Genomic DNA, 144,179 nt, shown 5'->3' with positions numbered 1-144,179 from the left:
TTTTTTTTCTTATCATCTTTATGCACTCTCTAGTCATCCACAGCTTATGCGAATTACACGTGTTCTTTATCTCTTTCAGGGTATATGATTCGGCATAAGCTTCTGCAAACTTACGAATAAAAATGTTATATGCCTCATCTGATGTCTTCGCTCGAGTTATGGCATCCCAATATCAAAAATAATCTTTTGCAGAAGTTGTCTAAACTGTGTTGATAAATTTTCTGTACTGTTCTAATGGATGAGCAATAATTAACGCTGCATTTGCGAGGCTTAATGAATAAAATTATCGGAAGGTGATCACTGATGTGGGAAGAAGTAACTCGTTATATAACTGTCTATTGGCTGGTTGGTTATAAAAAGGTCAATCAAGGTATTTGTCGTTGCTGTGGTGCGTGTGGCGTCGTAAATAACATTAGTAAATCCATGTGAGTGTAGAAGTGTTTTAAAGTTGTGTGTCATAATTGCAGACTGTAACATGTTTATATTGAAATTCACCGCCTAGAAGAAGCATATGCTATTTTTGGTTTACATAATTAAACAAAGATTCCATTGAGAGAAAGAAGTTATCCATATTTCCACCTGGTGGGCGATAAACTACTGCTAAGATAAGTTTTTGGCACACCAAAACAAGGCATTCGATGTCATCTGTCATACAGGTCATTTCATCAAGCAATTGACATTCAATTGCTTTTCGGTCAGCACTATCATCATAATCACTTTGCGGGATTATGCACGCAGTCTGTGTCTCGGAGACATCGCATCTGTCCATCTATTTCCACCTGGTGGGCGATAAACTACTGCTAAGATAAGTTTTTGGCACACCAATACAAGGCATTCGATGTCATCTGTCATACAGGTCATTTCATCAAGCAATTGACATTCAATTGCTTTTCGATCAGTACTATCAGCACTGGTTGGCTATAAAATTGGAGGCTAAAAAATTGGACGACCGGGATACGTCTTGGGCGGCGGAAGGAGCGGAAAATCGGGTCGGACGAGTGTGACTCGTCGTTGGCGATATTGGTACAAACTCGTGTGACGAGTACAGCTCGGGGTTGGCGGCTAAAGGGTTAATAACAGCATCAGTACTAACTGCTATTTCTGTTGAGAGAACTCTGGTTGCGGATGGTCTCTAAATGTAATGTTATTTCTTATTCCATGATAAACTATTCAACAGCTGAGAAGTCTTATTATCATGCTGATTCTGGTGCATTAATGACAGACGGACAGAAAAACATTATTTCATATCCGGCGTGTTTGTGGACTGGGCTCCAGCCTAGGTGTCAGCCAGGAGGTCTTGCATCCTAACGGCTTTCTCGGCCTGCTGGATTGCCCAGAATTGCTCGTCCAGGGCTGAGCTGAGCACCGCGGCATGGCAATGCGCGCAGAGGCTGTTGGTGGAGGCTGCGTTCTCATTACTGTGTATTAATCCCTGGCATTCCCATATGTGTTCTAAGGTAGCTCGTGCATCACAATCGTTTCAGTTATTGGTCGTGTATATTGCTGGGTATATAACATGTAGTAGTGCTGGACTCTTATATGACTTGGTTTGTAAATGTCAAGTCAATTTATTTCAAGTCAATTTATTTCAGCATTTCTTTTGTACATTGGACAGACAACATTGGACAGACTGCGACATATTGAGTTTTGGGTGAGGTGGTGGTTAAACGCACCTCTGCAGTTTATAATGTTATTATATCATTGAATCTAGTCATTCTGTCCTCCCACTCCCACACGTTGGGGGACTCTGACGAGGGATCAACATCTGTCATAGCTCGGAAAGCGAGTCCTCGAGCTGCATTTTGTACTGGGCCTCGTTAGGGTTGTCCTCTCTTGTAGGGCCGGCGGTGTGGGCTGGAACCCATAGAATGTGGACGCATCTGTTGGCTTGGATTGGTTTGCCTGTTCTGAGAATACGCAGTGCCTTAGGGGTAGATTCTGCCATTTGCAAAGTTGCGTACTGCCGTTTATGAATCGCTGATTATATAATAGGCGTCAATTTGTGCTATTGCCAGTGCTATAGCTGTCTCTTCGGCCGTTTCATTGTGTTTCGTGTTTTTGTGTTAATGACACCTGTATTTTTTTTTCTTGAAGGTGGATGTTGAGAAGCGTGCCACAGCGCAGGAGTTGCTGGAACACCCATTCTTGCAGAAGGCAGCCTCACTCTCAACCATTGTGCCTTTGATACGAGCTGCCAAGAAAGTGCTCAACAAGGCTTGATTCTAAACAGGACAGTTTTGCCATTGGACTTATAGTCATTGCATTGAAAACACCAACACCTCCAGACCGGTTAACATGGCAACCACAATCCCAGGGATATCATGATCCCAGTCCATTCTTTAATTGCGAAGCACCAACCTGTCTTTTAGCTATGTATCGTAAGAGCGTGGTGTGTTTAGTGCGTATTCATCCGTGATTTCGACTTCCAATGAGACATGCGAGATTTCCAAGAGAGGCCTGTGCTTCTCAACTCAAATGTGCGGGACTTCCTTCTTTTCACGTGCCTTTTTTGATCCTCATTCAACTAAGATTTCACGGTTGTTACTGCAGTGTTAACCACTGCCAAGCCGAACATTTGCTCATTGAAAGAGGCTTGGTAACAATATAGTGAACATTTCAATCTTTTTTTTTTTATTGCAATCGGTTTGTTTCACTTCTTTTGTTAATGTTGATTAAAGTTGCGCTACTTAATGTGAGCGGAGCTATTGTTTTGAGTTTGACAGCACTGAGGAGTGTGTGGCGGTTGATGCATTCTTGAAGTGTTTGCCAATCCTGGTGACATTCTCTGTACGAGGATTGATGTTAAAGCCCATCTTTTATCAGGGTTTCATGGTGTGTTGAAGGTGTGCTGTTTCGGTGAGGAAGTTTTGAAACTTCTGTGTGTCTCTTCTGTTGTTTTTAATCAAGGATGAGCAGAATTCCTTATTTGGTAGTGCTTGATGTTCGCACAAAGTATGGTTTTTTTTTTATTTGTAAGAGAAATGCCAAGTTTGGGATCGTCTGCTGCCATTGATTGCATTCCTTCCAGCTGCAGCGGCATCTGCTGCAGTGTGTGTTCAGATTTTTCATGTGCCTAATGACCAACAATGTGTAACTCTTTCTCTAGCCATCACTCTTCCTCAGTAGCAGTGCTTGAGAGTAGAGGACGAACCTCTGCTATAACCTCGCTGTGCAAGTTTTGTCTTTACACTTCATCATGGTGCCTCCAATTCTGCCAAGCTTTACAGGGTTACTGTGATCATTCCAGCAGCTGAGTGTCAGCTGTGTGCTGTTATTAACATTCGGCGTGTATTCTTTTCAGAGCATGCAGCAGTTGTCAATCATTTCTCAGGCTCGCATATATCAACCAGACACATTGAAGCGTTTCTTGCACGCTATTTTATTTGCTCATTCTGCTAGTTATGCTACGTCTATGTGAGAGCACTGTCACTCCTGAACGATAATAGCAATAATGTTTGTCGTAATGAACTGTATGTTGTATGTTTACACCTGTTTGTGCACATTTGGACTAGAATGAAAAAGCAGTTGTATGCAGCGTGCGTACAACATGGTGCGCAGTGCATTCTGTCTGCCCGTGTTAAGGAGCACTCGTCAGCTTGGTCAGCTTACCTTGTCTTGCCATAAGTAATGTCAGGTGGGTGTCTGGAATTTTATTTTGCCACTTTTAATGCCCGTTAGCTCATTGAAGACTTACTGCAAGTATTCAGTATAGTGTTTTAGCTTATGTTTGATCATCTGAAAAGGAATTTGCCGTGTTGAATTCGTCTAACTTGATGGTGACATATCGCACAGTGGAGCAGTTTCTTTTATATATATATATATATTTTTCAATTTCTATCTGTTGATCTTCAACTGTTGTTTCTTGGAGGCCATCTTTGAAAGAAAAAGGTCACACTCTAGTCAAACTCGCTGGCGTGCAGTGAGCACTTGCGTAATCTTCTTTGCTGTATCTATGCAATTATAAGTATTTTGATAAGAGAAATATTTGCTGTAACATCCGATTGTGTATTTTTGATACCTTGTAAAAAAATAAATTTTTCTTTTATCCTAGTCTCAGCCTGACTTTGTTGTTAGCTTGTACCGAACATTTATTACGGAGCGGAGAAACCAAGAAAGAGGAGTGCATGTTGAAATTTAGTAAGTTCGTATGTAAGTAAGAGTAATGGGCACTGCCACTTCAGTACCATCTTGGGCTTAAGTTGCCTTGCCAATAGAATGCTGGTGTCATTAGAAGGAGACAGTCTGCCTTTAGTTTATGTTATAGAATTTTGGCGTTCATACTCTTGCACATGTCGGTAACATAGGCAGGTGTTCTCTTGATTGCAGTTCTTAAGTAATTTCTTTGCCTGCTGTCCCAGGTTTGGCATGTCTGCTGTCTGCTGCTGGGTTGGTCGGTATATATAGGTATGTGTGGATATATGGGAAGACATGTCCACTGGATGCAAGTACCAGTAAATAAGCTTCTATATAACCCCTGTATGCTGACTGACATAGTAGTGCCAGTAAGCACATCTCTGTTCTGCATTAAAAAATGCCGATGTAAAATCTAAACATATCTAATGGCAACTCATAAAGCACACTGATCTGTTAATAGAATAACACATTATATTCTAGGGATTCCATGATTTACTTAAATTTTTTTTAGATATTTCTTACGTGCCACTGAGTGTGTCCATTCCTGTACAATCCTCCAGATTGAGTATGTAACACAAGACACACAGAATCCTTAGGTGTCTTCTCTGTGCATACACCTGTCATCTCCATTCTTCGGCGAGCATCATATATCGCCTTAATTCTCGTCACATCGCTGCATAGACGTCTCGCACTCTGGATATACGTGAATTGGTGTCTGCGTTTTTAATGGCTTTTGAGCGGTGTAGTGCATAAACATAAAAATTGCATGTGATTAAAGTTGTGACCTTTGCAGTGGATAAGTATAAACATTGCATGAAACTATACATTGCATTGTATGAAAGTAAACACAGTTGTATGCATTCCTGTTAGTTATATAGTTACTTCTTCATTAAAGCTTGGCTTCATATAGATTCCAACCTGCATAATTAAATTTGTGTAATTAAAAAAATCATATGTAATCGTACTATAATAGAAAGTTTGACACTAAGTGCAGACATTAAATATACATAAGAAAAATTCGCCAGTGGGCTAGTTGGTTCACTAGGCTAGTAGTTGGCTAGTATACGATGCACTGCACGCACGTGACAGTAGGCTACGTCACAACTCAAAGGACACAGAAGTTGTGTTCAGGACGTTAACTTTTGCTTTACTTATTTGGGTCCAAAAAATCCAAGTTCAAGCAGGTGTAGTGAAGCCAACTTTAGAATTACACAAATTTTTATGGGTGTTCTGCAAATAAATATAATATGCCGAGTGTATTTCGGGCATTTACTTAATGTGCCAATTCAACCAAGCACTTAATAGAAATTGACATTCTGGAAACTTTTTTTTTTCAAAGATAACTAGTGAAGTAAAGGCTAGATAAAAGGGCCCTTAACCACCCCTCAGGCTTAGTGAAATTACATAGTCCGCGGATAGCATACGCTGTTGTGAACATCTCAGCCAAGTTCTGCTGTCGTACGCGGTCCATGGAGCTTGCAAGCGAAACGCGAAGTCGCCTTTCTCTCAAACGCTCTCGTTTCAAAAGACTCCATGATCCTCGCTCTTTTCTGTCTGCTTTATTTCGTAAATAAAGCACACTAGAATAGACGGCTGCTATTGGTCGCTGTGATCGGTTACACCGCGGCCGCCGTGAGGTACCGCCACGAGTCCAGTGGCTAAGCACACTGCATCTCGCTGAGGACAACCGCGTTTGGCTTACGTTTAGCACTTCGTAGGCACTAAAATCGGAAGTACAAAATGAAATTTGAACTGTGCGCCATGGTGACGTTTCCGAGACGGGGTGTTGTGGCCCCGCCCCACTCCGCCGTAGCGTTCACAGTGCAAGGCGTTGGAGGAAGGGGAGCACAACTGGAGGCCGTGTTTGATTGCCAATAACTCTGCTTCTGCTGAACGCATTGAAGTACTTTTTGCGTCAAAGTGATTTTGAAATAGCCTATTTTCGCGTCAAATGTATTTCTCCACTTTGATAAAAAGTGGTTCAGGGCCATTTAAACATAAGTGATCTCAGAGCAAATAAGTCTAGCAGCAACACATAACATTGGTTGGCTTGCTTCATTGACAGCCTTAGGCACTACAACAATATATTTTATGCTTTGACACCTACTTGCCTACAAAAGTGGGCAAAATGCATGCGTCTTTGATATAACACAGCACTCGTAACGCACAACTAAATGAATGCAAATTAACTGGCAACCTAAAGAAACCAAGGTGAACCTTCATTAATTCATGAGCAGGTAGCTTGGCGCTCAGGTGGCTCATGAAACAGTATGCTGTGCCAAGTATCTTAGTCGAACAAGGGTGGTGACCGTCATGTGCAGTCGGGGAAATGCATGCAACAGTTCGATGATACCTGTTTTTCCGTCTTTTTTTTCATGTCATATCAACCGATTAATCACGAATAAATCATTAATCGGGAAATTGGAGCGTAACAGTTGCCCTGCACAAAGTACTACTGGTAATAAAATCACTCCAGCGCTTGCGAATGGTTGCTGCAGTGCTACAGTTGACCTGCCGAGGGGGTGCCGAGCCCCTCCTTAAGAAATGGAGGGGGGGCTGACTTTAAGCACTGGTTTATGGTGTCCTGTGTTTGTAAACTAGCTCAAGTCTGGTCCTTTCGTTGTTCTTGCGCGGGAACTCTAGTGTTAAATATACCGCGGTGGTCCTTTCACATGGGCTCACAGTCCGGTGACGTGGAAGCGTTCAGCGCGCAGAATTCGTCTGGTAGTTGTGCACGCAGTGTACTACTGCTTTGTCACCATCAGGATCGTGGTCGTCCTCGTCATTAAGTGAGGCCGACAATTTTGTGCAAGTCGGAATCGCTGCCATCGTGGATGTAGTGAACCACTTTCAGTTTGACTCCATGTATGTAGATCAGCAGGTTGGATATGGCCTGCTGCAAGCAGCGAATAAGGCGAACATGCGAATGTGTGCATTGAACAGGTTTCTCCGACAAAAAAGAAAAACAAAAAGCTAGCTGTTCGAAAACATTGGGAGCATGCATGTACCTCTTGTGCTTGCTTGCAGTATACTGAAGAACACAGTTTTCCAACACTGCGATGTTTACAGTGCTGCAGCACGCTGGACAGACGATGCTGCGAACACCGCCAGATAGCAGATGATAGAGTCGCAGTCTCTCTTCTTGAAACAGTACTTGGATCTTTCTAAAGCGGCTGTGAAGTGCTATCGTGCGATAAGCGTTTATGCCTGTTGGAGACCACTATTCAACAGAGAACACAACTGATACGTTCGGTCTGTTGGCGATTTTTTCTGTTGCTTGAGATATCTATATCAATCGTAGTGCCGTCAGGGCCACAAGGTAACCATTTTTTTTCAACGGCAGTAACACGATAAACAACTGCGTCACTGCGAAAGGAATGCCCGTTGGCTATGAAAGCTGCTGTTGAGGCCTCAACAAACATTGCTCCCACCCACGAAGGGGATTGGCCACACAAAGAGCAATGAAAAGTTCACACAACAAAGGACAAAAGGCAGAAAGAAACGCAAGAATGGACAATGAATGGGACATTTAGAACTAAAGCATAAAATTTTGACAAGGCATATAAAAAGAAAAATTCACGGATGATTACGATACTACCTAATGCGAAATTTGAGCGCAGCTCTATACCGTGTTCTCATTTCGCGATTTATATTGGCTGGCGCGGGCAATCTGTCTCGTGCGGCACGTTCCAAAAGGAGCGAAGTGTGGCGCGTCTGCCTCGCTAATCGGGAGATCGCGAGAGCCAGCGCGTCAGTGATGCGGGGGTGCGATTCACAGCAGTCGCCGCAGACAGACCTCCGCTCATGTAGCGCTTTGTTTCTATAAATACGACGCACGCTACTCTGGCGCCATATCAAGTTTGTTTCTCATTCTGTCAAAGATACAGAAAGAAGGACTGTGACAAAAAGCTTTTCGTCAGAACAGCTTGACTCGGTCAGAGCCCTCGTAATTAACCATTGACTGTCGTAGCCATCGTCGCCGCCGCACAGCCCGTCTGGTGCTTCACTACGCTTTTCTTCTCACGATTTCGTACCACCAACGACGAGAGCGGCCCTTCGTCACGGGGAAGTTGTGCCACCAGTGTCGGCGGCGACAACACCCAAGGGAGCGTCACGTCGAGTCTTACTCGTAGCCGCTCGCCATCGCCCCTCGCAGGAGCAGCGATCCCCCTCACTCGCGCTAGTACCACGGACTGACCTCAGTAGCTGACGCCGCGGACGTGTGTAGCCCTCCCCACTTCACGGCACCCTGCAAAACCCATTGCAAAAACGCCCGTGGCCCGAGCATTGGGGGCACATTAAAGATCCCCAGGTGGTCGAAATTTCCGGAGTCCCCCTCTAGGGCGTGCTTTATATACATATCGTGGTTTTGGCACATAAAACCCCGGAATTTAATTTTTAGGTATAGAGACACCACATTTATGAATGTAAAGAAATTTAGACGCAGAACTCTACAGCGGAAGCTTGATTGCGTCAGCTCGCAATCAAGCCTGAGAGGCATTTGCTCGTGTTCCACGAGAATTGTAGGTGCCGGAAAATATCGGAGGGCATGAGAGATGATTGATTCATTGCATTTTAGAAATGACGTTTAAAGGGGTACTGACATTATATTTCCGACTATTCATTTTTTTTTTCGTTAAATGAAGGTCCTAGACCTCTAAAGTATAGCAGAAATAGTGACAAGTCTCAGAGCGTCGTAAATAATTTAATGTTATAGCTTTTCCACTGCCAGCTGTAGCCGAAGGAGATCAAGCGTGCGCGAAGGTAGGAATTGTGCATGTTTTGAAGGAAAAAAAAATAGAGCAGAAAATTAATTCAACCTGTAACGAATTTGAACTTGGAGAAATTTGGCACGACATGCTGACTTAAAATTCCGATATCAGCGACTACACAAAAATAACCTGAGGTCATCGGTGACGCCGCCAAAGAGGCGGCGCGAAGAGGCAACACCTCGACGTCCCCACATGGGAGGCCTAGGCCCAGGCCCAGCCACCACCTCTTGCTGGTTTCAATAAAGTTTATTCAGGCATGCAGTCAGCCCATTAGGTCACACATGTTCGAGGTAAGTTCGAGGGACATGCGACTTCGGACATTACGACGTCCATTAGAGATCCCACAAATCCGGGTCTAAGGACGTCTCCTGAACCGAAAAAAAAAAAAAAATGCAGCCGGCTACGTTCTGCAGATATCGCTCTCGGACGTTTGGATGTTCATTAGATGTTACAATCTACTTTTTCCCCCTGAAACATCCAAGGGACGTTCAGCGAACGTTAAAATTTGTACTTCTATTTCCTCTGAAACATCCAGTGGACGTTCATCGAGCGTTCAAATCCATACTTTTTCGTTGGAACGTTAAGGGGACGTCCGTTAGGTGCTGCACTCGGATATTTGACGTTCACGGGATATCCGTGGGACGTTATTTGGCTGTTATGGCCTATGGGGATTTCAAGCGGTGACTTGAATTCATTCTCTACTCGTTTCTCGCACTGAAATGCAGCGGAATGTTCGCAGCGCACGCGGCATGCACTGAACGCTATGCATTACATCTAGTATATGACATATACTGGGCGTCCCATGCAAGTTGTGCCAAAATATAGAAATATGCACGTGCCACGTAACTGTACCAAACCAATCTAATGTAGGCCGTCGCTTTGAGCAAGTCGGACTATGTTTTGTATTTCGTCTAGTTAATTAACTGCTCAAATATTCAGAGTAGAAGTGTCAATGAGAAAATTGTAGACGATCCTTAGAAATTCCCGATCCATCTCTCTGTTGCTCAATACGTGCTACATAAAATATTTTTGTTTCGCGACAGCAGTCATGATCTTGGTTCTGTCCAGCTACGTGGCACTTGCATATTATTTAATTTTTGGCACATGTTATTACGTGGGACACGTGATATACGCAATACGTAGCATGTAATGTCTGCCGCGTGCAAGGAAGAGCAGGTATGCACATACAACGAGTGCGCGCGGGGCGGCCATGGGAGGCCGCATGACAGTGCACTGGGCAGTTCCCTTCTTCGAGATCTTCCGCCTGCCAACTAATTAAAGTTTTCAGGGTTAATGCTATCAGAAAATACACGAAGTACGATGTATGTACGAGATGGAGACGTTATAGCTTTGTGTTTTAATTTGAACATATCAGAAAAAAATGTTTATCATTCTAGGAAACTGAAAGACCGAACCCCTGGGAGGCCGACTCTTCATATGGTCGGACCGAAAAAGGTCCGGGTGCGATCTCCTGAGACATCCCTAGCAGCATAACCAAAATGTTTTGTCAATTTAAAGAGAGCGACTGTCTGGAGAAGCAGACACACCTAGTCGCCTGGTAGACCGTATCCTTGTACGCGTACGCAGAAAACATTTCGTGTGCTGATTCTACATCTCGGTCATGTTCGTGTCTCAGACTCTGTGATGACGCGTTTTTCGGACTATGCCGACTAGGACGTCGCTCCGAGGTCTACTGAAGGTCTTCATTTGGATGTCGCACGTGTGCATCTTTTTCGGATGTCCATGGTACAGTGTCTTCCGGAACTTGCAAGCGGAATATGCAAGGGCAGCTGAACTGTGCGCTATTGTGAACGGGCAAGTAACGCTTCATATCATCCTATATCAACAATTAATTGTTTCAGTGAAACCGAACAAGGTATACCTCCCTGCAATGTTCGCTGTCGGATGTCCTAGTGACGACGCCCGTAGGATATCCACTGAATTAAATTTATCGGCTGCTGCTAACGACGTCGCATGCGACTTCCCTTGTTCGTTCATAGACGTTTCTGTATTGTACTTAGAGGTTCGGATGTTGCCCGCACATCTATGGGATAGAATCTGTTAATGCCCCGTGCCGGACATGGACGCTCAGACCTTATCCGGATATCCTTCAGATATCGATGATCCATTGGGGAATGATTAAAACTGACTGCGAACCGAATAGAGGGCTTTAGAAAAGCCAGTACAGTAAGCTGCTTAAATCTATAATCAAACAGAATAATTCGACCCTCAGGTAAAGCGCGTTATTAACCACAAAGATCAGCACTACGAGACGCAGACACAGCTTGCCTTTCCGGTAGTATTAGAGGTCGTAGTTTGTCAGCTGTACTTATTCAAAAAAGAACACAGCCGAATTCAAGAATGGGGTGGTTACTAAAGTTTATAAATCCTCAATGACGAAGCTCTAGGCATACCTGATATTTTTATTGTTGAGCCGTTGCAACAACCCCATTGCATGTTCGCCTTTACGGTCATTTTCTTCGATCTGCTGCTCCCAGTCTGACTTACCGTCATTACTAATCCCCAAATACTTAAATGATGTGACTTGGGGTGTCTGCTCATTTCCATAACGAAGAGAAACAAAAGCTAGACTTGACGATGGGAAGACAAGTATCGAGCATTTACTAACGTTAAGAGAAAATGACAGTCCGTCACGCCAGGACTCCAGCTGAGACAAATAGGATTGTAAAATTTGGTACGCGGTATTGACGTCCCGAGATGAAGAGAAAAAATGACGCAGTTTCGCCCGAAAGGCGAAGCATCAATTGCGATAGCAAATTAGTAGAGAGCTATTCGGAGTAGGGACAGTAGTTTTATCGGCTGCATAAACTTGGACACATTCGCTTACTAACTGAATTAACAAGCGTGGTGTCAGCGCGCACAAGCAAACATGAATAGAACACACTCAATGACCGCAGACAACTACTGCCAAAACGCTGGCAGCAAGCGCAGCCGCCGCAGCGAGCGAAGGTTCGTGCGGTCTATTGCTTCAACGGAAACTGAGCGGCGAATGCACAACGCATACAAAGGTCACAGCCGTGTGGAGATCGCTTTTAAGAGACGGTGCGGGCGACCGCCACAGCCGGGCAAAGTGCAAGCGCAGTTGTTGGCAGAAGCTGTCCCCCCTCCCTCCCCGCGCTGCCTTCCAGCTTTCTTGTTTTCGCGTGTAAGATTGAGTGGCCAGTTCCCCTTAATTGCGCCCGGCTGCACGATAGGCATTTCGTGCCGCAGCACACCGTCGCCCCGCTTCCCTCCCGCTTCCTTGGACTTTATACGGAACCTCACGGTGACGGCGACGCCGACGCAGAAATCCGGTTGAAGTGTTCATATAATTGCTATCGCAATAAAATAGAGTTGAACATCCTGATGAAGTGGGACAGAAGATAACGAAATATTAAACAAAAGCGAAAGCGCGGTTAGTGAAGCGATACACTCCTCTCTTTCCCTTTTTTCCCTTTCACGGCTTCAAACGTGTGGGCGTGAAGCCAATATTAGGTGACTCTATACAAAGTGTTATTTTTTTGTATATATGCAAACTTCTAAACAATTGCCTGTGGCAGATATAGCAGAATTAGTCCTTGAGCTAGATTGTTCTAAGATACTGACATTAACTGCACGAGAAATCGACATGTATATTTGAGTAATTAACAGTATTTCGCTGATTAAGCTTTTAACTAATTCGCAACACATATTGGTATCTACAAATGGTAGTCGGTGATTTTCCCAGGCATATACACTCGGAATGAATTGTGACAATGGCACCAGTTTAGAGATATGCGCTGTTGAGCTTAGGGTTGAAACTTTTATTTTTTTCTATACATTGAAGCCCAAATATAATATCTCGAAACTGATGTGATCCTGAGAATTCGTTGCAAATGGATACGGCTTGCGAACTCACCGGCTGAAATTCGTAGACTGCTATATGTACCTTGAAGCGAATGGTTAAAAACCGAATTAGTCCATCATGCATTTCGATTTCTAGTGCATGTAACGTCCGCCTCTTCGTGCAGTCCATCTAAAGAACTAGAATTGTGCAATCTGCCACAGGCAACATTTTCTAAAGGTTTGTATGTTCTAGAAAAATACGAACCGTTATGTTTTCATGCAGTAGCACTATACAACAATACAAACTCAAATGTTGGGCATTTTGCTTTTTTTTTCAAAGTTCCCGCCAAAAATTGAAAACTGAAGTTCATAAGGGGACCGTGAATATACTTCAAAGCGCGTTGAGAACGAAGCAAGGTATATGCACAAAAATAATCTTGAGTTAATATTGAAGAGGCACATGCCCAGTGGGTCATACATCCGGCAACGGCCCACATTTTTACACTGCACTACCTTCTTCATCGGCCCAAATTCTTCGACAGCATTACATTCAGGATCGGCCCGCATTTTGAGACTGCACTACCTTCGAGATCGGAACACATCTTTAGACTACGCTGCCTTCGGGATTGGCCCACATTATTATACTGCACTGCCTTAGAGATTGGCTCACATTTTTAGACTTCATTACTTTAGAGATCGGCCCACATTTTTAGACAGCGCTATCTTCGGGATCAACCCACGAAAACGGCCAAGTAGTCGTTACAGAAAACTAAGTTCATAAGGACAGTTCATAAGGAAGCCAAGTTCATAAGGACAGCAACCAAGTCCGTCCACTTGTGAGCATAAACGAGTGCGTGCGAATAGTGCAAGTTCGACTCACTGTGAATTTGAATCGACTAACGGGAAATAGTGCCAAAATGATTAATTTCTTATTTGTATATCTAGCGCTATAGAATTCACTTTAAATTTACGGAAGCAATCACACTTAATCCAGCTTGAGCTTTAACAGAATGTCCGCCATTGTCATTTGTGGAAACGAACGATTAACATTTATGAAAAAGAAAATAGTCACCTACCCGACCGTAGCATAAAGGTACAAAGGAAACCCGTACGGTTTCCCAGGAAGAAAGTTTCGCATTTGAAAGAACGACCCGGGATAAATTTCCAGGGTGGTCGCTTTACCGCCTGAGCTAACCAGGAGGCAGATCGCATCGCGAGCCGAATTAATCGATAACTCGAAGCACAGGGACATAAGATATGGCAAATAAGTTCTGCGGGAGCTCGCAAAGTGGAGGAAAGGTCATGAAAGGTAAAAATCGGCTAGGTCCAAACTACACAAGTCTTCGTATATACAGGGTGTTTCAGCGAACACTTTCAAAAATTCTTAAAGGATAGCACAATTCTAGTTCATTTCTAGCACAATTCTAGTTCTACTCGAAGAGGCGGACATTACTTGCTCAAGAAATTGAAATGCCTAATCGAATTATTAACAAAAATTTACTAATTAGGTTTTTAACTAATTACCTGATGGCCCATAATGCAATTTACAAATTGTATAGCCGTGGAGTTCGCAAGGCGGATCCACTTGGAACGAATTCTCAGGATGGCACCAGTTTCGAGATATTAATTTTCGAACTTTGCGGAGAAATACATTGGCGTTGCAGTTAGTTTCTTAACAAAACGTCGCTTTACGCATTGAACCACAAAATTAACTGGAACGCCAATGCATTTCTCCGCAAAGTTCGGGAATTAATATCTCGAAACTGGTGTCATCCTGAGAATTAATTCCAAGTGGATCCGCCTTGCGAACTCCATGGCTACAATTTGTAAATTGCATTATGGACCATCAGGTAAATAATTAAAAACTTAATTAGTGAATTTTTGTTGATTAGTCGATTATGCATTTCAATTTCTTGTGCAAGTAATGTCCGCCTCTTCGAGTAGACCAGCTCATGAACTAGAATTGGGCTATCTGCCACAGGCAACCTTAAATAAATTTTGAAAGTGTTCGTGAAACACCCTGTATATATTTGCAGCACCCATATTTGTGCATAAACCTGACCGCGGAAACAACAGCATGGTCGCGACCACTAAGTGATGATAAAAAAAAATGCAGATCTAACGCACATTGTTGGTAACTCGGGAACAGCACGAAACGACGGGACAAGGAAGACGGCGATTCCCAATTTACCAACACTGTATCGACAAGCTTAATTTGCAACCCTTCTGCGAGCACACATGTTGGAATATATGGGAAACGATTAAAAATATACTATAAAACTAAATACGGTGAGTGCTGTTGTGTTTATTCCATCTTATGTAATTCATAAATACGCAAATAATTAAATTAAGAAAATGCAGAAACCATCGAAGATGATTGTCGAAGTACGCGAGTAGCCCGAATGGACGAACGAACGATTGAATGATTGACAGTCTTGGGGCCCTATAACGTAAAACTATTCCAGTCTGTTTTTATTCCAATCTCCTGCCTTGAAATTTACGTAACCACCGACGCAAGCATCGGCGGTGAACTTCAGCGTTGTCTGAACACCTCTCCTCGTTTATAGGAGGTCGCATTTGTTTGATTTCAAATTTGCCGCGTTTACATGAATGCGACAGTGGCGCATAGCATCGAATTTCTAGCGCATCGCATTCATGTAAACAGTGGTAATGCGCTAGGAAGGCGCATCGCATTAATGCGCGATGCGATGGTAGATTTACGGGCGGGAGTCGACTCACGCACGTGGCGCTACCTTTGAGCGACATGTAAACGGCGTCACATCGCCTTTCCCAAATGCGCTTAGAAATGCGATTTTTTCTTATCTAATTGGCTGACAAGAGGCGAGGAGAACGCTCAGGTGGAGAGGGTTTCGATGGGGCCGAGCCACCGCAGTGAAAACAGATAACCGGATGCGGAGGGTGGTGCCGGCGTCTGCGAATGGTCAGCATCCCCTTACTTAGCTTGCGGTGGCTGGTCGAAAATCGCGGCGGCGTGCAACGGAAGGTTAAGGATGCCGCTAAAGCGGATCCCCAGGAAAGAAGAGATGGCAGAGCGATGTCGTGTACGTGCCGAAAGGGCTCGACAACGTTATACTTCCACGCAAGAAGTGTCAATATATGCAAATAAATCCATGTTCTTAGGCAGGTGCGAGTAGCCAGTGCCTCAGCGATCGGCGGGTAGCCATCTTCTATTCCTTTCGAAACGGGACAGTCTCCGGCTATTCAGAAAAATATAAGTTTTGTTCGACATATTAATGCATCTTTAACGCGTACACGCCACTTTGACGTGGTAAGTTTTCGCGGTTTTGTGATGTCGCGTGAGAGTCAGGCGAAGTGGGTGCAGCCCGAAAGCTTTTGACCAATAGCAGAGGACTAATGACCAAAGGCGTCGAATCAGGAATATTTTTTTTGTTCGGTTTAATCATGCACAATCAGTGTGTACGCGCCATATTAGATGGGGAGCTATTGTGGTTTTCTTGACGTCGCGTGACAGATAGGCGAAGTGGGGGTGTCCTGAAAATTGTTTTGACCAATCGTGTAGGGCTGATTGCAGAATTGGAATAGAAAAGTTAGGAATAGTTTTACGTTCTAGCGCCCTTGTTTGGTGACTTCTTGTGCTTGGTAAGAATGACGACAGCCGCGACAGACGACACGTAATCTGCATGAAATAAGCGTTCATATAGGTACGTTGCTGTCAAACATCTGGTGTCAGATATTTCCGTGTGCATCGAGTCTTTAGGGTTTAATGCACAGTTTTCAACTACGGTTTCTATCATCGCAGGCGTAGTTTGAACTCTGTCATGTAGAAGGAAAAAAAAAAAAAAAAAAAAACATTACAGCCTTGAGTGTTCGGCGTTAGCCACAGGACAAGCACCCCTGACCTTCAATGTTAGCCATTGGTCTAGCCAGCACCGGATGCAAAATTGCAGCACCGGAAGCAAAAATGATCATAAAGAGAGACAGACACGCATGTAGCCGCCGTGTGATGCGTTTATTACTTCCTTGTGCCCGCTTCCTCCGCGTTCTTCATTGTTTGTTAACCCCTTGATGCAGAATTCATTTTGGACTCGAACTAAATATTTCAAATTTATCTATTTATTTATTTAGTACATGCACTATTTCACGTGTTATCAGCGAAACATGCGTGACAAGCAAGACGAAATGAAGGTTGCGTGGTCATTGCGCGTTCGCTAGGCTACCGCTCGTTAGCCAACACAGTGAGAACTCCTTCTGGCTGGATCGAGAATACTTACCAGCCGGAAGTTGAGGCATTTTACCAGCCGTAAGTGGCGCCATGCGTGCATATGCCTCACTTACGGCAGTGTTTCGCTTTTGCCGCCTGCCTCTCGAGTGCTGTTTGAAGGTGGTGCCACCACACCCGAGAAAGGAGGAGCCGATTCGACACCACAGGGCAGGCATTTTGGGACAACTCGGGGTCCCGAGTGGCCAAAGCGGGACAGCACACCGTCCCACGCATAATCTGTGGGACATCAGGACCGCAGTGGTAAATGCGGGATGTGACCCGCCTAAATCGGGACATCGCGTCATCTTAATTATAGGGAAAAAAGTAATAATACTGTAGCTTTCGAGATACAGTGGAAATCTTCATTGCGCTGCTGTACTCCTCAAAACTGGTGCGCCGCTAATTCGCGACACTGGGCATGCGGTCTTTCGTCGGCCAATGCAGAAAACTTGTGCAGCTGGGCATACATTTTTAAAGAGCGCCTGGCTTTTGTCTTCTGAAACGCTTTTTATCTTATAAGAAAACTTATCAATTCGGTCTTGCTGGCTAAAGTGCTGAATGAGATTGAAGGAAGAGTTCTTGTGTTTATCGAGGTAGATATGGAGATTGGCCTTGAAGCACGTTAAAACCGTGAATTTATCACGGTTATGTACTTTTCATCCCCAGCCTGTGTCTTTTGCAAGTGGCCAGTGTCCCGTGCTGGAACTGGTTTCATGGAACTCTTCTTCGCCAGGGGTGGATCCAAATTTTTTTCTAAGAGAGAGAGAGAGAGAAGAGAGGGGGGGGAGGAGTCGCCAGCGAACAAGGGGGAGGGATGCTAATGATGACACTGATGAAATCTTTTTAAAACGCACGCGCGATTGACACGGCTCTTGTAGGAAATAATGTTGTTAACTCTTCTTCTCGGTATGTAAAAAGCTCGCAAATACAGTCACAAACAATTAAAATAATTGTTAGTATCCGACAATACTGCTGTACGCGCTGCTAGTAACAATGCCTAATGGCTACTTAGTGCATAACTCGGGAAGTCGGCTGCAAGTGTTCAATCTTTTTTCCCCCACAGTCGTAGATCTAGTACCAGCAGAGGGAATTGCTTCGCTTTAATGCCTTTCCCGCTGATCTCGTCAAAATTCCTTTCATTTGAATGTCGTTACATTGGGCGACTGCAGCCTCGCTGCTTTTCCGGTTCCGACGTGGATAGATAAATCCTGCGCTGTTATAATTCATTGCGAAAGGATAACGTCCTTTGCTAACCTCCGGCGGTGCTGCGAAAAAGACTGGGAAACGGTTCACGTACTTGACAAATTAAGGATTTATATTCACAAGAGAAAACAAGTTACGTAGCAAAACAGCATAAATTGAATATATAAACAAAACAGAGGGAAAAGATAGAGTAATCTTCTACTTTACACAAGCCTTACTTATCGACAAGACATGTTTAAGCCTGGTCTTTCGTGTTACGTTCTACGGAACCTCACTGGCTTCTCATCTCCCTTATCACAACCCAAACTGCTCTTAGCTTTGTAAGTGCAAGAAAGCAACACAAGTATGACTGTATAGCAGTAAACGATGTAATTCTACCTTAGGATTAGTCAAGAGCAAATACTATTTGTATTCAGCAGTTTGCAAGAATTTCCTTCTCATTTGCGAGAAAGTTCTAACCAAAGTACTCTGAGCCGCACACTAGCTGAACAAAGTTTTGTAGCCATTTAGCAGTTTCGCCTTTACCACCGTCTATTCTGCCAGTGTTCGGCTGTGATGAAGGATATTGAATGACAACAATAAATTGTTTCTTGGTGGCCAGGTGTGGGGTCTAGGGGCTCTATAACGGCATGAAATTGTCCGAATAATTCTCGGAAAGTCCCTGTGCTCGCACTTTGTTCCTTCAGCTTCAAAAATGCATTCTGTTTCGGTGAGGCATCGAAAAAGACAATACAAAGCTTTGTAAATCGCTTTCACCGTAAAGGCCATTTTACAACCAAGAACCATCGTTCACAGACTACATTCCTTCTAGATGCGGTCCACTAAAGTAGGGTGCCTCGATGCGCGCATCGAAGCACCTACTCTGAAGAGGAATCACGTAGTTTAATTCCCACGGAAATGTCCTCCATGGTGAGGAAGTTGCGTGTCTACCTTAAAAATGCCTTGACATTGGTTCGTGAGCAAAGATATAGGGCCTGCGAATGTCCTCAACATTTCTGGAATTTCATTCTATCCACGATGGTCGGCTCTCTACCCATATACAGGCGCTCATACTGTTCCCTGCTTAGGCAGTGGACATACCCCTCGATCCGCGCCTGTTCACCACTATAGGAAGGTTTTCATGGATGATGACTGCCTTCCGCTCTGTTTTTGGAGCAGTCTCATTTCCCTAATTTAGAACATGCTCCTTCCAAAAAAAAAGTATCTTAATTGTTCAATCGGAGTCTTCACACTCTCGCTTTCAGGTACATCTTAGCTATTGCAGCGTCTCACATCTTTAAATGCAGGGTGCCTTCGTTCCACTCTATCGTTTTTTGTTGTTGTGGCCTCTACAAATCTTTTATATTGCTGAGAGGCACCCTTTCGGAGTTTGGTTTGGTTTGGCTTTCCTCCGACGATGGTGCGACTGCAGTTTCCGTCTTCCTCGCCCTCGCTGGTCGTGCCGATTATTGGAGACGTCGTGTCTTGAAACCTGTGTGCATAGTCCTCGTCGTCTTCGTCGCCGAGACACCAGTGTCGTCATCCGGTGGAAGACGTGTCATCAAGTGACTTGACCCACCAAAAGAACTTGCATCCATTAGATGGAATGAGCGCCCTACACCCTGCAGTCAGTTCAAACCCTATTCCAAGCTGTGCACCCACTCTCAAAAGTAAACAAAGCAGAGAGTGCCGTGCACAGTCGCACACTCAGTGTTGCATGGCAGTAGAACCTGTGAAATTGGGATTTAAAGCTCCACCGGCGTCCCGACAACAGATGTCAACAGTCCCCGCCGGCTCACTTCAATTCACCAGCGCCGCTAAATCGCGTTCATGTTATACTTGTTCACTTTTCGCGCTGCCTATATCCACCTAGCCGCGGAGGTACACGAAATAAAGCGCCAATTCCCGGTGTTGCGAATTCGCGACACGAAGAATGAATGAATGAATGAATAAACTTTTATTTCCCTTTTTAAGAAAGAGCAGGGGCCGGGGGGGGGGGGGGGGGGGGGGAGGTAGGTCTGTGTGCTCCAGTCTCAGCACCTTCTGTTGCCAGAAAGTTCAAGCATGGCGCTGATAAAGCCACATTCTGGCGGGTTTATACTGAAAAAAAAATAAATGTTGATGTGCGCAAGAACACAAAACCAAGTTTATTTTACGACCAGTCTTATCTTCTATATATCAAGAGACAAAAAAAAAAAAAAATAGAGAGAGAGAGAGAGACAAAGCGCGTGCTAGTTGCATGTCTCGATGCGTGCTCGTCTCTCGTTCATATTGTCCTGCAGATGGCGATCCAAAATTTTCATCAACGACGCCGCCTGTATGGAGAACACAAAAAGACCGAAACCAGCCCGTAGTGTATGTGCGTTAGTGTGGAAAAGACGATTATTCGGTATTTCGCGAATTCGCGACACTGGGCGTTAAAGGGTTTTAAACAGGGCTTGTTGCTTGTTCAAGAGTAAGCAAGCTATTGCGCTTGTAAGTGAACGAAATGTAGTCTGGGATCTAATGTAGAGTTTCCATGCATGTGCAAAGAAGAGCCAAATACGAGGAAGTGCCGAGAAATATGTGACGTTACGTACACATGTCATCGTCGCTGCTGTTCGGGGCTACGTTCAAACGGGCAAGCTCGGTTTTCTTCTTTTCTTTCTTTTTCATTCTAGTAACAAGCCATCTTTCTCTGAAGATCAAAAGAAGAGAGTGTTCCAGAGCAAAGTCGATTGGGGGGGGGGGGGGAGGTTGTTTCGCTTTAGTGAGCCATTAGCGCACTTTAAGCCTTGCTCGAAGAGGGCTCGTACAGAAGTTATTGAAGCTGTATTCCTGTCTTCGTTTGCATTTTGTTGTAGAGGAGGTAGAAGATGGAAAGAAGTATGCCCACTCAACACCCTCTGAACATCGCGTTCGATGTTTTTGCGCGCTTTCTTGGTGACGTCACGTCCTTACCGTCCTGGTACAACAGTGTCTTATCGAGTCGCTTGCAATAAAAGGAGAGAGTCCTTCACCAGGCAGAAAGAAAAATAGTTTCACGCAGCTGCCAGTGCCAACACCGTCTACAGCACTCGAGATAGGTGGGCAAGGTCAACTCTTTCGGTGGCGATCGGGCGTTGTTCCATGTAACTTGCACCTCACAGAAAGACTCGGGAACTGCTTCTGCTAGCCTGCAATGGACAAACTTTGAACAGGCAAGTGACTGCACTAAGCAAAATAGTTCGCGTTAGTGCTTCCTTTCCTGTTGTCCACGCTTCTATTTGTTTACGGCGCGAAGCGCAGCTGAATTGTAAATTGTGGTTTTACGTGCCAAACCATTCTGATATGAGGCACGCCGTATGCGACCATAAATGGACCACCTGGTCTAACTTCACCTAAATCTAAGTACGGTGTTTTCGCATTTCGCCATCAAATGCGGCCGCGGGCCGGATTCGTCCCGCGACCGCGTGCTCAGAGCCCACACATAGCCACTGAGCAACCACGCGCGGGTCAACTGATTGTAAATCCACAGTGCGATATTCTAATATGAAAGCAGAAAAACGCCGGTACTCTTACGTACTGCTCCTCATGGCGAAATTTCGCGAGCTCACACGTGTTTTAATCCGATAATAGTTGGCTGGCCGGACAATCTGTTTTGTGCGGCACCTTGCCAACGGAGCGAAGTGTGGCGCGACTACCTCACTAATCGTCAGATCGCAACAGGCAGCGCGTGGGTGACGCGTGGGCGCGATTCACAGCATCCGCCGCAGACATACCTCCGCTCATGCAGCGCTATGTTTCCATACAGACGACGCGCGCTGCTTTAGCGCCATCTTGTAGCCATCGTTGCCGCAGAGCCTGTCTTGCGCGACACTACTAGGCGGCACTACGATTCTTTTGCCACACCCTTATTCTCTTCGCTATCGCCGTCTTTCATCCCCCGCTTCGCTCGTTCGCTCGGTTACGGGGGACGCCGGCGCTCGCCGCAGGAACGGGCGACTAAAGAAAAGTTGAAATGTTTCGTTTCACTGCGGTGATGTTTAATATTTTACGGCTGTCATCGTGAACATCTGAAGTCCTAAGCACATTGTCGGAACGGTGGCTCTAGCCTAAGTAAATTGCGGCATTTACCGTCTCGAAGCAGTGCAGCAGTCGGTTACGAGGGACGCCGTAGTGGAGGGCAGTAGATTTATTATTTACCACCTGGCTTTCTTTAACATGCTCCTAAAGCTAAGTAGACGAGAGCGTTTTCTTGCATTTCGCTACGTGATCGAAATGCTGCCACCGCGGCCGGGAGTCGGACCCTCGACCTCGTGCTCATTGACAGAACGGATCGCCGCGGCGGGTCGCTTCCAACCTGAGGGATCCCCTGTTTGATCACTGCTGATCGCTTCAATCACATGCATTGAGAGCAACGTCTAATGACCTCTATACTTTATTTTTGTTATCGACGTCGATTCACTGTTTCTACTAGATCTTGCAGCATTTTGTTAATCGACGCAGGTGATAAAAGACAAACGAGATTGCCAGCTAGTCTACAATGTGCGGCAATAGCCACTGCGGCAACAGCCCATCTACTCCCGAGATGAATAATTCAGAAAGGTTCAACCGAAATAAAATAATTAACTAAATAATTTAAAATGTGTTTATTCGGCATCGTGTCACACGGTGCCGGGGCACAGACGCACAAGTTCCACTTGGCCGGAGCGCTGTGCTCCCTACGTTACGTGGTATCGAAAATCCGAGGACACCTAGTTTCGGTGACCTCGGTGATTCTCATGAGTTGTGAATGCGAAGGCATCAATTTCTAATTGAACGCCGCTGAACGGTCCTTCGAGTTATCTCTGTCTGAAAAACTTTATTTAAAGTACACTGAGGAAGTTTGAGGTGGCCTGGATGGGGCCACCTCTAACACTCACTAGGTGGGTGCCTCATTACAGGAGCCCATTGGCGACCGCCGCGGCTCGTGCTCAGTCGACCAGGGCCTTCTGGCTCGCCACGTCGGAGCAGCATTGAACTCCTTGCGGGAAAGCGAGCGCGTTGAGACGCTTGGCAAGGCGTTGGCTTGGCGCGTTTTCATTTGGCCTTACCGAGCTAGGTGCAGTTAGAACGCAGGCGAGGGCTTGCGTGCACAAGGAACACGCAGATAACACAGGCTTCTGCGAGCGAGGGTGACGTGGCGTCGCGGCGATGCCTTATCTCCTCATGCGACACCTGGCGCGCTATCGTTGTAGCAGGTGTTCCATTTCGCCCACTCTGCTCCGTCGAGGCGCGCTCGTGGTGTGGCGTCGCAGCCAATGGGAATTTAGGTGCTGTTTTCCGCTTGTCCAGATGACAGACGCCGGCTTTTTCGCTCAATGGACCATTTGATGCTTTCGCATCAAAATAATACGCATTACCACACCAAACTCGCCCATCTCGCGAGCACTGCGCCTTCGTGTGTATAGCCACGCTATAGAGATATTGTTCGATAATGGTGATTGTGTAACGCGATTCTATTCGTCTTTGTTTTGTTTTTGATTCACGTGTACACCCCCTCCCCCCTCACTTCGCATATGTATTCCTTCTTTCATTTTTTTTTTTGCCATTTTACAACCTCAACCTCTTTCTGCACACCTGTTTTCCCGAGGGCAGCAGGAAGGGAACATGGACGACATAGAAGACAGGACGAGCGGTCACTCAGAACTGAAGTTTATTAAGGAAATCGTTTGATATATATGCATGCCAGAATAACAACCGGCGGATAGCAATAGTAACGACATTCTTAATCTACCAGACTCATGTATAGTACTAGATTGCAGCCAATGGCCAGGAAGATATTGCATTTGGCCGAGAGCGTGACGGATGGCTAACTGATGTACACATCACCGCGCGTTATTTGACACGCCTCTATCACAAGCCTCGTGGCCTCCCGCTACTTGTTTGTGCTGAGAGCGTGAGTGTCATGAAAAAGTTAGTGTCTCCTTTCCTTTTTGGTACTAGATGACTCTGTAAGGTTAAGAGTGTCGTTAGTTTTGTTGTTATTCTGGCACGTATATACGTCACACGATTTCCCTGATGAAACTTCAGTTGTGAGTGAGCACTCATTCGTTCCGTCGTCTCCTATCTTGCCCTCGTCCCCCCCTTTGTTGATATCTTTACTTTCATTATGAATCGTATGTGTTAGTGTTGTCTTTCAGCATGATCCTCACCTTTCTCGTGTTGCTGACGCCATCGGCCGTACTCGCCATCAAGAAACCTCCGCACGTGATCTTTATTGTAGCAGGACGATGTGGTGAGTGTTACCAGAGTCCTTCATTAGAAGACTCCTGGTGTTACCTTTGCGTAGTACATAATTCCTCGCCAGGCTAAGGCCGGGGGATACTTGTGTTGCTACTATGCACTTGGAGGGAGGACAGAGACACGAAGGCGAGCATGAACCAGTTAAGCAGGGAGTCATTTAAGTGCGCACATATACTAGTGCCATACGCACGAAACAACACAAACTTACGCAGACATACCAAAAGCACGCGCGAAGTAAAGCATTCATCACGCTTTCAGAGGCGGTCGTGTAGTTGTTTTCTTTAGGGGTGTGCGAATATTGGAAATTTTGATTGCGAGTTGAATAGTCCTTGCTATTTATTTATTTATTTAGCATATCTTGCAGGCTCAGTTTGGAGCATAGGGCAAGGGAGCATACACACAAGTAGGGATACAAACAACACCGCGAACTGTGCAATGGTAATACACGTAGCAACAAGTTCAACAACACTAAACACTATATTTGCCAAATGTAACAGGCACTCACAGAACATACATCGATTTGTGGAAGTGCGTAGCGAAGTGATACTAAGCAGAGTGGGAGTGTAGTTTGCTCGCAGAATGTATCGCGGTTGGACACGTCAGCAATCGCGTCAGGGAGATCATTCCACAGTGAGGTGGCTCGTGGCAAATTAGATGAATTGAACGCGCGTGACCTACCAGAAATACGCATCAAATTGTGCTGCTTACGCAAGCGTGCCGACATGCGTTCCGGTGCGTGTAAAGTAAAAATGAAGTTGTGTGGGCTATCTTGCGGCGGTAATCCAACGGCTGCAATTTAACACCACGTTTAACTCGTGAAACACCGTAATGACTGTCTGTGCTTGCTTGTTATGAGACTGGCTGAGGCGTATTCCAACCGTGGACGTACGAAAAGTTAAGTATAGGCTAATTTACGAATGTTAACTGGGCAGTTTCGAAGATTTCGATGCAAGTATCTGAGTGATTTAGCCGCTTTACAGCGAATGGCAGGTATACGGGAAGACCAAGAAATATTAGTATCTATATAATCGCACCCAGATATTTATACGACGTTGTCCCGAATACTTCACTGTTGTCGATGTTGTACTCACTATGGCCGATTCGTATTCAATTCGTGAATTTACTTTTCGAAGTTGTCGAAGATTCTCTTCTGCTCGAATAATAACGATTATTAGAGGTTCAGAGGGAGAAAGCCGGATGCAATTGGTAACACTTCCGAATGGTTCTGCTACAATGGGACCTCGGTTGCTGCGGAAATTCATCAGCTGAGTTAACGACTCCTGCTGAACAATTTCCAGTTTTTCAGTTGATGCCTGCTAATCGCATTTACGTAAGTGAACTTATTATTTGGACAATCTCGCCATGTTTGCACCCCTTTGTGACGAATCATGGGGGACGGGGGGGTATAAGACTACATATTGCTCCTTCAGCATCAGGTGATATGCTTTTCCAGGGTTTCAATAATGTAACTGTTTCTCATTTAGAAGCCCTTCAGTTGACTAGAAGTCCATTTGGGAATGGCATTACAAGAATTGACCCATTCTTTTTACCAAATGGACTCCACGCCACCTTTATATTTCAGTTTGTTTATAAATAAGAAAGTGCTCGGTATTCGATTCAATGTTCTAAGGACGTTTTTTTATGGAATATTCGCAATAAATCTCAATCGAAAATTTCGCTATTCGAGCGCCCCTAGTTATCTTTTAAAGGGGTGGCAGCGCACTGTTAGACTTCCGCGTGGTTGAACATGGAAGGCGCTGAAGTTGCGCTGTTTGCAAGCGATGGCTGTTTTGTAAAACTTATGGCAGAAGGCTGGATTAGTTAGGATTTTGAAGTTTTACGTATTTCCAGAGCTTAGGGATAAACAGGAAATACTAGGATAAGGCAACGTATGACAGGATCGAAGGATCTCAACTGTCCTTTCGCGTCCTGTTGTATTTTCTTCTAGTATTGCCTGTTTCGCTCTAAGCGCTGGTAATGCATAAAATTTTTTGTAAAACTTATTGCATTCCAATGTATGATATATTGTAAAGAGCGCTTTGAGTTTTCTGTTGCCATTGCGAGATGGGGAGTTAAGCAAGTTTCAGCGCAATGCCAAGATAGCGGCGTCAATGTTGCTGCTCGTTTTGTGGTAGACTGCAAAGGCACCCCGCAACTTTCGCTGAGGCCGCTGTTATATAAATTCGAATAAAGGAGTATGTGTGCATTTGATCCTTGAAGAACCAATCGATTATTTTAATACCGATGTTAATTTTTCTTGCTTCCATGACGAGACCGTGTTGTCCTCACAGTGACATGGCTCAGTATATATAAAACAACAAAACGTGCTTTCTGCGCGAGGTTTGGACGCTTACGAACCGGTGCCCTTGGATAGCGCTGTCTCTATAAGTTATCTTAAAACAAATCACCGCGATGTACTGCGTGAACATCTTAGGTCCCGCCTGCAACGCGACTGCTACGTGTCGCAGGGTTGGGCCGATACGAGCCTCGTGGGTGGATACCAGGTGCCCACGCCCAACTTGGACGCACTGGCCGCCCACGGCCTCCTGCTGACGCAGCACTACTCGTTGCACACGTGTACGCCTTCCCGGGCGGCTATTATGACTGGCCTCTACCCCATCAGGATGGGTAAGAAATGCTGGAGACACCCGCATTGATAGGAGCCAACGCCTCCTAGATGGCAGAAGGCTGGTTCACTTCGATCTGTGACGTCGTACTACCTTGCCCGACTGCCATAGAATCTAATGGGGACGTGTAAGCCGCAGCGATCTTGACGTCACCGCTTTCGTCACGCTCGGCTTGGCATTGTAAATTTCGGTCCAAGTAGAATGACGTCATAAAGCAGAGAGCACAAGGCTGATATCTAGGAGGCGTTGTACGAGCACGCTGGCTTACGAGCACAAGCTGCACACATTCCATGTCGTTTTACGGTGGAAAAAATAGTAACTTCTCTCGGGCCAAGCTGGAAAGGTAAAAAAAAAAGAAAGAGTCCAATCAGTGAGCTTGAGCTTGTTTAGTGCATACTTGCAAAACGCGCGGTCCTTTTGCTCAGGATGTGAGCATAGTGCGCTTGCGCTGTGAAGGGATCCTGAGCTTCGCCACTCCTGAACTCGGGCAAGTATTATTGTCTCGACTGATAGTTTGATAGTTCATTTCCGCGCCTCTCAACAGCCGAGTGGCCTTCTCGACAATACACAGTGTCATAATACTTTTTCACACAAAATGATGAACGTGGTGCCTTTTGATTTTTTAAACACTCGTTTTAAACAGCCACTAAACGTTAAATACAAAATAAACTCAATATAAGCTAGCATTTATAAAGATATCAATGAAATAGGTCATAGCCAAAGAGTGATGGATTTTACGGGCTTTGCAATCGTGTCATCGGACAAACGAATCTAAACGGACAAACGGATACACTTGCGGATTGTGCCACACGGAAACCGAAAACACAGTGACGACAGAAGTGCATCACAGTCAAGCGTACCATGCACAACTTGGCGCGAAAAGCTCATGTCACTGGGTTGACTGGGCTGATTTTTATCACGCGCGAGCAGTTTCTTAACACAGATGCGCAGCTCACCCAGTTTTTGCATATACTGTTTATTTCGAACGCCCCTATGATCTTTCTAGTCAGTTAATCCGTGTGAGCACTTTCGCGCTATCGAACAAACGCTTATGTAGCCACAGCTAGCGCAGGCAGTGTTGCGGCCAGAGGACCGGTCGTTGCCAGTTAACATTGTTGGAGTGTTCCCGTAGGAGATGATTGAGGCATATACCTGTCTGCTCAGTATGTTGTTTCCCGCATGTGAAAGAAATACACTAAACTATTACTTCCATGCATGACACTCATGCGAACTAGAAAGTTTCAAATGGCCTTTGGAAGCCCACTGAAACTGTCTAACCTATGCGCGAAATTGAACACTGTCGCACTTAAGCGACGTGGTTGTAATAAAAAGCACCGCGAACAGTTTGTGTCGTGCATGGAAGGAGTAGTTTAATGTATTCCTTTATTACGCAGGAAATAATATATTTGGAAGACAGGCAGATGCCTCGATGACCGCTTACAGGAACATTCCAGCAATGTTAACACATTGGCGACGAATGGTCATCTACATAGCCGCACACTGCATGTGCTGTGTCTGTAAGCCTTTGACCCGCCGCGGTGGCACAGTCAGCTTAGGCGTTGCGCTGCTGAGCACGAGATCGCGGGATCGAATCCCGGCCGCGGCGGCCGCATTTCGATGGAGGCTAAATGCAAAAACGCCCGTGTGCTTGCGTTGCAGTGCACGTTAAAGAACCCCAGGTGGTCAAAATTAATCCGGAGCCCTCCACTACGGCGTGCCTCATAATCAGAACTGGTTTTGGCACGTAACACCCCAGAAAGAAGAAGATGTAAGCCTTTGTTCAATACAGCGAAAGCGCTGTCCGAGAACGCGGATCAGCTAACTAGAGAGATTGTAGAGACATTCGAGATCGACAATACAAGCAAAAATTGGGTTTCTGTGTAGGTAGGTAGGTAGGTAGTAAAATTTATTGAGGTCCGGAAGAATCTTCACCCCGTTTTTATAGGGGAAAGACTGCGGGCCGCTCCCACGTTGGGACGGGAAGGCCAAGCCTCACCGCCGCATCGTGGGCCTTCTGGACAGCCCGGAGTTGATCAATCCATTCGTAAAATAATAAATAAACAGAAGAGAAACCCTGTCTCTTTCGCGGTAGCGACCTGTGACAGATGATTTTTTTGTAATGTGATCCATACTGGTTGACTTTTTTCCTTGTTTTTACTTCGTGTTGCACGATATGCATTGACCACGTGCAACCATCAGTTGATGTTAGCGCTCTGTTTTCGGCTTCTTCGTCTTCTTGCGTGCCCTGTTTGCGCGACACATCACGTAATGTAATACGAACTTACCCGTGCATCAGTCTGTCCTTTTGGACGCGTAAATAAAGGAAAACGATGCGTAGTTGGGTCACTGAGCACTGCGAACGCGAAACGCGCGAATGTTAAAAAGAACCTGTGTTTCTGTCTGCTCCAAGTACTGTTGAGAAGAAAAGAGAAAGAAGCGCGCCATAACCACGCGCACGGGCCAAGGGACGTGGGGTTCTAAAAATTTTGTGGGCAGCAACATTCATATGGGGACGGATTACCAGCGAAGCTGTTTAGGCTGCCTACATGGGCGGCATGCATAGGGCTGTATACAATATGAAACAATACATTTTTTTTCATACATCACCAAACTACGCCGACACAAGCGCCACCGTGATCACCGCACCTCTCATTCATCAACTGCTGCTGCAGCCGCACCTCCGATGCGCGTGACGTTATAACCGCAGAAGCGCAGGCCACGTGCACAGGCGCCGTCGCCACACTCTTTCCCTCTTTCCCCTCTCCCCACGAACGCGCATGGCGTTATAACCACAGAAGCGCAGGCCACGTGCACCATCGGCTCCATTCCTGTCCAATCGTATCGTCTCCATTCCTGTCCACGCGCCGTGATACGGACGCAAGCCGCCCAGGGTACCCCACGTGGGAACTCATGCGGGAATGCATACGGGGGCTAGAGGTAAACAGCTTCGCTGTAAGGTCTCCCCAAGCAATCGTAACCGACGGACGCGCAGTCACTTCGTTCTTTACGCGTACAGTTTAGCTTCGTTATACCAGCATCGCTTTATTCTAAATGTAGCTTTTTTCCATGTTTTTCATCGCCCCCGGCCACAAGTCATGTATTTGAGACCGTATATTTCGAAGTCGTGCGGCGCCGCACTCAGCCTAGTACGAAGTGCGAGCCGTGCAGTTTGTACACAGTGATCCTTTGGTTTTCTTTGTATCAACCTGGGAGTGGCAAAGAGAGCTGCGAAGGCCACTTCGACACATGACGGAAGCTCGCTGGGACTGACTGTACCACGCGATAATGACCGAGAGACAATAAGGCAGCTTCGCGCTGGCGTCATTGAAATTTCGCCGCTGTCATGTCGGCGCCATCCAGAGTGCCTTTGTAGAGCTCCCACAATGTTGAAGTGCACTTCCAGATAGCTCTTTTAGGGGAACTCCGCTTATAACGAAGCCCACTTTCTGTTCATCATTTGCGGCCTCAATGGCGTCGTGAAACTCATCTTGAAATCGGCCGGCTTTGCAGGTTTGCAGCACGATGTGCTGATTCCTGCTCAGGAGGGCGGCATGGACCCGAAGATTCCCACTTTGGCCGAACGACTTAAGAGCCTGGGTTACAAGACGCACGGTCTTGGAAAAGTAAGTGTATAATCATAATAGCGTGGCTACTTGTGAGCACAGCTGTTTACCCAGACCAATGAGCTATAGTGTTTCAGCACAGGCGTAGAACGCCTTTCCGGTCTGTTCACTATGATGATGCGCTTTGTATGATTGTCAACTGTATTTTAACAGCCCATGACGTAGATTCTTCTGGGTTAGTAGAGGTGCCGTAGTTAGGGTGGCTAAGCTTGTTTAATCTAGTGAAGTATATTTTCTCGAAGTTTCGATTTGCGTTTATTTGGCTTAAAAGGGTTAGTTGGTAGAAAATGAAGCGCAAGTTTTTCCTTTATGTTGTTTTTTACCCGAATCGCAGCGCCAGCACATTAGTATGACGTCACCAATATTAAAATATTTTCGTATGTTGGGGTCATTTCTTGTTCGGAAAGCTTATCAAAACAGATAAAATTGTGTCTTCGAAGACGTCTTCGCAAAACTAATTTAAATAGACGATAAGAGAGCACGCACGGAATATTGACAACACAATGCCGAAAATACTTGAGGGAAGTGTTTATCATCTGGTTGTCACTTTATTGTGCCTCTGGCAGGTTGTACGCTGCCACACCCAAAAACCGGTCCTTCCACGCTCAACCTCCCCCTTCCCCTGACGCCGCGTGCAAACGCCGCATGTCGCTCTTGCACGTCGCCTCAGCCGCTTCCCTGCACAGCATGCGACCACCGCCATAGGTGTTCGGCCATGCCACAACTCCCTTCATTCTAACTACCCGCTTTTTTGTCCTTCTCTTTCGTCTCAGTGGCACCTTGGCTACTCCAGCGTAGAGCTTACTCCCACGCGGCGAGGTTTCGACACCTTCTTCGGCTACTACAACACTGCCAAGTACTACTTCACCCAGGGACTGAACTTCGTGAGTTCCCTGTGTCTGACCGCTTGGTCGCTTGTTTGTTTGCTTATTTACTTTTGTAATGTCTGCTGCTTGTATAAGCACTTGATTGTTTTATCGTTTTGATTTTCTTAGAGGGAGGGTGGTTCGTTGCCTATACCCTCCCTGGTTTGGCGTCGCTGCAGGTGCTGTCTGCTGTGGCTCGGTCGGCATCTCTGCAGATATATTTGTGAATACGTATATGAAGGTGCTGTCTTACACGATTTGCCGATACCGGACATAGTTCAAACCGAGGCGGCCCAGGGTGGCAGGTGATGCACGTAAGCGCGGACGTGAGCTTCAACACGCGTTCGTCGTCATTTTATCGCCTATATTCCGTGTTGATCACTGTTTCTTTGTCATTCCCTCGTCATCGTTCCGCCGCCTTTACTCTGTCGTCACTGCGTTGTCATTTCGTCGTTATCACGCCATCGTCTTCATTGTGTTGTCGTCATATACAGTCGTCTTCATGCATTCATGGCCACACCGTTGTCCTTATGCGGTCATCATACGGTCGTCTTCATTCCTTCTTCGTCATTGCATCGTCGTCATGTCAGTCTTGATTGCGTCGTCGTAATTCCAGCATCGTCATGACGTCGTCGTCATGTCATCATTATCGTCATTTCGTCGTCTTCGTCACGCCGTCGTCGCCATCATCACATTGCTATTGTGGCGTCGTCGTCACCTCATATTTACCTACGCCATCGTCATTTTGTCATCTTCATAGAGTCGTCGTCATGGTCGTTTCATCGTCGTCATTCTGTCATCTCGCATTGTGCATCCGCCTGATGTGGTGTTTGGATTTCGGCATAGCTTGTGAGCGGTGTAGTTGCACATAAACATAAAAAAATGCATTACATTAAAGTTGAGACCTTTGTTGCGAATAAGCATAGACATTGCATGAGACTACACGTTGCACAGGATCAATTGTACGCATCACCGTCAGTTGCATAGCATTTAATTAAGCGCTTCATTAAAGCTTCGCTTCACATAGATTCCAACGTGTGCGTTGGACCTGCGCATTTTTTTAAAATTGTTCGGGCGCCCGCCACTGATAATAGCGATTGGCGAGACAAGGAGACGATTGCGGCTGCTATGGCCAATCGTGGATGGCACTTAAGAAACGCTGTGTGACTCTGATGTTCTCAGTATGCTGCCGTTGGCCCTACAGTTCTCTTCCGCGCACTTGCAGTTTAGCTTCGGCAACGTGCAACGTCCGCAAAGCTTTGAAGCGCGGTGAGAGGGGATTTGCTTCCTGAAACCTGTAATGTAGATTTCAGAGCTTTTAGTAGCTCGCTGCATTTTGTCAGATCCAGTGCAAGTATAGAGTTCAGAGTTCCATTTCTAAGACTACAGAAAGGTCGCGCTGGTACGCGCATGCGCTCGAGAATACAATATACTGCTTTTCGACATGATGTAAGAGATTAAAGGGCTACCCGCTTTGCGATAGCCCAATAATTGTTTGCCACTGGCTGGCCGCCTCCGTAATGATGTGTTCGCTATCATGATTGGTCGATACTTGTTCTTACCAACAACCGTAGCGTGCCATTTACTTTCCGAATACGGGCCTTGTGCTGTAATGGGCGCCGCCATCTTCGAGCCAGAAAATCTGATTTGCGGCTGTGCTGAAATTTACAGAAAAAGAAAGGAAAGAGGCTAACGACAACCCAACGAGTAATGGAATTCAAAACGATAGGCTTGATTAAGTAACGTTACGATACAGAAAGAGGCATTATCTAAAGGATATCTAAAGCGCTGATCAAGCAATTGCTCATTTAGTAGAGTAGCAATGTATGGCGGTGCGCGACAGAAGGTTCAAGGTTAGAGCATTCCAGCGATATATCGTCTGCACCTACACCTGCGACTCCCACAACAACGTACGTCACGGTTATTAATCCCTGCGATCCTGGCATATTCTTCGGCCAAGATAATGTTGACGTTGAGGACTGGCTCAGCATGTATGAGCGTGTTAGCCAGAAGAAAGGAAGGAAGGAAAATATTTATTGGGTCCCGAAATTTGTGAGTTGCCTCACAAAGTGGGCTGCTCCCACGTTGGGGACCGGCAGGCAGAGCCTTTTGGCCGCGTCGTGGACTTGCTGGACGGCCCATAGTTGCTCGGTCAGGTCCGAACAACCGCTGGGACCCTACCATAAATGCTAGGAAATGTGATATTCTACTTGGGCGGAACACCACGTGTCTGCTTCTGGACACATGAGGAGGAGCTGCCTAGCTGGGATGCCTTCAATGGGAAGCTCGGCGACCTCTTTGGAAACCCGACCAGTTGCCAAATGGCTGCAAGAAAAGAGCTTGCTATCAGAGTGCGGTCTCCCACTGAATCGTATGTTTGGTACTTACAAGACGTGCTTGCCCTTTGTCGGAAAGTCGACGATAAAATGGCCGAGGTTGACAAAGTAGGCCACGTCCTCAAAGAGATCGCGGACGACGCGTTCAACTTGTTGACCTACAACAATGTTTCCACCATCGATGTCATTGTCAAGGAATGCCGCCGCTTCAAGCTGGCTAAAAGCCGTTGCGTCATTTCACGGTTCTCCCGTCTTCCTAACATGACTGCGACGTCAGTACGTCAACCTTACCACTGCACCCCCCTCCAATGAGGACGTCACGCGTATCGTTCGCCGCGGGCTCGAGGTTGCAAGGACACTTTAGGCGAATTTCCGCCGTCGGCGTCGCCGTGAGGCTCCATATAAAGTCCAAGTGTGATAACATCCCGGCCGCGCGCCGTATGCTTTAGGTGCGAGGGAAAGCTTGCGAGGTTGTGCCAGGGAAGGATGGTGGCTTGATGCGTCGGCTTCTTCTCACGCGCAAGGGAGAAAGGCGGGGTGGGTGCGTGGTCTTCTCACGCGCGCAAGGGTGGTGGTGATGGGATGAAAGTAAACAAAACTGTACGCATTGCCGTTAATTGTAAAACATTTAATTAACTGCTCCTGTAAGCTTCGCTTCATGTAGATTCAAAGATGTGTGTTATATAATCTGCATTTTTTTTCAGTACAACATATGTGGCCGCGACTTCTGGGACAACGAAGATCTGGTGAGCGATGCAGACGGCGTGTACGATCTGGACCTCGTCACCGACAGGGCTGTCGACATACTCTCCAGACATGACACGAACGAGGTTAGAGTTCCGTTCTTTCACACACACGCACACGCACACGCACGCACACACACACACACACACACACACACACACACACACACACACACACACACACACACACACACACACACGCACACGCACACGCACACACACACACACACACACACACACACACACACACACGCACGCACGCACACACACACGCCGTGGTGGCTTAGCGGCTATATATGACGTTGCGCTGCTAAGCACAAGGTCCCGGGGGCCCCATTTCAATGGGGGCGGAGTGCAAGAACGTCCGTGTACCGTATATTGGGTGCATGTTAAAGAACCCCAGTGGTCAAAATTAATCCGGAGCCCCCCACTACGGCTTGCCTCACAATCAGATCGTGATTTTGGCCTGTGAAACCCCAGAATTTACTTCTTTAACGCACACGCGCACGCGCACGCACACATGCACATACATGCACGTACGCACACCAACGTAGTCCGAAAATGGTGCTGTGGAACAACCGGCGTTGAACTGCCTCAAGGAAACGAAATTTAGATTGCTATGTACGATACGGTTTTTTTTTTTTTTTGCGGTCACACCTTCAATGGCACCGACACTTGGGAGGCAATACAAGCTTCGCTTGAAAAAATACTCAAGCAGAAGTAGCACCTCACAATATACCTCTTGCTTCTGTACGCGACAGCCGCTGTTCATGTACATGGCCACCCTGGCAGCGCATGGTCAGACGGACACTCTGACGGCTGATGCACCAGAGAGGAACCTGGCCAAGTTTCCGTACATCGGCGACCACAACAGGACACGCCTCGCCGGTGAGTCGGGTACGCTTAAAGAAGCTAGCAAAGAGAACACATTGAATGGCGCCACCGCCATGGTGGCCTCGCATTACGAGCAGACTTGGAGCACGGGCTGCGTACTGTGCGCCATAGATGACTTAAACTTGGGTCTACGGACGCCGCCGTCTTGGTATGTAATACGAACGTTTTCCTTCCTTTTCAATTCGGCGACGTCGACAAAGATGCCCTAAGATTCCTAAACTACGTACATTAAAGAGAAACGTAACTTGAACTGTATATTAGGAAATCACCCTGCTACATTACAAAATCAGTCTAAACTTGTTTAGTGTTTCTGTTTAGCATCCCACTAAGCTGGCTTGTCAGGTTCTTCCTCTATAGAATGCGTCAGAAGCGCCATTCTCTTATATCGTGAGCGCAGTACGGGTAAGCCCGAAACGATCTTGAAACGGAAGACTCGCTACCTCCTCGTGACGTGATTAGATTTGAACCGCGTTTGCTAGGGCCTATAGTTAATTGCTTATTGATAGACCAAGGCTAGACTGCATAACAGAGGAACCAATGATTCAACAAAGAAAATCTTAATAACCTTTTCTGAACGAGAAAACAACCGAAACATACGAAAGACATACATTCGTGGCGTCACGTTATCGCAAAACGTTCGGGCGCACCTTTTGCTTTCACCGCGTATTGAATACTTTACCTCCAGATGATTACAGACATACCGTATTTACTCGAAGATACCCTATATACTTAATTCGCCGAGGAGGAGGAAGGATGATTAACTATATTTATAGAAATACGCTGACGGCGGAATCGTCCGAGGTGGGCGGCGTCGCTAGTCCAGGATGCCGTTCGACTGAGCCGATATCTTGGCCCTGCTCACCACACGAAAAACAAATAATTGGAATAGTGGTCGACCCATATTAGATGCGATGCATCTTATGGTCGGGGCTATGTCACTCCCTCCATCCATCCATCCGCCGTGCGGCGTCCACACCCCTACTGCGCATGCGCATCCTCCTCCCCCTCCTCTCCTTGTCTCATCTCCTCTCCTCTCGGCATTCCTCCTCTCCTCTCCGACGCTCCTCTCCTCTCCGGATTGCGCAACGAATGGCAACACCTGCGACTCCGCGCGCGATAATGCGAAGCAGCTTAGGTTAGAGGCGCGACGGTAGGCGCCCCAGAGGCACCGGCAACAGTCACCAACGCCGCGCGCGTTCGGTGCGAACGCGGGCAAAACGCCGACGGCGTCGACAACAGTTCTGCGTGTTGCTGGTGCTGCTGCATGTCCAAGATTATGCAGCTGATAAAACTACCTTGAGTCGACCCCATGGCTGCTTCGCATACTACTCAGGGTTTCCCTACGGGAAGATGGTGTAATTTTTTCTTCGATAATTGAACTTTGAACATGACGCACCTTTACTTACCGTAAGCTCCACTGCTGAATCTCGCTAGTTGATGCCACAAGCTGCATCTTCGTCGGAACTGCCAGAGAGGTCGTCCCCGTCCGATGGTTCGCAGGCGCCCTAGGCACCTCCAAACGACGTCGTCCTTGGTGCCATCGAGCGCGTTGGATATGCAGAATTTGTTATAGAGCCAATCTGGATAATCTCGAGACTGGCTTTTATAATAAGTACCGAGCTAACTCTAAAAAAGTGCTTCCAAAAAGTACTGAGCTAACGGAGTTAGCTCAGTACTTTTGCTAGCTTTGTTCGCGAATATAAATCGATAGCTCAACTTGGGCAAAGTAATATCCACAGGTTTCTTCCGCTGGTTTGCTCATCACTGCATCTGGAGGATCTTCGTCGTCGCCAAAGATCACGAGGCACCTCTTCTTGTACAATGAGTATGTTTACAATATTCACATGTTATATACAGGAAGACCAATGGGGAGGGTATGCAGTCGTTAGGTAGGGGCTTGCTTCGGCGACACTTCGCCTGGCAGTCTGCTGCGGCCCTCCTTATTCCACGACTACCAACTCCGAACGTGCACTCGCACGACACTTTTCGGGCGCTCGCCTCCACGTCCCCTCTCCCTCGGTCAAACCGACCCTCTACTCGACAAATGAGTCCGCGGTCAGCCGGTCACCTGGCTCGAGCCCGCACAACTGGGACGAGCCCGCATACGCGACTCTGGTGTGAGCAGGTTTGCACTGGACGTCACACACACCATTAAAAAAAAGGAAAAAAGAAGGTCGACCTATATTAAAATAAAGACGGTAGCCTTGAAGAACACTTCAACAAACTAAACTTAGCGTTGCTTCTTGGTGTCCCTTTATAGTTGTTGTAAATGACGAATCCGCCTGCAGTGCACTTTGGTGCTTACCTGAGCGGCCGCAATACTCTCCTTTGGTGCTTCCAAGCATGTCAAGCTAAACCTGGTATGTTGCGGCTGGCTCTCACCAGGCGCGGTGGACGCATTGGACGAGTCCGTCGGCCGCATCGTCGAAGCCCTGCACAGACGTCGCATGCTCTCCAACAGCGTCATAGTGTTCACCAGCGACAACGGGGGCATGCCGTGGGGCACCTTCTCCAACACTGGCTCCAACTGGCCGCTGCGGGGCGTCAAGGGCACGATGTGGGAAGGCGGAATCCGTGTGCCGGCGCTTGTATGGAGCCCGCTGCTCCGGTCTGGCTCCCGCGTGGTCATGTCCCGACCCGTGCACTTGGTCGATTGGCTGCCAACTCTGTACTCGGCTGCCGGTAAGTGTCGACTCCTAACGGTACGGCTAAAAAGAAACGCTGAATCAGTTTGTGCTAGTCAAATATTTTGTTTTGAAAACTGTATCTGGATTTATTTGCTGACAAGATAAGCGGGGAGTCCGCAGTAAGCGGTCTGGTAACTGAACAGGAAGCTAACCGTACTGTTTCGAGTAACGAATGACTTAAGAAAGTTGCATGAACGTTCCGATCACCATGACACATAAATTGACGACGAGTTATAGGGAACGTATAAGCATGAATGTGTGGCATGTAAAAGACTGAAGAAGCAGTTAAGTATGCAATAACCGCGCTTCGTTTAAAAACGGTAACGTCTGGGCAATAACGATTCTTCTTGACCAGGCGGCCGCGTCAGCCACCTAGGCGACATCGACGGCCTGGACCTATGGCCAGCCCTGTCCATGGCGAAATCCGACAGTGCCGCAATCTGGCCTCGCAACGAGTTCCTCATCAACACTGACTCCTCTTCTGGGCTGTCGGCCTACCGGGACGGTAACTACAAGCTCGTCGTAATCTCAAATCGGACGGCCCAAACGCCAAATCCCTTTGGGCACGACGAACTCCAGCAACACGTCCCCACAGCAGGCGGCATGCCCGAGTTTGAAAACGAGGAGGCCGCAGCGGAGCACCTGGACCGGCTGATGAAGTACGTCGCTGGCCTGGAAGACCCTGAAGAAGCTGCTCGGCCGCGGAGGTGGTTTGGTAGTGCCATCCGGCTGGCGTCAGAAGGCTGCGGTGCGGTGCTCGCGGCAGGATCCCTCTCTGCCGGGTTTCGAACGGCGGGACGAGGGTCAATACTTGTTCGACATAGAACGTGACCCGTGTGAACTCAACAACCTGGCGTCCAGGAAGCCGTTGGTAAGAACAAATTACGGAATGGTGAACTGGTGGGAGGGTCGGTTTGTTCAAAGACGAGATTATTGAGTAAGCGATCGAAGTCGTTTATTACGACGACTCACAACCTTCATAGGGTAGATCAGAGGGGGCTTGGCATATGTGACCCCCGATTTGACAAACACGCCTCGACACGAAGCTCCTACTCGACTTTACCGACTGTGAAATAGTGCCGCCCCTCGAATGACCTGTACACTGCGCTTCAAGAGCGCTCTTTTGCGATTACTGCAACAGGAATTGTTTGAGAAACACCCATTCACGCCAGTGACTTCGAGTACGCGCAGCGAGTTGATGGTTACGAAATGTTAGCTTAGGTGTCACCTGAGTACTTGACACAAGCGCAGTGCATGACCCCAGCAATCGAAGAAGAGGGCGAGCTGCTCTCGGCGGAATCGAGTCGGGGCGTGTCTGTGAATACGGAGGCAAATGGGTCCGGTTTGGGCTGCTATTCTGAACACTGACAAGTTCCCCAACAGTGTGAAATTATATAATGGCGTCATTTTTAGCCAGTCAGAGGGGCCGTGGCAGCCCTCTGGGCCAATTAACCACGACAAGATGGCGGAATTCGAAATTGCCCTAAATAGTACCCTGGGTAAGCTAGCATTATTGACTGGATGCAACCTAATGTGCGCCGGCAGACGGTCCTAGTATCTGCATTCATGTCATTTTGTGTTTGAGTAGAAGAGCAGAAAAGGAAAAGAAACTGTCTGAGAATACATGGGTGCTGCCTTATCAACGGTTCTTTTATTCGCCAGACGATCACCTATCGATTCGCGAACGGACTGACGTTTTCATTTTATTCTAGTTTAAGTTGTCTGCTTTTATTGACCCTTTTCGCGAAGTAGTTTGCTCTAGAGGAACGAGATGGCGGTTTCAGCGGCGCGCCATACGTTGCCTCAGCGAATGCGCACGAATACGAAACCATTAGTGCTTCTGCCGCCCTGATACTGTGCGATCAGCTGTCGGAAATGCAACTCAGTGTTCGCTAATGCACTGTGCCCAATTCATGCTGCAAAATGTGCAACTATAAAGGGAAGATGTGTGCGGTAGTTAGCTGCAAAAATAGTGATTCGCATATTAAGGAATGGAATCAACCTGTGTCGCCACTGCTACATACGAACATGTCTGTGTTGTCGGCCCTTCGTGATGCACGGCTTTCCTTGAGGATAAAAAAAGATAATTCATCCGCCAGCGCTGTATAGCTAACCTCCAAAGAAAGGACTTCAACTCCGGAACGTCGGTACTTAGAGTGAGTGCCGCTCGTTACAATTTAGGAAGTAGCGCCACTTACTGGCATGTAAGCTTCTCGCACGTTATCTGCACACATCCACCCCTACTCGCGCGCAAACTTACGCCCACCCTATTGCCAACGTATCTATAATAAGTGAATGGGCGCACTCTTGAATCAATGTGCCGAAACATGAGTGACGGCGACTACACTGACAAGACACGAATGTTGGAAGCTGAACGTTTCGTGACGGTCCACAGAGTAAGCGAGGGACTAGCGTTAATAAGTCTTTGCTGCTAGCTACTACTAGGTACAGAACATTTACATTCCAAGCTTTGTGCGCAGCAAGAACAAATCTATCGCAGCAGAGCAAACCCGCGAGCGATTAGGCTGAAAATAAACAATCAGATAGTGGCCGCACTGAGGAACCTTACTGAGTCAGAAACATGAAAAGCCGCTGCTTCAAAATGTTTGCCAAATAAAAGAAAGAAGAGCACACTGATCCTGATTTAATTCATAAGCGGAAAGTTTGGACAGCTTGGAATACATTTCTAGCCCCGTTTTTACTACAATCAGCGTATACGCGGCTCGCGCCGTTTGGACAAGGCGTAATGAGCTCTGAAAGCACTTACATGTCATCTAAAGCTGCGGACAGAGCTTCGTGTAGTCCACACAGTCACCGTCTACGATATGCGTCAAAATGGAGATTCGCTGCGCCGCACTGGCGTCACGCGCTTGCATTGTAGACACGGAGGCAACGGGGGCAAGCAATGGACGCGTCACCACGTGATCAAACATGGCAGCGCCCATGGGAGCGCCGGGAAAAGGGTCAATATTAGTTCGATGGCGACAGCTGGTTAGTGAGATCGAGCGTTTCAATCGTTTGGACCTGTACAAGTTGCAATACGTTTTATTCTCTTGTGCTAATGTATGACCCTATAAGCTACACGTTTGAATTGCAGGCATACCTGAATGGCTTCGAAGCGTTACTTAAGCGACGTCAACTAGTCGCAACTTTTCAACAATCTGAACGAAATTAATATCTGACAATTTCAGATTATCTTCACATTACGCGACGTGCTCACTTGTCGCTTCTCATTCTCGGATCTCCTTCTCACATACTGGTCCAGTCATGCACAAATATGCTGCATTTTGGCGATTTGCTCGATTTCGCCGATTCGCGCTTGAACCTGCTGTTTTAACACTGTGGAGCTAATCGTCCGCTCGCAAAGTAGCCGCTGGATTGCCTCCAAAATATATGGTGCGGCGTGTATACCTTCACGATGGAGACCTTCGGAGGCACATGGTTTCATGCGAGGCGTGCACCGCGATCGCTAGATGTCGCTACCACGGCATCTCGATAAAAAACACTCAAGGTGAAAACACGTTGTGTGTGTGTATATCGAGTAGCCGTGGTCGCTACAAAACTATACGTCATGCCTTTTGCTTGAGGCGCAACAAGCCGCATCTCTACGTCGCCGCGGCAGTTTCAGCGCTGACCTATAAATGAAAGGATCGGAAACAGTCCAGGGGCGATCAGAAACGGATTCAGGGTAGCCTCTGCAGTAGGGTGGCTACGGAGCGGGGCTAAGGCAGGTTGAGTGCGGCTCAATACTGTCTGTTATGGCCCGGGCGGGGCGGTGGAGTGGTAGGGCACACCCTCTGGATCCGTCAGTGAGGGCATAGTCTCCTCAAGGAGGCTATGGTGAGGGTGATGGAAAAACTGCGAGAGCAAGTGGCTATTCGCGTTTGTAAGATATGCGCATTATACTGAAAGTTTGCGCCGTTCTGGGAAACCTTTTAGGGATTTCTTCTACTTCAGCTGATTATGGTCACCCACCTCTGCGTCGCGCACCGCCCTCACCGAGTCCGTAAGCAGTGGAAAAATAATAATAATAATAAAAGAACGCTACATAGTCTGTCAGTTCTGCGCCGACAGTGCGGTATGAAAACGTTGGGTATACGAAAATGTAATACAATTATTCATCTGCACCTGCGTTCATGCGCTCATCAGCAATGAAATTTCTGGTGACCATAATAAGCTGGGGGACCATAATATGCTCAACTAGAAGAAATCCCTAAAATGTCGCAAACTTTCAGTATAATACGCATGTCTTATACTCGTACAAACGCGAATAGCCACTTGGTCTCGCAGTTGTTCCATCGCTCCTTGGTGTTTGAACCTTCCTCCATATTTCCTTGGCACGTTTCGACGCCAGTATCTTCTTTTCCTCTTGCCGTCGTAGTCGATACTCGTTGTCCTAATCCTCCCCGATATAACTCTCGGTGCTATTAAAGACACTGCGTGCTCAATGCGCAGGTTGCGGCCCAGCTCTCCAGGAAACTGAAGCAGTACACGAAAGCTGCAGTGTCACCGCTGAAGATGGTGATAGACCCGACGGGGCTGCCCTCCGTCAACGACTGCATCTGGGCACGCTGGAAGGACACTGCGCAGACGGCAAATCGTAGTTGCCCCTGCCCGTGATGTTACCGATCCCCACGACTGGCCGTAGTTAGTTCTATAAACGAAGTCTCAGTGTTCGAACACCTCCTTGAAATCCTTGAAAGTTATTTAATTTAGTAAAATATATTCAAGGGACCTTAAAACTTCTTGAAAATAAATGTGCTTCGTGAATAACCTGAAAACTGCGGTTGGGGGCGACATTTAAACATTCAAGGTAACAAACTCCGCATAACAGCTATGCCATGGACACTGTCTATCGGGAAAGATTAAATCCCAGATTATTTTCTTTTACGAGTGTGGCTAAACGATTGCAGTGTGGCGTGTTCGCTGTCATGAACAACAGGCTCATTTAAATCACTGTTGCCATCATAGAGCTAGACGAAGCCAGATCAAGCGACCAGTCCGTACCATATTGTTTTTTTTTTTTTCCTTTTTTTTTTTGCTAGTTTTGCTAGTTGGTTTGTAGATTAGAGAAGCCAATTTCGTTGCTGGTGAGCGCATGAACACAGGTGCAGCCGAATAATTGTATTACATTTTCGTACCCAACGTTTTCATACCGCGCTGTCGGCGCTGAACTGACAGACTATGTTCCGTTCTTCTTCTTCTTCTTCTTTTTTTTTTTTTTTCTTTTTTTCCCCCCACAAGTTACGGACTCGGTGAGGGCGGTGCGCGACGCAGAGGATGACCTCAGATTCCTGGCGTTGAGGCGCCGCATTCCAGGCTTGCCTCCGTCCGTCTTTTGGTGGAATTCAGATTAAAGCCTAATGTCGAAATTGGAGTCGGGCTGTCATCAGTTGAAATTTTTCCTACGACGAAGTAATCTCTTGTCGAATGGCAAGCATGCACTGACACACCAACAAGGTGGGAATCTAGGATTCATATTTGCCGTAAGCATCTCTTTACGCTAGAACAACGAACGATTCGCTGGACGAACATGTGGCTGTGAACAGACGATGTATTGCTCGTCCACACCTTCTTGAATTTTTAATACAAAGGGTTAGGGCAAAGGCGATGTGAAGAAAGCAAAACGATGTAGATGTCTGTCAGACCTGAATATCAGAAGATGATGGCGTCAGGTGCGTTAAATGACTGTATAGTACTGCGTGATAATACTAATCCTGAAATAATTATAGCGATATTGTACAAACGTTCAAAACGTCGCGCGGCTCGGCGCGTTGATGGCGAGCGATGTTATTGTTGGTGGTGGAACGATGTTATTGGCTAGGCCTTCACGTGAAGTTATCAGGATTACATTGAACATGTAGCTCAAAAGTCTATAGACTAAGCCTGTATTGTATGTGTATTCCTGGAAATATAGAAAAGAATCACTATAAATTTCCAAATAAATGACGCATTTCCTCCTCTAAAATGGGCAATTTCGCACGAAGGCGAAGCATTCAAGGCGATAGCAATTAAGGCTTAGAACTACGCCGATGGCGTCTCAGACCGCTGACGTACCGCCAACGCCAACAGCACCGCCAATGGATTTGCAGGCGTGCCACCTCGATGCTAAGACGGAAGAAAACACACACATGCTGCTCGGCGCCGTCTGCGCTCTCGGCGCGAACGCGCAGTGAACTTGGATGCAGCCCGCGCCTCTGGCAGCAAGTGACAACCGAGAGAGAGAGAGAGAAAGTGATCAAGAGAAAGAAATAGCGCTTGATTCTATCGCTCGAAAAACATGATTTAACCGCGTTCAACCAGTGCAACCACGGCCTCTCTCCACCCACTCCTCACTTTCTGCGCGCGCGCCGCTCGTTCTCCTCTCCCAGTTTGACCTTGGCTGAGCTTGAAGGTCAGATTTTCTGCATTTGTATCTGGAGGAGTTCAGCTATCGCTCTAAAGAGGTCGTCTGCGTGTGTGCGCCATATCTTGATAGGCGGTGGCGTGGAAAGAGAACAAATGATTTGAAATTGATCACATCAGGAAATAGGCGCTACATATCACGTACGAAAGGAAGAGTACGGTACACCCAATGCGCTTTTCTCTCTCTCGTTTAAAGCTTAAAAAAAAAAAAAGAACACCCTACCGCGGCCTTTGCTGCTATGGCAGTTACTGTTTTGCCCAACGCTCCTAAATTCGTTCATGGTCTTGCCAAAAATTAAGGCCGCGTGCGTGAGCTGCTAAAAGTCGCATGCGCGTGCTTAGGACGTGCTATAATCACGCGTCCTAAACAGCAACAGCAGCAGAGGCCGTGGCAGGGTTTTATAAAAAGCTTTAAAATAAAGAGAAAAGCGCACTGGGTGTGCCTTACCTTTCCTTTTGTACGTGATAGGTAGCGCCTAATGTGTGCGCACCAGAGAGACACAAGAATGATAGGGGAGAATAGTCAAGCTTAATTACAACCGTTCTTTTTTTTTTTTTTTTGCGTCGTACTTATTTCTACGTGCGCCTCTTGTCGCTGTATATTTCACTCGACGAACATATCGTGGCTGACTGGACTAGTTGGTTATTCATACTTGTAATATGATACAGTCGTTTGCGAATAATCTGATAGTAGATGATAAAGTGTTTCCTATGTCGTTAATATAGATTAGAAATAAGATTGGATCCAGGGCTAAACCATGCGGTACGTTGGATTTTACATGCAAAGGTGAAGGGGTACCCGCTCATATAGACTGATTGGCTTCCGTTGGTTCGAAAAATTAACTATCCATTTTATAATGCTATTGTTCATGTTGAGATTGGTTAGCTTCATTATTAAGCGAATGTGCGGAGCCTTGTCAATTGGTTTTGCAAAATCAATTAATATGATGATGATGATGATTTAATGGCATCCCCTTTGAAACGGGGCGGCGACAAATAGTCACCTAGCCTGCTTGGTTTAATCAGGTATACTATACACGTTCTTTATCTAGCATTTTCGTATACCTCGCACATACAGCCGCAATAAAATAATATTAAAGGGGCCCTGAACCACTCCTCGGACTTGGTGAAATAACATAGTACGCTGGTAGCATACGCTGCTGTGAACCTCTCAGCCAAGTTTTGCTGTCGTACGCTGTGCGTGGAGTTCGCAAGCGGAGCGCGGAGTCACCTATCTCTCAAACACCCTCTTTTCAGCAGAAGCCAGGGTCCTCACTCTTTCCTGGACGATTTATTTCGTAATAGCGGTCGGCTGCACCGCGGCCGCCGCAGGGTGGCGCCACGAGTCCACTGGCTAAGCGCACTGCGGCTCGCTGATGACAAGCGCGTTTGGCTTACGTTTAGCGCGTCGTAGGCACCAAAATCGGAAATCATGGGACAATACCTAGAAGCGAGCTGCAAGCTCTGCAAGCACGAACACACAGACATGGCACACGTCTTACGGAAATGCACAGAGATCAAACCAATATACAGAGAGGACAACATAGAACCGGACCTTCTCGAGGAGCGAAGCGCTCTGTCTAGCTCGGATCTACACGACCAACTATGGGCAATCCAGCGGGCCCGGGCAGCGGTGGAAAGGCTATGCGACACCGCACATAATGCCCGGGTGGCCTGAGCCCGGGCCGGCAACCTCGCAGGTGCTTTTATCAATAAAGTTTTTTTTTTTTTTTTTTTCGTCCGTCCGTCCGTCGCGGCGTCTACGTTGAAAATTTGAACTGCGCGCCACGGTGACATTTCGGAGGCAGATCGTTGTGGCCACGCCCCACTCCACCGTAGCATAGCCTCCTATATTTTTTTTAAAATATAGGAGGCTATGGCCGTAGCCTTCGCAGTGCAAGGCAGAAGATGGAACGGGAGCACAGTGGAGGCCGTGTTTAATATTGCCGATAACTACGGTTCTGCAGAACGCATTGAAGTCCTTTTTGCGGCAAAGTATTTTTGAAATAGCCTATTTTCACTTCAAATGCCTTTAACCACTTTGATAAAAAAGGGGTTCAGGGCCCCTTTAAACAAGTGAAGAAGTAGCCCGCCCTGCTTCTGAGCAGAGCGCGTGTATACCTATAGTAATTGCATGTTTGATTTCTCCAACTGTAAATTTCACGTCGTTAGTCGGATTGTGGTAAGGTGTAGGATTAATTAGCCTATTTTCACTTCAAATGCCTTTAACCACTTTGATAAAAAAGGGGGTTCAGGGCCCCTTTAAACAAGTGAAGAAGTAGCCCGCCCTGCTTCTGAGCAGAGCGCGTGTATACCTATAGTAATTGCATGTTTGATTTCTCCAACTGTAAATTTCACGTCGTTAGTCGGATTGTGGTAAGGTGTAGGTATTAATTGCCGGATCCGAGTGCGATAATCATAGTCAGTGGATGGATCATATAAAAATTTATGTGGTTAACGCCTTATCGAGGTGTAAAACCGCGATTTTGTAACGATGCCTCATGACTTATTCTATACTAGTCTTATCAACCACCACTCACGGCCGGCTGATCCCGTTGATAACGTGAGCGGGCCGTACGTCACTCTGACCAGTGACAAAGCGCAAAAAAAAATAATAATAATAAATATAAGCTAGGTTTTATGTGCCAAAACCACTTTCTGATTATGAGGCACGCCGTAGTGGGGGACTCCGGAAATTTGGACCACCTGGGGTTCTTTATCGTGCACCTAAATCTAAGTTACAAGGGTGTTTTCGCATTTCACCCCTATCGAAGTGCGGCCGCTGTGGCCGGATTCGATCCCGCGACCTCGTGCTCAGCAGCCACTGAGCAACCACGGCGGGTCGATAAGCGCGAAAAGGCATTATTACCTAAAAGGCATCGCTACAAAATACCGGCCTAGTTGTGAAACAACCGTGCGAAAGTGGACGTAGTGGAAGTTGCTGCGTGGTGGGCTGTTTTCCGAATGGAATTTGCAATGGAGACCGAGTATTTTTCGGTGGCGGTCCCACGTACTCCGGCGGCACGCTCTCCGTATTTTAGGCAAAGTTCGCGCTTTCTGCTGCTTGCATAGCGCTTTCCTTTCTTGCCTCCACTGTATTCTTTCATTTTATCGCAAACTTCGAATGTAATTAAGCAAGCAGTATAAATACTGAATTCTATCGAAGACTCCCCTGAAAAGACTGTCCGATTTGTGGACGTTCACGTTTAGCGTGTTTTGAGCATGCAGCGTGAATACAGCGCGTTTTTTCTTTGTGCATTACATGACTGTCCAAGCTGCGGCTTTACGAATCTCCACCGATATTTCACGTTTACATTTTTACTTTGTGTCGAAATGCACCGATAGTTGAAGAAAAAATAAACTCCAAGGTGATCTACCGACTTTGTTCCCAAAGTAAGACCTTATTAATACTTAAAGAATTAAAGGACTCCGGTCGCAGTAGGCGCTGAATGAGGTGGCCGGCTCAAGATGAAACTCATGCCTCTCGCGCTGCCGATGCTCCGCTCGACAGTTGTTGCCAAAGGTTCTTTTTTTTTTTTTTTCCCTTTTTGTTTTCAATTCCGAGCACTTTGAGCGATGCATGTGACACACTTTGAGCCATATGTAGGTGAGGTAACCGCACTTCAGAGTTTCCGTCTTTCTTATTCCGCTACGATATTCTTTCGATGAGGCATGACTCACGACCATGTATTCCCCTGTAGCAGACGACGCGGCGCCGGGGATGAACGCGGACGACGGACGAACATTTATTCACCAGCTTCCTCTATGCATGCCAAGAAGTTGCGGCCCAGCATATTGAATATTTTTTTTCTTTGATTGCAACCCATGCCTTACGTCGTGACAGGTAGAAAATTGGATACGAAAATTATCACCGCAGGAGGTATGCCAGCCGGCCAACAGCCAGCTGTTGTATTTTGATTGTCGCAGACTCGCAGTTGATATGGCGACTCCGACTGGAAGAGACCGGTCGGGTTGCGATCCTGCCGAGAAATTTATCATATCGCCCGAAAACTGCGCTTTTCGCGGTGAAGGGAATGCCAACATCGTCGTCGCACTAAAAAACGTGAGCCGTCTATACATGTATCTTTTACATCTTATTTGCAAATATTTATCTAACATGCGCAATGCAGGCAGGAAGCATGCCCGCGATGTGTCATCTTGTTTGATCTAACAGTGTCTTGTTCGCTACCGGCATTCCACCTGTGTTCGTCGTATTGTTACAGAAGGTATGCCCCTCGAGCCGCAGTGTTAGATTAATCACGCTCGTCTATATGTGAAACTGTTAGTGCATTCAGCATGTGTGATCACGTACGAGGTGGCCGGTTCGAACGTGTTTTGAGCTGTCCGCGCGCTACCTTTGTTATTTGACTTGACGCCTGATTAAAATACTAACACCGCGCATCTTTAACATATAGTTTCATTTGAATACCTCCGTAGATGCAGTCGGGTATGATGCCGACTACGCAATCCAAGGAAACAATAGCGCAGCAAATGTAATTCCGCCGAGAATGTTTACCTGACGTGGGTTGTTTACTTGTGGGTTGTGACCTTCGTCCGATTGTCCCGAAGTGTAGCCAGTCAGAAAATATGCTCACGTTTTTCCTCTTATCTCTTTCGCAGGAGGACAGAGTCCTTCGACTCCGTAAGAGCGCCACATTCACCGAGGTAATGATTAATCACCGGCGACAAGCCTTCTTTGCTTTCTTTTTTACTTTGATCTGATCGTCACAAAGCACGTTTTTTCTGCATAACAGCGAGTCTATGTCCACTTTGTCGCACACCTTATATTGATGTCGCATATAATGCATTTAAAGAAGGTTACCGGGAAAATCATTGCACCGTTAACCTACAGAGACCATAATAATATGGCAGTGCAGGAAATGATATTGCTTATGAGAGGAGTTCTACAAAACTGTCATCTCAAGATTCATCCTGGGCTCTTGGAACGCTGTCATTGTCATTGCTTGTAAAACGATACACTTCCTTGGTATTCTATGCAGGACACAATATCACTGATAGGAGAGAGTCTACAGAAATGTCATATGGAAGCAGACTTTATCGAGCATGTCATGAAACCGCTCTTTGGAAGCCGATTCGTCCATCCCCCAGCAAGTATTATTGCTCTTTGTTCCAAGTGTGTGTGAGAAGAAATAAAATTTATTGTCTCTTAAGCAGTGCATGACATCTTAAGGGCCAGGAGTGCGCTTTGCTTCGCAGCCTAGAAAGATGTGTCAGATAATCATTTCCTCTCTCTCAACAGGTCCTTGTTCGGTTGACAGCTGAAAACGTGAGGCTCATCAATAAGGCCGTGCATTTGGAAAGACCATGTAAGAGCAACTTTTTTTACTACATGACGAGCTTTTGTTTGGCCATAATAGTTCTCAAATGGCATCTAAGCATATATATGCATTTACAAAACTTTTGAATGTACTTGCATTTGCAACCAGAGCTGTTGATGATTTGTGCACTTAAGACCCTGCAGTATGTTTTGTGTTTCAATTGCAGTGTGCTGTATTCCATTTGAAGCATGTGTGATGTGTTCGTGCATGCATCTCTAAAAGTTGTCCGAAATGCCTGTTTCGTGCTTCAAAGCTCTGTGCTCCATTTCACCAATACCATGCAGTGCAGCGAAGCCCATGTCAGCCAATAAGCAACGAGAGCTAGCTCTGTGTTATGAGAAAAGAGAGGGAGGTCTCTCTTATTGTTCAGCGCTGATCCTTCCATGAAGCTTCTATTCACGAAAGTCGGCATCATGCAGCAGGTGATCAGAGGTGAACAACGAAGGAGCCCTTCTGGTTCTCTGTCCTGGTTGACTGACAGGACCCGTAGCTATTGCTGCATTGTGCAGAGTAGATGAGACGAAATACGGGGTGTCAGAGGTTGTCTTGCTTTCAATTTTTGCATTGAAGTCCCAGAAATGAGCTGCGGAAGGCCCACTAAGGTGCTTAGTGACAGCTCTCATGGCGGGCACGCAAGTTGACTTTGAAACTTCTTGCAAGGGTAGCACCAATGCTTGTAAGAGCTTATAGAACAGAATTACCTGGGAAAACTATTGTTTGGCTGTTTGCAGATGCATTCTTGAATAGAGAAGTACACTCTATATATTTGTTTATTGCAACAGCTTTCACGACAGGCATGCAAGTTGGCTTTGAAACTTCTGGAAAGGGCTGTGCCAATGCTTGTAAGAGCTTATGGAACAGAATTGCCTGGGAGAACTATTTCCTCACTGTTTGCAGGTGCATTCTTGAATAGAGAAGTACATTCCATATGGTTTGTTTATTGCCATCACAGCAAACCTTTGAACTCTTCACCAAACACCTATTACTTTGTGAAGTTCAGTTGGCTTCTGTGTACAATGCTTTGGTGGCCGCAGCCAGATGGGAGTAAAATGCAGAATAGCCTGTGTACTGAGACTTCAGCGCAGATAGTTACAATTCATTTGGAGTCCACCACTATAGTGTCCCCCATAGCCAACATGTAGCTTCAGCTTTGCTTGGCTACTTTACTTTTTCTTTATTTACTTGCACAGCAACCAAGCATTTTTGCCGTATAATGGTTACATATGTGATCATGCACACGTATGTAGTTATACGGTAACATGCTCGGTGAGGTGGACGCAGGAGTAAAACCATTGGGCAGCAGCACTCTTTGTTGTGTACATAAAACATTTTTGTGCTGACACTGCTTTTCTAACAGTGCACAGGTTAAAAAAGAATGTCAAGGAAGTTGCCACTGTGGGACTATTGTTTCCTGACCACTGCACCTTGCCGAGCCACCTCCAAAAATTTGCTGAAGGTCCTGTGATCTCTGTTGAAATCAAGGTACATGCCAAAGGCACATCTTAAGATCAGCGATAGATACAGGTCTGAATTGCCAAATTAAAATTCGTATTTGGTCTTTCAGCCAAAGCAGGGATTCCTGCCTAGTCCCCATGATCTCCCCTGTGAACACAAGATTCGAGCATCCGTCTGCAGATTTCACCTTTCCCAGACTGCCAAGGTACGCTGAGGATGGATGGTGTGAAAGCTAGCGCACCTGTGTTTCTACACTGATCAAATTACTTTGCATTAAAGGGACACCAAAAAGGAAAAAAAAATATAGCCTAGCTCGTGAATTATGCACGTGAACATAGATAGCATGCTGTATTTATTTGATTTTAACGTGCCTTTGGTTGTAATGCTTACCTGATTTTTATGGCCAGAAATTAAAAATGCAAATCCTTTGATTGTTACACACACAACAATTGTCATATTTAAAAATATGCGGGATAGAATGCCTGTAATTTACGTGGTTTTCACTGTACAAGAGAAAGTATTGGGAATCTGTTCTCACTTGGGAAACAAATTACATTCAAGCCTCTGTGAACAGGGCATTGTCACTGTTCTCCTTGTCACTCTTAATAGCCTGGAACATCTCTCATCTTTGGTGGCATCCATAACACTTGAGTCACTGCATTTGCAAACCATGACAACATAACAGACTTACAGAATGTGCACAAACTATGACTCGGCAACAGCGGCTCAGTTGGATTACAGGGACTTGCCAATGATAACTTGTCATTATTGTAGTTTTGGTGTCGTACTAGTTTCTAATGTGCATGCCATTTTTTCAGTACCATTTGCCGGGGGGGGGGGGGGGGGAATGTCTGCATTAGAATAGAGTAAATACGGTAACCACTGGTATAATTGCAATTGAAGACAGTGTGCCTCTTGAAAGCAGCAGATTACCCAAGAAGGATAGCTAGTCGTGAAACCAGACCTCATGTTTTCCTTGAACTACCTGGATGTCTTGCTTTATTTCACCACAATATTAATGTGTTCGCATTAGGAGGGTCAAGGCAGAAAAAAGTGTGTGTGTATGAAGTCTGGGAAGCTGGTTACGTACGTGGTAGTGGTAGAGGTATAAGGGGGGGATGAGAGAGCTTAGAAGAGTGTGCGCGCGTGGGTGTGGGTGGGTTGTTGCAACTGACAGTGTTCCGGAGCCATCAGTTGCACTTCGCACCTCAAAGAGGCAGGACGTGTGTCGAGTGTCGAGCTCCTGAATGACACTTTGCAGTGTGGTGAATGTGGTTCAAATCATGGATCCGGGACCTCAATAGAGGTGTGATGTACTGCTAAGGCATTTGTCTCGCATATACCGCTATCTCACCGCAGAATTCTTTTAGTACCAATGTTTAACTACTGTTAACTCGTTATAGATGAGGTATAAGGTAACCTTGGGAACAGGTGCTGTACTATTACTAGGTGGTGTCAGTACTGTCTAATGTTTACATTTAATGTCTAATGTCTCACTTGCAGAAGTTAGGCTAAAAGAGCAGTATGGGAGCAACATCTTAAATATGTTTGCACACTAATCTATCAGTCCGGCTTGACTTTAGTTTTAGTTTGTCCATTTGTGTTGCTTTGAGCATACTCAGTTGAAGTTTCTCTGGCCCAGTGATTCCTGTAGGAATCGCATTGCCTTACTAGGTTAGTAGACCGAGAGAAAGCTTGCCCATGGCAAGCTAAAACAAATGTGAGAAATCACAGTTCCAGCAACTCTGGTCACGTAATTTATCTGGAGCTTGTGCAGCAGACCGTTTGAGACTTTTATGAAATTTCGCAATTGTCCACACATTTTGGCACACTATAGTAAGGCCTCTGTGCTGCACTCCTGGAGCCTGCCACCAAAGGCAGCCTACATCACTTACAGGGCATGTGCATGCAAACAGCCTTCCAGTAATTTGTAAACACAAATTATACACTTACGACTGTGAATTTAGGAATTTGAGATACTATCAAAATCTGCTATCAAGATATCACAATCTGATACTACTATACCGGGTGTTCAGAATTAAGCTTTACGGAATGTTTAAAAATTGCCTGTGGCAGGTAGCATAATTCTTATTGTTGAGCTGGGGTTATTCAAAGTGGCGGACATTAGTAGTGCAAGATATCGAAACACATATTCAAATAATTAACAGAAATTCACAAATTAACTTCTTAGTTAATTACTTTGCGACACGTATTGCAATTAACGAATTGTAGCCGGTGAGCTTGTTAGTTGTCATATCCACTTGGAATGAATTTCCAGAATGACACCAGTTTGGAGATATGCGTCATCAAACTCGCCGTAAAAATGCACTGTTGTTCCACTTACTTTCTTTTACCAAGAATGCTGTTTTATACATTGAAGCTCAAAAGTAACTGGAACGACCATGTATTTCGTCCCACACTTAGGGAAATAATATCTCGAAACTGGTGTCATCCTGGAAATATTTCAAGTGGATGCGTCTTTGTGCAAATAATATACATAATATACATAATAATATATACATAATAAACACCCGGGATATATTATGCAGAGTTTGTGATAAAAGGCTTTGATATATTATGAAAACCTATACTAGAAATTTTACTCTATTTTCTCATATATATACTTGTGGTACCAAAAACAATATTCAAACCAAGAAAGGTTAAAGGGACACTGCAGGAAAAAATAATTTGAGGAGTATTTGTAAATTATAGTTATAGAATACCAAAACAGGCACTCTTACCGTGAGAGGATACTTATAAGTAAAAAAATACACTAGAATGAAAGACTGGTGGCAACTCTGTCTTTAAGTTTCCATACCAGTCAGTTAGAATCTCATATATTTTAACAGCGTTTGCTCAGGCACAGTTAATTTTGTATCGGCAGAGAAGGACTACATTGTATCCTAAGAGAGTTGGAGACTGAATTTAGCAAGTTTAAAAAACATTCACTGCACCACAGTGATTCAAATACAAGAAAATAATTTGAACGACATGATGTCGCACTGACATGCTAGTGCTGATGTTTCGGCGTGAAATTCAAAGCATTGAAGCTTGGCCTTTAGTTTCTCCTGCAGTAGTGAATCTCTGGCTGTGAAATTATCAAAAATAGTTTATCAGTATAAACTGACTTAGGACTTATCTGTTTCTCTTTGGTGTTCCTTTAAAGTTTCAGAGCAATTAAAAAGCAAAAAAAATATATATATATATTGTTCTCTCAGGTCAGCAAAGGGCGGATATCATCACTCAGCATGTACTGCCCGCTGGATCTGTTCAGTGGGTAAGTTCTTATTTTCTTGTCTCTCAAGAGCAGCTAACTGCTTCTCATGCATTGCAATTATGATTTGCATTTAAAAGTGCTAATAGTGCCTTAGAGGCATTATCCTGTGTATGTTAATACTTACTGAATGTTCTCACACTGTCATTTTCCTGTTTGTGTCACCGGTTACAGCTTCATAGTTTTTTTTGTTTTGTTTTTGTTTTTTGCATGCCAGGTTTCTAAATGATGAAATCTAGCATTAAAAAAACACATTGCATTAGTCATATGGTGGCACGAGCACAGAAATCGTTTTTATGCTCCCTGAACTATAATAATTAATTCCATGGTTTTTATTACTTCTTAATTTACAGGTGTCCTAGGCGAATGAAAAATGCTCTAAGGGAGCTCCTCTACCACCCACAAAATAATCTCAGAGTCTTTAAGGTATGTTTGAGTTGGCCTTTCTTCCAATTAAGTTTGATGTGTGTATCTCCTCACAGTCACCGAGATATTCAGAAGTGGCAGGTGCAATGCCCTGGGCCAGTATATAGCAGCAGTTCCTTTCACTCGATTCTATTCATTTTTTATCATTCACCACTCGTGACTTGTCGATCATGGTGATACATAACATAGGCGGAGCGGACCTTGAATAACTGACAAAGTACAAGAACTTTTTAATTGTTGATAGAATTGTTGCACTTTTGCATTTGCATTTGGAATTGTTGCTGGCCCTGGTTTGAACTAGAAGTCACACTTCGTTTGATTTTGCATTCACGTTCTTATTCTCTGATTTGCGTGGTCTCTCGCAGAACAAGGAACTTATATTTAGTGAAGAATCAAGAACCAACCTAGATGTCACGCTAAAGGATTTCTTTCTTGAATCAAGTCTAGTCAGGTGAGTTGGTGCCTGGGGGATAGTGAGATCTCCACTGCATTACTTCAAAACCAGGTTGCTGAGTTAACCTCTCAGCTGCACACAATTCTGTTTGGCATGTGCTGTGGATTCCACCATTTTCAACTGAGCTCTACTGTCAATATGAGTTAATGCTATGTTGTAGAACTGTGTCAGGATTTTTTTGTTTAAGCTCCCTAGGCTTAGGTGCAAGCGTGTTCTGTTGTACTTTGTGTGCGACCGATTTCATAGCTTTCTGGTGAGGACACTGTTGCTGAGTGTTGCCGTGTTCCTTCGAGGTTTGAATGATTGGCTGACATGTACCTGATTGAAGCTTATGCTGTTCTGTTTTTTTTTTTTTTTTAGCTTTTTTCTGAAGTTCTCGCATTTCTTCTCTAGCCGAGAAGACAACCTGTGCCATCTGATAGCGAAAATCCTGCGGCACTCATATCCTGAAACCGTGGCAGTCAGTGCAACCAGTGGCATCGGTGATGTTATCACAGCACAGTCTTGCCCTTCTTCACATCCATGCACTTGCACTACTAGTGAGTGGACCGCTTTATGATTCTGTGTAACAGTAAGTCTTCTCTTGGTTTTGACGAATGGTCATTCTCAGGAAGTAAATTTTTTTTCACAAGTTTAACGAGGTGCTGCAATAGGTTGGCAGCCTTTTCAAGGCATCTGTGGGCACCAGCATTTGAAATGGTGACCTACTTTACATTAGCTGTCTCAGAGCCTAGAAGACTGCCATAGTGCCATAGGTATAGAGAGAATTCCCTCTTAGAAGGTTCTGGCTGAAATTTCACTGCAACAAAATCTGCTGGAACTATTGTACTATATCAAGTCGGTGTTAAGAAAGGCTTTTGCGTACGAGTGTAGAGGTGGAATGAAGAATGTAAGGCATAGTTACTCTTTAAATCGGGTCCTAGTTTGTGTATTGGCTGAACTGTCTGCAGCAGTGAATACGTCTGACACTGATTTAGGAGTATGTCAAGTGGCAAAAGGCTTGGTAACATTGAGCACTCTGTGTTGTGCAATTGGCTGCATCTCCAGGTAGGCATGCCAATGATGATGAGTTTTAAAGTCCAAAACTGCCTATTCAGGCAGACGTGGTGCCCTGAAAAATGAAGTGAAAAACTTTGTGGCACCAAGGGTTGACCAGCACATCCCGCAGTCGTTGATCAGAACGAAGCGTCTTGCAATTGGCCCCTATGTATAATCATCAAAAATTCTATGAGTTGGTTGGCATTGTGATAATTCTGGAACTTATCACAATAGTCATGTTCAGTCCAATTAGGCAGGCTTGTCTCTCTGAAACACTCAACGCATTGGCTTAGCGGTGGGTGTCATAGCATTCTGCTGCTGAACAGAAGTTCGTCAATTCAATTCCCCGGTTTCAGTGGGCGTATTCCCATGAGAATAGAATGCTATAAAGCATTTTTGTTTAGAATTAGGTGATCATTCTAGAAACCCAGGTGGTCAAAGTTTGCCATATAAAGGTGAGACATGTAAATACCCAAAGGAAATGTTTATTTTTTGTTGAAATGTGCAAAATACGCTGAGAATAAGGATATTTAAGGAAACGAAAACAATATTTTGTGGAAACGTTTTCTGCAATAGACGGGCATCATTAGTTAGAACACTGAAAGTCAGCAGTCACCTATGGTTTTGTGTGGAACTTGCACAGATAGTTCACATCGAATGTGAAACAGAGGTGTAAATTGCGTTTCCTCTACATTACCGGTGTTACACCACTGCCGCCAGTGATCTTGCATCAGTCCTTCTCCCCTGACTGTGCTTTGAAAAGCAACCCATCTTCTTCCTCATCCTCTGTTCCCATTCTAATTCAACAAATGATGCTTGCTGCCTATTGTTCAGTGTTGCGCGAAGACATTTAGCCAGAAACTCTGTACTCAAAACTGGAACTCTGCAAGAAAAATATTTGTGTGGTGTGCAATTCATAAAGGGTTAATTTAGAGCCCTTCCGCTGCAGCATCTCCCAGCCCGTTCTTGGGTATGGGCTGTTAAACCTCGCCGATCATCCACAATGATCCAATGATGAAAGTGCATCTGATGCAAGAATAAAAACAAGATAACACTGATAGCACTCAAACAGAAAAAAGTACAAAGGAAAACTATCCTCGCGTGGCAGTACTAGAAAGGGCGAATGTCTGTGGTGTCTCTATCTCACACGGAGTGCTTCACCACTTTCGGCTCTGCCTCTGCCCCTTGTTTTCAGGAATGAAAGCTGACCACCGGCTTCCTCGTGGGTGCATTTTGGACCTAGTGCTGCGGGCTCAGCGCCTGGGTTCCATCGACGTCTCTACGGCCTATCCCCTGTACCTCAGTCTCAAGGACACCCTCCATTGTGCTGGAGAGAAACCACCGCTGTAAGTGCCCTGCGAAGGAGGCTTTGGCTTTCAGGTTGTTTTCTTGGCATGATTGAGCGAAGCCGACATGGCTACTCCGATTTATCTTACGTTTCTCGTTGCTCTCGTATAGGCTTGAGTACCTGAAGGATGGATACCCTGCTCCCTCTCTGCCCAAGGCTGTGGGTTGCCATGAACGCCAGAATTATGAGACTGACCACACATTCGCCTGCCGCAAGGTATTAGTCACTTTTTCCACTGTCCAGGCTGCTGCTAATGAAGATTTCTCTGATGAAGATGTCAGTGATAATATGGATTTCTGTTTCTTGTTTTCTTAAGCAAGTGCTGGCATGACATTACACTTCTCTCTTTCTTTTTTTTTAACACGAAAGTGTTTTATGCCGGGGTCCACCAAGACTTCACTGACGTATTTCCGTCACGGAAATACGTCAGAGAACATAATACAAAGAAAGAAACCAGAAGAAAAAGTTCCACAAACATCCAAAATTTGGAAATCGAACCCACGACCTCTCGGTCCGCGACGATAGATCGCCGAGCGTTTAACCCATTGCGCCACAAACGCATTTGCAGAGAGCTACACAGACGCGCCTTATATATCTAACACTCCTCCGTGTACCCGCGCTCTTGCTCGGGGCGGTGCCGCCGCCTACGAGCAGAAAAGAGAAGTACTGCATTATGACACTAACGCGCACCGACAGTGAACGCTTCGGTGGTCTCAGCACTACGACGCCTCGATGCCAGCATTCGAAGGGACGCTGGCATCAAGAAGCACTACCAACGCCACTTAGGTGGCGTTCACCGTACTCAGCACAGCGGAGCGTGGCCTCCGCAATTAGCTCTGAAAATGTTTCTGAAGTTGATCGCGGAGGCTGCAATTACGACGCGCTGATTTGACTCGGTGACGATTCAGTTACGTGCTTTGTCTTGCGCGTTGTATTAGTGTGTTAGTTACGTGCTTCGTCTTTCGCGTTGTGCTAGCGTGTGCAGCGTAGTGCAGCTTCCATATGCACGACGGTTGCTCATGGTCATCGACGTTTGGCAGAACAGAAATGAAGAAACACTGGCAAGCTTTGGAGCAGCTTAAATAATTTACTGTAATGCTATAGTTGTTTCTACGAAGCAGTTTCGGTTTTGGTACCCAGGGAGTGGATACGTTATGACATTGTGATCAGAATTGTACACATTACAGAAAAAAAAAGTAACTGATTCCAGCGACCGATTGCTGCCCCATGAAAGAAATATCAAGAATTATTAAAAGGTACTATTTGATTAATTTTACGTTACTTTCCTCCCAACTTTATTAAAGACCTCACTAGTTACCTCGCCAGGCCCATTTATTAATGACCTCACCAAGCCACATCGCAAATTTTGGTTATACACAGGAAAATGTTACGTGCCCTCTAAGGAGTGTTCTACCGCAACAGTTTTTCAAATTCGTTCATTAACAGCAGAGATAGAAATATTTCAGGTAGTGTGAACCCATGATTTCGGGAGGCGACTATCACCGCCAACATAGACGCTCTCTCCACTCGCCCCGTCTAGCCTCCGCAAGTGAAATTCCTTCCCTGCGTTCTCCCATAGTGGAGCCAGATGATCACGTGACGTATACGTCACGGGCATTGCTTCCTTTCTTTTTTTCTCTCTCTCGCATTTTTGCTGAGTGATGCACTTTCGGTGATGGTCTCACGCGCGAGCTGTTGCGTTTGTCTTGTTTCGGGCAGCGGATGATTTTATGTGTTCTGCACGAGAGCACATGATCAGTGCCACAATCACGACCAATGAGGCAGGCGTGAGAGGATGAAAGAGCACGATCGCGGCACTGGGACATGGTAGAAAAATGAGATAGTTTCGTTCTCTGCGCGTGCAACTGCACGACGTGTGAACAAGCAGACGAAAGGGAAGTACATATCTCTTGCTATGGTACGAAGTAAAACAAATACACACAGACATTCAGTTTGTAAGCTTTATTACTTCTCTAAACTTTCTCGAAGTCACGTGTCACATTGAGCGGCGTCACAGCGCTGCCATGTACGTAGGCACACTTGTGCGATATACGTTGACTCTCCAGCTGGGAGCGCGACGCCTGCAGGGAGTAGGGAAAACTGCGTTTGGTTTGAAAGTTAAGCTCTTTCAGCGGCACGTAGGGATGTAATACTTAGCAGACACGATCGTTAGCGTGCATTGTATGCACTGCACTTGTCAGCTCAAAATGGCCAGACCTGGTCCTTTAAGATTGCACAAATACACTAAATAGAATGAACTGGCCTCGCTGTATTGTGCATCCACTGCAGCCGACATTGTTTGTCTTTATTAACTATTGCTTTTCAAAATCTTCATCGGTCATCTCCCTTAATTTTTTTTTTGTGAAGATATCACAGCGGCACCGAAAATTCGCTCTGTGTACGTGCTGAAGAGAAGGGCAGTATTGTAACGGTATGAACACATAGTGCACAAGATTGTGGTTACTCAACACTGCGATGTTTGCTGTCTTAGTCCTCTGTGAAGCACAGCGCTTCATTGTTGCTGAGAGTAGAGAAAGGCGCTCTCGGTAAGGCCAGTGAAAAACTGAAAAATCCACCACAGGCAATTTTTTGCCATCTACGTTCAAAGTGCCCACACTGTCGAACCAAAAATGCGCTGTTTCAGTTCACCGGCCAACATTTGGTTAAGCTCCTGCTAGTGCCCTTCATTCATTAGCTATTTATGCTTAAATGAGGTGCTGTAAGGAATTGTAAGGGATGCCAGCAGATTATTAAATGTCAGCAGGTGTTCACGTCCCTTGAAAAGGTGGCCAAATGTGTAATGTAATTCAAAATATAACTGCATATATTCAACCAACTATAAATATGCTGTTTGTGTGTTACAATCCCAAAATTAGATGTATATGGGTCGTGTATCAGACAGATAGGAACATGTACATTTAACAGCCAAAAACTTCTGTCTATATCAGAGAAGTCATAGACTGCACTAAGCAAATAATATAATGAGCAGCAGTAGCTTCTACCACCTGTGAAGGCCGCTTAAAGGTGCTTCCCAGAGAAGTGTGCAAACCTGCAAGCTGGCCATGTTCAGGTGATCGAGGCGTTGCTGCACGACATTGATTGTAGGAAGGAGGTAATCCACGTACATGTTTTTGTCCCTTTGGACAATGTCAGTTGCACACCACAGACATTCTACTGTAGTTCTCACCAAATTCAAGTGATCAAACCTGGATTACCTGTTACAGCTTGTCTCGTCAATAAAGTAACTGGCTACATGTAATTGGTAATTGGAAGAAGTAATTGAATTACAGTGAGCGTTGCTGAGTAAACAAAGTAATTGTTAAACTACGAAACTACCAGAAAAGGTCATTCATTACAAGTAATTAATTATTACATGTAATTTCTTGTGTGCCAGTTTCATTATGATTCAGTGGCACAAACCTGTTCCTGCGATCGCTGTAACTATCACACATGGGCGAAGTCAAAAGTAATATGCACAGCACTCTTGTTCATTTTTTCACAAGCAACATCATCAGATGTAGCCTTATTGGTACAGATGTTTGCAAATTTCGCTCTGTATCTAGGCATTACGATAATGTCAGTGACACAAGAGCAACCTTAGGATCAAATTAATATACATGCCATACAAATTAATACATGGTATCCCATATTACAAATGTTTTCCCACCATTGTTCTTCCTAAATGTCATCCATTTACATGCACAAAGCATGGGGTACTGTATTTGCAACTTTGAAAATAGGTCAGTACTTCTTCAAGTGTGTAAAGGGACACAAAGTTAACAGAGTTTACAAAGTTTTTTAAAACGTGGAAGGCATCACGTATGTTCCCATTAAAATTACAATTGACATCACAGCGCCTGATAACAACATGTGCCCCGGGGTGGCAGCAATTATTGCTCTTTGTAAGCAAGAGTAGGATGGCCATGATCTTGTACTTTTCAATCATCGTGCCAACATGATTGTCACCTACTAGTACTACTTGCTGTCAGCTTGGCATTTTACCCATCGCAGAAACCAAGTGGCTATGGCGTTGTGGTGCTGAACTCGTGATCGCAGGGTCACTCCTGGCTGTGGCAGCTGTGTTTTGATGGAGGCAAAATTCAAAAATGCTCATGTACTTAGATTTAAGTGCATGCTAACACACCCCAGGTGGTCAAAATTAATCCGGAGTCCCCTGCTACAGCGTAGCTCATAATCAGATCGTGGTTTTGGCACATAAGATCCCAGAATTTATTTTTTTCACCCTTGCACTTTTTGTACTTCAAAAAAAAAAAAAAAAAAAAAAGGAGTAAAAGATATACTGCAGTTATCAGCCCCCCACTGAAACTGTAGATAGATGACTAGCATGTCCACCTCTCTATGATCTGACAGCCTCAGTTAATAACTACTTATCTGTAAATTTGTCTTACAGACTTATTTATTCATTTGCAAGCATGCTTCTATGCATTGCACATTTGTCGAGCTAATCGTGACACCAATCAGTGTTCAAATGAATACTAAACAAGAACAGCATATACTGGTGCGTGGATGTTTGTTGCATATGTTGTGATCACCAGAGGCATGTCTACATTATCCATTTTGTAAAAAATTAAAGCCTGCTGATAGCAGAACTGATTGCACCGCCATTCCATTAGCTTTGCACATTTCTTTGTCAAAATTGTAGGTAGCAATTGCGAGTACCGCTACTGGTCGCACATTGTAGCCCAGGTTGGCCACAAGCTCGTCAAGAGCTGTGGTCAAGGGCGAGAACTACGCACAAAAATTGTCAAAATGGCAGGTTAACAGTTGGGCTCAATTAACAATTGAAAAAAGATAGGTTAACACTGAGGAATAGGGTCTCTCCTGATATAATAACACTTTTGTAAAACACCAAAGACTTCGAGGCCCTCACTCTTGCTAAATTGTGCTTGCATGCTTGAAGTTTTTCTATTTATTATTATTATCTTTTAATGCAGCTGTAGTTGCCTTTCCAGAGTATTGTATTGCTGATGTTTCATTTGTGTGTTGCTTCACTAAATTTATCAATGCGTGATAAAATGTTTGCTCTTGCTTCTTCCAGATCTGGGAATTCTTGGTGGCACTAACAGCTCGTGATTGCTCTATTATGCTTTCCCTGCAGAGGTTGCCTTCTGTGTAAGCTGCTCTGTTTTCTCTTTGTTTACTTTAGATGACTGGTTGTAAGAAATACATACTAGCTACTGTATTCCTATACTAATAAGTGTTCATCATTCACAACAATACAATCAAAATTTTTGTTATTGTAATTTGTATTGTCTGTGCTCTAGGCTTTCATATTAGGCTTACAATTGCCAAGTTTTCTAGGAGGCTTACGGCTGTCAGGCGCTTATTATTGCGTCTTTAATGTACTGGATATTACGTTGTATATCTGTATAATGTACGTTTCGAAGGTGGGCATCTGTGCTGACCATTCAGGTGGCCTATGGGCATGAACCGAGTCCAGGGCCTTTATTTTCAACTTATGAAATTTTAAAGCGAATAGCATTCTTTGGCTCTTTTGGCCATTTTCGTTGTTGGACTTTTTTTTGCGCAGATTCAAAGGCGCTGATGCAAATGTCTTGTGCCCTTGTGCAACTGAGTTGCGGGGCACGTTCTTCGCTGAACGCCAGCTAGCTCCTTTAGACGCACATGTTGCCGTGCAAGGGCTTTATGGTATCTGGAGATCTGAAGGTTTTGATTTTTCTGCTGCCTGGACTGATAGTAGTTGCAGGGCATTTTTATCCTCGAAGACCGCGTCGCATCTCTTGGTAAAATTATTTGATAACCCCAGATTTGAGTGTTGTGGTCTGCATAAGCTATTCACTTACTTTGACGACCACCTTCGATGGTTTCTGCAGCATTTTTTGCGGGGAAAGTTTCTGGGTTTCGTCAGAAGGAATCTTGCTGCAATTACTTACAACACATATGCATGTACTTTGTCACCACATCTATCACTTCTGGCAGTGCTGCTTTTTGTTCAGCATTCTTGTTGTGTGCAGGTTTGTTGCTGCAAGTAATAGTGAAGAATGTGGAGATGAAGAAAGCGAGTCCTTGTTCTGTCTGAGTGGTCTTTACGTTGAAGTTTTATAGACAAGTTGCGAAGTGTCATGTCTAAAGGCCGAACTACATGTACATTTGCCCGCGCGCAAAAGCTCACCCCCAAGTGCCTCACGCATGCACAGATGGTGCAGGACGGATCGTACGCGTCGCAGCGCAAACCCACATATCTTCTCCAGACAAAGATCAGTGCTCTGGCTGCCTCACAAAAATACGAAACAATGCATATGAAGGTGAAAATAGTGAGCCAAGTGGGCGCACACTGGCGCGCTTATTGTAGGTTCAAATCACTAATACTTGCGAGGCGCAGTAAACGCAAGGCGCGTGGGTGCGAGCTGTCATGCACCGGCATTTGACGTGTAGTTTGGCCTTAAGAATCGGAGTGCCTTGCCTCCACAATTCACTTTAGCGAAAGACTTTAGCCTTTCTGAGGGTGTGAAGTGTCCCTGAAAACAAGATTGATACACATGGCCTAGGTTTTAGTTGTTGATTGCCAAAAATTATTGTTCAAAGCGGCGTACAGTAAAGAAGAGAAGTGTCGACATAGTAGTCTGCTCTTTTTGTTTGTGCTTGGCTCGTTTGTCTAAAACATGTGGCTTGTCTGTACTGGCATTTGTGGTCGTTTTTTATGTCCACTTTATTATTATTTCTTTGTTTAGTGTACCTCACAGACCCTACATAGCACATTGTATGAGAGGGGGGGGGGGGGTGCACTCGTCAAAATAATATACAGGGTGATCATTCTTCAGTTTCATGGAATTTTTAAAAATCGCCTGTGGCAGATAGCATAATTCTTCTCCTTTAGCTGGATTATTCGAAGAAGCAAACATTGTGAAAATGAGAAATCGAAACATATATATATTCAACTAATTAAAAAAAGCCGCAGTTTCGCCCGAAAGGTGAAGCATTGATTGCGATAGCAAATTAGCGGACAGCTATACAAAGTAAGGATAGTACATAGTTTTATCAGCCGTATAAACTTGTAAACATAGGCATACTAACTAAATTAACAAGCATGATGTCACGCGCGCACAAGCAAACGTGAACACATCTCATTCGATGACCGCAGAAGCTGGCTGTCAAAACGTTGGAGTGAGTCAGCGCAGCAGCAAGTGAGTTGAGCTTCGTGCCGGCGCTCGCATCAATGCGATCTTAGCCGCAAAAGCACAGGGAGGGTGAACTGTGCCCCCGCCACAGATGGATTTCAAAATACAGCCGCACGGGTAGGCGCTCGCGGTGCAGAACGCACCCCCTCGCCCCCCCCCCCCCTTCCCCCCAAAGCCTTCTGGCCCGTCGTGACCGTGCGGCCGCGGTGAGCCGCGAATGCCGACTCACTGTCGCATGCTTGCACTCGCACATGCAGCGTATGGCGAGCGATGACGATGTTATCGCCTGTGGACTTTATGTGGAACCTCACAATGACGTCGATGACAGCAGAATTTCACCTAGAGTGTCCATATAATTGCTATCGCCATAAAGAATTCACTAATTAACTTCCTAATTAATTACTTTAGGGCACATATTGCAATTTGCAAATTGTAGCCGGTGAGCTTGCAAGATGTATCCACTTGAAATTAATTTCCAGGATGACACCAGTCTTGAGATATTATTTCCCAAATTGTCTAATGAAATACACGGCCGTTTCAGTTACTTTTGTGCTTCAATGCATAAAAGAGTGTTTTGTTAAAAGGTAAGTGGAGCAACAGTGCATTTTTAGGGCAAGTTTGATGGCACATATCTCCAAACTGACGTCATTCTGGAAATTAATTCCAAGTGGATACACCTTGCAAACTCACCGGCTGTAATTCGTAATTGCAATGCGCCATAAAGTAAGAAGTTAATTAGTGAACTTTTGGTGATTAGTTGAATATTTGGTTCGATTTCTTGTTCAAGTAATGTTTGCCTGTTTGAATAATCCAGCTCAAGGAGGAGAATTATGTTATCTGTAGCAGGCTATTTTTAAAAATTTCATAAAATTTTAAAATTATCACCCTGTGCATTACTAGGAGAACTTCAGAACTACCGCTAAAGTAAATAGGGCAAAACATATGGGAATCGGCATCCCTACTACTTTTTCCAGCTTACTACTACTTTCCAGCTTTCTCTAGCTTCAAGTCTACTACTTTTTCCGTATAAAAATAGGCAGTTATAGTGACATAAAATGAGAGATACAAAACAGGTTGTGTAATTTTCGATACATTATGAAACAAAATAAATGGAAAATACATTTGTGAGTAGAACAGGAAATACCTAAACTATGCATATATTCAAAGCCTGTATGCATTGCAGTGAAAGGTGGTATCTTAATGTATGAATATATAGAAAGTGGCCATATTTGCACTCACATAGTTTCTGTTGCTTTCAATATTTGATTTGGGGGTGTCAAGAGAGTGATTGGAGTCTGGAGATTATTAGTGCAAATTATAAGTGTCAAAATACGGCATATGGAGATGTGGGGTGTATGTAAATATCAAGGGGATGTGGTATGAAATGAACACAAAATCAGTGACATCATTTAAAGAGACACTAAATGCAAATAAAAAGTCAAGCTAAAGTGATAGAGTAATGCTCTAGAACGTTTAAGGCGTCACTATAATCGCAAGCAGAGCTTTAATATTCGAGAAATTGAGGTAAGTGCAGGACACGATGAGAGACTCCCCAGGGACATTCAGGTACTTACCCGATGACGAAAGCACTCCTAAAAAAAAATAATGTCACTATTACACCGATTAAAAAGATAATTTCGTTGGATTATAAGATGGAAGAAAATGCTACTTGTCTGCTTCTATTAGAAAAAATTACATTTTGGCGTTACCCTTAATAACGATGTGGTTGGTGTAAAGGTTTCGTTCTTGCTCGACTCTGCGCCGTGCGCTTTCGAGTTTCAGTAGTTCCGTTATCATGTAGTGCTGTGCAGGTGTTACTGGCTCGCTAAACTCGCACTTGAAATTGCAAGCAGCAGAGAATGCCACGTCCATGTGATGTTGCGGGATGCCCGAACGGTCCACGCCAGACAGTGACCAGCTTTGTCGCCCGACGTCGCATTACTGGAGTCCTCGCTGCTTTCGCGCTCGGAAAAGCCGGTGTCGAGGCCGCCGTCGTGGTATGCAACGACATGGGCAGTGTTCAACACGAGCAGCGTGAGCCCTCAGCAGCATGTCACGCTGCTCATTGGAGCTTAAATCGCTGAAATCGAGCCCAGCATCACCAGCCAATGTGTCGTTGTCAGTGTCGTCAACAAGGTCTCTTACAACGAGCGTCGACGATCCTCATGTTTACAATTTGGTGCACACTTTTCCTTCCACTTTCGCACTGCCGTCGGCTCTGTCTTGGCTCTGTTTTTGGCCGCGCGCCTGCGTTTTCCGTAAAAAAGCTGTAGCACTGTCTGCAGGCGCCGTTTTACTCACCGGCGGCACAGCATCACTATGAGACCATGCTGTCACCACTACTCGCTATGGAGGGCAGGCAATTTGAATGGTGCTAGAGCTGCACGGACACTTCAGACGCAATTTTCTCATAAAATTAGTCTTTTCTAGGCACGAAACAACCATTTCGAGGTTTGTGTTGTATTTTAACATTCCACGTCTGACTTAATATTTGCCTTTTTCCACTGCCTGAAGGTTTTCTCTTTCTTTTTTTTTTCCCCACCCTTCTGCTTGCCGATGGTCCTTTTTCACTGTTTACATCCAACTTGTCTCAGTGGCTCAGTGGCAATGGCTGTGTGTTGCCGAGCACGGGGTCACAAGTTTGATTCTCGGTCACAGCAGCAATATTCCAATAGGGGCAAATTGCAAGGGTGTTGTATACTGCGCTTTGGGTGCACATTAAGGAATGCCAGGTCGTCGAAATTAATTCGGAGCTCTCCACTACAGTGTCCCTCGTAGCCAACTGTGGCAGCGTCGGTACGTTAAACCCCGCGATTTATATTTAATTTTACTGTTCGCATCCGCTCAGCATAACTCATAGTTTTTCTGTGACACGTGTTCTGCAGGGCTAAGGTTCACACCTGGGAGGAGGACTCTGTCGTGGAAGATAGCTATGGACGGGCCTACCTCTTCTCCCTGGCTGTTGTAGACCTGGACCCCAAGTCGGTCGACAAACTTGAGAAGGTCTACTTCGACGACTGCAGTATGATTCGGACTGCCCAATCGTGACCATGCGAAGGCTCAGTGAAGGCAGACATGCCAGCCAGGGATTCTTGCCATCGGTGATGCTCCCTGTTTTAGCCGTTGGCATTATGTGTAGGTGGGGGCAGGTGGTGCTTGAGGCTTGACAATGTGGACAAGACAATCAAAGTTTTATTGAGATCTTATCAGTGCGCTTTAAATTTTCTACTGCTTTATGCTGACATATTTTTGTGTTATCACTTTCTAGGCCATTTTAACTGGTAAAATTTTAGAGCTGTCGTTAGAGACCTAAGCATGCAGGATAAAATTTCCACATCTAAAGCCAATGCATCACCTCTGTGACGATATGAAAGAGTACGTAATGAATGAAGCCTACCATATCTTGGTCTTGTTGATTTATGAAGAGACAGTGCTGACTTGTTGTTCTTGATCAACCCGAGTTTTTAAGCCTTTGGTTTTGTTGCAACAGTGTTGTCGTTCGCCAAGTACAGCAGTTGTTGGTATGTTGACTTTATGTTTGGGATATTTCCTTTGTGACATTTTCTGAAGTTCGGCTCATGATGACATGGTGAAGCTAGGTTTTTTTTATTAATAGCCTCGTATCTTTAGAAAACTCTGTATCTGTTTCTCTGTGACTAGTCGCTCCGTCTGTATTTTAGCAGTCTTCTAACAGTGTTAAAGCATTGTTGGTGGTTGTAGGGAGTTCAAAACAGTTCTTTTGATCGACAATGTCCATAGCATTTTCTTTGAAATTGTTCCTGAAACTCGACCCTTGTGGACATGGCGAAATTTCCTCCTTTGGCTAAAGCCTACCATTTAAAAAAAATAGTTCTACGTTTTCTTGTCTTTAGTCATTTCCTCCTTATCAGTGTATTAGTGATGCTTTCATGAAGAGTCATCAAATCTCAGTAGTATCAGTATTGCGAAGGGACTTATTCTCCCTACTAAGTAATGTTGCCTGTGAATTTTAGAAGGAAAAAGTTTTGTGGGTATTGCAAAGAACAGTGTCCTTAATAGGAAATCAGAGTCAGTTCTGATTTCAATGTTAAAATAACATGAGAAATGCAGAAAATGCTCGTTTGGCAGATCCAGAGTCAATTTGAATTACATTACTGATATAAAAAATAAAAGTAAATCCTCTCAACCATTGGAACTATAGTATGAGTTGGGGGCCTTGAATCTATTGCAAGATTTGTCAAATATTGCAAAATTTAAAATTAGCATCATATTTAGAACTTTGTAACTCCTCACTGATAACAAATGTGAAATTTTGTAAGGCAGGCAAATATATTAGTCTGCAGCTATCACGAATATGTCATACTGTTTACCTCATTTTTACAAAAGTCCTATGCATGAACTGGTGGTACAGTTCTGAGCAGTGTATAAGAATACCAGTTTGGATGCAGTTTACAGTATTGTGATATGTTTTTTCAATGTACGTAGTTACCCAATTGTCGACTTGATGCTTATATTTTTCAAATTCTCCAATTTTCGCAAGTCTTGTAAAAACATTCAAGACCTTCAAAAAACATTTAAAATTGGTACAGCTGACACTGAGTGGAACAATTTCTCCTGTAAAGAGCTCTTGAGGTAATGCTCCATCTTAAATGTAAAAACAATGGGCTGTGAGGAAGAATCATATTTGTGACACAGGCTTATTTGGTCAGTTTTTTTTTTTTTGTTTTTTTTTTAAGGGAACTTGTAAGTGATAATATGCCTTGGAAAATTATGCCTCACATTTGAAGAGCTTACTTTGGCCTAATAGAATCCAGCAAAAGTACAATGTTCAGCCATGAACCAAAAAATCTAAACTTTAAGTCTGTCAGTGCAAAAGCTGCAGAAATGCAAGAAGTGGCAGGCGGTGTGTAGTTGCTTATAACTATCATGTTGTGTGTTTATAGCATCATACTGCATATATGTGAGAGCTTACAAATTGAAAAATGGTGCCTAGTTTTTTTTTCTTTTTTTTTTTTTTTTTATGACGTGCTCAATGCTACTCTTTCGAGTTGGATATCCTTTGGCAGTTACTACTCTGCCACATTAAAAGTAACAGGGTCGTTATATATCGTTTGCCAGTCTCTTTACCGAGCACAAATAGGCTACATTACAATTTGTTCACAGAACTTGGTTTTATTTCCTTTTATACAGTTGTTGTTTTCGTGATACAGTAGTGCCCTTTTCGTGCATTTAATGAGCAGGACTGGAAGGTTCTGTTTCTCATACAAATGATCTCGTAAGCAGCAGAGTTCTGCTTAGGCAGCATGAGAGAGATACTCTGACCATGCTGCCTTTGAAACCAGTCATTTAAACCTGATGTTCAAATTTGTTCAGGTTCAGGGCCGCTTAGATCTTTTGCATCTCTGCTTGGGCTTCTGAATAAGACAAGAAATAGCATGGGGATGGGGGGGAGGTAGGCGGTGGGTACAGGTTTGCACATAGTGCAGTTTACATCAGCCTTTGTAGTTGCCCTAGAGTCCGGGCGCATAAACGTTTTATGGTACATTTGACTGTTCATTTACTAGCACTCTGGAACACAATTGTCAGGTTAATTCAAAGCGCTCGGAGGTGCTCTGACTTTCGAGCTGCGAGTGCAACCAAGATCTGACAGAATTCCTGTCACGGCGCTTTCTCCAATTGCAGTGGGAGCAGCAACGCTCAACACGGGTAGCTATTCTCTGGCTCCAATCTTGAGAAGTTTTCAGATTGCTAAAACTGAGCCAGAGCATAGTAGGAACCAGCCAAATGGTACCATTAGCTTCTTACATTTATGCTTTTAAAGATATGTAACAATACTGTCCCACAGTAGTTGCTTTGAGGGTTCCAGAAAGCTTGTAAAGGTTGTCTGCTCTTAGAATATTATTTTTCCACACTGACACAGCTTTGACGTTTCTTCTTCTCTACGAGGAAAAAGGTAGCCAACCATAATACTCAGTGCTGACACCTATGAATGAAATATTAGTCTGTGGGTTTTTAACAGCGAAGCTGTGTAAGCCAGCCGCAATTTGTGGTTCGTATCAAGAAACTAGAAGAAATAAAATAAACTTTCTTGCCGAGGCGGGATTCGAACCCGAGTACCCGGTCCCAAGGCAAGCGTTGTAACCACTAGGCTAGACAGCCACGCTTGCAGAACATGCATTTATGTGAACCATATGATTGCGTTTGAGTGTCGTCGTCTTCGTCCACAGCTGGCGTGTTCGCACGCTCATGCTCTGCGAGGTGAAGAGGTTTTACCCGCTATGAGAGCGAGAGAGAGACACATTCACGGAGCGGGTCTCCTGGAATGCGTTGTCGGCATTGCAATGCGGTGTCGGTGTTGCAAGCTGCGCTATGCAACGCGCAGTGACGGCCGTAAGCCCGAGACGTGCGAAAAGAAATTATCATCGTCATGAGTAATAAGAATAAAAGTTTGCGCGCACTTCCGGAAAATGGTGGGCTACGATTGCCCAGCTTTGCTGTTTCAAGTGTTGCGCAACCGAGTGCAAGGTTAAGCATTTGTCATTCGTCTACTTTCTTGTAGCGTACACGGAAAGGTACATTAGACTAACACACAGCGCTAACTTTCAACAACAGACTTATTGCAAGTTTAAGCTGCTATGAGCGCTTAAGAATTATTAATGAGGTGTTTCTTCGAGAATTGGACAACCCAGTATATATACCATTGCCTGATGAATTAAACTTTCATGAAATCATGGTTGTACAAAAAGGCTTTGATTCTTCTGCTATACAACTTATGCTAAGTGTTTGCTTGCATGAAATTCATGAAGAAAGGAACACTCATTGAAAATTTAGTGCGTCTTGTTAAACTAATGTAAAAAGGGAAGCGGTAATTGGTGCTTCAATTTTTTGTTTTTTCCACATAGGTAGTACTTTACTGCTTCTGGTGGGATTGGTGGGAAATGCAATAGCATAGACTATCAGGCTAGCTGGTTCATGATGAAAAACTTGAAGCACACGACAATGGGACAAAGAAAGCACATGGCAACGGGATAGCGTACCTGTGTCTCTCTCTCTTTGTTTCATTGTCAACTGCTGCAAGTTGTGCACAACTGAACAAATAGAGTGACAGTGGAGCAGCGTAGTAGTATCTGTGCAAAATTTAGTGAACAGCCAGCAACCAGAAAGGTGATATTCAGTCGGGTAAAATGCCAAACTGTATTGTCTTATTTGTTCGGCATCCAGAACACTGAATAATTTTGATGTGGTTTAACTGCAGACTGAACATACACATCCCGCTACTCCTGGGATTTCAGTGTTGTGATGCTCTCTTCTTCACCCTTTTGCTTTGACAAAAAGTACATGATCTGAAATGATAACAATATTGCTCGTGTGATTTTGTGGCTTACATCTTAAATGCTACGAGGCTAGTAGTAGTAGGAGCTGTAGTAGTGCGTGTGCTTATGTAGTTGGTAAACAGGGTGGCCCTATCCACAATTGTGAGCAGCGCCAAACAAAGATGGAGTGGAATTTAAGCAGGACATGCACTAAACTTCAGCAGCGCTTTATTGATGGAAAGCAGTCACACATGAAAAACATGCCAGATCACTCTGTGGAGACAACAGAGGCTAAAAAAAAGTGAAAACTAATGAATGAAGGTAAAAAAGAAAACTGTGATGTCATGTGTGCAAATCCATCCCATCACTAAATTTAGGTCTTGCCCAACCCTTGTCAGGTGGAGAAGTACTCTCAATGGAAATGGAAAATGAGTGCAGTTGAGCCCTCGTTATATGATACGCTTCCACGAGTTTGTACATCCAGAGATCTTGATGCTACAGCCATTATAAAATTTAATCTAACTAAACCGGGGGAAAAAAAAGGGGGGGGGGGCGATTTTTAAACTCAACTGTCACTTGTGCAGCTTCTCATGATAAATTTTGTACGCACTAAAAGTTGTCTGAGTGGGCCTTTCTTTTTGAATTTTGCCATGTACCTTTGGCCCTCTGTTTACCATGTGATCCGTGAAAAGCTCAGATAATGGTGTATTAGATAGGACATAGGCCAATGAAGAGCTGGTCTTCGAGTTGAAACGTGCGATTGAAGTGAACTTTGAAATGAGCGCAAGGCTTAGTGTCTTTTATCCAAACTTAGCGACGTGCTTGTGAGTAGTTTTGAGATTTTACTGCTTCACAGTCTAGCGCAGTTACTTGTATACTTTAGCTGATATTACTTATAATGATGCACTTAAAGCATTTTCTCGCTTGCTGTTTTAACTTGCACTAAACTGCTGTCTCACATGTATTCCTGGAGCTGAGAGAGGAGGTTGTGGGTTTTGATGGTAGTGTGGATGCAAAACTATTTGTGTACCAGGACTTGGGCTCACGTTACCCTTTAATTCCTAAGCTTTCTCACAACAGAAAAAAGGAAAAGATATGTGCGAAATGTTTCTATTCTATCAAACTTTTCACAGATCCTATGCCAACTTGAGAATTATATTGCATCTCCAGATTATGTTTTACAGTTAAACCTGTTTATAACGAACCTCCATATAACGAATTCCTGGATATAACGAAGTTTTTCGATTCCTCGCCGTTACTCCATAGAAGCACATGTATTTGAGACCTCTACGTAACGAAGTGGCAGCGGGAGACCCCCTCGATATAACGAATTTCCCCCTCCGACCACCTAGAGATTTCGCCCCAAATTTTGTCATTTTTGCGCGAGCAGCAACCGGAAGCACCTTCTCCGCCGCGATGGAATGTGAAGCGAGCGTGTGCGAGGCGGCCCTGCATCCCTCGACCCAGCGATCTTGCCGCCGCGGGCGTGACCTTTCCCCTCCCTTCATTCTAATCTGATCCTTCCGCTTGCTGCAGCTGGCCTAGCCCGCCAAGCCGGCACTCTCTCCTTTTCCAGCTTATGTTGCCGACGCGCTGGTACACGCTGGCGGCGTGTGCAAGCGCCGCTGGAGAAGCGAGCGAAGTGACCTTCGTGCTGTTGTCTATCGCTTCAACGCAAACTGAGCGCCGAGAACACACAGCACGCAGAAAGCTACGAGCCGCCGACGCACCTACACTGCTAGACTCTGCCCCAACGCAGATCGCTTTCAAGATACGTCCTGCGCGACCGCGCGCCGGCCCGCTATCCCTCCCCCCTCGCTCTCTCGCCGGTGCCACGAGCGCAACGAAAGAAGGCGCGCTTCCTCCCTGTTTTTCTTGCGCGCGCAAGATTTAGACGCGGTCGTCGGCTCCCCTCGCACGTTTTCCACTCGCACATACAGCTTACGGCGCGCGGCGACTGCGTTATCGCCCTTGGACTTTAGGGTACGGCCACGCTAGCGGCAAAAACACGCAGCAAAAACGCGCGTCAGAAACGCGCGGCAACGCGTCATGCCGCGCGCGACAGAAGCGGCAGGAATCGGGGGTCTTGCGGCGTGCCGCGCGAGATGGGTTCTGCGGCAAATGCCGCGTGCCGCGAGATGAAGAACCAATCAAGAGCGACGAGGGTGACGTCACGGAGCCATCACAACCGGAACGCCGCCGGTCCGCGTCGGGTTTTCAACAACGATTCGTCTCTCGCATGAAACAACGAGCGCTCGCGGTGTTGCTCGCACGTTCGGAGAGCGCGGGAGATCTTATCGGGAGATCTTATCGCGCTGCCGCGCGGCGAGACGCGCGTGCCACGGTGGCCTCGTGGCAAGGCGCTGACGCGCGGCAACTTGCTGCTCGCTGCATGACGCGCGCGTTTTTTGCCGCTAGCGTGGCCGTACCCTTTATATACGGAATATCTATGAGCCAAAACCAATTTTAGGGCCACAACGCGTCATGGACCTGGTGTGACATTCCGAGGATGAGTGCTTCGACGAAAACAGAAAACGGGTGCGCGTTACAATTGAGGGCGCGTTAGAATCGAGTAAATACGGTTACCGTTTATTTTTCGAATTTTCGTGCCGTGCCTGCATATAACGAAATCCTCTTTATAACGAAGTTTTTCGGGAATTTGTCAATTTCGTTATATCCAGGTTTAACTGTATATGGTCTAAAAGGTTAATGAAAAATGCCTAATCTGAATGAAGGGCTCTCGCTAGGCATATTTATAAGTTTCGAGTGTAATTGTCTGAACAAATTCTAACGAAAATTAATGCTTAATGCTCTGCGTTCCATAGAGCATTAAGGAAAATGTACGAGGGCCCAAGCTCAGCTGCATGACATGAGTTGACGGATGTGACTGGCAGGCAGAGCCTAAAAGCCCAGTCTAGGTGACTAGAGCTCATCTTTGGCAACATTAGTGCGAACTGCTGTAATACAACCTAAAAGTTAAAGGGTTAAAGAGCCCCACATAGTCAAAGTTTTTCCAGAGGTGGAACTCCTTCACTCTAGCCTCTCAAATAGCCAAAATGCAACTTCAGGACATTAAACTCCATAATTGCTACATGGTAGTTATCAATGGCTACACCTGTTAAGATGCGTTGAACCCTGATCCAAACGTCAGTGTGAAAACAGTGCTTCCCAATGTCCCTTTAGTCACTGCAGTGTCATTGCCCCACTGCACACTTCATCAGACGTTTTGCCAGACTGCATACTGCAGTTCTCGCAAAGATTTACCATGGCAAATTCCTGAGTATTGAGAAGGCGAGTGCTCCCCCCTAGCCCACTTTTTGGAGCACAAGGTGCAATACAAAGGCCCTTCTGAATGGTCTGGTAAGACATCTTGTCATTTGCAGTGTGGCTTGTAAACTTTCGACAAAGGCTACATGTTTCTAGGCTGTAAGCATCTGTGCACTTTGTAGTCGCGTCATTTGCAGCAAGAGCTTTGCATCCTTAGCTAGATGTGTTTATGCACTGCTGTCTGGACCTTTCAGCATTTATTGCTTTGTAATTTATTCAGTGTTCCAAGCTGCCTGTCTGACAATTGCACTTTTTTACTTGTTCCTGTTTGCATTTCTAATGAGCTTGCAGTGCTATGTTGGTGCAACTTCTTTAACATTTTTAAGCTATCTGTGTCACGATCTGCTTTATTTGTTGTAAAGTTCCTTTTGCATTAGAAGCTTTATGTTCCAAGTCCAGCTTTTTGTTTTTGCAAACAGAGTGAACATTATGTAGGTACTATCAACCTAAAAAGTTTACGGACCACGGGATTTCAGAAAACGCTAAATATCCAAGCAGCCCTTTAAATGTAGCCAGTAAAACCGTACATCACAATGTTGTTCACATATACTAGTAGAGGCTGGAAATGGAAATACCAGGCTGCGTTTTGAGGCTGCGGAGATATTCAACTTTTTGTCAGATCCTTTGGTCCGTAAACTTTTTGGGTCAATAGTACATGTGCAGAAAGTGTTTCATGACTGGGCCTTCCCGAAGGAAATGGGACCACAGTGAACATAGAAAAATAATTCTGCTGCTTATAAATGGAGAATGTGTTATTTTTGAAATGAAAAAAAAGTATTCTAACGCAGCATGTTTTTAGTGAGTCAAGTGTGATGCAATTGAAGTAAAATTATCATGGTTATAGGCCCTAGTCGCTTAACGTGCGCATATATTGAAGTATTATCATGGTATCTGTGATTGTCATCGCCAAATGATTGTGATCCCAGAGATACTTAATGTAGCAGTATCATGGTAAAATAAAGTACAAACAAATCGATCTTTGTGTCCTGGACCGAAATGTAGAAATTCTGTAATGACTATGAGTAATTCCGTCTGAAGCGTAAAGTATACTTGCAGGCATACTAAACTTAAAGCTAAACAGTAGTAAAGCTTTAACAAAAATGCTTATTTACGTGGCAGTCAAATGCAAAATCTAAAAATTTTGGTGGTCTGCATCGAGTACAAAAAATCATCCAGATCCAACAAACATGTTGGAATCTCTGTTAAGCGGAACTACTTAATGTGTTTAAATAAGTGTAGACCGCTTATAACGTAAGTCGCCGGAGTCTCGAATATCCGCACTATAAGCGGTACCGCACTATAACCAAAGCAACAATGTTCAAGGCCCGCACATATGCAAAACATGTTCACCGAGCTGCCACGCGTATGTGACAGTCGAGGAATGCGGCAAGAACGTTTGCATTCAATTTACAGTCGACTCTCGTTAATTCGAACCAAATCATGCGGCGCGCCTCCGACTGGCATTGCTTCTGCACCGCCATAGAGTAAAAGCTTAGGAGAGACCCCTCAATGTCGCGCGCGAACAAAACAAAAAAAAAAAGAAAGAAAAAAACGCAGCGGAAATTTCACCCTCTCTTAAATGGCAAGGTCGCCGATTCTGCGTTGCGCCGGAACATGCGTGTACGTGCCAACGTCACAGCCATGCTACCGTAGCCACGCGTAGAAAATGGCAGTGAACCCTTCTTTCTCCTGTATGCTTCCTCTACTTTGTAGTCACGTGTTGCTCTTGCACGCTGTGGCTACGGCGCAGAGGGAAGCAGCAGTGCCGTAGCCACCCTCCTCCCTCACGTTCCACGGTCTCCGCGTGCGCCCTTCGCCGTGCTGTGCCGGCGCCGCCCGCTCCCTGAAGTTTCGTTTAATGCCGTTATCGTGAAGCGAGCATTGGCCGGCGTTGGCAGTTTCGTGGCCCTCACTCGCTATGCGCGCCGTGATATTTCACGACTCGCACTCAAGATTCTGGTTTCAGCCTCACTGGCTGTTCGTTTGCACCACGTGCCCTTCTCCTCCACTTCATCTCTCTTTCTTCCTCGAGCACTCCTTGGGGCACCCGTTTGAGGGGAGCGTTCGCCGTCTCCGCTGACTTCTGTACTCCCAGGCAGCCGCACTGTAAGCGGTATTTCGTTTCCCAGCAACTGCACTATAAGCGATACGTGTATACATGGAGTGCTATGGGAAAATTAACGGGAGTCTGAAAAGACCGCACTATATCCGGTCCTGCACTATAAGCGGTTATGTTATAAGTGGTCTATACTGTATCTGCAACGAAATGCAATGTATACACTTGTCCTTATTGTCATATTTGGAAGGATAACCGACTGCAATCACCTTCACTAGTGAAACGCTGTGCATGTGCAAGGGGGTTAACTGTTGAGTGTTCATCACACTGTGTTGGAATATGAAGAACTAAGGAAATTTTGGAAAAAGTAACCGCCTAAGGTGTCTGAGGACTGAGTCCGGCCATAGACTAACATCATAGCTGCGTAACTCGCTATGGAGCTTCGCATAGTCAGCCACACTTAGCCCCATCTCCCTTCCCTTTGCCCCAAATACGCTTCAAGCCATCATCTAAATATATAATTCCCTCTTTATTTTCTTCGTATATAGAAACCCAATGGCTATGAGTTATTCATTTGTGTTCTGTCTGCACACACACGTCTTATGTACAAACACACAGTCCTGCTTGATGTAGTCTCAAATTACCTCAAATGTGCCAGGCATGTGCCTACCAGGGGAGAAATGATTAGCCACGCCAAATGTCGAGAAAATAGGCAAAGAAAGCTTAGAAGGTAACTCTCCTTGGATTGCCGAACATTTTGCACAAAACACAGCTGCACCATTCTATATCAAAGGAAACCTGTGCATCGCCTGTATTAGTACAACTAATGATGATGAGTGAATTTGGAACGGGTAAAATTGTATGCAACTTTACTATCGTTAGGTATGCTACAATTCCAACTCCCCTTGATGTCTGTAATAAATCCACAATTACAGCATTCTTAGACTAAAAGTTTTGGAGGACGCTTAAGCTTCGCCTTTAAGAGTGGAACGCGGTAGCATTCAAAGATCCTTGACTGCTTCTCACGCTTCCCGGCAACTGGAGCTTAGGTAACAGTAATGTTTACCGGGAAACGCTGGTGGTAACTCTATGCAAGAGGGCGCGCTTTCTGGTAGAAACGCGGCCTCTTGCGTGGGCCGATCTTCTGTTATTGTTTTGCACTTTTAATATTTCAGTCTGTCGTAAAAGACACGCGCTGTCGTTGTTTTGTTTCGTGACATTTGTGGGCTGTCATTCTCAAAATTCTGAGGAATAACTTGTAAAGAATTAAAGACAGTGTGAGCAACTTCAGTGGTAAAAGAAGTATTTCGTTTCTATGGAGGGCCTGTGTGGTTGTGGTTCGGAATGATTTTTAGCCAAATGACGGTCGGCACCGACACCGTTCTTTTTCCCTTAACGCTATCGCGTTAATACGTTATTTACAACCTATGCGCTACCAATACTTCACACATCCTTATGTTTACTGCACTAATGTTTACCCATTCATTACTGTTTTTAAACCCTATATCTTCATGGAGACTAGAGCACATTATTGTATCTACACTATAAAAAAGTCGCAGTTTCGCCTGAAAGGCAAAGCATGAATTGCGATAGCAAATTAGCAGAGAGCCATACGAAGTGAGGATAGTACTTTTATCAACTGTATCAACTTGTAAACATTCGCATGCTAACTAAATTAACAAGCATGGTGTCAGCGTGCACAGTGAACCTATCACACTGGATGACCGCAGACACTCACTGTCAAAACGCTGGCGTGAGGAAACGCGGCGGCAGCAGCGAGCGAAGTGACCTTCGTGTTGTCTATCGCTTCAACGCAAACTGAGCGCCACAAAGCTACGAGCTGCCGACACACCTAGACTCTGCCCCCAAAGCAAATTGCTCTCAACTCAAGATGCGGCCGCGCGACCGCACGTAGCCGCCACCACGGTGGCCGCCACATACGCAGTTGCAGCTGGCGTAGAATGCCGACCCCTCGCCCGGACGCCTCGCAACGTTGGATGCCTCGCGCGCGACGCTTCCTGCCCGCTTTCCTCTTATTCGCGCGGGCGAGATTGAGCCTCGATCGTCGGCTCCCCTCGCACGCTTTCACTCGCACATAAGCGTAGGGGGCGCGGCGTCGCCCTTGGACTTTATACGTAACCTCACGACGACGACGGCAGAAATGGAGGCCCGGACTTGGGCTTTAGTTCCTTCGGGGCTAATAAATGTTATTTCTGGAGTGTCCATGTAATTGCTATCGCAATAAAAAGGTTTATACCCTTTGGAGCGTATCTTGTCACCAAAGCAATGATCGTCATCGCTCTTGCTGGCGTTCCCTTCTTGAAAATGCGCTCGCTGCTTTTTAGCTGTCAAGAATGCTATGTCACGCTGACAATGCGCTTAGTTCGTAACCTGGAGGTATTGGGCGCATAGCTCTAAAGGGAAGGCATGCAAGATAGCGGAGGCGTAAACGTGAACGACCGAATTGGTGACGCCACATGGTGGTGCAGAGCTCAACCAGACAAGAGTTCTTATTGCAGGAACCAATTAAGTTTATTCTACTTCGCTGCTGGTGTTAAATTTCGACAGTGGCGTGATCGTGAACACGTTGCCTTTTTAAGTGTTCTTTTTTTTTTTTTTTCGACAAAAACACTCGTCTCTACAAGGCATTGGGTTGGTAAGTAAATAAGTAATCCTAGTCCGGTTTTGACGCAGGGCAGGCGTTCTGCCGCACAGAAAAAATATATAGTTTATGCTGTCTTTCACAGTTCACATAGGTTTGGTTCGTGTACCTTCGAGTTTCACCACATTTTCACAAAAGAGCAAGGGTTGGATGAAGCGTCCCAAGGTGTCTACCAGCGTCTGGTAATTAAAGCCCCTATATATAGGGGCTTTACTGGTAATCCGGTATGTCGCAAACGCTCTTGCGTACACACTCTTAAAAAAGTTTGTGCCGTGTGGGGCTTATCTCGTCCCACAACAATAATCGTCATATGTATTCCAGGCCATGAACGGCATGCACGTCATCAGCGTGACATAGCAATATTCTCGACAGGCAAGTAGCGAGCGCAGAGCTTTAAAGAACCGAAATGCAAGCATGGCAGATGGCGATTATCATTGTGGGACGAGATAAGCCTCAAAGGGTGTAAGCTTTTTGAAGTGTGTGCCTTTCTTTAACGCCGCGCGCCCGGTACTTCCAGGTCACGAATGGCGTACACGTTATCAGCATGTCATGGCATTCAATACATGAAAGTAGCGAACGCACAGTTTCAAGGATGCGCAAGCAACGCAGCTAGATCACGGTTATCGTTGGGGACAAAGATGCATCCCGAAGCGTATGCACTCCAAGAAAAAAAAAAAAAAAAAAAGCATCCTTAGGAGCGTATCTTAATTGTTTCCAAATAATATCTTGTTTCCAAAGAAACATCAGTCTTTTGCTTGCGTTTCCTTTCTTGAAAACTCTGTACTCGCTTCTTTCCTGACAAGAATGCTATGTCACGCTGTCACGTTAGATAACGAGCATGGCGTTCGTCGCTTGAAAATCATGGGCGCGGAGTGTTAAAGAAAGGAAAGGCACGCAGGATAGATGACTGTGATCGTTTGGGAACAAGCAACAAGGTAACCCCAAAAGGGTACAAACCTTTTTTTTTTTTAGAGTTTGTGCAATTGTCTCCTCAGTATTTTTGCATGCCACATAGAGTTTTTTGGGTAACATACTTTTATAACCACGTGTTCTCAATAAAACAGCCTGCCCTAGCCTTAGAAAGAACTGATTTTCTATGTTTTCCATCTGTTATAGTTCGTGTGTAAACCTGCGTGAGAAACAGGCGCCGCACGGCGTACGTACCACTAAAGTGTACCGCCATCTACTCTTTCCTCCGCAGCTTCCTCTCCTAAAGCGCTTGCTTTTTTCTTTACTTTTTGCTTGCGAAAGCCAAGTCGACGGTAGCGCACCTAGAAAGTCTACGTTGAAGCTTTCAGGACGGGCGCGCGCCGCCGCCGGCGACTGCGGCTGCGCAGAGGACTTTCAACATGGCTTGGAGGCGAAAAAAAAAAAAAAAAAAAAAAAAAACACATAATATAAAGAAGTGAAAAGCGCGCGCTATCATCGTCCAATCGGAGATACAGGAGAGAGAGAAGCGGCGTTTATCAAAGGATGGCGGTACTTTTAGGGACTTTAGTACCACAAGACGCATTCCGATAAAACCATTGCGGGTATGACGTCTGCTGCGTTGTGTACGATTAGAAAGTGCGTAAAATTTTGCTGGCAGTGTCGCGGCACGAGGAAATGTGAGGTCTAGTGTTGCGTTACTTATTTCCCTCAACCAGACGGAAGTGCTGAAGTGTCATTTCACTATTTTATGAACGTCAGCAAAACGAAAAGGAGGCAACTTTTGGCTAGGAAGCTGCCGATATGGATAACAACGTTACTGATTGTGTGCTAGTGGAACTTTCATCGAGAGGACTAAACATTTCCAGGTATGATTATTTCTCTACCTTCTGCCTACTGCTGTGAAAACGGGATGTTCGAACCAAATTTATATACGACTCTAGCAGTGGCGCAACGACGGAGGGGACCCCCCCCCCCCCCCCCCCCCCAGGGACGACTTAACCCCCCTCTTTTGTTTAACCCCTTTTCTTTCCTTGCGCATTTGAGTACTGCAACTAAGATGTAAGACGCGCAATTGTCTGCACACTCACAAAAAGCGTATTTTTGGACAATTTCCCGTGAAGAAATTGAAATTAGTGCTATTTAGATGGCATTGGCAAACCCCTGGCAGAGATCCTGGGTACGCTACTGGACTCTAGCTTTGAAAAGTAATTCCTGCTGGCCTCTTTAAAAGGCCCGTCACCAGGCCCCTTTACAAATAGGGGGCTTCTTACCGCAATACATTTTCAAGTGCTGCCATTACTGCCAAGTGTGCCAAGACACTCTACCCCTTTGTCTCGGCCACGACCACCGTGGCCACGACACAGTATACTTAAAAAATACCGCCATCCTTTGATCAACGCCGCTTCGCTCTCTCCTGTATCTCCGATTGGACGATGATAGAGCGCGCTTTGACTTCTTTATATCCCTTTATACTTATTCCTTATGACTTCTTTATATCCCCGCGCGCCGCCGCCGCCGGGGACTGCAGCCGCAGTCCCCGGCGGCGCGCGCCCGGCCTGAAAGTTTCAACGTGAACTTTCTAGAGCCGCCACCGTCGACTTGACTTGCTTTCGCTAGCAAAAATTCAGAAAAAAGCAAGCGCTTTAGGAGAGGAGCGCTTTAGGATAGGTCGTGGCCTCGACTAGCGTCCGTGAGCGGCATTCTTCTCTGCCAATTCGCCCGCGTAACATAGCCGAGAGTCTGCGTCACGTTCACGTCGCGAACCCTGCCTCCTCTCTTTCTTCTTTCTTTTTTCTTCTGCGCGGCGCATTCCCAGCTACAGCTATAGCGATTGGTGACGTCGCAGGCAATGCGTCTTTTCAAGATTTTATCATAGAGAAAGGAATTGAATTTCTTTCTCTATGATTTTATCATGTAAGTGGTAGGGTGTTACAGCAAGAAACCTAGGCGGATGCAACTTTTCGGAATGTAGTTGAGAATGCCTACATATATTTGTGGCGGTTTAGTTTTATTGGTACGAAGGACATTGATGCTCACTTCTTGGTTCACAATTCTTTTATTAGTTTAGTTATGCAGTGAACGGTAGGGATCTGCAAAGTGCCTGTGCTTGTACATATTCAACCAATTGTGTGTAGCATCCGTAAATTCATATCTTGATATGTCAATGTCAGGCATATCGTCCTGGCTGATATCGAAGCTCCCACATACACCTTCCGTGTGTGCCTACAGTGTTCATCGTAGATTTGACTTCCTGGTGTTTGTGCTTAATTAAGAGTTGATATGTTATGCCTAGTGCACAAACGTGCATGTTTTGCGGCATTTTCCACGTCTGCGTTCTGCGAGTGGGGTTGATCAAGCAGCTAGATTTTGTAGGTTTTATTGCAAGTAATCTGAACTGCTGCTTAGTTTCTTGACACATTTTATGTAAGTCGTTTTTCTTTAATTTTGTCTGTACAGAAATCAGACTTTCGTCCTTGCGTAAAGTAAATTAAATGTTTGCAATCTTTGTCACGAGTGTTTGAGTCAAGGACACAAATAAAAAATAAAGATGAGTACCGCTCCTAGCTCCTCTATTCTCAATGCCCGCCCCCTCCCCCTAGACATTTCAATTCTCCTGGAAACCCCGGAATGCGGGAGTGCAAAATCGCACCTAATCACTTCACTATACGTAATGCCGTCGACTGTAAAATATTTTATGGATAAAACCGCCAATGGTGGTTCATGTTGCAGAGCAGCAGTGTAGCAGTCAGTATAGTACAAATGCAAGCTGTTATTACAACCAGTTTCTGTTAAACTAAAAAAAATCTATAGGACTGTAACAAAGAGACAAGTGCGGTGTGACAGTACAGAATATGACGGTAAACGGGACAAGTGGGGCTGGACATAGGCATTGAGGAAAAGTGGACTCATTGTTACAAGCCACTGTATTTGTCGCATTGACAAAAACTGGTCTTTATAAGTTAGCCATCTTTTCAAATAAATGGTCAATTAACTGATTCATTGGCTACAACACAGTTGCCACATAGCAACAACTCAACTAGAAAAAACCGGGCTGACTAGGTCCTCAAGTTCATTGTTGGTAGGAACCTTACATGTCAGGTTTGCTTCTACAGCTGTTGGTACACTTCATCAGACTTCCTCCCATTTCTCTCCAGCCCTATCGACTCGCCCGCCGCGCATTTCCGCCTTTACAACTCTATCTCGCGCACACGGCGTCCTCGTCCGACAAGCCCCAGACGGGATCTCTTCTTTCTCCCACACGTATACATCTCCTTCACGCATTCGCAGAAGAGCCACCTCCATGAGGTCACAGGTGTGGCAGTCATCTCAATGGCTCTCGCATACTGTGGTCCTGCCCTCCTCCCCTTCAGGAGGGCAGGAGGGCAGCCTTCATCGCTGCAGCGATGAAAGGCGTGCCCGGCGGGACCCTGGACTGAGGGACCAAAGTGTATCATCATTGGTACAGATGACGCTTCGCTGCAGGACATGTTTGCCATTTTGGAACACAAAAATATGTTCCTTGCTGCACTGGTTGACATAGCTGATTTCTCTGTTGGCAAGACCCAAGTTGGAATCGAAAATGCCACAGAGAATAAGGCAATTGCTCTAAAAAGAAAAAAAAATGAATAATTGCATAAAAATTGTTGGCTGACAGTTATGTTCTCGCTCGCACGTGCGTAGCTTTTGCTTTCAGCATTCTGTGCTTACGAAGCGAGTGGCTGTAGAAGGGCCGTGTCGGGAACAATGTTTACACGCTTTTGGTGTGCAATGCTCACCAAAACTCAAATGCTTACCCATCATCACTTGCAAACTCTCAAGGTAGCTATCCCAGCTGCTTTGGAATTTAAAATGACTGACACAAAACGTTAAACTCCTTGTGAAAATTTGTTTCTAACATGAATGCATAATTATCAGCATTGCCAACTGCATTGTTAGCTGGCTCCATCACAGCAATGGCACACTTCGAGTACAACAAGGTGGTGTGTAAAATACCCATTTTATTTTGTATTATGTAGTACAGTATCACAAACCTTAAAAATTGCACTTGTTATAAAAACATGTTATGAGAAGCTCCAGGAATGTGTTGCATGTCACAAAAACATTGCTCAGTATAAAAGCTGTCAAGAGGACACACCTTGCATGTGTGGCAGCTAGCATGAATGGCCATGCCATTTGGGCAACATGTTATTGCTATGGATGCATACTTGGTAGCAAATGATATGCAATGATGCGCAATGATGCGAGTGTGTTACCTTCAGCGCATTCTACACAGTCTGTGGTAAGAGGAAGCTTTAGCTCTTGCCTTCGCTATTCAAATGCCTGAAACTTCTGCATGCTCTTTTTAGCCAATCCGTCGAATGGTTTGAATGAAATTTATTTAAATTTAAAAGGAAAACCAATTCCGAAGACTGACATGTGTACCTTGTACTCGAACCCTTCTTAAATCGACCCAAATGAACTTTGAAACACAGCGTTAACACCATAGCTTTACAACAAAAACAGATGGAATAGTTACGTAAACAGCAACTTACAGAGTAATAGAAAGCTGACAACATTTACATGTTCCCCATGATACTAGTCGACAGTACCATCATAAACAGTGCTTCACATTTACTGTAATTTACAGTTAATGTGAAGCACCGTTTATGTAGTTTATGCATTGAATTTACCATTTTAATTTAACATGGTAAATTTGTCCTCTTACGAGCACCGTCACATGCTATTTATGGATCTAGAATCCGATTCCATTTCAGGGTTGCCAATGTGATGCTTTAATATTTTTCAGTTTTCATAGCAAAAAATATAGAATCCCAGTATTCACTTAAGTTTGACTTTCACCTTCAAGTACAAGAAATTTTATTCAAATCAGTTCAGCGACTGGCCAGTGAATGATGCATTTTTGTGTCACTGGTACTTGAACTAGGAGGGTAAGAGCAAAATGCTTCCTCATAGGCCATATGGTGCCCCTGTAAGGATTTTTTCATTGTAAAGCACCAAATCGTCCACAAAAGCAGCACTCCTAACTCTCCTGAGCTTGATCATGTGAACAGAGATGCCCTGAAACAGCGCCTAGCAACAGATATCATTCCGTGGGGAATTACATTGATCCTGCCGACAGGCTGCGTGTGCCTTAGGAGTGTTCAAAAACTTGCGAGTTGCCAAACGTGTCCATGTGCCCCTCATCTTAAATCTAAGCATGAGTGAAAAGTTCCTAGTGTATTTACGACATGTACATAAGGCTGCAACATGACATTATCGCACTTCACTCATCAATGATTGTACAAAATTCACCATTTGTTCTGTTGCTAGCACATTCTGCATATGCTGGTACTTTGTTCCATTAAAAAAAGAGTTGTCCTAAGATTGTTTATAGCACAGTAACAAGAGCGGCTAGGAAACAAAAATGTGCGTGAACAAAGACCAGAGGTATAGGCTTTGAACAATCAAAAGCATTTATCACAATACCCAGGGGCAAAAGTATGAATGCACATGCATACAAGGTGTTGTGGTGGCCATCATAATTACGTAAGACAACGTGATCGTTTGCAAAAGCTGCTTATGACATGGGCTGCGGATTCTTATGCAGGAGCTGAACCTTACTGACAATCTTCAGCTTCAATTCATCTTCCCTATACAGACCTTCATGAAAGCAGCGTTAATCTAACACTACGGGTAACCACGTGCAATGTCAACCAACTATGACGTTTTGAGAAAGCAGTACTCGCGTTTGTTGTCGGCATCACAGTTTTATAGGTTCATACAGTGATATCGGAAAGTAAATCTATCGTTAGAGCTTTTTAATGTCGATTTCTTTCTTTGCAAGTTCAAATGCGACCTTCCTTGCAACTGTGGTTAGTCAGTCTCTCTCCTGAACGGTTCCTGTGCACAAACAACCTGGGTTTGTACCCAGCTAGAGAATGGCACTCGACAGCAAAGCTAGCCCTAGATGGGCTGTACACAGCATTGTGTTTCAGCACAAGACGTGCGGTGCTTCTGGTATACTTAGGTGCAAGTGCGCATCATAAACTTTGCCAGCATGATTTCAAATTCCTGTGAGCTTTGCCCAGCTGGTTGAAATCACGATGTCAAGTTCGCAGCATAGCTGTACGTGCATAACAAGTTAAGCAAATGCTATTCAATTGATGCAAAGTAATGAGCACTGAACTTCTTCCTGTCTCTACACTACATCTTAAATCAGGTAGAACTTAATCTGTCACCTTGTATGCACATGCATCCAGCCACTGCAAAAGCTTACACAATGTGTAAGCAGTGAAGAAAATTGCTCCTTTGCAAGCTTCGGCACACACTTGTCTTGATTGTACGCAAGCACCAAGTGGAGACTGCACCTTCCAGTTCAGTAACACTTGCACTGAGTGCAAGGAAGCTCGGCTTTCCCGCTAATACTATCGATGACAAATAATTTTAGTCAACAGTACATTTCTGTACATGTTTATGAAAGGCAACGATCCATCGACATAAACTAAGAATGAGAATGTGCTTTGCTGTAAGAAAAAATGTGCATATCATTAAGGAGATAAAATACTAAAAGCGTACAGCAACCGAACCAAGGAGTTGTCACAAAACATGTGACTGATAGGTTAAAACTGTGAAGGATCTGCACATAATGTACAAGAGAAATGGGAATGGAAGAGAAAAGCGCTTTGCAAGGTGAGCAGTCCTCTTCAAAGGCTTGACTTCATAAGAGGGCCCAGGAATTGGTGGTAAGACTCGTGCACCTAAATAGAAATTGTCAAGAATGAGAATCACGATGAAAGAATACCTGCATACCGTATTTTCTCACGCATAATATACTCCTGTACATGAATGACAGAACTAATTCAGCCTTCAAAAAAAAAGGGGGGGGGGGGGGGTGAGGCAATGCACCCAACACTAAAAATTTAATAACGAAACTTGGTATGACAAATCTTGTTACACATTTTTGGTCTTTGCTCTTTTTCACTTTTCACTAACGCTTTCACTGAAGTGCAGCTTCCATAAGCACATTTTCATGAAGACGTACATAAAGGCCAATTTGCGTTATACCTAACATCTTATATGTTTCTTGTGAGAGTTAAATGTGCAAAAATAAAGTGTATATATATAGATTTCTTTTAATACTTTTGTGCATCCTAGAAGATTACCAAACCTGTCTTCAGATGCCACGTTGCTGTTGAGTGCTTTTTGTTTAGAAAATTGAGTGCAGTTTACAAAATTGTAGTCTCTTTCCATTGCACAGTTAAGAGTTTGAGAATTTTTAAAAGAAATACATACTGATACCAAAAATTGAAAATACACCTAGAGTTACTAGGTTATAATTTTTTTTCTTTTTTTTTTAATGCAGCAACCTTGTCACAATTGGCACAGTGGTGGCCGAATGAAACAATGTCTAATGTTCCCGTTAAGAAAACCACAGATACTTATGCTAATTGGACTCATGCACTTGGCGAGGACGATTTATCAGACAAGCTGCTCTCACTGGTTCAGTTTCAGTTTATTAGCAGTTCAAGCACTATATGATACATCAAATACATGATAAACCATAGCATGTTGAGAAATTACAGATCGTAACTAAGTGTAAGTAATTGTGCAAGCTATGCTAAGAACAGGAAGCAGTAGACTATAGTAATACATTCTACTTTGAACTTGCTGACAATGCAGTCATCCCGCCTCCATTCTTAAAGACCTTAACTTTGTGCAAAACTCTTGCAACCCTGTGCAAACTGCCGAAAGTGTGTCTTACAACACGACACAATGATCAGAATGAAGACACGACGAAGAATGAAGACAACACCGACACCATACACTGTGGTGTCGCACACGATGCAAACCTCTTTTCAAACTCTTAATTGCTGCCACAGTAGAAAAAAATTAAAATTACAAGGGTTACACATTGGTGAAGACCAAGTCTGTGCTAGCAGAAACAGGCAACAAACAGATTTTACCATTCTCAGACAGCAAGCACTCTGTGGATTGTTAGACAAGAGTGAATGTCGTGGCTAACTCAGAGACAAGCAGCTCACCTGGGTCTTGTTGAGAGGAGCCTTGAGGGCACTCTCGTACATGCGCTCGTACACCCGGCCGTCATAGGAGCCGAGTGCACTGCACAACACCATGTCGTGGTGGTCAAAGGCATCCACCAGGGCAACAGCATCAGGCCGCAGGCTCTTCAGCAGTTCTGTGATGATGCCAGACATCTCCTCCAGGTTCCCTTCCTTCAGGCCAGCCTGCAAGCCAAATAGAAAAAAATTAAAAAATGAGACTACCGAGTCGGCATTCATAAGAGCCCTCAACGTGCTCCTTTGCCTGGCAGCATGGAGCTAAGACCAGAAGTAAACTGCACGTGTTGAACTACATTACATGGCTGTGCCATCTGGTATGATGTGGAGTGACGATACAAACCTATTAGTAGCACTAGTATCAACATCATCAAATGTGACCTTCACATGCTGAGCGGACTTACAAGATGCTATGTGTTTACACCATGTTCAGATGTGGCTTACACAAACTACTACTTGCACAAACTACTATTGACACGTTCGCCACAGTATGATGTATGCAACATGTGCAATGACTTTAATCATGTTTTATGTGTCCGCACATGCTTTGCAGCCTAAAGGGTTACTTTAACACCTTTTCTAAATTTAAGCAGCAGCTCCTTTGAGCTCCACCATGTACTACTTGGACCTTGGAGCAGTGTTGAAAGTGCTTTGCAAGCAGCAAAGGCACACTTCCTCAGAGACACTGGCCTTATTGCCATATGTGCTATGTATGAATGCATAATTTTATTTGTCACCTTATCATCTGGAGTAACATAACTAGGGAACATAGCGAAACACAAGGACGCAGAAGAGGCGCACACAACAACCACTCCGTATTGCTAACTAACAACTTACCTTACTGATACAAAGGACATACATATAAATATGCTGTTCTTTCGCACTGTTCCCTAGTTTAAGATGTTCAACCAACTAGCCGACACATTCACTTTGTCATACCCTAATCATCTGGAGTAGCATGCTAGGCATACGGCCAAGCAAACATCTCCATCTTCCATCAAAAAGTTTTTCTCTTGCTCAAGTACATGTTTCCAGCAAAAGACTGAAATACATGCATTGAGAAGGAAGAGAACTGACAGGCCCTCAGTTTCCATAATTCTTAATCATTGCATAGCAAGGGTCTTGACTCTGGCCGTTGTGATACCTGAGGTAGCGTACAAGGGATTATTGGCCTGCAAAGGCCACTTACCATGCACACACCAGCAGATTAATCAATGTGTCATACCTGCCACCGTAGCCATTAGTGGCTCTGGCTAATACTCCCAGAGCTAGGTCATTAAGGGGAGACCCTACATCTATACCTTTCTTCTAGGTAGATTTTAATGAAACTTGCTTAGTTTATGCATTTATGTATGCTAATTTAAGATATCTATTCAGTTTTCTTGCATAGCAAACACCATTTTAGAAAGTAAGAAAATATATATATATATAACTCCCTTGGAGGTGGACCAAATATACTAAATTATATTATTATTAAATTATAGTGATCAGAGTATGCATTGATACAATGAATGCTCTAGACTGAATTGAACCGAAGTTACAGCATGTCAAACTTCTTAGAAATGCCCATATAATGCCCAAGACAAATTATTAATGTTTGAAGATGTGTCATAATATTTGTCTATAACATAGGCCTGCTGTAATGTGTATTTGTCTACCTTTATACATAAAAAAATTTATTTCAATAGGATAAGTAGAACAAGAGAATCACTTCAAATGGCGACACTGTCAGAAGTGCTGTTTACAGAAAACGAGGAAAAACATTTCACAGCGTGCTTATGATTATTATGGCAAAGGCTAAATCAATCAAGGATGATATAGGGATCCAAATAAGCAATAATAAATGCACTGCGCCAATCTGAAGCAAAGGGGCACAAAAAAAAAAAAAAAATACTTGGCCCAATTTTCAGCTACAAAGGGCAGGGACTCTCCCCTTAACACACATACACAGATATCCAATTGAATTGAATTCTTGGGTTTTTCATGCCAAAACCACGATTTGATTATGAGGCATGCCGTAGCAGGGGGACTACGGGTTAATTTTGACCACCAGGGGATCTTTAACGTGCCCCAATGCACGGGGCATGGGCGTTCTTGCATTTTGCCCCCATCAAAATACAGCCGCTGCAACCGGGATTGGATCCCGGGACTTCGTCCTTAGCAGTGCAACACCATAGCCGTTAAGCCACCGTGGCGGGTACAGATATTGAAAGGGGAAAAAAAAAAAAAAATCAGGACGAAAGGACAGCTGTCAACATAGCTTGACTCTGGTAGAGCACTACATATGTCATGCAGATGACGTGCATTCAACCCCCGTTGGTGGCAAGAATCTTTCAGTCTTTTTATAATTACAAATATGAACGTTATTGCAGGTTTAATGTAAACTTATAATTTGAGGCTCAAAGAAACAGAAAGAATAATAAAATAAAAGACCATTTGTTTCCCCTATGCTTTCCTTTGATTCATTATCTGCTGGGCTTTGTATGGCTGGAATAGTACAGGGACGTGTGTCTTTCGCTGAACATCACATAAAAAAATCGTTCGCTTACCGCTGCTTTGTTATTGCTGAAATTTTGGAGGAATATCACATTTTATGGTACGGATCATTCAATGAAACACTTGGCACAGTTACTTGCGTGACTTCCCCCCCCAAAAAAAGAAAGAAAAAAAGAATTTAAATTGCATTTGTCTATGGGGAAGCAAGCTGCTGCCAAGGCAGTGCTAGCATAAACTTGTGTTGCCATCTATCGGCAGCTGTGGAAAGCAGCTGTTCTGGGAGGGTTGCCAATTGGGAGCTTTTACCCTGGTTATGCCACCTGCACGACTCTGTTGATGTCACGACATGCGAAGAAGCGACCGGAAAAGCCTGGAGAAGAGCACGCAACTGTTTTTTTTTAATTAGAGGTGGTTTGGGGGCCCTTGAAGTTCATGTCCACAGGTCCCAGTGTTCTTGTGCTAGCACAAGAATCATGGACTGGCACTTCAGTTTAGCCCAAAGCTTTAGGAGTTGCGAATGCAAGACGGCTCACCACAAGGAAGAGGCCTGGCTGCTCGTAGATGCCATGCAGCAGGTATAGATGGCACACCCTCATCAGGACGTCCCTGAGCTGCTCAGATATGGCGGCATGCTCCAGCCAGTCGAGGTAGTTCAGGCCCATGTAGTAGTAGATGGTGGCCTGGATGAGGAGACTGATTATCAGTGCTGCCAGTTCTCTTTTTCTTGCAAGAACTCTGCTGAAACAATGTTCATCATCCGCTAAGATCTGCTAAACATTTGTGCATACATCTGCTAAAAATCCGCTATGAGGGATTTCACTGAGAATAATGATCGGTATATATATAAAAAAATCATTTCTTAAAGGGGCCCTGAAACACTTTTTCAAACATAGTAAGAAAATATTGCAGATCTGTCGTAGAGGCTGCTGTGAACATGTCGGCCAAATATAGCTGCCCTACACACTGCAGGGAGTGAAAAACGGTGAAGAAATCGATTGCTCTTGCTACCGCAATGTTGTCGTGAAGCGCGATTGCAAGCAGCTGGACCTACCAATGCCACTGGCTGATTTCTTGATCGCGATAACATTCTCAGCAATACATAACTGCTAATTTTGAGTTAAATAAATGAAACATATAGTATATGTCTACGATCTCAAAAAGACAGAAAAATAACTTCATCTTTGGACTGCCGGTCTACACACGACAACTGCGCGTAGCTGTGTCTGTTGTGTGTGGCCTCTAAGATGGCAATGGCTTGCTGTGTAGCATAGTCTACTGCGGCTGCCACCGACTGCCGCGACGAGCCCTTCTGGCTTTGCCCTCTCGGCTTCTCAGCTGTGTAGCTTTCAGCGCGCTAGCGGCGACGAAGAGAGAGAGAAAACTGGGTGTGGGACGATAACTCCACTTATAGTTGAATGATTCAAAAACGTTTTGCGGCATGAGACTCGCGAGATGACGCCCTTTAATAGGGAGGCCATTCTATGATTGGTTAGAAATATGTTTCAGGGACCCTTAAAGCCTGAAGGTCTTGTCTATTATGGCAATGACATCGCAAGTAGAAGTAAGAAACATTCAAAGCACCTGTTTACAATAATAACAAAGTACTCATTGAACACTTTTTGAAAAATGCTCCATGATTTACATACATAACATACATAATATGTGCCAGAATGAATTGTCACAAACAATATTGCATGTACAGTCGAGCACCTCTACAACGAAATGACTTGTTCAATAAAGGGATAATTCTGTCTCGGTTCTATTTAAGCTGTGCAAGCTTTACAACGAAGTGACCTGTATAAAGAATGATTTAGGAGGCCCCAAGCAGTCTGTTATGAAGGCTTTCGAATGTATCTGGATGTTTGCTGTGAAGTCGCACTTCACTATCTGGAAGTACATAGTCAAATCTTGATATAACGAATCACGCGGGTGTGGCAATCTGCCATTTGTAACAGCGGGACCGCCGAAAATCGTTCGTTATTTTGAAAGGTCGTTATAGTGAAATCCCCAAAATTAACCATTCTGCCCATCAACCTATCAGTTCATAAGTTGTCACCGTTTCCACGAAAACATTGTGGTTGGCTCTAGGCCCGCGCTGTTGCTATCTTCCATAGATTCTGCCGCCACGCACCACCAAAGCACCGTATAATAAAAATGCGTGCAAGGCAGACACCGAGTTGACAAAACTACCGACAAAAAGGAACCTCCATGGCGCCTCCAAAGCGCAATCTTTCTTGTTTGTTTTTCACATTCCTTGCCGTAGACACCACAACTGTCTCACTCGAGGCAGGACACCTGAACTATTCCAAAGCGCAAAAGCCCGTAAACGACACGGCCCAGAAATTGCGAAGTGTGACCGTGTGGCATCCCCGCGAGTATACGGAGGTTACATTTTTGCGCGCGTGTAGCTAGTACGGCTGCAGAAATAAGCTGCGAAAGAAAGAGGCGTGGACAGAAAGAAGGGCAAAAGAAGGAAGAGACACGCCCCCGTTGCTAGGCGACACTTCTCTGGATGATGCATTGCGCTCACAAAACCTGATGCGTTCGTCGCCTCCCCCACAACAGATAATAAAATTTTCTCCAGAGTTATTTTTATTGAGCGCCGTCTCAGGTTTTTCGAACCAATGCTCTGCAATGTCCGCTTCCTGCGCCTTGTCTGCTAGCCTACTGTTTCGGCTGCCATTAAGAATACACGGAAAGCTAACAATCCCCAGATTTCCGAATATTAGTTCGTAGTACTGAGGCGTTGTCAACATGACACAGAAACTGAATAATGATCGTTATTCTGAAAAGTTCAGTACTCTGAAGTTTGTAGTACTGACATATTTTTTACACTTCAAACCATAAGACAGCTGCGGTTTTCTGAAAAGTTTGCTCATCTGAAAAGTTCGTTAATGTGGTGTTTGTAGTAACGAGACTTTACTGCACACAGTATTTTTCACCCAATAAACTGTTTATTGGCAGGTGGAACCTTCACTCACCCTGGATGCGATGATTAGGTCAACCTGGCTCTGGTTCCACGCTACCTCCTGGGTAAGTCCTGTGCTCACCAGGCTCCTCACTTTGTTATGAGCCCGGTGAACATGCCTATTAAAGAGAATCACAATCAAACTTATGTTATTTTATGTTATTACATATGAAACACACTGTTGGTTTATTTGGGATGCCTTTTCAACGGTGGCAGCATGTCATTGGTGTTCTTAAAAGAACTGGCATCTTCGGATGGTCATTTTTGAGCCCTATAACGTGCTCCCAATAGGCCAATCCTGTTCGAGCGGTCAAAGAGGGGCACTCAGGTTACATTTGGATGGTCCTTTCTGATTGCCCGTCTCCAGATCAGAGTGTAGAGAGGCGTTTCTAGTATCGCCTTGAGCGGCCGAGAAATCTGGTTTGTCTCCAGTCATGTGACCCCACCCGTTCCTGACGTTACACTGGCAAAGAGGGACTCGCTCCATTAATGGCGATGATGATTATCATCCGTGTATGCTTCCATTTTTCACATGTAAACGCAGACAACGGTGACAGCGGTGCTGGCAGTGTTAGCAGAAGTTGCCCTCAGCTTTTGTTTCCTTCCCTCTTACTGCTCCGAAAAGCAGCCGGGTGTACGGCTGGCACAACATATATTTTTTTATTTTGAAATACCTTACAGGCCCCATGAGGAGCATTGAGTAAGGGGGGCATCACAGCAAGACTGTTGTACACGTGAATACCAAGAACTGCAACGAGTAGAAATCATCGTTACAAACATCTTCTATTTGGACCCAGAGTGCCCTCCAGAATCGGTTTGCTCGGATTCGAAGGATCACATCGACGATTCGAAGATGCCAAATATAGTAAACATAAACAGCAGTTTAGTCAAGAGATTAGTATGGCTGGTTGCAACAGCATCACTGTTCACTGCACATTACTAGTGTCAGATAAGGCTAAAACAGGCTGGCAACATTTGGAAATTGTAACAGTGTTTCGGAACATGATTTTCATTTATCTCATTCGCTGGAGCGAATATTGACAGCACAATTTTGTTTCACAGGAGATTTTTTCAGCTTTGTGAGAATAGTCAATTGTAGACAAGATGTACAGGTGAGTCCACTGTTAGAGGGAACACGCGAGCACGTGGCTCACGCTCTGCGCAGCGCCATGTAAGGGAAGCGGCGAAAACCAAGCAGGGGCAATGCATGCCGCGCATTGTCTGCTACCAAATCGCCCCATCGCTTTGCTCGTGCATGGCCACCCTGCCGTGCAAGCGCACGTCAAGAGTTCTGGTTCTGATTATGAGGCACGCCGTAGTGGAGGGCTCGGGATTAATTTTGACCACCTGGGGTTCTTTAATGTGCACTACAACGCAAGCACACGGGCGTTCTTGCATTTTCGCCTCCATCGAAATGCGGCCGCGGCGGCCGGGATTCGATCCCGCGACCTCGTGTTCAGCAGCGCAATGCCTTCGCCACTGAGCCACTGCGGTAGGTACTTATTTGGTCACCACAGCAATTTGTTAAATGGCATTTTGCATTAAGATGTGCCTTTTATCACAATTTCCTTCATTAAGATGTTATGTTCTGCTGCTTGTTATGGTCTTTTGCATTCTGTAGCCCTTTTGCCAAACTAAGTTCAGCTACAGACCAACATTTGTGATGGCCATTTCTACTGTGTCCTTGTGTAGCATTTTATCAAGCGAACATCAGCTGCAGTGCAACATTTGTCATGCCTGTTTCTGTGCTGCACGTCCTGCCCAACTGAGCTGCTAAATGTAGCAATCTAATGAACGCTGGGAAAGGCAATGCCAACACTCACTTATATGCAGCTGCTCGGTAGAATGGTATGAGCTGCCTGACAGCTGCCTGCCCTTTCAGCTTGGCATTGAAAGGAGCCACATTCAGTGTGCTGGGCTCGAGCAGAAAGTGGAAGGCTGATCTGTTCGAAACCAGGTGGGGCTGGGCCAAGCACTTCAGCAGGTACCTAAATTACCCACACAAAACAAGAAAGTAATCAGCAAACTCCAGTACCACCTCCAGCTATGAACTTGTTTAGTGTGACCGCAGATACACCCTTCCTTCTAATGCCCCCAAGTTTGTGCAGCCCTCCTGCAATCTTGGGCAAACTTAAATATGTAATGACGATGGCGAGGGTGACAAGATGGTAATGGCAGCACAACAGCAGCATGATGACAACAATGACGAGGGCAGCGACATGACAACTTAATGACGCAAGCTCTAGTGTAATGAAGCAGATGAAGCAAACACTGGTCTGAGCTCTTAACATACTGTATGCCGTAGTAAAGTGTTGTTTCCTACACTAAATCTTGTACTCAACAGCAAACCACTGGCCCTCATCAGACAACAACCATGGGCAGACAATGCAAATGCCATTCTAGCACACATTGAAGTACTGCTGCAGCAAGCAACTCCTTACATGGCAACAATGACAATAGCAGTGATGCCACGAAAGCTGGTGAAACTCTCTTTCACAGCGATCACTGTAAAGCTGGCTATGCGAGCAAAGCAAGCGAACTTACCTCGCAGCCTGGAGATACATGACAGTGTTCTCCCCTTCGTACGTGCAGGCAGCCACTGTGGTTGCGTAAAGTCTAGGGAGGCCACTAATGAGGAGGAACCCATGTCCACCACAGGCCAGACGACAAGTCTCAATGCCCTTAGCTGCCATTTCTGAGCAAAAGGCCTTCAGGCCAGATGAGATGGCGTGCAGCTGAAAGGGAAAAAGCAAAGGCAGCTTTAGGTAGTGCGAAAATCAAGGTGAACTTGTGGTGATCCTTCTAAATAGTCCAAAATAGTATAAGCATTCATAAGCAAAGCGCACAAATCTATTAAAAATAGATCAGTAGCTTGAGATCGGTCGATGGTGTCCATCCCCCCTTTTTGCCTTTTGTTTTTCAAGCTGGGTGTTTTATTTTCATGGCTCCTACAAAGAGTGGAAATCTCTTGGCACGAAGTGCACAAGGTCCACAGTTTTAAAACAAACCTATTGAAAGGAAGTGCATCCATTCCAACTGGTGGAAATAAAGCTAGTTGAAGCAAAGCAGCATTTGTTTCTGTTTGTGCAGTACCTCTTGGGTGCACACATCACTGTTTTCAAGATAGATACTTGGGAGGCTCTTGCTTGATATTGGCGCAGTTACAGGTGTCACCTTTTCATAAACACAATGGCAAATGTGATTGATCTAGATTTTCTGTGACCATGACAACTCTATTATATCACACTTCTTCAAAAATTTTATGGCCTCTTCCCATATTTACCCTATACATAATAACCTACTCATCAGTCCTTTTAATTCAAATATTTCTGGATACCTGCACTCCTTATCTATTTGGAGCTAAAGATAATCATGCTGTCTTGGTTTTCCCAGTTTGCATCAAGCAGCAGTGGTGAATTTCATCTCCACTATCAGACTTTCCCTGCGGCATTCTATCCCAAGCCCTAGCCTCCAAAAGTAGTGTCCTCCCTTTGGAGTGGTTAAAAAGAGATTTATTTTATAGCACATGCGTGAGGCTCTCGCATACAAGGTTCACTGCAAAATAGCATGGCCTCTAAGAGACAGGCATACATACCTCAGGCAATGCCTGCAGGTTTCCCTGCTCAAGGTCTTGGTTGGCCTGCTTGTAAAGCTCCATGAGGTTGGCAAACATGCCACGGAGGGCGTGGCACAGGCCCAACAGAGGGAACAGCTTGTATTGCTGTGCCTGATAGTCCAGGATCTGGCATTCGCCCTGGCTGCAAATGCATGCAGGCAAGCAGTGGAACTTTCAAGAAACATGAGCAGCCAGTTTTCTTCAAAAAGACGAGAACAATGCAGTGTTATGGAACACAAGCTATCAATAAGTAACAAGCCTCTGAAACAATAGAATGCATAGAACATTTCTTTCTTTCTTAATGGATGGTTGTTGACCCCTTAATCACGCTACAATGCCTTGATTCTTTGAAAACACAATGAATAATTATAACATATTGTAAAGCTACCATTTGCACACCATTTGAAACATGCACCAATTGCTGCATTGGTTCGAGCTTTAAGCATGCCTCCTTGTGATGTCACAGAAACCAACGACGGTATCCCATGGTACCACTCACTTCCGATGCATGCATAAATTGCCTTAGTGCAGTGGTCATCGGCCACACTGTCACTGTAATGAAAGCTGCACACTTGATGGTACAGCAGGGAAGAGAAGTTGTGACGGCTGCTCCATATTTATAGGGAATAAGGTCCCCTACCAGAGAAGGAAAGCACGGGACAAGGCGTATGCCATGTTGAATGTAGAGAATTGGTGGTGGGTGCCGAACTTTCAGCGACACAGTCATGGTGTGGCTTGCAAAGACTGCACGGGTTTGGAGGATGCGCGCATCAGCGGTTTGTGACACCATGTGATGACCACTTCCGACTTCCATATGTCACAAGGAGGCCTGCTTTGAAGCCACACTGCACTTGGTCTGCATTTCGAAATAGTCACATTAACCCCCTTCTGTGTAAGTTACGATTTCAAATTTTGATCAAAAAGGCCCAAATTCTTTTGAAAGACCCTGGTTGCATGAATTGTGTGCTGCCATCTACCAAAAGCACGAGCAAACACAGATGAAACTAAGCTCATCCATGGCATTGCTAGAAAATGCAAATTACCATTGACAAACTGAGCTTGTCCTTGGCCATTTTTACTAGGAACGCGTGGACGAACCCGACCAAGGCATGGAAGGGGTTAAAGCAAGGTATAATAAATGATTAGGCAAGCTCAAAGGATTGAAACCTTGTATGATGACTACGAAGTTGTCACCTAAATGAAAAAAAAGAAGCAAGGAATAAGTTTTGTGTTATTACTTCTTGAGATAGTGCACGATCCAAAAGAGATTGAGCCCACGCTTCCGCAAGCCACTTTTGACCAAGATGCATTAGTGCAATGCCATATAAAGCTGTAAATGCTTCATGTTGCCTTTAATATTGTCCCATAAAGACACGATAATCATCGCTATGTTAGTTCAGGACAGTGAACTACACGTGGCCAGCGAGTTGATGTTCTAAAATTTTGCCAGAAGAACTCGAGGAGCGATGATGATAGGCAAGCACTCGGTTGTCAGTTACGATGCTCATACAAAGCTGATTCAAGAACTTTGTGAAGCGATAGCCTCTAATATCAAACACATTTCACACCTCTTTGAAAAAGTGTTGCAGGATACCTTTATAATTAGAATTTTATCTGCCAGATGCTGAAGTGTCACTACAAGCCTCTTAGCTGCCCTTTGGACATACAAACTGTGCCAGGGCTATCTTTCTGTAGGTCAGAAATGTGTGAAGCTAACTCGGTATTGAGGTAAGCTAAGCTAAGCAAGGCAGAACCATGTGCGCTCCATCATCACAGCTCATAACTAGCTTGGCCATCAATGATCAACAGCACATACTCACCCCGGAGTAATTTCAGACTGCCTGCGCACTGCGCTGTATCGGACAGCAATTGTACATGCCCGAGCAATGTTGAAGGCAAACATGTCCAAAAGAAGCACTCGCACGAACACCATGGTGCCGTAATTGAGCTTGTCGCTCGCAGGCTTGACATAGTCACCTTCTCTTGTTACCTGCAGGAAAAAAAAAGAAGAAAGTAAGGAAATAGCCAACGAGTTTTGCAAACAGCTTTTTGGTGTATTCAGTAAGCACCTAAATTGATGCCCTATGCCTACTCTGCCTGTTTTATCACTGTTTTATCCTGTTTACTGCTTGGTTCATGTTTTATCACTTCACTGTAACATATCTCTATAACATTGCCAATCTATGCAAGTCGACCTCTCTCTCTGATGGGCAAGTTGAATATTAAGGAACAAAGGGAGCACTGTGACACATAGTGGAGGAAAGGGCGAAGGCAAAAAAAACTGAGAAAGGACCCTAATCCTTGACTTAGGTGTCTGCTAGTGGCACTCACACCTCGGTGTTGGTGTACCCTGGCGTACTGTTTGGGTTGACTGTGTTTTCCTTGTATTAAAGTGAAATGGCTTTCATAGATTATGAAAAGGCATTTGATTCAGTAGAAATACCAGCAGTCATAGAGGCATTGCGTAATCAAGGAGTACAGGAGGCATACGTGAATATCTTAGCAAACATCTACAAGGATTCCATAGCTACCTTGGTTCTCCACAAGAAAAGTAGAAAGTTACCTATCAAGAAAGGGGTCAGGCAAGGAGACACAATCTCTCCAATGCTATTCACTGCATGCTTAGAAGAAGTATTCAAGCTCTTAGACTGGGAAGGCTTAGGAGTGAGGATCAACAGTGAATATCTCAGCAACCTTCGGTTTGCAGATGACATTGTCCTATTCAGCAACAATGGAGACGAATTACAACAAATGTTTGAGGACCTTAACCGAGAAAATGCAGGAGTGGGGTTGAAGATTAGTATGCAGAAGACAAAGATAATGTTCAATAGCCTGGCAAGGGAACAAGAATTCAGGATCGCCAGTCAGCCTCTAGAGTCTGTAAAGGAGTACAGTTATCTAGGTTAATTACTCACAGGGGACCCTGATCACGAGAAAGAAATTTACAGAAGAATAAAATTGGGTTGGAGTGCATACGGCAGGCATTACCAAATCCCGGCTGGGAGCTTACCACTGTCGTTGAAAAGAAAAGTGTACAATCATTGCATTCTACCGGTGCTAACATACGGGGCAGAAACTTGGAGGTTAACAAAGAAGCTCGAGAACAAGTTAAGGACCGCACAAAGAGCGAATGGAACGAAAAATCTTAGGAGTAACGTTAAGAGACAGGAAGAGAGCGGTGTGGATCAGAGAACAAACCGGGGTAGACGATATTCCTAGTTGACATTAAGCGGAAGAAATGGAGCTGGGCAGGCCATGTAATAGCGTAGGATGGATAACCGGTGGACCATTAGGGTTACAGAATGGATACCAAGAGAAGGGAAGCGCAGTCGAGGATGGCAGAAAGTCAGGTGGGATGATGAGGTTAGGAAATTTGCAGGCGCAAGTTGGAATACGCTAGCGCAAGACAGGGGTAATTGGAGATCGCAGGAGAGGCCTTCGTCCTGCAGTGGACATAAATATAGGCTGATGATGATGATGATGATGACACAGACACAATGAATGCTGGTGAACTCTTGATGTAAACTGTGTAAACTACACTACACTACACTGCACTACACTAGGCCCGGCATCCTCGTCGTCGGAAATTCGAAGGGAACACAACACTTGGCACTTGGTCCTCGTAGTCTACTTCCATGGCGAACGGAATGGGTGGGAAACCGAACTCGGAGGAGCGAGCGAACGGAACATGCGGGAAAATGCCACGCACATAAAAGCAGGCGAGGGAGCGAAGGAGGGAGTGACGTGTAGCCCCCTAGCAGACGGCGCACGAAGTGCACCTTACGCGCCCCTTCGCCGCTGACGTGAGAGCATGTAACAAGCGCCAGCATGCAGCTGGCATGCGTAAGCGAGCGCCGGAGCAGCTGCGTGCCGGTAGAGGAGAAGCGAGAGAGGAGGCAGTGATGTCGTCCCTCTGCTGTGTTAGGCAGGTGTATCAGGTGGTGTGTAGCTCTAATTAGCTTGTTTTTATTTTAATTAGTAATGAGCGGGTACCCCTGGTTTAAATGTGACGTCACTGATGACGTCACTTCTGGTCCTGGAGTTTCACGGGAACCTGTACTGATGCGGTGGGTATCTAAAGTGTACGATTGTGTGCTTTGGTGTATGGTAATTCTAGCGGCCATAGTCACCTTCATCGGCCGCCTTTTATTTATGGCGCGCTCAGGTGCATGTGCATGTGTCTCGTGCTGTGTGCTGCGAGGTTAGAAAAATGGAAGAAAAAAATATAGTTTCTTCTGCTCCTGCCATCGGCCTGAACGGTCCCTTGGTCTTTCGCTGGCCGACTCACGCATTGTTATAGTGGACCTAACCTCGGTCCCTATAGTAATTATACTTTTCTCAATTGTTTCTAATTATTCCTGACACTTAATTAGCTCTTTACTGTACTAAACCTTTCCTCTGATGTCATATCTATCATCAACCATAAGTAGAACCATCGATATCTACCTGTTTTTATTTTTCTATGATTTATTTTTAATTTCGTCCCACCTCTGTGACAAACCGGAAGTCGGTCCCTAAAGTTACTGTGCAAGAAACAAAGAGTGTCACTCTGTGCTCGTGCCACTAAAAAGGCCACATACATACATCGGCTGTATGCTTCTTTGCCACTTGTGTAATGCGTGCACAACTTCTCAGCTACCTCGTGCACTAAATGGAGATCTTGGTGGAAAGCTTAATGAAGCACAATGAAAAGTTCATCAAAAAGGCGCATGGCTGCAGAGTTTGCTTTAGTTAAATTAATTATGTCAACAAGCCTATGGGTCATTGTATATATGTAATTCAGTGTGAATGACTATTTTTTCACCTACACTAAATCTGATTGCAGTTTCTTAAAACCAGAGCTTATGCCTGCAGGTAGATTCTCAGCCAGATGCAGCTTTGGGCGAATTAGTAATTATGACACTAAACCAACGCACTGTTAAGAAAAATTCAGTTGCAAGTGAGAACCTGTCCTTATAACGATATCCATTTCGTCGTGCTTAGTTTTGTTAGTAGCTTGCTCAACTAGCATTTGTGGCCCCTGTGCAGAGTTTGGAAGCCAACAGAGATTCCCAGAACCAAAAAATTAGAGAAGACTGTTATAATGAACATAAATAGAGCAGCGAATCCTGATGCTGCCGCCAGATTAAAGCGAATATGAACCTCATTCTATTCAAAACTGTGTTCAACGACCACCGACAGCAAAATACTTTTTTTTTTTTTTGTAATTGGAACTACTTTGACACAGGATCGGACGCTGGATCACACCGTGTGTATCTTCAGACAGACACGAGCAGACGACCAGTCCGACAGGAAGCAGCGACTATCCCATCGTACTTTGTTCAAGTACCCCAATCTATGACAACAATAAGAAGCCACTAAACGTGCCATATTGATGACAATGTCACGAGGTGCAGAAGTTTGACATCATCCGCTCATGATGACATTAAAACTAAATTAAGATGTATTCAAGGCAATGTTCATCATTAATACTTGATCAGAGATACCCATGTACGTAGAGGAATCGAACAACCCAAACATCTCGAGATTGAATTTTGGTGTCAGTGGTCCTTTAAGATGATTGGTTGGTTTTCCAGATCCTTCAGAATTACTGTTTTGTACACAGTACATATTTCCAGGTGCTAGCAAATAGTCGACTTAGCTAACCCAGTTACTTTCACATGGCATTCGCCAAAATAAAGAGGCAACGCCAGTCTAGAAGTACCGTATACAAAAATTAGTGCAGTAACAACTCGTTTTAGCAAATCAATTGATACTACTTTACGAAGACATTTGAAGACATTGAAATGCACTATGTAGGACATTAGAATAAAGTGAATATAGAAGCACATTTAGAAGGCCAACCGATGCCTCATTTTTTCTTGTATTCTCTTCTGAACTGTCGCATTGGAATATCGTGAACTGATGATAAAAGTATCGTTGACCACAATCAATTTGACCTAAGGAAGACATGCATGAATTGTTTGAACTAGCTGAAGTTCACATTAAAGGATACGTTTGTTAAAATTGTATTGAATTAACACATCATTGATTGTTGTGGACGGTTGAACTAACTCATGCCAAAGGAAGGAAAGTTAAGTTTACATTGCATCCTTACCTGGGCATTTTTCATCAGCATGTTTTCCCTTGGAATACGAACATTGTCCAATTTCAGAAAACCATTGTCAGCAGCCCTCATGCCCATCTTTGGTCCAATTTCGCCCACTGTGATACCTGCACACAAAAGCAAAGAAATTAAACTGAAGCTATACATGCAAGTCAAGACAGTACAGGAAGCAATGCAACAAACTCTTCTTCTAAAAACAATTAAATTAAATTAATAATGAATATTCCGGGTTTTACATGACAACAATATTTACCTGACAATATAATTATGAGGCTCGCCATGGTGGGGGACTCTGGATGAATTTTGACCACCTGGGGTTTTTTAACGTGCAATGAATGCATGATACACTGGCATTCTTGCATTTCCTGCCCATCGAAATGCAGCCGCTGATGGGATTTCATCTCACGGCTTTGGGCTTAGCAGCGCAACACCAAAGCCACTATGCCACCACGGCGGGTCTTCTAATAACATGATACAAAAGCAAGTTATGGACAAGTGCAGCATACCTTTATCTCCAAGCTAATTCTCATAAACATGTAAGAACAGCCTGCAGTTGCTTTCGTACATCTCAAACCATCACTGAAGACTCATGCTGGCTCATGCATGCTTTGGATGCATGTTAACGAACTCCAGGTGAGCAAATGTAAACTGGAAACCCCCACGACAGCGTCCCTCATAGACTATGGGTTGCTTTGGTACATTAAACCCTTATAATTTAACTGCCTATGCCAGGTACATTGGATCTATCATGTTGTAGCGACAGTGAAGAATGAGAAAAACTGCCAAAAGTACAAGAAATTTAACCCTTAAAGTGGCCTTGCACTACTTTTTATCAATGTCATGCAGAGCATTTCAGATTAAAGGACACACTTTTAGAAATATTTTGCTGAAAAAAGTATTTCAATGCGTTCAGTACAAGCGGAGTTAGCGGCATTCAAAGATCACATTTCATCCCATCCACAATGCTCCTGCTACTTCTTCAACAGCTTGCATTGCGGAGGTTACGGCGGCCGCAATGCTCTGCCCACTGAATGACGCGCAATTTAAATTTGGTTTTAGTTGTTCACGTAAATGCCAATACTTCTGGTTTCAGAGCCTATGACATGCTAAACTAAACTTGAAGGCTGCCACCTAACAAGGCGTGATCAAAGCTGCTCGTCTTGCGTTGACCGGTGCAGTGCATTTTTGCCCCTCTTGCCACTTTTGCAGCTAACAACCCAGCACACCAAAATCGCTGTTTCGCGTTAATTTTCAGCGAAAGGCTAGTGAAGTGCATCTTCCACAAATTTCACCGTCTGGGAAAATGACAAATGCCAAATTCGTGCTGCATGTCTACTTGTGTTCCGGACACATTTTTACACACAAAGCAAAAGGCACACTGGAATGCGCAGATGCGCACAGTGGTAGTGGTCAGCGAAACTTCAGAGACACCACAATTCTGCACAGAGGAGGAGGTGGCACAACTCGAGCAGACGACGGCTGTCGAAAGCTGAAAGTACAAAACTATATTTTTGTGGAGGCGATCAACGCAGCGGTATTTAAAATTTTTTTTTATTATGTCAAGTATCATGAACATTTTACCATTGCAGACTGTTTAGTTGCAGTTGAGAAGGTTAATTTTTCTTGTGAAGTTTTCAGACATCTAGCCAACAGTCGTATGGGGGCGCCATGGCGTCATCGTGTGCAGTTTAGCTGGTGGGAGTTTGACGGAGCCATGACCAATCTTTACAGAGGCATTGTGTGTTCCCCGCGGCATAAATTTGAGTAATATTTGGCCCAGGTGGTAACGGAAGCATTTCTCTTGTCTAGTATGATTTATTTACCATGCTCATAAAGTATTGCAGGGCCCCTAAAAGTTGATAACAGTGATAATCCAGTGCAACACGGTCCCCAGGAAAAAGTATTAACAATGTACGTGTGACAATACGGCATTATTATCAGCTGCAAAAGTCGCTTACCTGGAAGTGGAGTGTGGTCATCCATGCTTCGGATCTGCACCATGAACGGGTGAATGCCATAGCACTTGCCCTTGGTGTACAGCTGGGCGAGCACGATTGCATGGTTTGCAGTCTTGCCCACTAAAAAACAGTGTAGCTTCAAATCAGTACGCAGATACTTTTATCCACAAGCGGCGAAAAAACTGAGCAATGCTTACAGCTTCCAGGCCACCATTTTATGGAGGACAGGTTCGGTGTGTGCAGGACAAACTCCTCTCGTTCGGGGTCATAGGTGGCCCGTGTTTCCAGCCCACGAATGAATGTTCCTAAAAGATACAAAGCTTTGGTATGGACTAACAGTACCACATTTAAACATAGAAGGTGCCCAAGCACTTTGTACAGAACTGTGGCTACAGATGAAAAGACTTTTCATATAACTGAAGTAGTGCCGTGGTGAAAACAGTACTGGCTTTGCACTCAGAATTGCTTAATTTCCATAGAAATGAGAGCTCCTTGTAGGAAATATAACAATCCTGTCCTTTAGCAGCGTTGTACAGAAGCAAAGGAGCTTCTTTTCAATAATGCACTAGAAGGAGTTCAGCACACAATCAGAGTTATGATATATCGCCTGACAAAGCTAAGTTAAAACAAGAAAACTGGCTGTGTGAATTATTAAGTTAGGCTAGAGCAACTGTTTTTGTCAGCCATACGAATGCAACTTGTCACATGGCTCGATTTTAGTAACACACCACTAAAACCGAGCCATGTGACAAGTTGTTTGTTAACCTTACCTTACTTTCACGTGAAACGATACTTAACCCTTTAGGTGTCGGGTTTTTTGGGAGGTGTCAGACCTCCAGCATAGTGTTTTTTTCTCAGATATTAAAAAACGAACACAACAGTTCATTTTTGGTTTGGATAATGGCAAATGCTCTCTTTGTATGGTGCTCACATTCTTATCTGACGTCAGTGACACTGAAAGGGTTAAAACCAGTAACTGTTTATACATGAGAGAGGTAATTAAACTGGCATCTTATTGAAATTAATGCAGGCGACAAAGAAGGCAAACAACCAACTCGCCCAAGAAATTGTTTTACTAGCATAGCAAGTGACAATTTGCATTTGTGTAGTTTTATCTTGCTTTCATGTGAAGCAATAGTTAAAACCAGCAAGTGTTGATACATAAGAGAGACATCTTGTATATTTGTGGTGCAACCCAATCTATGCTCAGACTGCTTGAACACCTGTCTCCTTTCTTTTCGAATGTTAGCAGTTATAGCCTGGACAGGCTTGTCTGCATTTAGAAATGTAAGGAAAGATTGGCAGAGACTGCACAAATTCAAGAAACTTACCATGACCAAGTTCAGTCTGTGCATAGGACCCGATGATTTTCATAGTGAGGGCATCGGAGAGCCACTTCGCCTGCTGCTCCTCGTTTGCATGACCCATAAGAGCCGGAACAAACATGACAAAATGCACATGCACGGGAGTTGAGTCATGCAGAATTGCATCAGCAACAGTCCTACAAGACAAACAAGAGGTGTCATTTCATAAAAGAAATGAAAGCAACAAGTTTTGTCGGATAACACGACATTAAACTGAATTGAAAATTCACCTTTAAAAAAACAGACATGCAAGATATCTAAGCAACCAATTTTAGTAGTTCGGTTCCACAAATATTAAAGCTGACGCACATTCTTTACTACTGTTAGTGCATAAACATACACAAGTGCACTTACAAGATTTCCCTTGGATCAGAGAGCACCATAGCCTTTTGGTAAATCTTGAGACATTTTTGCAGTGCATCTGCATATGCTTCTGAGTAGGTAAGGTAGCACTGTGGAACATCGGTCCTGAACTCTGGGTCCTCATGGAAGAGTTTCTCTGAAATCAAGCAGAAACAATTAGTTTGCTTTCCTTTTTGTCGCCTGTGAGCATACAGTCGGTTTTGGATAGGTGCTGCAACATTTACAGTAAGACACTTGCCCAAAAAATACTTTTAGGCGACTCTTGATGCCTGAAATATGTTCTCGCGTTTTGCAGTAAGTGAAAACCACAATCCACTTTTTTCAATCATATGATAATCCGCCCTCCACCGTACTTCCCTGTAAAAAGGAAGGAAAGTTGCTATAAAGATTACTTACAATAGTAAGCTGGTTTATGAAACCAATCCTAATTACACATTGCTTTTCAATAGTTCATCTTCAGAAAAAAAAAAAAAATCTTCCGTGCGGGATCACACAGCAGAACGATGCAGCCATACAAGTTTTCACGGCACCAAACACAGCCAGTACGCGCGCAAATTAAAGATAATCCACAAAAACGCAGGGACATGGTAACATTGTTTTAATAGCACCGATATAAGGATAAATGTAGCAACACGAAAAGGCCAGGGCGCGACCAGAAAGAGTATCAGAAACTCGGGCGGCACGGTGCGCTGAGCAAACCGGCGTTCAAGGAAAAACTAGCAGCTCGCAGCGTGGTGACCTTGTGGCCTTGGTTCTGGATGCGTAAATGCTCAGGCTCGCTAAAGACGGACGATAGGGACAGCTCGCTATCCCATGACCGTGTCAGTAAAAGCAAGAAAAGACAGCGCAAAACGGCGCAGTCCGAAACCGAAATCACGTCGATGCTGTCACGCGAGGCGCTTAAGCGCTTACGTTGCCGAAGGCCAGTGTCAGCAGGCAAGTAGGAACTCGGCGCATGATTCGGTTCGAACTCGTCGTCGTCGACGAGACGGAGCTACCAAGAACAGCTGACGAAAGTTCAACGTGTCAGAAGTAAGACGTCGTCGCGCGGGTCCAAAACTTCCTCGCACCGTCAAATGTAGGCCACGCGTTTTTTCGCGTAATAAGTGGTTAATAAACCCGTCGCGACCAGTCTACACACTCACCTAGTTCTTTCCTGCGTTCAGTCTTTTCGCTGCCACCGTCCAGGAGGTGTGTCAATTCGCGAATATTAAAACTAGCGGCCGCTCGTTCGCGTACCAGCTCCGGGTTGACGCTGCCTGAAGCCATCTTGGATACGACTGACGACGCGCTAGGGCGCGTTTGCGACGAGCGATGGCGCTTGCTTGTCCAGGTGGTTCTTGTTTCGTTTTTTCTTTCTTTCTTTCTTTTTTTTTAGAACCGCCGTTCCTCTTTCCCCGTTCAGGTCACCAGGGAGGAACGTAATACGTGCACGTGTTTCGTCACGTACTCGGTCTAGTGAAAGGGGCAGTTTGTGCGCAAAAGAAGTATAACGATGGCGAGAATATCTCGTCGAGGAGGAAGAGAGACAGACAGCTCATGTAGATCAACAGTTTTTTATCTGTGATATACCGCTGTCTGTGCCAGCTGGTGGAAAACAGGTTGTTGTCTTGATTGTGCTCCCAACGGAGGGTGTTGCTCTCTCGCCTCACTTCGCCAACAACTTAATGCGGGTGCGTGCGATTCCACAGACCGCTCTATGCCTCTACGTACGGTACGCAGTTAGAAAGGTGCGGTTGTGCAACTAGCTACGCGCGCGTCGCTGACATAGCAAGAAAAGAAGCGTAACGTTATCTCTCAATGGCTCGTAGATTCTTTAGCACGTGATCTCGGAGAGATTTCACGAACGGCGCGGTCTAATGGTCTTCGCGGATAGCCTGGCAAGAAACACGCAGCATGACTCAGTCAGTAGCGCAAGCAGTCCGCTGGTGTATCCCATGACAAGAACGAAGAATGCTCCTTGCAGATCAACGACACTGATGGGTCGCTCTGCGTTTTCCCCGGTTTCAGCACGCCTAGTGTTCATGCGGAGCTGCCACAAGAAGTCGTTCAGCCACTTCTCGACGAGGCCCATGAACATGAAATTCTTCATTCTGCGAGACGAAAACACACGGAAAAGAAACGGTTTCAGTTGGAGTGGAGGACGTGCATGGGTGGCGGAAGCATTGTTTCTGACATGGAGGATGGGTTCTGAGCTTCAAAGACACCTTATTCTAATAATATAAGGAGCAAGCGCAATGTTCCTTGAGCACTGACACATGTTCTATAGATGTTATAAAAACCACACGCTTATACGCTAATTAAGGATGACACTTAGTAAATATGAAGGCTGGAAGAAACACTTTTAAGATACTTTGATACAAATTTTGTCTTGAAAATGGCACCCTGGTGTCATCGACGTTGCCGCGACGTCATGACGCAGCAAAATTTGCTCACGTGTGCAAGGAACGTATTCCGAAACGTTCCACTTTGGCGATAGTTCGCCTAGGCGACAATTTCGCCTTCAGGTGCGCGCTGATTGGCTGTTTTAGCAAAATTGGATGAGCTGATTGGCTGGTTGAGCCCGACGTCATTCAATTTTGCTCAACCAGCCAATCAGCGCGCGCCTGAAGGCGAAAGGCGAACTATCGCTGAAGTGGAACGTTTCAGAATACGTCCCCAGCAAAACTCCGATTGTCTGCTGATGATTGTGTACTGTATTCTGTTATAAATTCACATGATGATCAAGGTAAACTGAATGTTGAACTCGATTGCCTATTGAAGTGGTGTAATACGTGGCAGATGTGTGTGAATTATGCTAAAAGTGTTGCTTTGACCATTACAAATAAGAAACGTCCATTGATTTTTGACTATTCAGCCGACGATAACCAACTTCTTCGAGTTTCTAAATACAAACATCTAGGTATTCACATAACTCACGATATGCGTCGGGACTGTCACATTAGTGAATTTTAGTATAGCGGAAAACGCTTACGTTAGCGTCAGCGTGCGACGCAACGCTAACGCAAAGAAAGGCTGCACTGCGCGGTACAACAACTACATGAATTACGGCATGACAAAATTACATTATTTGAAGCGATGTCTTCGTAATTCCTCTAAGGATGTTAAACTTTTTTAGCTGTTCTTGAATATGGCAATATAATATGGGATCCATTTACTTCTGTTAATATCAATAAAGTAGAAAAGGTGCAAAAGAAAGCAGTCAGGTTTATCTTCGATCAGTATGACAAAACGTCCATTACTGAACTACGGGATGGAGCAGGTTTGAGGGCATTATCAGACAGAAATAAGATAGCGCGCTTGAGTATCTTGTTTAAGGTTGTTCAAGGCAAATTTAAAAACAACACATGAATACGTCACACATTCTCTTTTGTTACGCTGTGAGGCGCAGAAATCATTTTACTTATTTGCTCCTTTTCGATCTTTTTAAATACCCTTTTATTTTCCTCGTCAGTAGTCGAGTGTTGTCGTTGTTGTTATAACATTTATTAAAATAATCATAAAAAGTTTCCGCCTTCAGGAAGTGGATACATCAGGGGGGGAGTCGAGTGGAAAGGCCTTGATAGTAAATGGGTTGAAGTGGACGACGGTGCATCATCAATTTCAGGCGTTAATTTGACACATTATGTGAAGTCTATTTCGTCTCATTTTATGTTTTTAGTGCTTTGGATTTCTATAATTGTGTTTATTAATCATGTATAGTATTTTTCTCAAGTTTATTTTTTATTATTCGTTTACTGTTCTACTATTTTGATGTGTACTGATGTCAATACCACCCTGGCACGGCCCCTACCTGGGGCTAGCAGTATTGTAAATAAATAAAATAATGCTATGTACCTACGATGTCGTATACGCTCATAAAATACAGACTATAGAGTGCGGCGTGTGTGTCTTCTGGCTGCTCTCGCATCTGGCAGCCGCAGCAGTTGCAGGAACGAAGTTATAGCCAATGCATCATATAGCGTCATGACACATATATCCACCTCTTGGGTGAGGTAAGAGGTAAATATCTGGAAGAGAAAATGAAGGCCAAATTTCACTTTCTTTGAATTTCGCTCCGATAATTAAGAGGATGACTAAGCGAATTAGACTAATCGAATTAAGAGGATGAGTAAGCGAATTAAGAGAAATGACTAAGCGAAGTAGACTAAGCGAATTAAGGGGATGTGCACGTCATGTGTGCGCCTTTAATGCATTGGCACTTGGGCTTTCGCATTCAAGTCGTCTTAGGGACAACATAAGATACCCTGTGAATTTTGAAAACAGCACATTCCCAGCTAGGCTAACAGCGCATGCGCAGCACAACCGGCACTAATCACAAGACAATGACAAAGGGGAGATAGACACCAAATCTATCGCGACCGACCTAAAAAAAGAAAATTCCTTTTCGAGCAAGCGCACCGAAGTTGTGCTTATGTAGTCATCACCATGCAAACCGATGTAGTGAGCTTCTAGAATTTTATGCTCTTCTTTGCCCCTGCCTCTGCCAAGAATAATAATATTGCTGAACAGCGGGTAGCAACCACATTCATGGCAATGGCGAGGTAGGTCTGCCCCGTCATCAGAACCCAGGGAGGTGAGGTGTAAAGTCCCTAGATATTTTTTGCTAAATCTAGGGACTTTTGTGAGCTGTTACGCAGCCGGTCACTGATACTGATAACTGATACAGGAAACTGATATACCACGCGTGTGGCACATGCCGTGAAAAAGTTATGCTGCACCTCGTGCGCGTGCGGCGCATGCGCTGTTATAGCCTTGCCGGCAATGTGCTGTTTTCATTAAAGCGCAGTTGTTAGTCCAGTCGTTGTGGTGTGAATTCCCTTCTCTTGTCCTTCGTCTCCTTGACTGTTTTTTCCTCCTGTAAATTATGTACCAACTGGCCCGGATTTCGACTCTCCATCAAAATCCACCACGTCATCGCGAGCTGGCGCGGGAGCTTCTAGGCGCCGTCACCACTGATTCTTTCAGGGCCTTTTCTGGCTTATCAAGGCACCTCTCGCGGTAAGAGTCACTGTCTTTCGTGTTGTGGAAGGGTAATTTACCAACGGAGCAGTTTACTCTCTGTGTGTCGCTTTAACACCGGCGACTATGTTCTAAACAAAAAAAGTTTGCACCTTTTGAGGCTTAACATGCCCCCAAACGATAACCGTCATCTATCTTGCCGCCCTTTCCATGCTAAAGAACGCTGCGCGCCCTGTACTTTCATGTCACGAACGGCATGCGCGTTATCAGCGTGGCATAACGTTCTTGACAGGAAAGTAACCAGTGCAGAGTTTTCAAGAAAGGAAACGTAAGACGGATGACAGTTATGTTTTGCGGACAAGATACGCCCCAAAGGGGGGTGTAAACGTTTTTTAGGGTGCACGTTTGGGCCGTTCGTCTTGAACGGCACAGAAGATGACGCTACACCGGAAGCAACGTCACACGCACATGCAATGGTGCCTGCTTCTTCGACCGGATGGCTACACGGTCGCACTGCCCCTTCTAGTACGCTGTAGTGTAGCTTTAGACAGAGTGGCGATCGCAATTACTATTACTAACCCGTAGCTGAAGGTGGCCACATGCGGCGACCCCTTGGGGAAAGTGTACACGGCCATGGCGTGGTAGAAGGCGTCTCGGGAGACCAGCAGGCGGCCGTCCGTGCGGGCCTCCTCCACCTTGAGCACGGTCTCCGGGAACATGTAGGCGTAGCGGGAGCGCAGGCACCGGCGGTAACCCTCGCGCTCTGTCGCCACCAGGGTGCGTTGGGGATGCTCCAGCATCTGGCGTCCGATGTCGCGCATGATGCCCGCCTTGGCGCTCTGCGCGTGTTGCAGTGCACTGTGTGTATACTTACGTCGTCATCACATTGGGTATTACTGACTAGGTATGCATATATTCATCATACCGTGTACCAAAAACGGCAAATCAGCAAATTACATCGTTGTTATAATCATCATCTCATTACCTCCCCGGAAGTCATCAGGTAAGATTTTCTAACAGCTTGCAGCATTTCGAAATAGGTTGTTCTTGGGCAAGTTGGTTGATGCTTGAGGAAGCCATTGTAGCGCAAATAAAACACAAAGAACTGATGACAGGAAACCACCGGTGCTACACTCAAAGCTGTGCCCCGGAAGACTGTAATAAGCAGGAAGAATATTACAGTCTGTTAGAGGACTTCTAGGGGACTGTAGTAAGTCCGTTGTGAATGTAGTGCCCTCGGCGTCCTGTGTTCAGTTCTTTGCGACTCTTTTACTTCCGCTACAATGGCTTCCAGTATTTAACCACCATAGCCACCAGGTGGTGCAAGAGGTACGTCACTAGGAAATATCCAGGCGTATGATTGCTTGGGTTGACGCAGTACAGGGGAGGTACTCTGTAAGAGTCCACCTAGCGGACTTGTCTATTTCGTCTGCTGCTGAAGTTCTGATTGGCTGGGCTGAGGTCGGCGTCCGCAGGCGGCAGGCGCCACAGTCAATCAGAACTTCAGCAGCAGACGAAATGGACATGTCCACTAGGTGGACTATTACAGAATACCTCCCCAGAAGTGCCTTAAGTCAACGGGAGAATAGAGTTATTAGTATGCTAACTCTGTGTGAATGCGAGAGGTCTTCGTTACAATGAACTACCTTCGTTCTACAGTGAACTTTAGATGACGAGGATGATGTGCGGGAAGTAAAAGCTTCCCCTACCTACGCTGCGCACGCGCACAAAAAGGTGCGGCGAAAATTCCTTGCTCCATCAAGAATATGTCATCTGCGCCCTCGCTGATGTGGCACTCTCAGCAACGCGTCGCATTTGCTATCGCGCAGTTGCGTGTCAAGCGCCAAAGGCTCGCCCGGCTGACGCAGGTCAGCGGCGAGGAGACGAAGACGGGAAGCGACTAATTCAACGTCATTGAATTAGCCGACTGACTGACTGACTCGGTCGGTCGGTTGTGTGACGTCCTAAATTCAACACGATTTAGTAACATGCCTATTATTGAGACCTTAAACTCGGTGTATAGAGCAGAAGAGCAGGAGTGGAACATCGAAAGTGGACGAGAAATACCGTCATATAATAGCTTACAACCTGTTAGAAAAGTGCGCGAAATGTGATCTCGTCGCTCATGCCATGCTAACAAGCACAAGTAATCGACGTCGTGAACTCTCGGACCTCCACGAAGGCGTCTTCATTGGTGGAGTACTCCTCGGGCGACTGAATTCAATCATGCATAACCAATCGTTTTTTCTATCACGTTGCAATTACCGCTGTTATTTCCCTGAAATAGGGCTGTCACGTTTTTTTTTTTTTTTTGTGCAGGAGCTTCTACTTTTCTACGGTCTTGTAGTGTGCATAGGGTGTATTTTTTTTAGCTGCACCAATTTTTTTTAATTGCCTGTGGCACAGTTCTAAGCCTTGAGCTAAATTACTCGATTAGGCGGTCACTACTCCTACGAATATTAAAAATGAATAATTGTATAATTGCCATAATTAAACTGATTAACAGTTTAATTCATTACGAAGGGTAGAGACTTGGGCATGTTGGTAGTTCATGTTTAAATTAAGAACAGTGCGAGAGACAGGGGCAAACGAGATTGTGTGTCTTTCTTCGAATGTGTGCCTTTCTTCGTTTGTCCCTGTCCCTCGCGCTATTCTCATTTTAATTAATTTTGTTACGCCATTTACTTCATCTACGAGTTGTAGCCTGTGAGCTTGCAAGACATATCGATTTGAATTGTGAGGGTGGCACCGGTTTCGAGATATGCGCCGTCAAGCTTGCGCTACAAATGCGCGGTTGTCCATTTACTTTATATGCTGTTCTTTGCATTGAAGCACGAAAGTAACTGCACCGCCAATGCATTTCGTCGTACACAAAATTATCTCGAAACTGGTGTAGTCCTCAGAATTTAGTTCCAAGTGGTATAGCCTTGCGAACTCACCGGCTACAATTCGTCAATTGAAATAGGTGGCGTAAAGTAATGAACTAAAATGTAATTAGCGTAATCGTGTTAATATGCAATTAAGCATTTCAGTTTCTCGTAGATGAAATGGTCGCCTCATCGAGTAATTTAGCTCAATAAGGGTTAAAATTGTGCCGTCTGCCCCAGGCAATTTTTTAACTTTTGGTGCAGCTAAAAGAACAAGAAAGAAAGAAAGAAAGAAACGCCTGGTAGTGTAGATATCCGACGGTATAGGCAGAAACGTTCGACACGTTTCTTTTTCTGTAAAAAAGGATCGCGACGTCACTGACGTAAGCGAAAGCGGCAGGCAGCCGGCAAATAATATGAATACGGTTCCCATGCGGCCGTGGAGCGCAAAATGAGATTTATATCACACGATAGCGCAAACTGCGCCCGCTTTAGGACAGCAAGGCTATCATGCCCTTCTGCGTTCCGCTCGATCCCTAATTCCGTGCGGCGCCTCGGAATGGCGCTCCTGGCAAACGTTGCGCAACTGTGTTCTGTATTTACTTGGTATCGTTACCGTTTTCCCCTCTCTACCGGGACTAATTGACTGCACTGCTTTTTCTGTAATGCGTTCGTTCAGTCTGTGTCTTCCTTCATAATCCTTGCCTACTCATTATGCCCGTGCATGAAGCTGCCGACGACCTCCAATAGTTTCCAACATTTTCAATATCGATCCTCGAAATACCTTTATTAAACCAAGTGGACCAAAATAATGCTTCGAAACAGTATATTACAACCTGCAATGCAGCGGCGTTTACACCGTGGTTGTGGCGCATATATAGCGCCGCGGTCTTTTCAAGGACGCCTGACCAGGTTCCTTTTTTTTCGTAAATTTCGACGCCACCGAGTGAACGACATCATCAGTTGCTAGCTCAGGAGCTACTGTCCCTCACTGTCTGCAGCTTTGGACCGACAAAAGGTCTACAGTGAAGCCCAGTATACGCGAAGCACGACAGGTCGATCCGGTCCAGTGAGCGCAGTGGCTTCGAAACTTTTGACAGAGCACTAGAAGAGAAACTTGGGCGAGTTGGCGGGAATTCATGTTTAGGTGAATAACAGCGCAATACAGACAAGGACACAGGCAAAGAAGAACACGACACTGGCGCTGACACTCACAAATGAAGTTTATTTCGAGGAAAATTCACTATTTATAAACCCTGGCCGACAGGGCAACTGAAGCGATTGTACACTCGCGAGCAAAAGTTTGGAGACTACGGCATCAGCAAAAAATTAAAATATATTCAAGCACTGTTCCGCGGCCTCGAATTGGCTTTATACGTTGTATTGGTCAAACACGTGCACGTAGGCGTGCGCTCTTGATTTCAGCCGGAATGCCTAGGCTGTGAAGAAAAAAAGAAAAGATCGTGGCACCTTTGGTCCACAAACTTTTGCCCGCGACTGTACATGCGCAGCAGTAGCCGTTCGGGTGACATGTCGAGCCACATGAGGCATATACCATAGCGTCATCCAAATAAATAAAAAAAATAAAAACCAACAGAAGACTAAGTTTGTGAAACTTAAGCTACCATGAAACACTTGCAAAAATCTCAACTCTTATTACTAAGAGCGAGAGACGGCTTACTAACACATCTTTCCCCTTCCCTATCGATATTAAACGCTTCCATGAGCTCCCTAGTAGTTTGATCTTTATGCCAGGACAAACAATCAGTATTTCTTTCTATCGGTCGACACCCACACTCTCTACAATGAACCGGCAAGTGAAAACCCCCCGTACCATTTAACGATGACAAGCTGCTCTTTTAATCTAGTGTTCACATATCGATCGGTCTAGCCCACATAGCCTTCCAGCATGACAGTGGTAAACTGTACACAACAGCAGATCTACATCGAACGTATCTATTTCTTAGCTTCTCGGACAAAAACTGCATTCCCTACCATGGCCCGACAATTTTTTATGCAAACGGGAACACATCGTGACCAGTTTGGGTTGGAAGCGGACAAGACCACACGCACCCCATACCTACTGACCACGTTCTTCAAGCAATGCGAAAACTTGTGCAAATATAGCACCACCACCGGTGTTTTTTCATTACGCGCGGGATATTTTGATTTATTTTTTGCCCTATCAGCACCCTTTACCCACTTAATCAGTTTATGACAGGCCCTCAAGAATTCAATATCCGGTTAACTCGCGTTCTGTATTCTCTGGATCTGGCCGATGAAACTCCCTCAACGAATGGTCGCAAGTCTTCTGTAGCACCGCGCGTAGCGCAGCCTAAACAATACCGGTTTTTACTATTTTGGAGTGACCGAAGGAAAAATTTAAAAGCGCCTTTACAGAACGAGGCTTACATAACCAACACACATGGTCCTCCAGAAACCTCAGTCTCAAATCCAGGAATTGAAGCTCACCTTCGGCAGGCAACTTAAAGGACAGAGACTGTATAGATAACCCCGTTCAGATAATCTTGTTGCCGGCTGGTGCGGATGTGTAACGCGCACACATCCAGTGCCCGTGTCGTGGGCAGTGCACGCAACTATAGTTGCGCTATCGAGATATGGGCCTCGCGCACCGAAGGGTGCTCGGTTGCCTTGCGACTTCCATCTGCGACCTCGAAGGTTTCCGCAGTCGTAACGCGGTACACGCGCATCGTGCCTCGTTTGAAACTCGATGACGCGTGAGATTTCGAGTGTTGTTAGCCTTCTTCGCCGGCCATGCGCGGCTGAGCCCCCTCGGGCGTTCTGAGGCCGGCGATTGTTCAAGGCGGCGGCGGCGACGTATACTTCGCTCCCTCTACGTGTAGACGCGTGCATGGCTGCCCTTGAAGAGCGTGTCTATTCATAAGTTGTGCAGCGCGCGAGGTGTGACAGTTGGCGTGAAAGCGCGATGGTGTTGCCCGCATCCCGACGACGGCTCCGAATTGTAGTCTTAACAGCTGTTTGCAACAACGCTGCGAAGGACGAATGATGACGGGCTGATTTATACTTATCGTCTAAAAGCAGTTGTGAGAGGCCCTGTAGCCGAGGGCTACGGATTAGTCTTAATAAGAGGCGAATCCACTGGGTAACTTCTAGTCCTAGAGGAGGGGGTGGAGGGGTGGGCGGTTATTTGCCAGTAATCTTGACCGACTGTGTTTCACTTAATGCGAGGTTTTTTGATTCCTGAACACTGGAACGTTGATGATGTTGACGGTGCTCAGTGATCTATGGAAGCTAGGAAATTTTGTTGTTTATACAACATCTTTAATTCTTTCTCCTCAGGACCTAAATAAAGTTCGTACTCAATCACTGGGGTGACTTTGGGGTGACGTCAGTGTGACTTTACGTTATAGATTTAAAGTGTTTTCTCGCATTTGGACTTTTTTTTTGCGCTGGAAATGTTATCGGAACTTGCTACATTTTAAGTGTGTATCTTATTTTTTTTAAGTACTATATAAGCCTTCTTTGCCGACAAACTGTTAATTAGGCGCGAGCAGCGACGACGTCGAAATCTGTGACGTCATGCGGCGAGCTGGTGCGTGAACTTTAGCGCTGCGTCGTTACCCGTTTATTATTATTTTTTTCTGGCTTGCCAAATGTTACCACTTCACAGTGAGAGAGAGAGAGAGAGAGAGAGAGAGAGAGAGAGAGAGAGAGAGAGAGCCCGCTTTGCTTTCGCAGAAGCGTAATTTACGAATGTGGCTTGTATTAACATTCCTCTTACAAGCCTTGCATTAACACAGAGCAGTAGCGTAGCCAGGAAATTTTTTCGGCAGGCGCGGGGGGGGGGGGGGGGGGGGGGGGGGGGCAGGCGTCCGGTGTGCCCTCCTTCCCCTCTTCCTCCTCCTGGTTACGCGCTCGTCTCGGAGCACACACCCGCATGGCACACAGTTTGAGTTACCAGAACGTAGTCTTTTCGGGCGCCCCTCTTTTGTGTGACTGAAGTCGCGCAGCGACGTGTACAACATTTACACACCGGGAAAGTGAGCGCGCGGCGCGAGAGAGCAACAATGATATGCACTTGCCACTCTCGGTTTCCAAGGCCTCGTTTGTGGCCACACGAAAGTTCAAGTTCCCTCTCCCTCTTCCGACGACCTCTTTACACAAGTTTCCTGTCATTCTTCTCGGCTTCATTATACGTGTCTGCGCCGCCGCAAGAGGGCGACGCGATTCGGCGACCGTCGATAGAGACATCCTGTATGTACGAGGGAGTTGAACAATGCACAGGAAATTATGGTGAAGACTAAGAGATAGAGAGAAATGAAAGTGGGAGTCCGGGCAATGCAAACAAACGAGTGGTATAATATTGTTACGGGGAGATGTCAAAAAGGGTCTATATACAATATTTACAAGTTACAGCGAGGGGCACCACAACAACAAAGATGGCGGGCCTGGATACAGCTCGTCCTCTTTCTCGTCTGCTATGCCACTTCTATTTCGTCCGCACACAAGTTAAGTGCATGGCTCGTCTTCATACGCGCGTCTATACTTCACTGTGAATATTTACCCGTACCCAGAATCGCTTTTTATGATATATATATATATATATATATATATATATATATATATATATATATATATATATATAGGATGTTTACAGAAGAATAAATTTGGGTTTGGGTCTCTACGGCAGGCATTGCCAAATCCTGACTGGGAGCTTACCACTGTCGTTGAAAAGAAAAGTGTACAATCATTGCATTCTACCGGTGCTAACATATGGGGCAGAAACTTGGAGGTTAACAAAGAATCTCGAGAACAAGTTCAGGACCGCACACGGAGCGATCGAACGAAAAATGTTAGGCCTAATGTTAAGAGACGGGAAGAGAGCGGTGTGGATCAGAGAGCAAACGGGAATAGCCGATATTCTAGTTGACATTAGGAGGGAAAAATGGAGCTGGGCACTCCATGTAATGCGTAGGATGGATAACCGGTGGACCATAAGAGTTACAGAATGGACACCAAGAGAAGAGAAGCGCAGTCGAGGACGGCAGAAAGCTATAGGTGCATGGGGTGATGAACTCAGGAAATTTGCAGGTGCAAGTTAGAATCAGCTAGCGCAAGGCAGGGGTAATTGGAGATCGCAGGGAGAGGCCTTCGTACTGTAGTAGACATAAATATAGGCTGCTGCTTATGATGATATATATGTATATAGGCAAGTGCCCCTCCGCCCTCCTTGTTAACTACGGCTATGATCGATTATTGTTTCACTGCGTAGTTTTGTAAAGAAAAGATAGCAGTCCACCCTGTAGCGGTAGTACCCATGGGGCTACATATAAGCCGATTGGTTATCCGAGTGCTGTCCCGTGTGGGTGCTACTCTAGGGCAAGGCAGCAGCGGCTGCCGCCACCCGGCCGGTAAATTCCGGGAGGGTTCGCCAGAAAGCTTCGTTGTAAGAGGATTACCACGATGCACATCAGGCGCGTCCATCCGAACGTACTGAGCCAACCCGTCGTACGCACGTCGTTCTGTGTACAATCGCTCAATTTTCCCGCTCTTTTAGAGCTATACACGCGGCGACAAATTTTCCTTCCTGGACGCGGAGCTCGCAAGCAGTGAATGCGAGAGAGGATGCGCCCCCGACCGGCGCGCAGTTCGCGGTAGCTCTTTACCGCACAGCCAGCAATTGTATAAGCCGCAAATTTCTTTTCCTCATTCCCGCAGAACAATGAACGGCTCGCGAGCGAGGATTCGCGGACGCGCTAAGGTTCCTCAAAGTGCGCGCCGCCTATTTAAATGCTTTCTTTGTGTTTGGAAGCGCAGATTCGCCCATTTGCACGCTCGGTTCGCATTCACGAATCGAGGCACGCATTAGCGCGCAATGACCAAAAAGAAAGGTGATGAAAGTACGCCACGAAACAAAATACATAAAGGAAGAAGACCGAGACTCCCGCAGACATGGTCGCGCAAGCGCGGAGCATGCGCAGCCGCCCGCTCTCGCGCATGCGCAGATGTTGCTTGCCGGATTACATACGTTCGAATTGAATACGGCGAACTCCGTTCTTCTCTAATTTGGTGCACCGCGTTACGACTACGATGAATTTCAAGTTTTTTTTTTTAAATGTCCCCGACATGTATATGATTCGTTTCATATTTCTCGTTATTTCATCATTATCATCATCATCCTATAATGATGTCCACTGCAGGACGAAAGCCTCTCCCTGTGATCTCAAATTACCCCTGTCTTGCGCTAGCTGATTCCAACTTGCACCTGCAAATTTCCTAACTTCATCACCCAACCTAGTTTTCTGCTGTCCTCGATTGCGCTTCCCTTCTCTCGGCACCCATTCTGTAACTCTGATGGTCGACCAGTTGTCCATGCTACGCATTACATGGCCTGCCCAGCTCCATTTTCCACCCCTCTTAATGCCAACTAGAATATCCGCTATCCCCGTTTGCTGTCTGATCCACACCGCTCTCTTCCTGTCTCTTAACTTGAGGCCTAACATTTTTCGTTCCATCGCTTTTTGACGGTCCTTAATTTGTTTCTCAAGCTTCTTTGTTAACCTCCAAGTTTCTGCCCCATATGTTAGCACTGGTCGAATGCAATGATTGCACACTTTTCTTTTCAACGACAGTGGTAAGCTCCCCGTCAGGATTTGATAGTGCCTGCCGTATGCACTCCAACCCAATTTTATTCTGTAAATTTCTTTCTCATGATCAGGGTCCCCTGTGAGTAACTGACCTAGATAAACGTACTCCTTTACAGACTCTAGAAGCTGATTGGCGATCCTGAATTCTTGTTTCCTTGCCAGGCTATAGAACATTATCTTTGTCTTTTGCATATTAATCTTCAACCCCACTCTTGCACTTTCTCGGTTAAGGTCCTCAATCATTTGTTGTAATTCGTCCCCATTTTTGCTGAATAGGACAATGTCGTCTGCAAACCGAAGGTTCTGAGATATTCGCCCTTGATCCTCACTCCTAAGCCTTCCCAGTCTAAGAGCTTGAATACTTCTAAGCATGCGGTGAATAGCATTGGAAAGATTGTGTCTCCTTGCCTGACCCCTATCTTGATAGGTAACTTTCTACTTTTCTTGTGGAGAACCAATGTAGCTGTGGAATATTTGTAGATATTTCCGAAGATATTCACGTATTCCTCCTGTACTCCTTGATTACGCAATGCCTCTATGACTGCTGGTATCTCTATTGAATCAAATGCCTTTTCATAATATATGAAAGCCATATAGAGAGGTTGATTGTAATCCGCATATTTCTCGATTACATGACATGGATATGATCCATCGTAGAATATCCCTTCCTGAAGCCAGCCTGTTCTCTTGGTTGACTGAAGTCGAGTGTTGCCCTGATTCAATTGGAAATTATCTTGGTGAATATTTTATACAACACTGAAAGCAAGTTATTGGGTCTATAATTCTTCAGTTCTCTTACGTCTCCTTTCTTATGGATTAGTACAATGTTGGCGTTCTTCTAGCTCGTTATTTATGCATCTGCAACTGCTTAATCGGGAACGTTCCTAATAGACAATCTTGAATGTCCATAAGTCGGTTCTACCCCGACAAACTTTCTTCACGCCAAAAACTCTCGTCCACAGACCAGATTCCGCGCTTAGCTTCAGAGACGAAGTGGGACACCATGCCCAATTACAAAGAGGAGTCAACCTGCCTGCATTGAAGGTTGCACAGGCGCAAGGGACGCGGGAGGAGGGAAATTAGTTTGGTTGCAAATCGTAGTTGTACTTAAATAGACAGAAAGGAGAAAATAAAACCGTGATTCCATCTATATAAGCGCCCGACCATCGTCTCGTACATTCGTGCTTTCCCAATGACCCCTGAGATTGCCGGAGGTAATCGTGTAATCTGAGGACGAACGTTTTCGGTTCGAACGAAGCCCGGATGCGGGGGGCATCCGAGTAAGAGAAATTGTTCTTTACTTCTATTCCTGTCTGTCTCTCTCCTACGAGCCACCTCGACCGCGCATTCATTCTTTACTGTTCCCTACGCACCACGTTCTTCCAACTTTCTTTAATGCAAGTGAGCTGGCAGCAGTTCGGCTTGAGACATCAGTGACGTAGAACTAGCGACTTGGTGACGCGAACTAAAAAGGTGTTTGCATCCTTCGCTTTTCTTTCCCGAGGCTTGCTTTCAGAAGCCTTCGAGGAAAACCGCTTTGCGCAGAGCATTTCCCCCTTTGATGTGCTTTGTTCGTGAGCGCAACGACTGGTGTGCTTGCAGGACGTCCACGCAACTTTATTCTCAGAGGGGCAAGTAAGAAAAAAAATTAAAATGTTTAAAGGCGATAGTAAAAAACACGCCTACGCGTGGACTTGCGTAGAGGGAGCGCGTGGATTGAGCTCGGGGTTTCCTTGCATGTGCAGGTTCGGCCACGTAACAGCTTGGTCTGTGCACTTGATACTTTTTGAAAGAGGCGATAGCACTACTACTACTACTACTACTACTACTACTACTACTACTACTACTACTACTACTACTACTACTACTACTACTTCTACTACTACTACTACTGGTAACTACTACAACTACTGGTAACTTCTACTACTACTACTACTACTACAGGTAACTACTGCTGCTACTACTACTGGTAACTACTACTACTACTACTTCTACTACTACTGGTAACTACTACTACTACTGCTGCTAACTACTTCTAGTACTACTACTACTACTACTACTACTACTACTACTACTACTACTACTACTACTACTACTACTACTACTTTTTCTTAATCTTCACCTCCTGCTCCTGCTTCTTCTTGTTTTCACAAAACACTTCTCATGGACACTTAACCCTTTCTAACCATGCTTGTTTTACCGTTCCTCACCGCACCGCAAGCGCGACCTAGATGCGCCAACGACCTCACACATGCAGCACAGCAAACCACAAATGTATGCACCATTCCTACATTGTCCCCCGATTTACGGATAGATCCATGTATCCTATAAACGAAGATCACTGGACATTATTGCATGTACTCTCGGCATGTACTCTCGGAATGTGCAAAAGGTGTACGCCTGTGAGACAATAATATGACCGAAGCTGTAGATCTCTATGGACCGTCCATCAGGTTTACGCTTTAGACGTGAGACAATGTATATAACAGGGGAACATTCACTGGTTACTGCGCATCTGTCCGCATAATTGAGCGAGACAGCTCAAAAGCCATAGTCCGATTACAGCGACGGCTCGACACGCCTTTGCTTTCTCGCCGGTTGTGTTTCACCCTTAGGGGGGGGGGGGGGGGGGGGGGGGGTGTTTTCAATATCTCTGTTCCTCTTGTACGTGTCCATTGCGCATCAATTCTCATTAGACGTGACGTATAGTTTCAGAGGTCGGACGCTTTCTCCCTCTTTTATTTTCTTGCGCGCTTCGGATTTCGTCCGCCTTGCAGTTGTTGAACCAGACGTGACGACGCTGTCACGCTAAAATGCGCATGCGCCGTGCCGGCCGTGCAGCGGGACTCACAGTGAAGGCGAGCTCCATCTCGGTGTGGCGCGTGGTGCCGACGAATATGCGGTCCGCGAGGAGCTCCCGGCGCAGCCTGGGCAGCGTGTCCAGAGCCTGTTCCATGCCCGGGTGGCTCATGAACGAGATGAGCAGGCTGCAGTAGGCGCACGAGATGACTGTGCACAGCAGCCACCAGCCGGCGGCCACCAGGCGCCGCGTCGGGCTGCCCGAGAAGCGCCAGTCACAGCCTGCACGGTCGGTATCGTTTAGGCAAATGAACATCCGAAGCGATTAGTGGCGCAACAATTTAGGCAGAACACATACTTTGGGGGATGTTCGTCGTCCTTAATACTATTAGCATTTAAGTGGTAATACGTGTAACGCGTCGTGAAGAGCCGCGTACTATATACAGCCGGGATCCTCTTTATTGCTTGAAGGAATAAAACGACTAAAACGAAGCAATACAGTTTCTTATGGAGGCACAGTAGTTTTCTTTTATTTATTTATTTTTGTTGAGTAAACGTTCCTACCTCTCTCACGGAGCGTTACACTGGGGACCGGATGACAAACCTTGCCCTCCTTTCATTTACTTTACCACGTGCAGGGCTATAATGCAAACGACTGTAATGCTTCAATCGCTGAGCGATTGTAATTGCAAAGCGATTGAAGCGCGCCTGACTGCCTCCGTTGTCTTGCGCCATTGGAGAGCGCTGGGTTATCGGTGGCACACATGAGGAAGAAACTCATTTAGACGCCGATATTACGGAGACAGAAGTGAGGGCAGTCCTACACGGCATAAGACGTAACACGGCGCCTGGAGCAGACGGCCTTCATTATGCAATACTACGCAACCTCGACGATAAGGCCATCCGGCAACTCACTGCATATTACAACGACAATTGGAAGAACGTCACGCTTCCACAAGAATGGCGACATGCCGACATTACCTTAATTCCGAAATCCGGGAAACCCTTGTCCCTCCAAAATCTCAGACCCATCTCACCGACTTCGTGTATCGCCATACTGTTTGAACACGTAGTTCTTATGCGCCTCCAGCCTTACCTCGAGGCGAACCAGTTCTTCCCCAACACCTTATTCGGCTATAGATCAAGTCTGTGTGCGCAGAACATACTGCTCCAACTTTAGGAGGATGTTGTGGATGCTACCAGTACAGCTCAAACCAGAGAAATCCTGGAGTTGGTCCTGAAGGGGGCCTTCGACAACGTCTCACACACGACCTCATTCTAAACAATCTTGCATCCTCCCGATGCGGAAAACGCATGGACGATTACGCATGGACGATTAGATCCTGGGTGCGCTACTGGCACGTACCACTGCCTGTATTTATGCCACTCAACTGAAGCGCCGAAGTACGCTATCCTTATGAAAACACAGGACAAGAAGGCAACGTTCGCAGAATTATCTCCTCTCCCTCACACGTATTTACGTGACAGTTCAACGGTGCTTCGCTATCGCATATAGGAAACACTGCTCCGTTGGTCGCTCGCAATAGACAGTTTTAGTTACACGCACGTAGAGGATTTGCGTGCGTAGAGCTTCAACGTGTAAGCAGTGCGCATGCGCAGAACGTAGCGGCCGCGCGCTGGTCTCACGGACGTACGTGAGATTCGATTTTTTGCGTGCGTTTCTTGCGCACGTAGACAGATTCGCGCGGGAGTTTCGCGAGACCACGAAAAAGCGATAGCGTGCTGAGCACGCGCAGATGACTTGCATGGAAACACGGCGACAGGATGACTGGTCATCTATTTCAGTCCATGTCAACGATGACAGCAGATAACGCTTGCACAACACACTTCCGGGCATTGCGGAGACGATGACCGGCACGCATCAATGCACATCACTGGCGTGGCTGAAATACTCATCTTGAATTGAATTGGCTACCGCAGTGTTCATATTTCCCGAAAGATCTAGCTACGTGGTGCGTCGCGTACGTGTAGCTAAAAGCGTTTCAGATGGCGTGCACGTAAGGTACGTAGACTGTTCCCGTTTGCGTACGTGAAGTCTCCACGTACGTGTAACTAAAGCTGTCTAATGTAGGTGCCGTAACCGTACGCTGAGGCCGCGTTTCGTGCAGTGGCTACGATCGACAGAAAACGTTGCCATTAATGGCGAGGGGGGTGTGGGAGATGTTTTATCGTGCCTTGCCAAATGACGCCCAAGTAGAGTGACAGGGCGACGTCCCCGGTCGGCAAGAAGCGCAGTTTCCCGGTTCGATCGTGGCGGCGTTCGAAGCGCATCACCGCCAGCAGCAGCACCAAGGACACCAGGTAGGCAACCAGCACGCCGAGCCACACCTGCACCAAGGACGAGTCATTGACGCGCGTCCTCTCAAGAACGGCCGGACGCGCGCGCTAGAGAAGGATATGTGGCGCGAACGCCAGCGCGGGGGACCGTTCACCCAAGGGTAAAAAAAAAAAAAAAAAGTTCGCGCAGGTGACGCTATTCACAGAGTGACAAAGGAGTGATGCTCTATGCACATTTTACATTTTGTCATCCGACAATCTATGGCCACTTTCGCGAAGCTTTTTTTCTTTTCTTTCTTTTTTTGCTACGGCCCATTTCCTCCCACTGCTCCGCGTACCTTTCCACACTGGCGAATATGTGTTCGTAGGGTTTCGTAGGTAAGCTACAAAACGTGACACATTATTTAATTTTATTGCTTTCACTACTACCTTTCCCCGTCTCCCACTCAAGCGGGTGGGATTGAGATAACTGAGAACATTAGAACCACAGCTCTGCCTTTTTCTGAGTAAAATGATTTCTTTTGAATCTTTTTGGTCGTTCCGGCCGCTTAGTTGAGTCCTTGCACTTCACTCTGGGGGAAGCCGAAAACCGAAAAAAAAAGAGAAGAAAGGAAAACGAACATACAGAGAAGGATCGACATGCTCAGAATAACGTAACTCTGGCGTCGAGATGACGCTAATGATAACAAATTGTTGACAGGAAAAACAACGCACGTACACAAAATGGCGCCTGGCACGAGCCGCTGCGCAACACGTGTTTTCAAAATAATTCAATGTAATAAAAAAATACAGAAAAAATAGCTGCGTACAAATAGTTGATCATTGAAATTTCGTTAATTTCTCAATTGTGCATTCTCATTTCTTGTGCAAGTAGCGTCTGCCTCGGAGTACTCCAGCTCAAGGAACAGATTTGTGCTATATACCACACGATACTTTTGAAAGTTCCGTTAAGTCTAAAAAAATACCCTGGTATATAGGGTGTCCCAGCAGACCTTAGCCAGTTGTTCAACTTGGCTAAGGTCGTTGAACAACAACGAAAAAAAAAAGAAGCTAAGAAAAAGAACACGGTGCACGATACGATTTTAGGACCTACTGTGTTGGGTCGTCAGACCTCTGAAGACCGAGCACCATAGGTCGTAACTGAATCGTCACCGAGTCAAATCAGCGCGTACAGCGCGTCGGTAATTGCAGCCTCCGCGATCACTTCAGAAACATTTTCAGAGCTAATTGCGGAGGCCACGCTCCGCTGTGCTGAGTACGGGTGAACGCCACCTAGGTGGCGTTGGTAGTGCTTCTTGATGCCAGCGTCCCTTCGAATGCTGGCATCGAGGCGTCGTAGTGCTGAGACCACCGAAGCGTTCACTGTCGGTGCGCGTTAAGGCCGGAATACATGGAGCGAATAACCGGCGTCCGAGCGAAGAACTTCGTCGGGCGGCGAACGTCCGACGGCCGGCGTCAAGAAATTTGCCGTCCGCAGCCGATCTGCCTGTCCAAACATTTTCGTCGGGCGAACGCCGCCGCCGGAAGCGTCTAGCGCGCAGCGGTGGACGACAGCCAATCAGGAGGCACTAGTTCCGGTCGCAATGCATGCTGGTGTTTCGCGCGCGCGCGCCTTTTCGCGTCGTCTGCAATCGCGTTGGTGTTGCCGTGTCTGCATGTCTCTGCACCGATTGAGTAGTTCCTAGTATGATCTCTCAGGAATCGCGTTGTATTTGTACATCCCATATCCGCTGATCTGCGAGGAAACAGACAAGCAGTGCAAGCTCTCTACAACAACCTTCAACAGAAATCTTCTGATCTCAGAGGCCACATGCTGTCGTCATGCCTATCTCCCGACTTCCCCGATAGATGACGTTGGCATCGGATATTTCTTTCGCTAGGCTTAGACGCGTTCGAAACGAGAAGCGATCTCGAAAACTACTCAAGGTTATCCATAATACTCTGTCGTCGAAGCGGCCTGAGACTAAGCGAAAGCCGTTTACGCAGTCATTTGCTTCCAACTAAGTGAATTCTACAAGGACAACGCCAAATTCAGTTCGAAGCGGGCGGCCGGGACCGCCGCCAACACGGCGGCCAACGCGCGGCGGCGTTCGCCGCATGTATTGCAACACAGCAAACATCCTGCGTCGTGTCGCCGCGTCGTTACTTGACGCGTGAAGTTCGTCGAGAAAGTTCGCTCCATGTATCCCGGGCTTTAGTGTCATAATGCAGTACTTCTCTTTTCTGCTCGTAGGCGGCGGCACCGCCCCGAGCAAGAGCGCGGGTACACGGAGGAGTGTTAGATATATAAGGCGCGTCTGTGTAGCTCTCTGCGAATGCGTTTGTGGCGCAATGGGTTAAACGCTCGGCGATCTATCGTCGCGGACCGAGAGGTCGTGGGTTCGATTCCCAAATTTTGCATGTTTGTGGAACTTTTTCTTCTGGTTTCTTTCTTTGTATTATGTTCTATGACGTATTTCCGTGACGGAAATACGTCAGTGAAGTCTTGGTGGACCCCGGAATAAAACACTTTCGTGTTAAAAAAAGAAGCTAAGAAAAAGAGCACGGTGCACAATACGATTTTAGGACCTACTGTGTTGGGTCGTCAGACCTCTGAAGACCGAGCACCATAGGTCGTATAATTGCCTCGCACCGTGTTTTCTTTTTTTGTTGAGCAGATTGGCTAACGTTAGCTGGGACACGCGGTATAGTGTGTGAAGAAAAAAACTTGGAAGACGCTTAAGCGAGAGCATTCAAAAATCCCTGTCTGCTTCTCACGCTTCCCGGCAACTGCAGCTTATCTAACCGTAATGTTTACCGAGAAACGCTGGCGGCAAACGCTATACATGAAGGCGAGCGTTCTGGTTCTTTTTTTACAGCGGAGCTGTACATCTCTACCCTCCCATAGATTTTTCAATATCCGTGCCTCAAAACTCCCGTGCCCTCTATGAGGAGGCAAAGCAAACCTGTAAGGCACGTGCTGACACCTGGCATAGCAAGAGAAAAGCTAAGAAACCGCCCAATACATGATGGAGGCAAAAAGCGTAGCGCATCAGAAACAGGACACAAGAGGAAGAACACAGCCAACACACACGTTGTCTGTGTTCTTCCTCTTGTGTCATGTTTCTAACGCGCTACGCCTTTTGCCTCCACCAACAAGCCCAACGTGCAACGTTAGTCACCCAATACAGTCAAACCCGGATATATCGAATCTGAAGGGGATCACATAAAGTTCGGTATACAGGTTATTCCATATATCAAATTAAAATTTTATAGAAGAAAATTCAATGGGATTTTACTGCTGATCGTTATACACAATAATTCGTTATATGTGGGTTCGATATATCCGGGTTCAAGTGTACTACATAACGCGGCCCTCTATATGAGGAGGCGGAACAAACCAGTAAGGCATGTGCTGACTCCTGGCGTAGCAAGAGGAAAGCTATATAGGAAACAGGCGGCGAGTAGCAGCGGAGATCGTGCCCGAGAGGCTGCCCGTAAGCGGCGGGCTCGACAGGAAGACGGGTGGTTCGATAACGATGTGATGGTGATTGGTAACGTTCGAGATGTCGCGAAGCGGTGAACATGAAGGGGTTTTGACAGCTACCCAAGCTCCTGACTTGGGTAGCTGCTCGGTTTGGCTGCGCCGAGGGAGCGCTAATGGCCGTAGCGCGCATCGATCATTTGGGGTGACAGGTGGTTGCTAACAAGCCACCTGCTGCATTTACGCGCCTGCGCAAGGAACCGAATTGGCAGTTAGTATGCTGCGTGCGCTGGTATGGGGAGGCCGCGTGCGGTGGGTGCCGAAGAACAGGTGGGTGCCGAAGAACAGCAGGGTGCCGAAGGGTGCCGCGTGCCGAAGAACAGCTCCGCTGGTAGCCCACATACAGAGTGGAATGGCTGCGATTTTTTTTTCTCTCGCGCAGATGCGCGGAGGCGAGAGCCATCTGGTGGTGTTCAAGGAACCAAGCGCCGCTCTGTGATCCGTAGAAACGCGGCACACGCAATGCGCCGCGCTGTGATTGGTAGAAAGTTTCCGCTCACGCTCAACGCCGTGCTCACTGCGTAACGGGGCCCTGAAAGCTGTCGCTTTATTATTATTGGCAAGGTACGGATCAGCAACCGAACGTATACGCGAGGCTACGGATGCGTCTGTGTGTGAACCGCACCTCGACGGCGAAAGGCCGGACGATGACGAGGGCTCGCGGCTTCTCGGCCGGCGCCCGCACGATGAACTTGACCACTTGGATGTAGTAGTAGTGCGCGTAGTCCAGTACTTCCTCGCGGTAGGGAGTCTGGAAGGAGGCACTCACCGCCAGGTCCACTTCCTGCGGATGACCAAAACAACAAGCGCGCGCATGCGGCAAAAGCCGGTTTTTCACCCATTCATGTGCTCTGCATGCGGTCGTGACATACATTTATACGCATGCGCTGTACGACGACACCACCGCTTCGCTGTGGGTGAGACAGGAAATTAGGGAAGTTGGACTATATAGAATTATGCAAGTATGCACTAATTACATTTAGCCGGACGGTTCCCTACTCTCGTGTTTGTGTTTCTAGCTGTGAAATTGTTCGCAAGATCTTGTATATTCTTGTGAAGCAACTATCATAGTTCCTGCGCTTTTTTCTTCTTACTGATAAGTAATCATGTTACACAAATTAGTTGCCTCTGAGCTGAGGATGTCCTCTATAATCTATTACGCCATTTTGACTCCGCTGCAGGAACTTTCGGCCGTCTGTCCTTCCATTTAGGATGATTCGTTAGGACCATGATCAACTATTCAACTATCAACATTTAGCCTATTTCTAGAAGACTTCGCGAATTTGTTTTATGCATATACTAGAACGGCCGTAACACGTTCGTGCTACTTATGCGTCACAAAGGGGTCATAAGAGATATCATGGTGTCTTGAATTGATCCACGCTGGGCGAACAGGGGAAGTGTCAATCTGCACGCGCCTATGGAAACGAAAATAAACATTTTATGGGACATTTCGGTGGGTACTAAGGCACAACTGGCGGGAAACCGCCACGCGTATGGAGCCAAACTGCCACGAGCATGGAGCCGAAATTGTTGTACACGCCGGTCGGTCTACGGACGCGATCTCCTGGAACCTAGCCCTTAAAAGCCGCGACCTCCATGAGATTTCTTCGCCGAAACCCTATTCCATTGGTCTTCACATAACTATGGTAAGTTGGACGTACAGCGGGAAAAGCAGGACGAAAAACGCAGGACCAGCACCTGGCTTGTTTTCCTATACAGCTGCACTGCTTCTCCGTCATCTGTCCATCTGACCGCACTAAGCTGAACGTGTGCCAGCTAGCCCGACTACCCATTTTTGCTCATTGCGCTAGTGGGAGATGCTAACGTTCCAGCTGTAGCTTGTGCGGAATTCGGAATTCGATATCCTCCTAGGCTCATGATATCCTCATGGCGCTTTAGCCACAAAACACCAATAGACATTATATATCAATGTGCAATAAACATTACACTACTTCTGTGAAGACACGTTTCACTTTCGTGTTCTATACCGATTCCTATATAAGAGGGATCAACCACATTTTTTCTTTAGTGTTCTATTTATTTTGTGCGGTTCGGGAGCCGCCAGAAGTATTCAACGTATGCACAAATCACCTTCAGCCAACCGTGAGCATCACCTGTCTTGTAAAGAGGGTGAGAGACGGCTGTCGCGAGTGGGCTAACCTTATCATTTTACACAACTCGTGCTCGACCAGTTATAGTTACGCTTGTAACAGCGCAGTGTATGCAAGCTGAAGTGCGTATAAGGAAAGCGCCTCCGAATTCGACCTTGTCAGAAGTAAACTCGGCTTTACGGCTGTATGAAAACAGTGTCGCAGGAAAAAGGACACATTGTCAGAGGGAGAGAGAGAGAGCGAGAAGAGAGAGAGAGAGAGAGAGAGAGAGAGAGAGCGAAAAAAAAAAGAATTATCGGGCAGAAAGAAACACCAACAAAGTGCCGTCAGTTTTATTATAAGCCATTTTTTATTATTCATGGCTTTTCGCAATATACGATTATGTCACACCTCGTGCCATTCCGTTTGTCCGCTTTTCACAGCTAGAGGCCGGCAGACGCCGTCTTGAAGTTGCAGCCCGCCGTGACGTCACATATTTTGGCAGCTTCTGCTTGAGTCTAATAGTTAATTTCTTTTCAGTAAACAAGGCTTGCATTGCGTTCTCAAGGAGTTAAATACTCAGCCTAGAACTATTGCAGAACTATTCCTGTGCCCAACTGCTCAAATCCGAGAAAAATGCGTTGAAATCAGTGACGTCAGACAAATTACGACACTGAGATAGCGCTGAAATTACGACGACGACGACAACAACGACAAAAATTTTCTTCCTTTGTAATTCTAAATTAGTGACAGTGCTTCTTTGTCTAGGCCGTGTTGAATTTTTTTTCCGGTTGTTTTTTCTTTTGAATATTCTTGCCTGAGTAGTGTTTCAGGATTTCGCTATAACCGGCCCTAACGTGGCCTACCTTTCCATTTTTTCAACTTAAAAAAAAAAAAAACTTTTTCCGTCAAGTGATTAAAAATAGAGTTATGAAAGAATGACTTGCCCACCTAAACTGGTTCAGTGTCCGTTACATCTAATGTGTCCCCTAAACGACCCATGCCACAGCGTTTTTTTTTCTAGGCGGCTTAATGTAGTATTTGAAGCACTATTTTTTTTTCGAAACTTGAGTACGCACTCTTCTGGACACCATCCCTGCAATTCCGGTCCAGCGCCCGTGCCTCTTTGCGCCCCAGGTGGCTTCCGGGTCTCGTACGGGGACCAGGCTGCAACCACCAAGTGCATCACATGTCAGGGACTATTAGATTAAATTGCATTCTAAGGTCTTGCATAGCAAAACCACGATCTCATTATGATGCACGCCGACTCCAGATTAATTTGTACCAACGTGCACCCAATGCAGGGTACGCGAGCGGCAGGATTCGAACCAGTGACCTCGTGCTCAATAGCGCAACGCCATAGCCGATAAGCTACCGCGGTCAGTCGTGTTATATAGGAATGGCGAGGTGGTTTCGGGTGGATGGTACACTGTAAAAAAACAATTACACCCCTAAAAATTAACAAAAGGTGTAAATCTGTCTAATTCACAAGCGTACGCCCTTTTTGAGCGTATGGGTATGAGTTATAGACCACGTTACACCCTCATTCACATTTAAGGGTGTTAAATTGTTTTACAGTGATATATGTAAGAGCCGAGCTGCTCCGCGGTGACAGTCGTTTCGGGCGGTTAGAACATTCCACAAAGCGCTCCCATCAAGGACAGGAGTGTAGCGGTTGAAAAACAATTCATTCACGTCGCCCACCGCACGAACCCGGTGTGCTGATGATAAGTGCCTGGAGTAGGCGTTGTCGTTTGCAAATCAACACATGACGTAAACGTGGCACCGTTTTTTTACTTGATGTTGTAAGTAATAATAATAATAATAATAATAATAATAATAATAATAATAATAATAATAATAATAATAATAATAATAATAATAATAATAATAATAATAATAATAATAATAATAATAATAATAATAATAATAATAATAATAAAGGGGTAGTGTCAGAGTACTATTCTGAGCAAAGTAGCGCTAGCGCTTTCTGAAGAGGAAAGCACTAACCGCGTGAACACGAAACAACCACATGTACATGAAACAACGCGGGCGCAGAAACTAACATAACCTAACCAGCTACCAAAATTTGCCCTTTTCTGCGACCGAGTACGGTCGCCTGACGCACGCGCTGTCGCTTGCTCGGCTGCTCCGTTCGCCACAGGCGTATACTTCAGTTTCCTGGTTCCAAGCGAGAAAACGGAATCTTTGCCTAACGCAGGCAGATTTTAATTTGCGCGCTGAGAGAAACCGTTCTTTGACGCCCTGCGGGAATCTTAGAGGCCATTGTTTTCTGCACACTTTAGCAACAGATGGCGCCAGGAAACGTTTGGTTCGAAGTTTTTTTTTGGCTTCCCCGCACGTCCCGCCGTTTCTACAGGGAAGTGCACCTAATTCCCACATAAATAACGAATTTTTAAAGCAAAGATTTCCTCGCCTCTTCCCCACATTTTGCGGAGGCTGTGTTGCCGAGTAGACAACAACTTGGTGCACTCGGTATGTGGCCGAATAGGCAACTTGGCCCACTGGGTGTGTGCCTAATCTTGGCCAATGCTCCGGAAACGGGAGGCGTTATATTCAGTGTACGCCGGGATAGCTAAGCTAGGCAAGAAGCAAGTGAAGAAGCCGGAAACATAAAATTGAAAAAGCCCTGAGAGAAATGAAAAAAGTCGGTAAAATAATGACGATGACAATGATGATTTCTTCAACAATGGGCAAAAAGAATGCACCTAAGTGTGGACGCAGATGTGAAGTGAACAAAATGGCACCATTATTACTTGAAATATTCCACCAATTTCTTGGCCAATCCCCCACACTGGGTGTTGAGCCCCATGATATATGGGCGAAAACAATGACCAAAGCGTGCATTGAGAGTCCTAAAAAAATGACAATAACAGTCTTTTCACTGCCAGATTCATATCCGATCCCCCAGAGTGGGTTGCGCCATTCCACTAAGGAACAAGAATAAAAGACCAAAGCCCGGAAAAAGCGTCGGGCGGTACATGAACGTCTTCGTTACGCTGTTAAGCTTGGCGAAGAACGCGGATATTTGAAGGTCCGCAACCGTGAAGTGTTACATTTGCACGAGCAACCAAAGAAAGCTTCGCTTAACACCGATTCCCACGTAAGCGTGGGATCCGCAGGATTATTTTGCTCCTGAAACTTACGTAATATGCTGTATGCGTTGCAGAACGTGAACGTGAACGTGAGACTCCTGACATGGATTGATATGTTTTTTTTTATTTCTAGTTAAAGCAGGCAGAGTTCAACTTACGAAGTCCAGCATCTGACGGAGTCTCGTGGGTGGTTGGGAAAGATAATACTATATGATAAAAAGACACAGTGCCAAACACAGTAAAACTTGTTAAAAAGTGTTCAGGCTTCCCTGCGGAAATCTTGTTTCTAATCTGGCCAAAGTTCACAATGTGGTTTAGAGTGTTTACGCATTGTTCATATTGTGAACAAAGCTAATAGATGCAGCCGAAGTGTCTTTTACCAAGTAGTACCTTTGGCCGGCGCTGCGTTTTTTATTACTGTTATTTACATTTTGGCAGACACCGCCTCTTCCCTTGCAGCTAGACATAAAGTTGCTCGTTTATTTGTCATTCATTAGTTTTTTTCATGATGTATTTATTTGTGCTCCGCACCATGTGTCCCTTCGCATCTATCATAAGGTTCATGTCTAGAAGAAAACAACAACGCAGTCCTGTGGACTTACAGTGCAGTCACAGCTAAATATGCAGCACCTTCTCAGTCTCTTCCGCATCCTTATCCATTTTTTTAGGCTACCTCAGATAAATATGACCTTTGTGATGAACCTGCTAATCGGCGTTATTTCGAGCTAGGAAATATTCGTAACAGCCTCTTAATACGTACACACAAAAAAGGAAAAGAAAATCTACACAACAAGGCATGATCAAAGTGCTAACATCGATGGTGTGCATGTTTTCTCAGTTGTGCACAGTTTTAGTCGGTCAAGGGCCCCCGCTTTCTCATATAAAAGCGCATCTGTGGCGCCCCATGCGTACATTACCGCGTATACGGGCGAGTCAGTACACTAGAACCTTTGCTTGGGTAGTACTGTTGTTCACGGCGTGTAAGTGAGGCGACAATACTATTTGACTCGATTGGGAGCCACTGTCACCTCATGTTGAAGGCATTGGCCAGGTTGAAGATGAGCGAGAAGTCCACACCTTCGTAGACGAGAGCGCCGTTCGGCCTCGGCCGTCTTGACACTGAGAAGGGAGAGTACTGCAACAGAGCAACGGGCATGCGCGCAATTTCTTTCAAGTTTCGGCTCACCATTCACGTATGCCGAGTGTGTTTCCGGCATGTTCATTCACAGCAGCAATCTCACACGCCTTTTGATTGCTTTGCAACAATCGCTTCAGACATCCCTGTGGAGTGTTGTTTTGCAATTAGCCATAGTCGGATAAATTCTCGGGACTCCCGCAATTATTTCGCACTTCTTATAATACCCTGTCATGCACAACACGATCCGAATCACCCCTACAAAGAACTCTCGTTTCTCTACGACAGGTTACTTCTCTTGCACTCGGTGAAAAGGAAAGGGGGGGAGTGGGGGGGGGGGGTGCGTGGACTTTCTGGGGACAGGCTTTTATTGTGATAGCAGTTATATACTGATATGGGTTACGCTTTCGAAGACAAGGACACAGTAAGGCACACAGATAAACAACAACAACAACAATGCCTTATACTGTGTCCTTGTCTTCGAAAGCGCGACCCACACTAGCATGCACTTCAAGTTCGGCCAAGAAACAGCGCTCCCAAAGCAATTATATGGCACTCTCCAGTCGCATTGAAGTGGCCGTCCATATATACAGTAAGTGTCCCAGCCGCATATTTCAGCCTATCCACCTGGAAGCTATCGCTTGAATTAGGCAATCGTCCTGCAATGGTTCCTACAACTCGATTTATTTGCAAGCTCTTTTCTTTGCATGCTGACGACCGATTGTGTTACTCTTCAAATCTTGACTCCACTCTGACAACTCGAAACACTTACCATTCCTGGCACTTACCTCGACATATCCGACGAGCAGTTTCCTTCGCCAGTAATTGCGTACGACGGGCGACAGCTCGAGCGGCGACACAGGCTTATCAAATCCCGTCTTGTCGTTCCACTGGGAATAAGTGCTGAGCTTGGTGCAGTTTTCTGAGAGAAGCTGAGTCCGCTTCACGTCGAACACCGTCTGGAACGTTGATGGACGCCTTCGTGATGATTTCCTGACCGCGCGTTCTCTCGATTGCAGTTACAAGGCACTGTCGCTGATCTACGAGCAACAACCTTGAAGACTGTTCGTGAACTTCTTTTCAGCTATGAATGACGCAAGAATTACGAGATAAAAACTACATACCCAGCGATGTGCGCGAAAATGTCAAGTTTATAATACGGATATAGGTTTCTTGGCATTGTCAGACCAGATTTATTTCTGGATACCTGTAGCTATCTAGATATCCCACCAGAGATGTGGGCCGATCCCGGAGATAGTGCAATCTAAAATGTGGGCCGTTCACGTGCATATACACATACTGGGTATGTGGCGCGCCTCAATGAAACCTCTTTAAACCCAACGTGCACCTAGGGCGTGTGCCACTGGCTATGTGCCTCAGCTTGGGTCACTGGTGATTGGGTTCCACTGGGTATGCGCGAACTTCGCGGTGGCGCCACTAGATGGGGTAGCGTGTCCAGAGATAAGCGCGAGAGAGGAACCGAGCTGCAGTACCCGTGTTTCGGCTATTCGCACACTTGGATAGTCATCGTAGATAAGTTCTGCCCGATCTATTTTAGGCGCAGCACACGTAGATACTGCAGAAACCGACATGAGCGTAGAGCTTCGTGCAATTATGCCGCTGCATTCGTGATTTCTTTCAGTTTGGGTAGCCTTTAGTGCAGTAGTGTTTGAAAACCGAGTTATGTCGCGGCTTAGAGTGACACTAAATGTGCATAACTTCAGCTGTACTAGTAAATTACGCTTCTGCGATAGCAAGAACGGTCGCTCTTGTTGTGAGAGAGGGATCGAGGAGAAAGATAAAAGGCAAGAACTGAATACAAGTGGCGACGCCATCCTGAACTTTCTACGCGGGCTGACCGCGACGTAATGTGTTTCGGCAATCTACTCTGGTTTGGTTAATTATTTACGGGTAAAGATGGGCGGCGTTGTATTTTAAACGAACAAGAAGCCCAACCTAACCTAGCAAGTTTCGAGAACATTTCTTGGGCCAAAATATCCCAACTACGAGAAGAACCTTTGACATTTGTGACATTACACTGAACGATCGGCGCTCAGGTTATGGAGTGAAATAAAAAAAAAATTTACCATCGTTGTTTCTAGTAATATAATGAGCCATTTTTTGCCAAAGTAACTAAGATGTTGTTAGGTAAAATATTTTACCAGTTTAAAATGACTGTTTTAGTGTTAAATATTATGCCTGACATTGTCAGTCGATTTATTAGCCTGCGGCGCTCACACGACGGTGAGCTGGCTTACCTGGTCCCCTTCAAGCGGGGTGACGACCAATAGCCTGCAAGCTCCCAAGCTGTTTTCCAATGTCTCGGGAGTCGCTGGCAGAAATACGACGTACCGAAAGAACCGGTACAGTACCGACGAGCTGACCGCTTTGTGCAACTGTTGTTTTGTGATACAGAAATAAATAATATAAAATTTTAATAGACGAAAACGACAGAAATCAAACGCGACGAAGGGTAAGGCAGAAAAAAGAAATCGTCCTCAAATTTTTGACGCCGTTATACACTTCATCATGGTACATAACATGCCAGTCACGGGCGCTTCACTCTCCTTGTACAGAGTAGTTTTTTTTTTTCATTCTCTGGTACCTTGTATTACCGTAGCAGTAGTTACCTTCGGGCTGAATAGCATGAGGAAAAAGAAGGATGTCTGTTCAGGCAGAACGGCGTTGAAATAACAGTTATGTTGGGGCGAAATATTACCGTAGTCACTCGAGAAAGTAAACCGTTTCTGTCTCTTGTCTCATAACGAACAATCTGAGACTCTAAAATGAAACAAATAGACGCTTCATCAGCTCTAGGCCAACCGGGTTGAAACATCAGAAATAGCAAAACCAAGTTGACATCCTTGACTCTGATGCTAGTCGTAAATCATTCGCATGATTGCACGCAACATACATCAAGTGTTCACTCACTTGTCGAGATGCTCATTCGTTGTACAATGCATTGGCTTATCTTAAAACTTGTTATTAGGTTTTTCGCTGTCTCTCTCGCTTCTCGCACTGTCCTCAGTTTTGTACAGTGCGCTTCAAACGCAGAACTTCCGGAAAATTTTCTAGGTCATTTTAGCAGGGGTCCTATCAGGGTGCTGTCAGTTTCGGAACTTGAATTTGAGATGCAATCTGTCGCAGTTTAACCTGTCCTATTTACAGAGCGGCAAACGCACGTAACGTTGAATGTTCGACTCATTTTCAGCGGTACGCCGACAGGCGTGGTCGTGTCCAACTTGTGCCTCATGTTGACCATGTTGCAATAATCTAGGCTATAACGAGCTCCATGCGGCACGCTTTCTTGCCTAAAATTAACGCACGGTGCCATTTGAACTCGGCAGCACCATTCGATACGCGCCAAAATACTTGGAAACTGATTACTTCGCGAATACGTACGTCGAAAATATCTTTCGAGTCTCCATTTTGGTAAACAAGTTGATGCAGTTATTTCAGTAGCCTCTCCTTATACGGTTTGCCTTGTAGTGACGTGATGCTTTCGAGTAACTCGTGAATTTTTTTTTCTTTATTAGCATCCATTTAAAAATAAATAAATGTAGGAGGTTGACAAAGAAGCAGCACGCACGAAGCTTGATGGTGTCTTGACTCCCTTCATACATGCGGAAGCATGATTTCTCGGACGTAACACAGTCCACACACAAAAAAAGAAAAACATATGCGTAAGTAACATTGCAAATGCTACTTACGCATTGCAAATGCAAGTAGCATTGCACATGCAATGCTCTGGACAAGAAATACAGACAGACATTTGGTTTAAACGTAGTGAATTGCTTTTGTCGAAACAAAAATAGTTAATTCAACGAGTTACTTTATTTAGTTTATATATTTACACTTATAGAAACCGTTGCGCATGAAGAAATTAAATTTACCACACAATGAAAAATGTACGCGCTTTGCACGATTATACGGACACGGTGCAGTTTTCATACCTCGGTCATTTCGGGCGACTGAAGGGAGGAGACAAAGCACAGGATGTCCAGTCTCGAAAGTACGAACGCGTGCACGTTGAGTGCACGCGACAACGACGAACCTGCATCCTTTGCAGCAGCATGCTTAGTCGACAGAATTGTCACTCCGGAACCGTGCAATGTGCGCGAAACGTTGAAGGTGCACTCGGGATCTGGAAGAAACGATAAAAAAAGTGTCAGCTATTTCAATATAACCTCTTCTATAAGGTTGTCCTGATTTCAGGGCATACTATTTCTGGCACTAACACATCAGAAAGAGACGCTTGAGCGTGAAAAAGGCTGATTATAACAACTGCATAGCTGACGAACAAAAACATCACCAGCCGTTCCCCTGTCGAGAAAATGGGGGTAAGCGAAGCTTGCCGTGTGTGTATCTGACCTTCGTGGCCATTTTCTTTCATTCTCTTTTTCTCTGTCATTCTCTTTATTTCTCCCTCTCTCTCTCTTTCTCTCTGTTTCTCTGTATCTATCTTTCTCTCTTTCCTTTTTGTCCCTGGTATGTGCCATTGAGCTTGGACCCTTTCTGCACTATCGCCAGGATCGGCCCATTTTTCAGCGTGACACCACGACCACCACCACTGCCGCCGGCACTTCGCCTTCCTCCTCACCCTTTCTCCATACTCTCCTCCGTTTTCCGTCTTATGGTTTTGCTGTACCCCCCTCATCCGCTTTCTTCCTCGCGCTCTCGTCTTTCATCTCCCGCTGCGCGCTGCGTTCGCTTTCATCTTTCGCTCTACTTGTTCTCTCGGTTACGAGGTACAACGCCGACGCTCTCCGCAAGAACGGGCGCCTAAGAGCCGCGCTCTAAATAAACAAAAGTCAGCTAAGACTGGAAAGGCACGAAAAAAAAATTGCGGACCATGCAAAAAAAAAAAAAAAAGAAGTCAGAACAATTATGCAGACTCCACGTACAGTGGAAATCAATGTAATCTGAAGTATTTTGCAAGTCGTTGTCCTATGCCGCATCGTTCAGGGTTCTGTAGTGCCTTACCAGAAAGCCATTCTCAACATGTTTCTTTAAGCGTATCTACGACTAACACAGCAAGGCGATCACGGTGGCGTGAGACGACTGATTTGTAGTACTCCAGTGTAGAAACGTTACAGCTTGTTTAATTGAGCTGGTCCCGTAGGCGGTGCAGTGTCGCAAATCGCTTCAAAGTGCTAGCTGCTTAAAGGGAAGCACGGGGAAAAATTTAAGGTCAAGTCCGGGGGTCTCGCGTGCCGGAATCACGGTCTGATCATCAGGCACGGCGTAGTAGGGAACTCCGGATTAGTTTTGACCAGCTGGGGTTCTTTAACGTGCCCTAAATCAAAGTACACTATCTTTTTTTTTTTTTTTTTTTTTTTGCATTTAGCGCCCGCCGAAGTGCGGCCGCCGCAGCTTGGGTAAAATACGCCACCTGAGCTCAGCAGCGCATTGCCATAGCGACAAAGCCACCGCGGCGGGTCGAGAGATCGGCGAATAATTCCAAGCTTTATACATGCGAAGTCTGCGAGCGTAGTGGAGTTCGAAACGTCACGTGATCTATATTAACTGAAACAATGCCACGTGACTTGCGCATTTTCTCAACCAATGTGACCCAATATATTTTCTTTCGGTTTGTTCCCTCGATAAACTCTGCTCTCATCCTCCGAAATTCGTGCGCTGTATTCCTCAGCGAGCAAGCACGGGCAGCCGGCTTGCAGTTACACAGAGCAAATACAGTCAGCACGTCTCTTGCTTTTGTCTCCCGCTTTGATTGTGACCGGTCAAAGATTCGCACGTCGAGAAAACTGAGCGCCTTTATATATGTGTGTACCTGTTCTTGTCTTCTCGTAGTATAGGGCGTCCTAGCTAACGTTAGCCAAGCTATTAAAGAATTAAGAAAACAGGGATACGATCAATTGAGATCTACGGTGTTCGGTCTTCAGAACTCCGACGGCCGAACACTGTAGGTTTTATAATTGTATCTTGCACCATGTGTTTTAAATGTTTTTTTTTTCTCCTTGCACAGTTGGCTAACGTTAGCTGGGTCACACGGTATGTATCAATGCTTAAGAAGATATTCTCACAATACCTAGCAGCGTGACGGAATAGCGGGCACTCCCAGTGATGGGCAACTGAATAATAAATTCTCTCTGATTTCTCGTGCTGACGGGGAATGAAGAGTGCTTCACGAGAGTCGAAGGAGGCTGCGCGCGTCAGTGTCTGTAGCATGAATAAGTGAGGACACCATCTTGCGTTGTAGACAAAGGGGGAACCAACGAGCTCGGGAAGGGAGATTGCCTCGATGGGCCAACGTTGATATCTTGCAGTCGTGGCAGGCGCGGAAGATAGGTTTTTCAAAAGCGAGATATACCTTTAAGGCATGCCAGACGGAGTCCGCGTGTAGGCAGCGTGGGAGATGCTTGGATAGAGGCGCGTTGCAAGAAAGGAATCAAAAGAAAGGAGGATGAGGAGAGGAGTTAACGCTATGAGCACACACGTCAAATGGAGCACTTGTGAATGTATAA

General features: G+C 45.4%; 5 protein-coding genes across 7 annotated transcripts in view; 3 read left to right on the top strand and 2 right to left on the bottom strand.

Annotated features, from left to right (window-relative positions):
• LOC119460829 (serine/threonine-protein kinase Pak) overlaps window positions 1-4,050 on the top strand; it is a 19,836-nt gene extending 15,786 nt beyond the window's left edge. For all 3 annotated transcript variants that reach the window (XM_049672689.1, XM_049672688.1, XM_037721926.2), the window contains one exon: window positions 2,095-4,050. In XM_049672689.1, the coding sequence (XP_049528646.1) occupies window positions 2,095-2,220 (126 nt within the window). In that variant the 3' untranslated portion in view covers window positions 2,221-4,050. The remainder of the gene's footprint in view (window positions 1-2,094) is intronic.
• Window positions 4,051-24,300: 20,250 nt separating this feature from the next.
• Window positions 24,301-43,219, top strand: LOC119462009 (arylsulfatase J-like). Its single transcript, XM_049672396.1, has 9 exons — window positions 24,301-24,394; window positions 26,707-27,030; window positions 30,540-30,652; window positions 31,426-31,536; window positions 34,559-34,684; window positions 35,359-35,485; window positions 37,877-38,173; window positions 38,534-39,049; window positions 42,634-43,219. The coding sequence occupies exons 1-8, from the start codon at window positions 24,301-24,303 to the stop codon at window positions 39,007-39,009; spliced, it is 1,668 nt and encodes a 555-aa protein (XP_049528353.1). The 3' UTR covers window positions 39,010-39,049; window positions 42,634-43,219.
• A 5,232-nt stretch (window positions 43,220-48,451) lies between these two features.
• Window positions 48,452-76,672, top strand: LOC119460827 (inositol-pentakisphosphate 2-kinase-like). Its single transcript, XM_037721924.2, has 14 exons — window positions 48,452-48,646; window positions 49,204-49,248; window positions 49,584-49,691; window positions 49,844-49,910; window positions 51,280-51,404; window positions 51,487-51,582; window positions 54,596-54,654; window positions 55,005-55,077; window positions 55,443-55,528; window positions 55,925-56,070; window positions 57,765-57,915; window positions 58,028-58,133; window positions 62,977-63,050; window positions 67,963-76,672. Exons 1-14 carry the CDS (start codon window positions 48,524-48,526, stop codon window positions 68,123-68,125), a joined length of 1,422 nt encoding a protein of 473 aa, XP_037577852.1. The 5' UTR covers window positions 48,452-48,523; the 3' UTR covers window positions 68,126-76,672.
• An 8,650-nt stretch (window positions 76,673-85,322) lies between these two features.
• LOC119460826 (peroxisomal acyl-coenzyme A oxidase 1-like) lies at window positions 85,323-109,630 on the bottom strand. Its single transcript, XM_037721922.2, has 14 exons — window positions 109,418-109,630; window positions 108,264-108,408; window positions 107,877-108,046; window positions 106,743-106,850; window positions 106,546-106,665; window positions 104,579-104,694; window positions 100,302-100,471; window positions 98,461-98,623; window positions 97,410-97,600; window positions 96,689-96,853; window positions 94,879-94,984; window positions 92,431-92,577; window positions 89,366-89,569; window positions 85,323-88,081 (listed from the first exon to the last, which is right to left on the bottom strand). The coding sequence occupies exons 1-14, from the start codon at window positions 109,539-109,541 to the stop codon at window positions 88,028-88,030; spliced, it is 1,983 nt and encodes a 660-aa protein (XP_037577850.1). The 5' UTR covers window positions 109,542-109,630; the 3' UTR covers window positions 85,323-88,027.
• A 124-nt stretch (window positions 109,631-109,754) lies between these two features.
• On the bottom strand, window positions 109,755-132,289 carry LOC119460828 (ionotropic receptor 93a-like). Its single transcript, XM_037721925.2, has 5 exons — window positions 131,976-132,289; window positions 127,725-127,878; window positions 125,582-125,811; window positions 113,814-114,073; window positions 109,755-110,365 (listed from the first exon to the last, which is right to left on the bottom strand). The coding sequence occupies exons 1-5, from the start codon at window positions 132,222-132,224 to the stop codon at window positions 110,113-110,115; spliced, it is 1,146 nt and encodes a 381-aa protein (XP_037577853.2). The 5' UTR covers window positions 132,225-132,289; the 3' UTR covers window positions 109,755-110,112.
• Window positions 132,290-144,179: the final 11,890 nt, after the last annotated feature.

Source organism: Dermacentor silvarum, chromosome 8 (assembly GCF_013339745.2).
Source record: "Dermacentor silvarum isolate Dsil-2018 chromosome 8, BIME_Dsil_1.4, whole genome shotgun sequence".
Lineage (NCBI taxonomy): Eukaryota > Metazoa > Arthropoda > Arachnida > Ixodida > Ixodidae > Dermacentor > Dermacentor silvarum.
The sequence above is the reverse complement of the archived record's forward strand: the minus strand, read 5'-3'. Positions and strand labels throughout refer to the sequence as shown.

Coding starts and splice junctions, on each gene's coding strand:
- LOC119462009 (XM_049672396.1), top strand. CDS start 24,301: ATGATCCTCACCTTTCTCGTGTTGCTGACGCCATCGGCCGTACTCGCC. Junction 24,395..26,706: donor TATTGTAGCAGGACGATGTG/GTGAGTGTTACC, acceptor GACATGGCTCAG/TATATATAAAACAACAAAAC. Junction 27,031..30,539: donor CCTCTACCCCATCAGGATGG/GTAAGAAATGCT, acceptor CCGGCTTTGCAG/GTTTGCAGCACGATGTGCTG.
- LOC119460828 (XM_037721925.2), bottom strand. CDS start 132,224: ATGTATGTCACGACCGCATGCAGAGCACATGAATGGGTGAAAAACCGG. Junction 125,812..127,724: donor CTTGGGCGTCATTTGGCAAG/GCACGATAAAAC, acceptor CCGACCGTGCAG/GCTGTGACTGGCGCTTCTCG. Junction 110,366..113,813: donor GTGGCCACCTTCAGCTACGG/GTTAGTAATAGT, acceptor TTCGTCTCGCAG/AATGAAGAATTTCATGTTCA.
- LOC119460826 (XM_037721922.2), bottom strand. CDS start 109,541: ATGGCTTCAGGCAGCGTCAACCCGGAGCTGGTACGCGAACGAGCGGCC. Junction 97,601..98,460: donor ACCTGCAGGCATTGCCTGAG/GTATGTATGCCT, acceptor TTTCCCTTTCAG/CTGCACGCCATCTCATCTGG. Junction 92,578..94,878: donor ACCTAATCATCGCATCCAGG/GTGAGTGAAGGT, acceptor CTCCTCATCCAG/GCCACCATCTACTACTACAT.
- LOC119460827 (XM_037721924.2), top strand. CDS start 48,524: ATGGCGACTCCGACTGGAAGAGACCGGTCGGGTTGCGATCCTGCCGAG. Junction 49,249..49,583: donor AGAGCGCCACATTCACCGAG/GTAATGATTAAT, acceptor TATTCTATGCAG/GACACAATATCACTGATAGG. Junction 54,655..55,004: donor CCGCTGGATCTGTTCAGTGG/GTAAGTTCTTAT, acceptor CTTAATTTACAG/GTGTCCTAGGCGAATGAAAA.